This window comes from Vulpes vulpes, chromosome 15 (genome assembly GCF_048418805.1).
Source record: "Vulpes vulpes isolate BD-2025 chromosome 15, VulVul3, whole genome shotgun sequence".
NCBI classification, from domain to species: domain Eukaryota; kingdom Metazoa; phylum Chordata; class Mammalia; order Carnivora; family Canidae; genus Vulpes; species Vulpes vulpes.
The window spans coordinates 108128953-108273131 of record NC_132794.1 but is presented as its reverse complement, the minus strand read 5'-3'; the positions used below and the strand labels follow the sequence as shown (position 1 = coordinate 108273131).

General features: G+C 44.4%; 1 protein-coding gene across 1 annotated transcript; it reads right to left on the bottom strand.

The window, feature by feature from the left end:
- Positions 1 to 69209: 69209 nt before the first annotated feature.
- On the bottom strand, positions 69210 to 128704 carry WDR11 (WD repeat domain 11). Its single transcript, XM_025994503.2, has 29 exons — positions 128536 to 128704; positions 126217 to 126328; positions 121039 to 121192; positions 119997 to 120170; positions 117798 to 117984; positions 115439 to 115604; positions 114664 to 114778; positions 113615 to 113810; positions 113223 to 113326; positions 109863 to 110039; positions 106790 to 106874; positions 100884 to 100990; positions 98830 to 98905; positions 94738 to 94846; positions 92890 to 93014; positions 92056 to 92203; positions 87524 to 87630; positions 86794 to 86908; positions 86318 to 86489; positions 78399 to 78507; positions 77070 to 77132; positions 75783 to 75848; positions 74813 to 74990; positions 73732 to 73827; positions 73020 to 73185; positions 72408 to 72505; positions 71788 to 71933; positions 70921 to 71000; positions 69210 to 70153 (listed from the first exon to the last, which is right to left on the bottom strand). The coding sequence occupies exons 1-29, from the start codon at positions 128619 to 128621 to the stop codon at positions 69996 to 69998; spliced, it is 3675 nt and encodes a 1224-aa protein (XP_025850288.1). The 5' UTR covers positions 128622 to 128704; the 3' UTR covers positions 69210 to 69995.
- Between the last annotated feature and the right edge of the window lie 15475 nt (positions 128705 to 144179).

Sequence of the window (144179 nt, the reverse complement as noted above, 5' to 3'; positions counted from 1 at the left end):
AAAGAGGTTGGGTTTCTCATGGGCTTCTCTCTTGAATTACTCCTCTTGCTGCTTTGCCTCTCTCCCTGCTCTGGCCTGAACTGCACACACAGCTCTGGGCCTCTTCCATTAAATCGTAGTTATTGCAGTCCTACATTCTCTTCCCCAAAGCTTTCTAATCTTTGATTAGAGGGTATTGGTTTTCTGTTTCCTAGAAACCCGAGGTCTCTGCTAGAGTCCTTGATATCTGAGTGCTAACATAATTACAAAGGAGGAAGGGCTTGGTGGAGGTGGAGGCCCACTTGCAGAGCTAGAAGGTAAGGCTTCAGATGGTCATGGTTGAGTCCAATCCACCAACTGGGTGTCTCTGTTACACAGGATAAACTGTCAATGTCAGTCCTCTTTGTTTAACCTCAGCCTTCTCTTCCAGTCACATCACGCTGCTTTTGTCCTCCACAGACACCTGGTACATCCTCACCTCCACCCATAGGCTTGTTTCTCTGCTTTTCATATCCCAGCCTCAATGGGAGCACTCCATTTCCTAAACCCATTGTGGACACTCATGCATTTGATCCTTTGTGCATGATGTTCCCTCAGCCTGGAACATTCTTCCCCATCCTCTTTTCTTGGCATGGCTTCCACTGACCCTCATTACCCACAGGGATACTTAGTCGCCCTTGCTTTATGCTTCCACAATACCAGCTTCTAGACCAGTAACAGCCTGGTCTACTTAGATCACTGCATCTGGTCAGTGTCTGCTTGCCTTTGACCAAGATCCCTCCGGAGCAGGCACTTCTTGATGCCAGGGATGTCATCAGTTCCATCAATTCTTTCATTAATCCTTTTGTCTCTCTGGTACTGCAGCAGAGAAAGTCTCATTTTAAAGTGAATAAGAGCATGATTGTCAAGAAGCACCCGTGTGGTCTCAGACCTGTTTATAAGGGTTTCCTTTTCCATTGAGTTATTTTCTGAAGATTTTTCTGATTTTTAAGGGTCTGTCTTTAACAGATCCAATAGATATTTCTTACTCCAATCACTGTCAATTGCCCATAATTTCACTAACTTCTCAGCAAAGGGAGGGGCTTCTAATTTTACCATCAAGCAGCTGCCTTTCAATGGATTTTCAGAGGAATGACTTCCTCCACTTTATGTAACCTTAATTATAATAAATTAACCAGGTGCAAGGAGAAGTATACATGAAGGCTCTCATTTGTCTTATGAGAAAGAGTGGCCATGATAATTCTGTTCTTGATATAGGGGCAAAATTTTCTTTGCCATGTGGGCTACTAGAAACTCATAAAGTAAGAAAAGAAACTCCTAAGACTCATAAATATTGCTCCATTGAGCCAGTTGCCTCGGGTACCGTAGTACATCAACTTGAATCATCTATGTGCACTGTGCACAAAGTCAGACAATAACAAGACTATGATCTGGAGTGCAGCAAACCTCAAACCCAAAGTCATGACGATGAAAAGAAGAGTCTGCAGATTTTCCCTCCCCACCACCTCCCCTCTCCCAAGATAATTCCCAAATCGTCATCCCAGCACAGGGCTGGTGTGGAGACAGGCTTGGGAGACCAGTGGCGAGCAAGATGCTCAGACACCTGGTAGGGTGGACATGGGGGCTGGTGAGGGACATACCACTAGATACTGTTGCTGTAGGCTCTAAATTTGGATCCTCTTCACAGTTTTGCGAAGCCCGGATAAGGTTTGGAATTGTTTTTTTTTTAATTACTTTCTTGGCTGCAAGACTATGGTTCTTTGAATGAGATGCTGCCCACGTGGGGCCCAGGATTTAGAAGGGTTACAGAAACAATGTGCTCCCCACTGGGTTGGCTTGCAGAGCTTATCTGCTGAAACATGCCTACTGTATGCCGCACAGGCATTCTCTTAAAGGAAGATAATTACTATGAGAACGAAAAGGAAAGTAGGAAATGACACGTAATCTATAAAATAGTTTCTGAGAAGAAATCTATTCCTGCTTGGCACAAACAAAAGGATCTTTTTTTTGTTGTTGCCAGAAGAAAGTCAAGGCTAGTTTTCAAGACTCTGAAAACCTCAAAGTTTTGCCTGAAGGAATTTCCTTCTACAGGAGAATTCTGAAGATCTTGACTTTGATCTGCCGTGTTTGATCCATAGAAAAGCAATATCATCAATATCTCAGGGTTCAGCGGAGTAGCCCATTAACCTGACATCACAGTGAAGTGATTACTTCTGCTTAAGCAGAGGCATATTTAGAACGAGACCGAAGCCCCCCACCAAAGGCATCTCCTGCGTCCTAAACAGTCCCATGTGGCGGACACAAAACCATTCTCAATAAACCGAATGATCCAGCTGGTCTTCAGAAGGGCCTGCTGACAGCAGAAGAGGCTGGGGCTTTATACTCAGTTTGGCAGACCCTGCTGCGTGGGGCCCGCTCTAGGCCACCTCCGTCCCCTCCTTCTCAACTGCACTTGTTGATTGTAAAATCTGTTCTATATCCGGGGCCAGCATGTAAGATGTTACTGGAACAAAGGTAAAATCTGTTCTATATCCGGGGCCAGCGTGTAAGATGTTACTGGAACAAAGGTTGCTATAGCATTAAAAAAAAAAAAAAAAAAAAAAAAAATATATATATATATATATATATAATAAAATTTAAAAAAAATAATATATATATATTTGAACACCAAGAGAAAAAATATATAATATATATAGGTTTTCAAATATATATATATTTAAATATATATGTATATTTTATATATTTTTTTCTCTTGGTTTTCAAATATATATATTTAAACATAAAGAGAAAAAATATATATATAATATATATATTATATATACATATGAAAACCAAGAGAAGCCCAGCCATAGCTACAAATGGAGTCTGTTTTCAGACAATGTATAAGTCAGTTACTTGGAACTCAGAACACATTTGCCCTCTCCCAGAAATAATATTAAAGATTGTAGGCCGGACCCTAAACCGATCCACACAGACCTGCTTGTTACCCACCATGTCCTGGAAAAACCGGGACAGATAGGGGAATTGCCACCACAAATGGGTATTCTAGAAGCAGGAGGCTCGCTGTAGCTCTCATAAGGGATAGAAAATGTTAGTAATGATAAGTAATATTATTTATTGAATACACTGTGTATGCCGGCCTCTCTTCTGGGTGGTTTCTGTGAGTCACCTTGTGTGTTATTAATTAGAGTTGACCCTACCGAGCTCTTTCTGTGTGCCAGGCACTTCTCACAGCTTTTTCTCATTTAGGCTTCTTAATAACCTATTTTATAGACAGAAAAACTAAGTCAGAGAAGTTGATTAATTTGCTTTCATTTGTTTGTGTTTCGATTGTGTTTTTTAACATCTGGCAGAGTGATTCCTTTCAAGCCCTGAGCCCCATCTGGGCCGCCCCATAAGCTACAGAATTTCACGTTGGGCCACGATAGGAAGGGGGACAGCCCAGAGGGTGAGGCCAGCTGGCAGCAAGTCCTTGCGACTGGGAGAGCCAGCAGGTTCATATCCTGAGTCTCCACTTATCTGCTATGGGAGCCCAGCAAGTGGGTAGCCTCTCTGGGCCATTGTCCACATCCAGTTACCAGGGATAACAGTAGGATCCATTTCGTGGGGGCCTCCGTGAGGACTGAGTGGGAATGTATTAACTGTGTTCACTCAGTGCAAGGTGTCTATTAGCTCAGATCTGTTCCCTCTTTCTCTGAGTCACCGAATTAAGAGCTCTAAGCCTTACCTTAGCCACTAGAGCCTCCTGACCCATATAAGACTTAAGCTATTTCTGGAAATTTCTGTAGAGGCCTAATTATATCACCTGACACCACAGTGAGAAAAGCTGGTGATGTCCAGGATCTAGAAATGGTGGACAACGTGCTGCCTCCATCAGGTTCAGCTCCATGATGGTGTACTTGAGCCCCAGCATATCAAACCCTCCCTGTGTTTTCTAGCCAGTCTAGAAACTCCTAGAGAAGTAAGCAGGGCCTTGGAGAAAATAGCCCAGAAGAATGGCCACATCGTCTTTCCTGATGAGCATGTGTCACAAGGTGGCATGTGTGAAGGCCCAGGCGTGGGGTCTGCGTCACAGGCCAGCATGTCTCAGGGTCAAGGACAAGGGTGGCTCTGAAAAGCCTGTGTCCAGGGCACCTGAGGTTTGCTTTGAGGCCTTGTGGGATGGGGCTTCTCCAGAAGGTCTTATTTATACTCTTCTCTTGTTTCTTTTCTTTTCAGATGTTGTGAGTGAGGGGTGAGAGCTTAACTTAAAAATGAAAACTTGTTTTGTTTATCCATAAAAGGAAGGATTGGAAAGGGGATTGCGAACTGCCTGGCGGAGAAGTATGTCTCTGAGTACAATAAAGGGAAGGAACTCTCCAAACCGTAGGCTACAGGCTGAAGGCAACCCAGCTCTCCAGAAGAAGCATGCACGTGTATGTACATAAGTTTATTAAGAGTCAAACCGATACAAAGGATGCCAGCACACAATTTACAAAAAATAAAATATTCACTAATCCTAATTGTAAATTCCTTACACCTTAGACTTCAACGTGACCTTCGATTTATTGCAAGATCCACAGTTCTTATAATTTATTACCCAAGAGTGTCATCAAATCAGGCTATGAGTAAACACTCGAATACAATTTGAATCAGCAAAGTATGTCACCTCACTGATGATGACACTGATGAGTACTGAGTGTACTTCTAGTGAGTGTACGACCAGCACATGCCAGTTGGTGTTTTCATGAGACGCACGTGACACAACGAAGATGGATATTGGAGCTTCACTCATTTGTCGATGTGACCGACTTCTTTGCTGAGTCAGATAATAGTTTTCTTTTCCTTTTTTTTTTTAAGATTTTATTTATTTATTCACGAGAGAGACAGAGAGAGAGAGAGAGAGAGAGAGAGAGGCAGAGACACAGGCAGAGGGAGAAGCAGGCTCCATGCAAGGAGCCCGACGTGGGACTCGATCCCGGGTCTACAGGATCACACCCTGGGCTGAAGGCAGCGCTAAACCGCTGGACCACCGAGGCTGCCTTTTTTGTTTTTTTTTAAGATTTTATTTAGATAATAGTTTTCTAATAGTGCAAGAGTATTTTCTTGATTTTTTTTTTTTGGTCCTATTCACAATGTAAGCGCTATAGACATCAAACTTACGTTACACTATCATTAACATTTTCTCAGCACTGCCCTTACACTGTATTTCCACCCTACAGATACAATAGGTGCACATATAAATATTAAATCATAAAAGTTGGGACACCTGGGTGCCTCAGTGGTTGAGCATCTGCCTTCAGCTCAGGTCATGATCCCCGGGATCCTGGGACCGAATCCCACATCAGGTTCCCTGCAGGGAGCCTGCTTCCCCCTCTGCCTATGTCTCTGCCTCTCTCTCTCTCTCTCTCTCTCTCTCTCTCTGTGTCTCTCATGAATGAATAAATAAATCTTTTATATATTTACTTTTATTATTTATTTTATAGTGGATGAAAGGTAAAATAGCTAGGAAATAATGAGTTTTGAGTATTTATTACCTTTGACTGTAAGGATAGAATACATCTTGTGTATACCTTAACTTTTCATGTGACTTTCTGTAGCCAGCTCACCAAATCCTGGACACCTAGGACCAATTAGTGTTCCCAGACTGGGGGGCGGGAGGGGGGTGGTGCTCAGCTGCCCACTGGCTGGTGGGGTGAGGAGGCAAGGGGGAGGCCTGAGTGAAAAGACCAGGCTGGGTGGTTGGGCAGCTGCTCCTCGAGGCAAAGCTGACACACAGCAGGGGAGCAGGTGCTCTCTGCCCCTGTGCTAAGCTGTGGGGACAGACCATGGGCTGGGAAAGCCACCAAGACCAAAACCAGGAAACCCGAACCCAGTGAGCACCCGTCTGCTCCTGCCTCGGATGCTTCTCACCTCTAGGGCCCCAGCTTGAAGCCCAGGCCTTTGTGCCCCTCCCCTCTGCATCACTCATCTCTGACCTCTGGACTCCCAGTGGACCACAAGCCTCCCCAGGGCAGGCACCATCTGGTTTGCACCCCTGGGGCCTAGCACACAGCCTGGCAGTTAGGAGGTGCCCAACCACCTCCAATTTGAGACATCCAGTTAAATGGCTAATTCCAGCCTGGTAAGGATGCCAGGCATTGCCTTCCTGGACCTTATCTCGGGCCCCAGCTTCCTGTTTGGGTTCAGGTTGCAGATTAAAGGGGCAGGTGAGTTGCTTGGCCTTATCAACTGGGCAAACTCAGCCAGGTCACTTTTCAGATTAAAAGAAACCACCGGAGGGGATGTTTGGGCATGAGTCATAGGGGGAACTTCTTGGGGCTGGTTTCCTTCATCTCAAAGCAGTTTTGTTCTCTCGTTTATTCATTCATTCATTCATGCATTTGTCCATCACTTAATAGCTTTTCACACCAACTCTGTGCCTGGGCCTGCACAAGGGTCTCTATGTGGCACCGGATCCCTGCTCAATCACCAGCAGAACCATATTTATGAGTGACTCTTCCGGAATCAGCCAGACGTGGCTTCTAATTCTGGGTCTTCACTGATAGCCATGAAGACCTGGGCAGGATCTTAACCTTCCCGGGCCTCAGTGTCCCTCCTTTGTGCAAAGTGCTAATGAGGTCAATCTTGCAGGGCTGCTGTGGGGTTCACAGGTGATGAAATGGTTTAAACAACCAGCTGCAAGGTGGAGCTCCGTTCGCTCGGTTGTGAGCCCACTCCGCACGCCTGCACCCCCCCAACACATCTCTTCGTGGTTTGTGCACCCCTTTTTCCAAAGCACTTTCTCTTGTCGAGCGTTGAACCATTTGGAAAGCTTGCCCTGGCGTCCTTGGGAGCTTCTCAAGGTGTGGTGCCCAGACCACCAGCATCAGTCACCGGGGGAGCCTGTTAACAAGCAAATTCTGGGGCTCTGGTGTAGTTTTATAGAATTGGAACCTCTGGGGGCTCAGCAGATGGCACGAGGGGGCACGTTCCTGCCTGCGCTGGGTGCCCCCGGCCCCTGAGAAGCCCCGTGGCAGCAACGATGGATGCCAAACGACAGAGGCTTGGCTTGCAGAGAAAGCCAGATCCTAAAAGCTTAGCCTGGAGGGGAAGAAGCGAAGACCTGTGATGATGACGTTGGCATGGCTGAGCGGGGAGACGAGGGGTGGGGGGAGATGCCAGGCAGTGGTGTCCTGGCTGCGCAGAAGCCAGCAGACACCACCTGAGCCTGTGGGTAGAGACCCGGGCCGCCCCGGGGTGGGGGGACAGCAGGATCCAGGTGCCAAGTCCCCCAGGAGTTACAGGGGAGTGTCGGAGCCTCCACCATGCCCCGCAGGTGGCGTCCCAGCAAAGCCATTCTCCAGGCCTGCCCTGGTCCCCAACACTGAGCCCCTGTCCCAGATAGTGTGCCCCGGTGATGCAGTGAGGGGAGTAGCTGCTACCACTGAGGGAGCACCCTTGGATAAGATGGGAGATGCCAGGGTGAACGTCGAGTTCAAGTGCTGGGCCTGGTAAGGAGGGTGGCATCGGAGAGGTCCTGTGCCTCTGTCTGCTCATCTGTAAAGTGGGAGGGTAACACAATCCGCCCCTCAGGGTTGTGGGGAGGGATCGATGAGGGACTGTTCCTTGCTCCCGGCCCACCCCTCACGGAGCCAAAGTCCACAGTCCAGGTGGATCCAGGCGGCCCTGGCAGCCGCACAGTCCCAAAGCCACCCACAGAGATGGGTTTTTTGGTGTGTCTGGTGTTCTGCTTTGACTGACAGGCCTGCGCTCAACACAGAAGGTTTGCATTTTTAGTGCAATGGGCGGGGGAGGCCTCTGATCCAGGGCTGCTGGCCCGCAGGCAAGCCTGGGATGCCCACGTGGAGCTGGGGGTGCCAGGGGCCCCTGAAGGGCAAGGAGAATGTGCTCAGGACCCAGCTCCTTGGCGGCTCACTTGGAACCAGAAGAAATGGCCAAGAGGCCCTGAGCTTGGGTCGGCCGAGTAATGCTACATGGTCCCACACGATTCGGGCTCAGAGCAGGGGCAGCTGCTCACAGGGTGGGGGGTGGGGTGGGGGGGTTTGCACTAAAAATCCAGAAAGGGGTGGCCTGAGGATTGTGGGGGCCCTTCTCTGGATTCAGCGACTGGGAGCGACTCCCCATCTTCCTCAGTCCCCTTCCACTCCTTGGATTATCAGCACCCTTGGGACCTTGGGGACAGGCCAGGGCCCACTGTGACGTCCGGAGCAGCAGAGAGCAGCCCCGGGGAGGACGGGCGGCTCCCCCCGCCCCTGACTTGGTTGGAGGTGCTCAGCTGTCGGTGGGGCGTGCAGGGGCCTCTGTGGCTTCACAGCAGCAGGGGGTGTGTGCTCTGCTGGCAGCAACTGCAGAACCACAAGAGGGGAAATTGGCCCCAGGGGCAAGAGGGGCATTTGGTTGGCCCAGTCCCCTGCCTCTCCCGCTGCTTTGGGATTTCAGAGCGGCCAGGGAGAAACCCATGAATTTGGAAGCAAGTTGCAACCCCCACAGTGACAGGCTGCAACTTGGTGGTGAAAAGCTGCGCCTCTGCCTCTTTCTAGAATTACAGGAGCTCGACGCACGTGCCCCCCCATCCCGACTGCGGGCCCCCATCTGGTCCACCCAGCCCCAGCCCCCCTGGCACGGCCCAGCCAATGAACAGGGACCTGTGCCCTGACTTCCGGCAGCCCCTCACCCTCACCCCTCCCCACCACCCACAAACACATCTTCCATGTGGGCACCTACGGTCTGGAAGATTCTCCTGCCTTGTTTCACTGACTGGTCATGCCCCCTCTCCCAGAATGCCCTAGTTCAGGGGCTCCGCTGACGGAAGAGCTCGTCCCCATGCCTCTGAGCATCCCCCCACTGTTGCCAGTTCAGCCTCACAGACCATGCCAGGCACATCTCCCGCCAGGCCAAACTGGTTTCAGGTCCTGTGATTTCGGGGAGCCTGTTGTCCTCCCCATCCTCTAGTGGGGCATCTGGGTGCACCTGCCGTCAGGGAGAGGACGGTGCCCCCGAGCAGGAGAAGGCGAAGACCCTCCCCTTCTTAAGGCTGCCCATCCTCCCAAACCTCACCTCTGCCTCCCTGTCCCCAAATCACTTACTCACAGGGTTAAGCCCTAAGACCCTGCGAGGCCCTGAGGACTGAGGCTTCCTTCATCTGCCTCGTGGTGAAGCTGCTCTTGACCTTTTCTGCCCTGCGAGTCCAGGGGGCCGGGGTCCCTCTCTGCAAAGTCCCAGCAAAGAGGAAAACAGCAGCCCGTGTGCGGCTCATGTGGCCACACCGCCTGACTCCCAGCAGGGCAGCCTGTGGGGTGCCCCCCCCCCCCGGCCTTGTTTCCTGGGCTGGGGAAGTAGGAGCTCCCCACCTGCCCGGTGCTCAGAGGGCATGGGCAACGCTGTCCTCGGGTCTCATACTTGTCCCAGTCCTAGAGCGCCTGCACCCTCGTCTCCCTGCCTGGATGGCAAACACACAGAGCACCTGTCCCCTCTCCCCAGTGGCACCAAATGCAGGAACACAGCAGGTCCTTCGAACTGTCCAACCGTGTTGCTGCTCAAGCCCGCGGTGTATCCCGTATGAACCTGGCTTCTGGCCAGTGGTTCCCAAGCTTCCCACAGACCAGCTTTACCCCCACCTTGTCGTTCAGGTAAAAGAGTGCGTCTCCTCGTCTCCAGACCCAGCTCACATTGCCTCTGCTCTGGTCCCCGCGTGAAGCTGTGGGGACAGCCATGAGTTCTGGTTCAGGAGATGGCCTGTCCTGAGGGCCTTTGGCTCCTGGCCCTTCAGGGGTGGCTTTGGTCTAATCACATGTCCTTTTGAAGAAGACTAATCATTGCTCCCCAACACAGGCCAGACGCTGGCAGGCACCACGAAAATCTCACGTGCACCAGCCCCGGGGGGCAGCACCATTATTTTCCCAATTTTACCCTCATTAGGAGAGACTTCTGTGTGGTCTCCTGACTCATAAGGGCAGAGCTGGAGTGTGGACTCGGCCTGCCTGGGCCCAGGAGCGTGTGCCCCTCCCCGGGGACCACCTGCCGCAGCCTCTCCTGGAGGACTCGCAGCTTCTCAGCCCTGCAGGTTTTGCAGAGGTGCTGGGCAGCCAGGTGGGAGGCAGCCGAGTGCTCCCCCGGAGCAGTGCCAGCAGCAGGGGTGTCCCCCCCTTAGAGGGGAATTCTAAGGCAGCTGCTGCTAGGCTGGAGGTGGGCCTGTGGAAGAGGCCGGGAGGCTCCCAGCCCTCAAGTCAGGTGCCCTGGGCCAGCCTCGGTGACTCCAAAGCAGGGGGCCAATAGGGGACCCAATGGGTGCTGGGGAGGGGGGCAGTAAGATGGCTCGCTGCTCTGGGGAAGCTGTGAGAGCACCGGGTTGGGCGGCCCTGGAAGGCAGAGGTCCTGGATGCCAGTCCTCGGGGGCAGAGCAAGGGCCGGGCTCACCCCAGCACCTGGCCCTCCAACGTGAGCCGTTCTCGCTGTGCCCTGGGGCCTCCGGAGTGGCAGCCAGTGCCCAGGCACGGGGGCTCCAGAAACTCTAGGTACCACCCAGAGTAACAGCTGCCATGTATTTAGCACTTGCTGTGTGCCAGGCGCTTGCTAAATGCTCTGCACGTACCCATCACGTTACCCCGTCGCCCCAGGGCCCCTTGAGGACGATGCCATGATTATCCTTGTTACAGTCGAAGAAACACAGCAGGTGGGGGGGGGGGGGGTTGTGCAGAGCCTGCAGGGCTGGGGCCAGAGGCTTGAGGTGACACAGTGATTTATATTCCCTCAGCCAGATTCAGTGGGGGTGGCAGGGAGGCTTAAAGGGACTACAGATCTGCTGACACGCACACACACACTCACACACACAACAGTCTTGGGTGAACACACTGCTCCACAGAGCCGTGGGTAGTCAGAGATTCGGGCTGCACTGAAGTAAGAAGATCCAGGGAAGAGTGGTCGCCTTGAGGTGGAGAAGGCCAACCCCTCCCTCACCCCCCTCTGTCTACAAGGCCCTCAACTCCCTCTGTTTGGTTGGCCTCTATCCTGCTCAGAACTCTCCTCCTTCAGGGAGCCTCCCCTGATTGCTTCCCCCCTCCAGGCTGGGTGGGGCCTTGCTCTCTCACAGGGCCTGCGCCCTGCCCTCTGGTCCTCAGGGCATTGAGCTGTATTGGTCTGTATAAGGCCCAGCCTCCTCCGCCTCCCCTGGACTGTGAGGTCTAGGAGTGCTGTCACCGATTCTAGTCCCCCTCCGCATCCCCACTGCCCAGCCTGGGTTAGGAAGATCCCAAGTGTTTAAGGGACATTTGTTGAGCTGCATGGAGGGGAATGGGTGAGCAGAGCTGCAAAGGAGGGAGACGGCCAGGCTTGCAGGGGGTCACAGTGCCCGCTTTTCATGGAGCTAAGAAGTCCCTACAGGAGCATGGTGGCCGGTGGCCCTGGAGAAGTGGCTTGGCCCCACCTTGGGGCCTCTCAGCCGTGGATGCTACGCTTGCAGGAACTCTGGGGAAAGTGCCCTGGCTTCTCCTTCATTTCTTCAAATAAAATCGGGGCCCGAATGCCCCAGGCAGACGCATGCACGTTTATTTTGCCACCTTGGGCCGATAACTCCAGGGGCTCAGGATACAGCTTTGGCAGGCCCCGGGGCGAGCAAGGTAAGGAGGCCTGTGTGCTGAGTCAGGGGACAGACAATCAGATTGTGTGATCAGGGCTGAGCTCTTGGCTTTAATTCCGTGTTTCTTGATCCTGAGGCTTTAAAAAAGAAAACACGCTCCGATTTGGCTTGGAGAACACAGAGAAGCTTCGGTCTCATTGTGAGGAGACCATGTCCTCAGCTGTGAACTCCTGGCATGCTGGTGAATCCTGGAGCTGGCCCCGAGCCTCCAAGCTTGGGCGGCAGCAGGATCTATGTGGGGATGGGGATGGAGGAAGGACCTGCTTTCTGCAGTGGCCAGTCCCTGCCCAGCAAGGGGGAGGAGGTGCTGGCATGTTCTATCCTGGCTTTGTCCAGCCTCCCTCCCCTAGCCTATCAAGCCCCTTAGGGACATGGATGGGTCTCATGCATTTTCACTGAGCATGTGCCTATTTCCTTGAGAAATGCAGGTGGAGAGGGGAACTTAGGCCACGGGAAGAGGCAGGGAGATGGAGACATCTTAGACCTTTGGCAAATAATCCCAAGGGCTAGCTTTCTAGAGCGCTCGACAGATTTCTAATCATGTATGAATGTGTGAGCACATTGTGAGTCTCCGGTAGCCAATTTTACCAAATCTTTAAATCCAACTGCTGACACTTATTAAGCACTTGGACCCTGACACAAACCCCAGGAGGTAGAGAAAATGCCAAAAGTTTCCCTACAGCTCAGCTAAAGAGAAGCAAAAATGAATTTGAATAATAATAATAAAGCAAATTGCAGTTTCCATACAGCTCAGCTGGTGGAAGTGCCTCTTCCCCACCAGGTCATCTCTCTGCTGCTACAGATGATGAAAGTGTGCCTAAGACCAGGTGGCCTGCTCCAGGGCAGGAGGGGTCACTGTGTCCAGGAAACAGCAGAGCTGAGACCAGACCTGGGGCTTGATTCTAGAGCTGAGGCTTTGCTCACATTCCCAATGGAAGGAAGCTTCCAGCGTGTTGTCCCAAGGCGATGGATCCCACTCTGAGCCAGTTGGGCTTAAGGAAGTTTTTCTCCTTTCCCCCATAAAGGCCTCTTGCTCACTAGTGTTCCCATTCCGTGTGCCTGGGCTGAGATGAATCTACGCTGCTTGTTCTGGGCTGATTTATGTCCATCTCCAATTCCCATATCGAACTCCTAACTCTCAGTGTTGCAGAATGTAATGGTCTTAAAAGAGGCCATTACTTTAAAATAAGGTTTTTAGGCTGGGTCTTATCGCCATATGATGGTGTCCTAAAAAGAAGAAAGGTGGACACAGGGAGGATACCAGAAACGTGCACATGCGGAGAGGGGCTTGTGTGAAGATACAGCGAGAAGGTGGCTATTTCCAAGCCAAGGAGAAAGGCCTCAGAAGAAATCAAACCTCTTGACACCCTGATTTCAAATCTCCAGGCTCTAAAACAGTGAGAAAATAAATCTGTTTTTTTTTTTTTTTTAATTTTTTTTTTAATTTTTTTATTTATTTATGATAGTCACAGAGAGAGAGAGAGAGAGAGGCAGAGACACAGGCGGAGGGAGAAGCAGGCTCCATGCACCGGGAGCCCGATGTGGGATTCGATCCCGGGTCTCCAGGATCGCGCCCTGGGCCAAAGGCAGGCGCCAAACTGCTGCGCCACCCAGGGATCCCTAAATCTGTTGTTTAAACCACGCAGTGTGACATATTTCGTTATGACAACCCTAGCAAACTATTAGAATGGCTAGGAATGGGGCACCTGGGTGGCTCAGTTGGTTAAATGTCTTTAAAAAAAAAAAAAAGATTTATTTATTTGAGAGAGTGCAGAAGCAGGGGGGATGGTAGAGGAAGAGGGAGAAGCAGACTCCCCACCCAGCTGGGAGCCGATGTGGGGCTCGAACCCAGGACCCTGAGATCATGACCTGAGCTGAAGACAGATACTCAATGACTGAACCACTCAGGTGTCCATAAGCATCTGACTCTTATTTTTGGTTCAGGTCATCATGATCTCAGGGTCATGAGATGGAGCCCACATCAGACTCTACGCTGGGTGTGGGGTCTGCTTAAGATTCTCTCTCTCAAAAAAAAAAAAAAGATTTTCTCTCTCCTTCTGCCTCTCCTTCCCCACCCTCTCCTCTCTCTATCTCTCTCTCAAAAAATAAAATAAATAAAATAAAATAAAATAAAATAAAATAAAATAAAATAAAATAAAATAAAATGGCTAGGAAGGAAAAAGAAAGGAGGGAAGGAGGGAGGAATACATTACCAAGCATTGAGACGGACGCAGAGCAACTAGAATTCTCACACGTTGTGGGGGTGGCAGGGGGAATGCACAACGATGCAACCACTTTGGGCAGGTCCCTATAAAGTTAATATACCTGGGTGACCCACCAGTGCTACCTCCAGGTGTCTACTCAAGATAAAGGAAATCTATGCTCGCACAAAACCCCAAACAGAAGTGTGTAGAGCAGCCTGATTCATCACCATCTCACCTTGGAAATAACCCAAACAGCCTTCACCTGGGCCAAACCTTATTTGCGGTGCAGTAGGAAAGAGGAGCAGCCTATTGAGCCACAGTCACTGGGCCGGGCCTCAGATGCATGATGCTAAGGGGAAGAAGCCGGTCTCCAAAGGCTGCATATACGATGTGATTCCGTTTATAAACCACCCGTTTACATTTCATTTGTATCACGTTTAGTCATGCTCTATGATTCTATGGGCATAACATGGAGGAAAAGGAATTATAGGAACAGAACACAGATCAGTGGTCCAGAGCGGGGAGAGGGGTTTGAGAGCAGAGCAGAAGGACAAGGAGTCTTTCAGGATGGAGCAAGTGTTCTGTGTCTTGACGGTGACAACAGGACTGCGTGTACACTCAAAAAGTGTATTAAGGGGCACCTGGGTGGCTCAGTGGCTGAGTATCTGCCTTCAGTTCAGGGCGTGATCCCGGGGTCCTGGGGTCGAGTCCTGCATCAGGCTCCCTGCAGGGAGCTTGCTTCTCCTTCTATATCTCTGCCTCTCTCACTGTGTCTCTCATGAATAATAATAATAAAAATATATATATATATCTTAACATTTTTTTAAAAGTGTATTTAACCATGTGGAAATACATACAGGGTTTAAGTGAATAAAAATGCAGCTACAGTTAAAATCAAACAAACAAACAATAAAACCCCACAAAACCTGCAAGGCCAGTTTCGAGCAACTTGACTGTAAGGTTGATACCAGCGGCTTCCTGTCTCGGGCTCCTCCGCCTATAAGGCCTTTCCTGCACATTCTGTCTTTGATGATCTATAATCCCATCAGGCAGGGCACTGAGTAGAGGTGCCTCTTTTTTTTTTTTTTTTTTAGATTTTATTTATTCATGAGAGACGCAGAGAGAGACAAGCTTTCCGTGGAGAATGCAATGTGGGACTTGAACCCAGGCTCCCAGGGCCCTGCGCCAAAGGCAGATGCTCAACCACTGAGCCCCCCAGGTGCCCCTGAGATGCCTCATTTTACAGATGTGGAAACAAAATAGTGGTTCAGGAACCATCCTCAGGGTTGGTGGCACTTGCAATCGGAAGTACAAACTCAGGCCATTCTCATTCATACTCAATCTAGACATGGCAGCTCGCTGGAGCCCAAGAGAGACACAGAAACCATGGGGGTGATGCTGCTGCCTGGGGTCCCTGTGATTGGTGGTCCCCAGAGGGAGGAACTGAGTCAGGTGTGCCGGGGGTCAGAGCAGGGCTTAGTGCTCATCAGGGGGGCGTGGGATTGAGAAGTGCTCTTTGACTTTGGCCTTGATGGGCAGAAGCTCCCAGCCCTCCCGGAGTGCTTGGTTCTGCAGGGAGGGGTACTCGCTGCAGACCCCACTTGGCCTGGCCCGGTTGGGCTCAGCCCAGCTGTGTCCCAGGGGGCTGCTCTGGCTGCAGAAGCAGTGGTGGGGGGATAAGATGCAGGCAAGCGTCTTTATGGCAGTTTCCATGAAAAAGAACAGGTGACAAAAGGTAAGCAGCTTAGAACCAGTAGTTGGAATAATTTCAGCGGGCTCTAGGGCGCAGGGGCTGTCTTTGTTGTAAGGTCGCTGGCCCTGGGTGATTAGTGCAGGGGCAGGTGGGCCGAGTGTGGAGCTCAATAAAGGAGCTGTGGGGCACGTGGACGTTGAAATGGCTTGAAAAACTGACTCAGGGGAGGGTTGTTTGCAATCTCTAAGAATTGGCAAGCCCTGGGAGGGGCGGTCCTGTCAGCAAGGCCACAATATGTCAAACCATGAAAAATACAGAATAAAAGGCCTACTAACAACAGTAAACCCCCAGTACTCAGTCGGGTGCTAGCGCTCGCTCGTCCTGTCTTACAGGACAACGCACAGCTTTTCCCACTGCCCCCCACCTCACACCTGAGCTGGCCACACAGGAGTTTGAGACAGCCCTGACCTGGAGGGGCCAGAGTTTTCTCTAAGGAGTTTGGGGGCGTAGACAAGCCATAAGGTTGTCCCATCCTTGTGGGGTTTTGCTGTGAGGGAGAAACCTCATTAAAATGTCCATCAGAATTGAAAGTATTTTCACAGACATCACCTGGCAGGGTCTCACGATTGATTCGCGAGGTGATATCACATGCCCATTTCACAGATGAGAAACTGAGGTTCAGAGATATGAAGGGACTGACCCAGGTTTCATAGCTAACCTGTGAGCCACCCTCAGGGACACTGGGCTGTGGATGAGGTACAGGTGGTCAAGAAGCCTCTAGGGAGCCACTGGGGGTATTTGGAGAGGCTTTCGAGCCAGTTGGATATATCCTGCTCTATCACTTACTGGCTGCTTTAACTTCAGCGAGTTGCTTAGCCTCTCTGGTCCTTAATAGCCTCATTTACAAAATAGGGATTAACACTTGGAATTAATACTTTCAGAATTCTTGTCACCATCAAATGAAATACCATGTAAGTTGTTCACATTATCCAGCACCCTGCAGGTCCTCAAGAGTAAATACTCAGTGCTCATCAGAAAAGAGACATATAAAAAGAAAAGAAAAGAGAAAAAAGAAACAATCTCTCTGAGCTTCAGATGCCTCACCTCTACAACAGGAAAAACAATGCCAGCTGTCAAATTTCTCAAAACAAACATCAGGCGAACTTATTAGAGAGCATGCCACCCCGACAGTCTTAGCAGTGTCTCCAAAGGGGATAAGTTGGGGGAGCATAGTGATAGGGTTTGAAGTTCAGGGTGGATTTTTCTTTTTCTTTCTTTTTTAAAAGATTTTATGTATTTATTCATGAGAGACAGAGGGAGAAGCAGGCTCCATGTAAGGAGCCTGATGTGGGACTCGATCCCGGGTCTCTAGGATCAGGCCCTGGGCTGAAGGTGACGCTAAACCACTGAGCCACCGGGGCTGCCCAGTTTAGGGTGATTTTAAGGCAGTTCTGGGAAGGACTGGAAACATTGGGCAGAATTTATGACGTAATACTTCTTGATTGATGAGCGTCCTGAGGTGAGGGTCTTGAGTATCCATGAGCAAGCATGTGGTCTAGATAAGAAAATCAGCCTGGAGGCAACTGGGTGGCTCAGTCAGTAAAGCATCTGCCTTCAACCCAGCTCCTGATGGCAGGGTCCTTGCTCACCAGGGAGTCTGCTTCTCCCTCTCCCTCTGCCCCTCCCCTTGCTCATGTTCTCTCTCAAAAATAAATAAATAAATAAATAAATAAATAAATAAATAAATAAATAAATTCTAAAAGAAGGAAAGAAGCAGAGAAATCAGTCTGCAGCGTATTGCCAGCAGCAAGTATTTCATGGAGCATGCAGCTAAATTATTTTGCATGGTCCAGTTTTATGTCAGCAGGAAACCCAGAAAGCATGCTTTGACCCAGTATTTTTTTTTAGCACAGCAACAGTAAAGTATGTTGGTGTCAGTAATAGTAATACCTCATTGGATCATTGGAGAAATCAAGGGAAGTGGTTTAGAATGTGTGCTCAGCACAACCTCTGCTCAGGAACATACTTGTCGATTAGGGGCAGGTGGGCCGTAACTAGAGCAGAAGATGATAAAGCAGTTCTGCTAGGGTGGCCAGTCCCCTGTTTATCCAAGGCTGGGAGGGTTTCCAGGATGCAAACTTGCAGGGTTTTTTTTTTTAAAGATTTATTTATATATTTATTCATGACAGATACAGAGAGAGAGGGAGAGAGAGGGGCAGAGACAAAGGCAGAGGGAGAAGCAGGCTCCATGCAGGGAGCCCGACATGGGACTTGATCTCGGGTCTCCAGGATCATACCCCAGGGCTGAAGGCGGCGCCAAACTGCTGGGCCACCGGGGCTGCCCCGAACTTTCAGTTTTAAACCAAAACAGCTCCCCCTGCCCATCCCCTGGCAATCACCATTCTACTTATATGAATTTGACAACTATTGGTACCTCGTATTAGTGGAATTATACAGTATCCGTCTCTTTGTGACTTTGCATAATGCTTTCAAATGTCATCAGTGTGTCATCTGTATGTGTTAGAACTTCATTTCTTTTTAAGGCTGAATAATACCCCACTGTAGGGATAGACCACATGCTGTTTATCCATTCATCTGTCAGTGGACACTTGGGTTGCTTCCACCTCTTGGCTTTTAGGAAAAATGCTGCCACCAACATACATCAACATGGGTGTACTTTTTTAAAAAAAGCATTTGAAGTGTTAAATCATGTTTGTTTACAAGTCACAGAGTACAAAGGAGGCCCTAGTGAGTAGAGAGTAGGGTTTCCTGAGTAGCAAAGGCTCTCCTCTTCAGCAAGCCTTTGCTAGATTTCTGCTTTGGGGCCTTTGCTGAGGATGCTAAGATAGCCCTTGGGAAGCACCCCAGCTCCTTCTGGAGACACTGCACTGGAAAGAAATAAGTCCTCAGAGGATCATGCTGTGGGGAGAGCCTGAGATCCTAAACCAACCAGAGACACCCTTGTCATGACAGGTGGAGCTCCACCTCTTTCATTTCTCTTCTGTTCAAAGGAAAAACTGAATCTGAGTGAAGAAATGCCCAGAATTGGGGTTAAAAATAAAGCAACTGGCTTCTTTTCCAAAGAAGACATCCAGATGGCCAACAGACACATGAAAAGATGTTCGACATCACTAATCATCAGGGAAACGCAAATCAAAACCACAATGAGATATCACCACACACCTGTTAGAATGGCTAGTATCAAAAAGACAAGAAATAACAAGTGTTGGCAAGAATGTAGAGAAAAGAGGGCCCTTTCGCACTATTAGTGGGAATGCAAACTGGTGCAGCCACTATGGAAAATAGTACAGAGGTTCTTCAAAAAAGTAAAAAATAGAAATAGCATATGATCCAGCAATTCCACTTCTGGGTATTTGCCCACAGGAAATGAGAACGGTCATTCGAAAAGATCGATGCACCCTTACACCCTTACATTTACTGCAACATTATTTACAATAGCCAAGATTTATACAAACAACCTAAGTGTCCATCGGTAGGTGAATGGATAAAGATCACACACACACACACACACACAATGGAATACCATTCAGCCATAAAAAAGAATAAAATTTTGCCATCTGCAAAGACATGGATGGACTGTGAGGTCATTATGTTAATTGAAATAAGATAAAGATTTATATACTGTATAATCTCATGATCTGTGAAATCTAAAAAAAAAATTAAAAAAATAAAAATAGGGCAGCCCGGGTGGTTCAGTGGTTTAGCACCACCTTTAGCCCAGGGCCTGATCCTGGAGTCCTGGGATCGAGTCCCACATCAGGCTCCCTGCATGGAGCCTGCTTCTCCCTCTGCCTGTGTCTCTGCCTCTCTCTCTCTCTCCTCTCTGTGTATCCTCATGAATAAATAAATAAAATCTTTAAAAAATATAAAAATAAAATAAAAATAAACCAAGCTCATAGATAAAGAGATTGGTGGTTTCCAGAGGTGGAGGCTTAGGGGGGAGGGTGGGAGAAATGGGTGAAGGAGGTCAAATGGTAGAAACTTGCAGTTATAAAATACATAAGTTATGGGGATGTGATGTACAGCACGGTGCCCACAGTTAATAAATAATACGGTATTGCATATTTGGAAGTTCCTAATAGAGTAAATCTTCAAAGTTTTCATCACAAGAAAAACAGAATTCTGTGTGTGTGGTGGCAAATGTTAAGGAGACTTACTGTGATCATCTCACAATATATACAAATATCGAATCACTATGTTGCATGCCTGAAACTAAGGTAAAGTCGTATGTCACTCGCACCTCAATTTAAAAAAAAAAAAACAGCTCAGGCTCTGGCCTTAGCCGTTTCCCCCATCCCTCTTTCCCCAGACGGAGACCAGCACCGCTCCCTGGCTTGCTGAATTTCTCTGCTAAAGGCTTGGCTGGCACTGGCCCGTGTAATTCTCACCACTGCCCTGTGAGGAGTTGAGTGTATTATTACCTCCACATTACAGACCAGGAAATTAAGGTTGGGAGGGGTTAAGGGACTAGCAAAAGGTCACGCAGCAGAAGGGACAGGGGAGCTGGGATTCTAATTTGGGTTTGTAGGGAGAGAACCTGAGGGGGGCCTTTCTTCTCAGCTTCCTAAGTGTGAGCCATCAACCTCTGGGTGATCAGGTCTCCAAGATTAATGAGTCATCGGGACTCTCAAAGCCCTGTGGAGGTAAACAAGGCAGTATCGCCTCCCGCTTAGGGTTTGTGAGTGACTTTTCCTCCCTCGGGAGAGAAAGGTGGAAATCTATACCTAATTGAGCCCAACGCAAGGGCTCAGGTTTCTCCTGGGGCCCACTTGCTTCCAACCCCCTGGGGGTCCTGATTGGGTGCTATTCTCAGGAGGGTCCCCCCCTGCCCCCCACCACCACCTCCAGCAGGGAAACTAGAACAGATTGACAACAACTTCAGATGGAGAGAGCCCTGGGGGCACTTGGCTTAAACCAGATCTGAACTGTTTCCCTCAATCTTGCTCCCAGGGCAGGAGGCCCCCTGCACGGCCCTAACTATGCGGATCTTATCTCCTCCTGGGGAATGATCCCTTGGGGATGTGGGAAAGGTCAGCTGTGTGGACGGCCTGGGGGCCTGGGGGTAGGCTCAGTGCCTTTTGCTGCAAAGGGCCTAGGTCCTAGGCATGTGTACATGGCGCGCCCCTGTGTCCTCCTAAGACACACCAGCGAGCTCGGAGTGGGCGGTAGCAACACAGCACCTGGCCCGCAAGACAGGGGAAAATCATTGTCGCCTAACTCTGGGAAATGAAAAAGGGGTGGTGGAAAGGGAGGGGGTCGGGGGGTGGGGGTGACTGGGTGACGGGCACTGAGGGGGGCACTTGATGGGATGAGCACTGGGTGTTATGCTATATGTTGGCAAATTGAACTCCAATAAAAAAATATGTAAAAAAAATGTAAAAAAAAAAAAAGAAAAACATTGTCAGGTGTTATTAAGCTCTTATTTGATGAGGCTTAAAATTGGCTCAACCTTGAACATGGGTGCGGGATGAGACACTCCATCACCCTAGAGTAGTGGGTCTGAAATGTCACCTCCTCCCAATTCACGCACTACATACACTATTTCTGTCACTTCTGTGTTCCCCTAGTGTGGTTGTTTCCATTTTTAATTAAGTCAATTATCTTATTCCTTGGTAATTTTTAAAAGTATCAGTGGAGGTCAAGGGACAAACCTGTACCAGTATCCATGTATCACACACAGAGAGTCACCATAAAAATAAGTACAATGAACACCGCTCAGCAATGAGAATGAACAATCTCCAGATACACACAGTAACCCGGAAGCTTCGGGAAAGGAGCTGGGCCCGGGTGAGTCCATTCGTATGAATGATGTGACAAACGGGCAGGTGTAACCTGTGCTCTCAAGAGCCAGGAGAGTGGTCACCCTTTGGGGAGGGAGATGGTGACACCAGAGGGATGAGGCCCAGGGCGCCCCAGCTCCCAGGACATTTTGTTTTCTGAATTCAGAATTATCTGGCCACTGGTTTCTCAGATCATACAGTCTGTGATAATTAACCCAGTTGAACACCACTTGAGGTGCTCAACTTCAATATTTTAAAAAAGTTAAAAACCAGGGAAACCCAGGGAGCCAGTGTGGGTGCTTGTTAAATCCTAGGAGGAGACCCTGCTGGGCTAAGGGCTCTGAGCCTGAGCAGGGCTCCCTGCCGCAGAGAAGAGGAGTCAAGGGTCTGCTCCTCCTCCTCAGAAGGTTCGGAGGAGGACTAGGGAGGACATGGCTTGCTCACGGAGAGATCTTGAGTCCCAGCACCTGCGAAGTCACAGAAGGAGGCAGCGGCAACCCACTCGCTGCTCCAGGTAAATGCCTGCAGCAGGGTCCGAGGTCCGGGTGGAGAGCTGGGGACTCTGCGCAGCGGGAGGCAGGCGTGCAGGGGGCAGGTGGCAGGTGGCAGGTGGCAGGCCGGGGGCTGGGGGACCAGCGGTCGTCAGAGCTGAAGCTGCAGTGCCAGGGGCCAAGTGGGGTGGAGGGCTGGGAAGAGCAGGAGGGGGGTGCCCCAGGTTGGCTTTGGAGCCTCCCCAGTGTCACCTGCACCCATATCTCATATCTGGCCTAAAAAGTGGGCTAATGCCTCCACCCTCCCAGGCCTAGGCCAGCCGGCGGAAGGGGTCCAGTTTCCCAGGTCGGTGACACCTCCGTGCCCCCCCTTCACACCCAGGTTCTCAGGTGCCTGGAATCTAAAGGACACACCTGCCCACCCTCTGCGTCAGCAGGGTGCCCCATCCACGGGCCACCGCGGGAGCCCCGGAGGGCCCCCACCCGGAGTGCTGAGCCAGAGCATCCAGGGCGCCCTCCGCCCCCACTTGGGCGGGCCTCCTGGGGCTGCTTTAGTATTAAGTGTTAATGATTAAATCCCGGGTTCTCCATTAACCAGCCGCCAGCCTCTGTCCCCAGGCCACCTAGGAGCCTCCTCCTTTGAAATGCCACGTGAAAATGATAGATGCTCTCTTCCTCCCTCCCGGATTGGCAGGCCCTCTTTCCCTTTAAAGTTGAAGTCGGGTGCGCCCCCCACTCCAAACATAGAAGCTCCAGGCCACCAGGGCCGCATGGGTCAGGGGACGTGGGGAGAAGCACACGGTGGCTGGTGGCTGGTGGCCCGGGGCCTGGGCAGCCAGGAGCCCACGGCGCTGCGCTCAGGGCGGGCCTGCTTCTCAGCCAAGAGGTGGTGGCGACCACAGTGACACGGACCATGGGGAGAAAGCTTGACCTGTGCACTAGCAAGGCCACCGAATGGGAGAGGATGTAGGCGCCGCTGGTGAATTCTGAATTCTGCGCCCACCAGCTCAGAGCGGGGAGCGGGGAGCGGGGACCAGCAGCACTGGCATCACCTGTGAGCTTGTTAGAAACTTGTTAGAAATGTGGGATCTCCGGGCGCGGAGTCAGAACCTGAGATTCCCTGGGATTGCCAAGTGACTCCTGTGGACGCCACTGCCGGGGAGCCCGGCCTACCTACCTACCTACCTAACCAGTGGTTCTCGTAATAAGAGTAACAATCCTGGGGAAGGTGTGTTGAGTGCCTGTTAGGAGCAGCATCATTCTAAGCACTTTGTATAATTATTCTTTTTAATCCGTGCAACATGCCAGATACACCATTTTGTGGATGCCAAGGTGGAGGGAGTGAGTTTCAGGGAGATTTGGTGTCTTGCCAAAAGTCACATGTAGAGGGATGAGAAGCCCAGGCTGGGACAGCCTCGAATACGAGCACCCACACAGATACCCCTCCTAGGTTAGCTTCTTGGTGTGTGTGCCACACGGCAAGTTGGGGACTGTCCTTTGGAACAATCAGAGGCCAACTCCTGGTGGCTTGGGGTGTATCTGGTTGAGATGGGTCAATTGAAAGCACACTTGGCCACAGAAAGACATGCTCTTCGTGGCACCCACTTGCAACTGCTGGAGACTGTTGAGACCTCTCATCTCCCTACTCCAGCTTTCGGGCAGAAAAGGAAGTGCTAGGTGCAAGCAACGCCCACTGCACACGTACCCCCAGGTCCTCTATGGTGCCACAAAAGGGTTAAATTAGGACTCAGCCACTACATAAATCTGTGTTTATCTGCTGCAAAGTAAGCTATTTAGGTTTCTGATTTACAATCCTCGGTTTTCATAAAAGTCAGTCATTCCCAGTAAAAGAATGTGGGTTAGATTTATAGGATCTGCGTTAGTCTTTAAAGCCCAAAGCTGGTCTATGACTCACTCGCTTTAATGTTTTTGCTCTAGTCGGGAGATATTCATGTGCAAAGAGAAAGATTCAGATCTCTGCCTTAAAAAATAAGACTTTTGGGGGGAACTAATTATAATGGCGTCAATTGTACTATGCTTGTAAACTTGCCGTCAGCAGGCCCCCCTGGAGCCTGTTTTCCAAGGGTTTTATTCCACAATAAAATGTGCTCTGGTTTGCAGCTTGGCATATAAGACCTCCAATGGTATGAGCGCATGTTTTTTCCTACCAAATTATTAGAAATAAACAGCCCACCAGTGGAAAGGCAGAAAAATTATAAGCAAGGAAAATAAATCTTGGAATGTTTGCGTTTGGTGACTTTAATAAAATCGGTCACTTAACCCAACAGCCCAACTGGCGAAATGGAGCCAGCCTGGTATTTTTATTTTAACTTGAGTTTGTGTTTTGCCAGTGTGAAACGGGGTCAAGGCAAGGCACCATGGAAAAAGGCTTTGATGTCTCCTTGAAAAATATTTTGCACTGGGACTTTATGGCATTTCGTGCCCCTCTCTCCCTTCCCACCCCCGCCCCCAGCTTGATGAACTGCATGTCTAACCCATGACCATCACACATAATAAAATATAGCCATCACCAGCAGTCCTCTTTCCAGCCCTCACCCCTCCCCCAGAGAAGTCAGAACTCAGGCAAGACGCTTAATACAAAATAAAAATGCTGATCGGAATAGCCAAATATAATGAAAGGGGATGGAGGAAATTAGCCTTTTAAACTCTCTCCAAAGCAAAGCCAGGGTGAGGTGCCCAAGTGCAGGAGGCGGGGAGGGAGGGGAGGTTGCATGGACTGGGCTGTGGCCAGTTCTATTTGAGCTAGGTTAGGAGGGAAGGTTTGCCAGTGTGGGAGAAGCAGGGAAGGAGAGGTTAAAGGGATGACAGGGAGCAAGGAGCCCAGGATACAATCAAGCTCTCCTTCACCATACATGTGAGAGAGAAAGGTGTGCCTGTATTTACGCGAGCTTTCTTTTTAATTAATTAATTAATTAATTTTTTATTTTATTTATTTATTTTTTTTTTTACACGAGCTTTAACTTTGTCTCCGCATGGGACATTAGAGATGGCGGGTGGTGAAATGACAGACTTTGAAGTATCTACTCTTTGTCGTGGTCAGGAAAGGTTTCCTGTGGGCCTGCAAAGTGCAGGCTGAGTGCAGCCTCCCCCCGCTCCCTGAACACATGGATGCGTGTGACTTGTCCTTAATTTTTTTTCCCAAACTCATGCTCTAGCGGATGAGTGGGCAGAGGGTTTCGGTACAAGTAAGCAGCACATGCAGAACAGTCCAGATCGACCGTGTGTGGCTCATTCATGTTTCAGTGGGGCTGCGACCAAAATCCTGTTGGGTTTCTTCCTTAATTTGTCTTCACCTTCACCTTAGTGCAGGGAATTATGGTAGGTAGGTCCTCTGGGACTCTCAAAAATGAACAAAATGTAGTCCTGGCCTGAGTTCAGCAGCACAAAGAAATGCACAGAGCACTCCAGTAGACCGCAAAGAAACAGGTAAGGGCAGTAAAGAGAGAGAATATGTGCGAATCCAGAAACTGGGGGAAGCTGCACGGAGCAGGTGGTGTTTCTACGGTTCTTGAAGACTCAGTGGTGACTTGCATGTAGAGGTGAGGAGCAAGGATAACCCAGGGAGAAAGAAAAATGAAAAAAAAAAAAGTTTCAAAGTAGGAAGGTTGGCCTGTTTGGAAAGAGGCAGGAGCTCTTTATAGGCGCTTTTTCCTGGAACATGTGAGGAGTCTAGAGGATAGGAAAGGGATCTCAGGCCAGGTATGGACCACCTTTCTCACTTGCTGAGGAAACTGGACTTAGTCCTGTGAGTGGTGGGGCCTTTCCTGACCCACCGAGTCTGGGGTCTGCATCCTTATTTGTGGCCCTAGCGTATTCTCTCCTTCCCTCCCTATTACAAAACTCTTCACCCTGTAGTACAACTTCCTGTTTGTCTGCCCCATTGGATCATGAGCCTTCAGAGTCTTGGTCACCATTCTGATCCTAGCTCCTAATGCGATGCCCCAGCACATGATAGATATTTAAGAAATATCAGATGTAGAATGAATGAAATGGATGTTTCATGGTAATGAACTGAAGACTGGTAGCAGGGACAGACAGCCCAGAGCCATTGGACTTTGGACTTAGGGTAGACTGGAGCAGGGGGAACCAGGATGCAGAGATCCTTTGGCATTGGCTGGCAGTTGGGGGGGAGGGGTGGTCCGCTGGAGAAATTAGGATGCAGAGATTTTGGAAATGATGAATGAAGCACAATGAATGAATGAATGAATGAATGAATTCAGTTAGGGATACAGTGCATTTGAAGTGTGCTATGCCTCTGAATAGAGGCTTTGCAGCAGTCAGGTAGAAATTTAGCATAGAAACATCTGCGCCGTGAGCTCTAAGAGAGACAATGCAAAGAAAAAGCCAAGACGAGAGCCCAGGAGGTTGCCTGTTTTGGGGAGACGGAACATCAGACACTGAATAGGAAATTCCCTTTTCTGTGATTCCCCCTCCCCTCTACCTATTTTAGTGGAAATCAGTTTGGATTCACAGGGGGTCATCCAATTTCCCTCTGATATTGTTTTGATCTTACCCCCATAAATTGGAGGTCTCTTTAGGCATTGAAGTGCACCCCCCTCCAGCCCAGTGGGAAGTAGCCCAGCTGGCAGAAGCCTTGAACTCTGTGTCATGTTGTGATAAACAGCCCCGGACAGTGGACAGGCCTCCACTCTGTAGGCCCTGTGCATCGGCTCTTTTGCAGTACACAGGCAATTATCTAGTGTGAGAGCATCTAAGAGCAGGTGTTTTCTGCTCCCATGATGGAGCTGGTTGAGAGGACGCATGGGTGATGAAGAGCAGGGTTGGCCCTCTTTGCCAAGGAGCAAGGAAATAGAAATATGGTTGACTACAGGTCAGAAATGACAGTGAGGGAGACAGATGGGGCCAGAATGGGGTGAAGGGCAGGAGATGAATGTTATAAACTAGGAAAGATTGGCCTAAGCTGAGCCTGGGAGGGGAGAGTATTTCTAGAGATTCCGAGTAAGTGAATCAGGAAGGAGAGGTAACAGAGAAGATCCTGCCCATGGAGCCACGTCAGGCTAGAGCCAGGGCCTCCACCTGAATAACCAGCTGAGAAGGGCCTGGTGTCCTTGAGGGGTAGAGAGAGAGAGTGAGGGAAGACTTCCCTGGCCAAGGAATCCCATAGGACTTAGAAGACAAGAGCTGTCCATTAAGCTGGCCTCTGAGCCAGGGGATGCCTCCTACCTTCCGCTCAGGTCACATCTCTAGCAAAACAGTCTTTCCTCTGGGCAGCTTGTCTGGGGTAGTGTGAGATCACTTGGTTACTCACCCTTGACCCCGAAGGAGAATACAGAACAGATTGTCCTCATCTCCCCAATGGAGATGTCAGAAGTGCCCAGGGTGGCCTCAAGCATGTTCCCAATATTACCCAAGATATTTCTGGAATATGTGCCTCAAACCAGCTGCTCTGTTCTCCATGCCATGCTCTGGTCAGCAAAGGCTGCTGAGAAGAACTGATCTTCTTCTGCAGAGGACTTATTTACATTTCCAGAAGAATACATGCTTTTACCGAAAGGATCCTCCCAGAAGTAAACAGCAGTGGTCCCCATAATGGGTAGGATCAGCTGAGGTAGAGTCCAGCCACAGCAGTGATGTCACCTTGGCGGGATCTCCAGAGTCTGGGGGCTTAGTCCTGGCAGGAGTCACATGGCACATTTAAAGTAATTTAGAAAGGAATTTTTGTACACATGCCATGAAACTACCATTTAACCCATTTTAAAGTGTATGATTCATTGGTATTTAGGACATTCACAACGTTGTGCAACCATTACCATTCCAGAACATTTTCATCCCCCCAAAGGGAAACCATGTATGTGTTAAGCAATCACTCCCATTTTCATCTCCCCCCATCAGCTTCCTGGCTCTATGGATTTGCCTGTCCTGGCAAATAGGCAAGTTGTCTGAAATCCTATAATAATATATGTGAAATCATATAATAGATGAAATCATATAGGTGAAATCATATAATATATGGCCACTTTGGTCTGGCTTTTTTTACTTAGCCCCCCTTTTCAGGGCTCACCTATTTCATAGCATTTATCAAGACATCATGCCTTTCGATTGCTGAATAATATCCCACTGTATAGATATCACACATTTTGTTCATCCATTCACCTACTGATGTACACTTGAGTTGCTACCACCTTTTGGCTATTGTGAATAATGCTTCCGCTGAACGTTCATACTAATTTTTATTTGAACCCCTTTTTTTCTAATTCTTTTTGATATATACGTGGGAATACAATTGTTGGATCATATGGTAAATCTATGTTTAACTTATTGAGGAACTACTAGACCGTTCCTCACAGTGGCTATTCCATTTCACATTCCCACCAGTGAGGTATGAGGGTTCCACTTTCTCTACAGCCTCACCCATACTTGGTTTTTCTCTCTTATTTCTCGGATAACTATCCTAACGTATGTGAAATGGTATTTTGCTGTGTTTTGATTTGCATCTCCCTGTTGATAAGGATATTAAGCATCTTTTCATGTGCCTGCTGGCCATATTTTCTCAGGAGAGATGCCTACTCAGATCCTTGACCCATTTATTAATTGGATTGTCTTTTTATTATTGAGTTGTAACCATTTTTTATATGTTCTGGATATTAGACTCTTCTTAGATATCTGACTTGCAAGTGCTTTCTCCCACTCTAAAGGTTGTCTTTTCACTTTCTTGCTAGTGTTCGTTGGTGGACCAAAGTTTCTAATTTTGATGAAATCCTATTTATTTTTTTCTTTCATTGTTTGTGCCCTTTTTTTTTTTTTTTTTGGTCATATCTAAGAATCTATTGATAAATCCAAGGTCGTGAAGACTTACCCATATGTTCTAAGAGTTTTATAGTTTTAGCAGCAATATTTATGTCTAACAGGAACATTTTCAAGAGGTGTGTGCAGAGCAAAAGAGGACCAATAAGAAATGGTGCAGAACCTAGGGGCAAGGCAGGCAGGGGTGTTGTTAGCACCCCTAAGCCTGGAGACGGAAGAGAGAGAGGAACAGGTGGAATCAAGGCCGCAGCTGGGTGGAAGGGGAAGGGACTGACTACCTGGTGTGGTGTACTTTGGGGGAGGGATGCACCCATCCACAACCCACACGGAGAGAAGCTGGGGGATCTCCTCTGTTTTCTGATCTTTGCTGATGCTTCCATTGGCTGAGTCCCACCCGAAACGAGAGGACAGGGGAACCACTAGATGCAATTGCTCCAGGTCCGTCTCCTGGGGCACAGAGCAACTTGGAGGAGGTGCGGAGTATAAATCTGGGGGTGTGGCCAGCAGGATAATAGCCCCCAAAGATCTGCTGGTCTTAATCCTCACAATCTGAATACATTGCTGCTGTGGTTAAGGACCTTGAGAGGAGCAGATTGTCCTGGCTGATATGTGTTGGCATAATATGATTACGAGAGTCCTTATAAGGGGAAGGCAAGAAGGTCATTGTGAGAGTTTGAAAATGCTACTGCTTTGAAGATGGAGAGAAACACCACGAGCCAGAGAGTGCGAGTGGCCTTTAGAGGCTAAAAAAAGCAAAGAAACAAGATTCTTCCCTAGAGCCTCCAGAAGGAACGTGGCCCAGAGGAGTCCATAATTTTAACCCAATGAAACCTGCTTTGGACTTAGGACCTCTAGAACTGCACGATAATAAATTTGTGTTGATTTAAGCCATTATGTTTGTAGTAATTTCTTATAGCAGTAATAACTAACACAGGAGGGACAGGTGGCAGTTCCCTCTGCCTCCTTCTGCCTGGGGAGACCTGGAAGAACTGCAGGTGACCATGTTTACTTGCTGTGGGAAGACCCCATTTCATGAGTCTTGGTCACTGCTTTCTTTAGAGGAGGAAGTGGTTGTATTACGCAGGATTCACTCAGAGGAGTAGATCCACACTGAGGGATGGGGAATCAGGGATTTATTCAAGGAATTGGGTTTTACGCAATACTGGAATCTGGTGGAAAGTTCTGTGCAAGACTGTGGCCTCTAATGTTGAGTCTGATGTTGATTAGGTCAGCCAGACTGGCAGTGAGGAAGGAAAGATGATGTGGAGTGCAGCAGAGCAGGGATCCGTTAGAATCCACCGGGGGTGGGGCGTGGGGGGGTTGGAACCCAAACTATCTCCCATGCAGCTTTGATGACAGTGACCTGCCATAGGGACTGTGCCCTGAGCCACAGAAGTCATGGGCACCCAGCCCAGGACTTGGAGATGTTGAAGAGGAGGCCCAGAGGGCACTGACAAGGCTGCCCCAGGCCAACAAAGTGCCTATAGCAACCCTCGAGAGCATACAATGTCCACTGTACCATTGTGTCTTCCAAATTTGCCACAGGTGTGTTCTGTGGTCAACCAGAGCCCAGAATCATACAGGAAGAGGAATTCTGGGACTCATGATTGAGCCTAACTGGGTTAATATGTTTCAAATCAATGGTGTGGAAGAGTAAGCATTTGTTAAGTGCTTACTATTTATTACCTCCTTCAATCACCTTGCAGTTATGTCTACTTCACAGGCAAGGAAACTAAAGCTCAGGATTACATACCTTCCCAAAATGTGTAGCTACTCCAAAGAAGACACACAAATGGCCAATAGGTGCATGAGAAGATGCTCAATGCAATGATCCATTGGAGATATGCAAACCAAAACCACAGTGAGAGGCTTCTTCACACCCACTAGGATGGTTATAATAATAATTAAAAAAAAAAAAAAAGACATAACATGTATTGGAAAGGCTGTAGAGAAATTGCAAGCTTCGTGCACTGCTGGTGGGAATGTAAAGTGGGGCGGCCAGTTTGGAAAGCAATCTGGCAGTTCCTCAAAATGGCATATATGTAGAGTCACCACATGACCCAGTAATTCCACTCCCAGGGGCAAGGAAAAGGTAAGCATGCATCCGTGCCAGAAGTGGCTCACCAATGTCTTCAGCAGCCTTATTCATAATAGCTAAAAAATGGAAACAACCCACATGTCCATCAACAAGTAAATGGATAAATAAAAGATATTTCCACACAATGGAATATTACTCAGCCATAAAAAAGAATGAAGCAGCGACACACAACAACATAGATGAACCTTGAAAACATTACGCTGAATGAGAGAACCCAGACACAAATAGCCACCTGTTGTGTGATTCCCTTGATATGAAATATCTAGCACAGGCAAGTCCATAGAGATGGAAGGTGGATTAGTGGTTGCTTAGGGCTGAGGGGCAAAGGGTAAATGGACAGTGACTGCTAGCGGGCACAGGTTTTTTTACATGGGGTAATCAAAATGTTCTAAAATTGATCATAGGGATGATCTGTGAATATACTAGAAACCTATGAATTGCTATATACAAAGTCTATGGGCAGAATGCTTGGTATATATATCTCAATAGAGCTGGGTTGTTTTTTGTTTTTTAAATCATGCCACTAGTAAAGAGCAAAACACAGAATCCCACCAGGGTTGTTCTGACTTCAAAACCATACCCCCTCTCAGTAAAAATGGATCCCCAACTGGGTGGAAGGGTCACCAGTGAGCTTGTTACACATACAGATTGCGTGGCATCCCCAGAGTCCAGGAGAGTAGAGGTGGTGAGGTCGGGAGTCTTCGTGCTTGACAAGATCCAGATGAGTGGAGTGTCAGAGGTCTGTGGCCACATCTGGAAAACCACTGTCCCTGGCTCTACCAGGTAGGACTTCTGCATCTCACAGCTAACAGGTCATTAGTCGGTGAAATACGAGCAAGTGGGTGAGTAGAGGGAAAGGAAGGAAGGAGAAAGACACATGGAAGCTCATGGACCTGGACATGTATCAGAGGGAGATGCGGTGGAGGGCCAGGTCAGCGGTCCATTCAAGGGGGAGCACTTCAAAGAGTAAAGGAATGTCAAGGGTGTGGAAATTTCTCCAGAAGTGAGAGAGAGACAGAAAGAGAGAGAAAGCAAATACACACTAGCCCAGTTTGCCACCTGCCCGGGGCTTCCGGGATGACTTGCTTCACACACTCAAGTGTAATCCTTGAGAGGAAGAGAATTTCAGTGAACTTGAGGTAACCAGTTCTCTGGGGCTTCTTTTTGAAGAACTAATCTGGACAAGCTTGGAAAGCACCCAGCAGTGGTTAAATTTCAATCTTTTTGTGCTGTTACATCTTTGTTCCCTTTACCTTCTCCTTGAAGTGGAAGTGATTGATGCTTAAGTAACTTTGGCTATTGAGTAATGTTTATTCAGACTGCAGGGGAACCAGATAGGGCTTAAAAATGAGGTGGGTATTTTTCCTTTGAATGGCACAAGTTGAGCCTTTGAAAGTCAAGTGTATTCCCAGTTGCGCAGTATAATAAAGAGAGGGGGGCCAGCGGGTGAAAGGTCTCCTGCAGATGATCAATGTACAGAAGTTAAGTGGGGAGCTCAAACAGTCTCCTGAAGCCACCTGAGCCAAAGTCCCGGGTTATAAATATTGACTGGGGCCTGGATTGTTTTGAGGAGATCTGAGGTCTTGTGGTGAGCACTTTTGACCTAGGAACTGGAGGGCTTTGTAAATAACTTTCTAAAGCTCTGAGGAAAGAGGCAAGGCCTGTTCCCATATTTCAGACCTTCTGTAGATAATGGCAGTCCCAGCCCCACCCGCCACCTCAGAGGTACCCAGAGACCAGCAAGAAAAAGAAATCTCCCCCCAACACCAGTGATGGCGGTGATCGCCTCCAGAGGAGCCCGAACGCCTCCATGTGTGGGCTCCTTCCTGTCCATTGGCTCCAGCTGGCGTGCAGCAGCAGCCAACAGGGCTCAGACCGGTCCAAAACACACCCAAAGCTTTGGCTTGGCACGCTATTATTTGATCTTAAAATCTAAAAATATGTAAGCAAAAGCAGGAAAAAGTAGTGGTCTTCATTTCGCTAGGGGAGTCTAACAATTGAAGTTGGTCGTCTTTGAACCTATGGATTGAAGATGGGGCGGGGGGACCTACAGTCTCTTGAGAAGCACAGGGTAGTTACAATTTTCTGAGCCCTGGGTGAGGGCTCCACTGAGGAGTGTCGAAACAGCCCTCTCCTTCTGGGGAGGGGGTGAGGGGTGGTGAAAGGAAGAGCTGAGGCCTCTACGTATTCCTCCCTAGAGCTTCCAGAAGGCCTGCCGCCCTGCACCACCTCGCGTTTTGCCTGGTATGCTTGGGTTGGACTTCAGGCCCACACGCCTGTAACATGGGTTTGTGCTGTTTCAAGCCAGGACGCGTGTGAGGTTTTGTTACATCATCAATAGAAAACTAGTACCTGGGTTCCAAGATCGTGGATGTACGAGTTCTTTGAAAAGTGCCATCTAGACGGAAATTGGAAGAGTCCCTGTTGCTCAGAGGCCAGGAGGGGTGGAGACGTCTGCTCAATTGAGACCACATCCCTGCAGATGAATTTGTCAGACTGACCGCCCCTGTTTATTTGGGGCCCTCTCCAGGTGGAGAAAACTCTCAAAGACCTAGATGCTCAAAGTCACCCCTCCTGCACCCACTGAGGCAGGTACGTTCGTCCCCAGCAGAGGGGGAGTCCACGGGACAGACACGAGGAGCTCCAGCTCTAGGGTCCTTGACCTCGGCCTGTGGTTCTCAACCCTGTGGTCACAATGAAGTCACGTGGAGGGCTTTGAAGGCCTTCCAGTAAGTGCGCCCCCCCCACCCTGGGGATTCAGACTGGCTCGGTCTGCGGGGCGGCCTGGCCACCAGGGTCTTGGAAACACTCCCGCAGGAGCGGCCGGGACCAGAGCTGGGAAGCGCTGGGAGCCGCTGGCCAAGAGCGGCCACCTCCCGGGCAGCAGGAGAATCGTCCCTCTCGGGGCCCAGGGACGTCGGTGTCCAATTTCTCCCAGCCCCTGCAGCCTGGCTGGCGTCAGTTTGCCCACGAAGCCAGCTCCTCCCAGACAGGCAGGCTCAACCATAAATTTTAATTCAAAACTTTTCCTTTTTATTATTTTCAAATGCTCAAGGCCCCGAATGTGACGAGCAGCTTTCCTCATGCTCTGACCTGCAGAAAAGCAGCCTCCCCCCGCGAGCTTCCCTTTGACCAGGTGCGTCATATTTCAGCAGCCTCACCCCCTGACACGCACGCACGCCCCCGCCCTGCACACATACACACTCAGCTGGTTCCCCTCTGCATCCCTGGATACTGTTCTATCCAGTGCGAAGCCAGTGACTCCACCCTGCTACACTCTTTGTGTGGCGGCTCCTTCTCTGGGGCCAAATGGAAAGAGAATCCAGATAATCGTGGATAATGTAAGTGCTGACAGGTACGGGCGCATGACTCCACCTGTACAGGCCGCCTCCTCAGTGAAGCCCGTGTAACTTGTCGGAGCATGAGTTACTGCTGCTCGGCGGCATGAGCTCACCTGCATTCCTGGGCTGATGTGTGTCTTGACTGCACGCCTGACGCCGTGTGCCTGCGAGTGACCGAGCCCCTTCTGGCTGGCCTCCTGCCTGGAATATTGGAAAGCCTAAGCTCGAGGCTTGCTTAGCACCTGGAGACAATTCCTGGTTTGGCCCGTGCTCTGTCCTCTGTGGCCTGAGCCCGGGCATGGGGTGGGAGGGTCCCTCCTTGAGGTCACATTGCCCCAGACAGTGACCCCCCTTGGTCTGGAAGCCCTAAGGAAGTCACATCCCTCTGGTGAGCCAGAGCCATCGGATCCCGTGGGTCTGGGGCTGGGCCTGAGATTCTGGTTCCTAACGAGCTCGGCGGGGCTGCTGCTGCTGCTGGCTTCGGGACCACACTTCGGGCAGCAAGGCCTGGGGGGCTCTGAGCGGCTCTGGAGCTAGGCCCAAACCCAGCTGGAGCTTCTGTGGAGACATCTCTAGTGTCTAGGTGGGAGGGTACAAAGGGAGCCCCGGAGTGCCGTGGAAGGATGCCCCACCGACATGATCACCCACGTGGCTGTGGCTCACAGGAAGCAATGATGTTGCTGAAAAGCAGTCAGTGGAGGCAGCCTCCGTCTTCTCTCCCCTCCCTCCCAGCCTCTACTCTGCAGCATGGAAACCAAAGCCTGTTCCCTCGTTGGCTCCATCTGTAGCTCCCATACACTAGGCGATCCCCGCCCCGTTGCTCGAGTGACACTGGGGGTCCTCCATCAGGCCACCTCTCCAGCCTGAACCTCTGGCCTGCATCCCACCCTCTCCCAGGCCTGAGCCCAGGGACACCCCGTCATCTCAGACCCCCAGCCACAGACACTTCCTCTGTGTGTGGTTTCCCCAACTTCGGCCAGAATGAGTCTCGTGCTCTCCAGGCCTTGGCACACCTTGGACCCCCGTCTGATCTGGACCTTTCTTTGTTGTGCTGTCATTTTATCTCCCCTCCAGCCTCCAAGTACCTCAAAAATAGCACCTGCCAGGCATGTGGTCGGCATCCAGGCAGTGCCTGCTTACAGCATAAATCCTGCGAGCATCTAGTCACTCCGGCTTCCCCGTGTGCACAGAAGCCATCTCTCCCTAACAAGAAAGGGAAATGCAGCCTGGTTCAGAGCTGGAGGAGGCATAAAGGGCATTCTCAGGGCAGGAGTGCAAGTGGGGCGGAGAATTACTGCCCAGGGAGGAGTTGGATATAAAGCTCTCTCGCTCACTCCAACACCCCCCCCCCCCATCTTCTCTCCTGAAGGAGGAAGCCCGTGTCTGCAGGGCAGGCCCCAGGGACCAGCAGGTTTGTGGACACCTGATGGGGGGAGCGCTGAGGGCTCCCTTCACAAAGTGAGGGCAGACCTTCCCCGGGAATGTCCAACAGGTTAAACTACATCTCTGCTAATAGTCGAACACGTCTTTGTATAAATACTGAAGTGAGTGAGGGTCGACTCTAGATATGATAGGCTGTGTAGGCGTTAAATTCCACATGCATTCATTTTAGTTTTTGTTTTTCACTCCCTCTCTTTGAAGGAGAGGTGTGACTTAGGTCTTTCCATAGGGTCTGGGTCTTAAGGAAGCCCAGGGCCTCTGAGCCCCTGCAGACACACCCAAACTGGGGATCGGGGCTGGGCAGGGGTGCTCGGGGCTCCGGGGGGCTCAGGCTGGGGCTCCGGGGGGGGAAGGCAACACTTTTCTCTTCTCTTGTCTTCTTGGATAGGCAGCGGTGCCCAGCTAAGGGCTTCCCTTTTCTGCACCCCCTTGGCCACCCTGGAAGCACTCCAGGAGGGAAGGAAGTGAGCTCCCTTCAGGTTAGAGTAACTGAGCTCAAGCCAGGACCTCAGTGACAGCCACCAGGAAGTCAGGAGGACGAAGAAATCAACTTATGGTTTGCACCTTCCTTCGAGACAGGCCCTCCAGGTGCCACGGTAGTGGCTTGTCACTGTGACACAGAACGAAGCCCCTTTCCAGGGGCCTGGCCGGTGCTGCCCAGGGTGCTCCCACCCAGGAGCCATCCCTCCCTCCTGGCCCAAGGGTATGCGCCCCTCTAACCCCAGGTGTCTTCAGTGCCCAGCCCCTGCCAGGCGCCCCAGGAAGCACACCTGCAGCCTGCAGCCTCCTGACCTGGGCTGGGCCGGGCAGGTGCACACACTCCTGCAGAGCCGCCGCCACTCCGCATTCCACGGAGCCTCACCTCCGGGCTGGCTCAGACAAGCAGCACCCCCCCACCCCGCCCCGTCCTCCCCCGGCTCCGGATGCCCAAACAGAGGCCTCTCCTCTCGGGGCCTAATTGCAACCTGGATGCGAGCGTCAGGAGGGCCCGGGAGAGCGTGTTAACGAGCCAGGAGGCTCGGGCTCTCAATCCTTGGCAGTCGGGGCTCTGCTGAGGAGGCCGAGTGGCAGACAGCGCGGGGCGCGGGACGGGAGCTAATTAAGCTGTAAAGCATCCCCGGAGCCCCCGGTGCATTTGTAATTACGCTCTCTGATCTCAGAAGCGCCCCGGGCGCCCTGGGAGAGCTGGGGGGGGGGGGGAGCAGATGATTGAGAAGTTCATCGGGGCTTTTCCAATGGATTTTCACGAAACTGACATTTACCCCGTTCTTGGAGAATCTGCTCCCTGAAAAGAACCATAAAGCGTGCCTAATTCTGCCGCGGGATGTGAGGCGCTCCAGACCGGCGGCCCCAGGGGGACTGACTTGTTCTATGTAGGTCAGGGGACCCCTGTGTGCCGTGATTTTGGAAGCCCCCCTCCCTGGCTCCTGCCCACGGAAATACCCCAGCTCCGCACACTGGTGCTGAAAATCGGGTAGCTCTTTGACTCCGGTGCTTTTAGCATCCCCCGAATCCGAACACTGCGCTTGCCTCCCCGAACGCTGCACCTCCGTGGGAAGGAGAAGAACCCAATCTCAAGGATGGGCCCTCATCGCTAGATCCCAACCTGTCTTGTTTTTTGTTTTTTGTTTTTTTTTTTTTTTACAGCCAACAAGTCAAAATGTGACCCAATAGGTCTAATTTTTCAAGTGGGTACACTGAGAGCCAGAAAGGGCCGGGGACTTCATTCTAGATCACACGGGCTTCTAGAAATGTGGCAGAGCGGGACCTGCAGCCAAGCCTGGCTTCAAGTCCAGCAGACTCTGCACTTTCTAAAAAATTGACTAAAAGGCTGAAGCTGGAAGGCGGAGGACCTGTCAGGCATCGGGCCGCCGAGGCTGGTAGTGGGGAAGGGCGCCACGCACAAAAGGCTGGAGCCTGAAGTCCCTTCCCGTTATCACCCTTGGTCACTTTTTTGATTTGTTGACTGCTTGAAAAAATGCAGGTTGGGGATATAGGCTCGTTCCGGAGGGTAGATCACAAGCAGGAAGGCGCAGGCCGCCGATGCACCTGCGTCTGGCCAGCCCCGTGCCCAGTGAACCCCGCTGCAGTGACGGGTCCTGGTGACAACCGACCCGGGCCGGTGCCCAGCCCGCGTTCCCCCGAAACCCCGATCCCAGACAGTCCCACGTAACTAAGTAGAGGCAGCTCATCTGCGCTCAGCCTTTGAAGAAAACCAGGTAATACTGGGCTCAACCCGGTTTAGGCAGTGGCTATTTCTTTTAAAAACAAAGAAGGAGACAGAATTCCTGCCTGAATCCGTGCCCCCCCTGCCCGTGTGGCCAAGCCCCAGGAATTCTGCCCTGGCGGGGAAGACTCAGACCTCAGCACTTTCCTGAGCATCGGGGACTCGGGCCAGAATCTCCTCCCATGATTCTGGTTCCCAGAGTGGCAGCAAGGCCCGTCAGCGGGAGCCGGCCCATAAGAGCCTTCCAAATCTGTGAGCAGAGCTCGGGGCTCCGGCGTCTGTTTCCACTATCACTCCAAATCATAAAGTAGACACGACTAATTTTTTATCAAGGTTTCCTTTTTAAAGATCTTATGTATTTATTCATGAGACACACAGAGAGAGGCAGAGACACAGGCAGAGGGAGAAGCAGGCTCCAGGCAGGGAGCCTGATGTGGGACTCGAACCCAGGACTCCAGGATCACGCCCTAGGCTGAAAGCAGATGCTCAGCCGCTGAGCCACCCAGGGGCCCCTTCATCAAGTTTTAATAAGGATTGAAGAGCTGAGGAACAGCGCCCGGTGCCCGCATAGAGTAAGCATCCTGAAAGTAGTCATTATCAAAAGAATACATCTCTAGTTATACAGGTAGCTCCCTCGTTATAAACAAATTTGTAAAACCCCAAGAAGTACAAAGCACATAATTAAATTCATCTATAATCCAAACTTCCAGGCATGAAAATTTTTCTGCCCATAAACTCAATATACCTATAATATAAACTGGGTATGACGATGTCACACATCGTAAATGGTATATATTTGTTCACAAAAATGAGATCGAGGCATACGTATTGTTTGACTACAGTTTCACTCCACAGCATTTCCTAAAATTCTCTTCACGTTAACGGGTATTCATCTAATTCATTATTTTTCACAACTACAGGGCATGCTGTAATAATAGCTTTCTGCCAAGCGTCCTTGCACATCGACGCACACCCTCGCACACCCTTCACCCACTTGCCTGATCGTTTTCTCTGGAAAATTCTCAGAATTGGAATTCTCGCGGTTAAAGCTTTTAGGATCGCAGGGCCCAACTCTCCTCCAGAATGAACACACCGGTTTTCTTCCCAACATCTTTATGGGTTTCAACAGCACACTGACATGCATTGATCCTCACTATTCATGGATTCACAAGAATTAGTCCACAAAATCTCTATAGAAAAGGCGATTCAAGTTTTTTATCTTTTCACTTGTGATACCCTAGTACATAGTAAGCACTCAATAAATGCAGTGTGTGTTGAATGAATGGGAAAAAAGTCAGAGGTGGTTATACAATACAGGATATTGTATTTTCTGTTTCTTCTTCTTCTTCTTCTTTTTAGCCAGGATCTTTCCCTGTCCTGCCTTTAGCTGGTTCTTATAAGCGTTTCTCTGAGGCACAAGCACCCCTCACAGAAAAGCAAACTCCAGATGTCACCCTTGATCTTTTACCGCTCATTAAATGTGAAGGCCACCAATGGCATTGAGAAAAGTGGTGATGTAGCATGGAAAATCATATTTTCCCAACTAAAAAGTAGGAAACGAGGACGTTATCTGATTTATAAATCTATTTATGTGGAAGAAGAAAAATATTTGCAGAAGAATAATATTTTGTGACATGTGAAGATTATGCAGAGTTCAAATTTCAGTGTCCATAAAAAATTTTGTTGGAACACAGCCACGCCCATTTGTTACCGATCAGTTATGGCTGATTCTCCTGCATTACCATGGACTGGAGTGGTTGTTTTGGAGAAGGGACAGCCCACAAGCCCAAAAATACTCTCCGGCCCTTATGGGAAAGTTCGCCAACTTCTGGAAGGAAGTAGAAAAGGATACTTGGTCACAACATTCTTTTAAGTGCACCTGTGTGTGCACACAGACACTTGTGAAAAATTCTCCTGTTGAGAATAGTGGTCCTCCAACTCCTTGGCCTCAGAACCCTTTTCCATCTTGAAGACCTAAAAGAGCTTTTGCTTAATGTGGGTTGTATCTATTGATGGTTGCCGTATTTGAAATTAAATCTATGAAACATTTAAAAGTTTATTAGTTCACTCAAAATAACACAATTCCACTACATATTAACATGCATAACACATTTTTATGGGGGAAAAAACCCTATATTTTCAAAACAAAAATGTCAGTGGAGGAGAGTGGCATAGTTTTTATGTATTTGCAAATCTCTTTAAAATCTGGGTTAATAGAAGACAGGGAGATTCTCATCATTGTTTCTGTGTTCACTCCGTTGCAACATTACACATGACACGGCTTCTGGAAAACACCATGAGGGCGAACAAGACAAATAGTATCTTAGTAGTAATATAAAAATAGTTTTGACATAGTGGATCCTCTGAAAGTTTCCTGGGGGAACCCCGTGGGTCCCTGGGCCACACTTTGAGAACCACTAGTTTAGAAACACAAGGGCATGTATATAACAGTTTGCAGGGTGAAGTCTCTGAACAAAGGCCGACTGAGCTGGAGCCAAGAGGACCACCTTTGCCCCCACTTCCCACAAGGTAACCAAAGTCTCAGAGATGGAGGAGGTTAGGACAACCCAGTCCATCCGCTCACTTGTCCTGCAAACTTGGGGTGGGGCCAGCCCCAAGCAGCCAAAGCTATTAGAGAAGCAGGTGGGGCTCCGGAGGTGGCAACTCTTCCTCCCCTGGTCTCAGCCTTTCCAGAAGCCTCTTCTATCTTCCTCCCTATTTCTTCTCCCATCCACCCTCTCTATGAGCTGAGGGGAGAGAAGCCAGGTGACACGTCGCCCTGTGTGTCTTCAGGAAGGACCAGGGCAGTTCCCATTTGCACTCCCCATGGACATGTCTGTCTGAGATCCTTCCTTCAGCTGGAGGAGCCACTTCCCTGGAGCTTGCATCTCTGGTCCCTTCTCGGGGCTCCCCTAGCCTCCCGCTGCACCAGAGCCTTCGTAATCCTATTTTCTCTCATGCAGAACATGAGACTCAGTCTATTCTCCTGCTTGTTTTTGCTTTTTTCATTTTTAAATTGCTGTTACAACTCTGTGAAGACAGAAGAATGGTCTGTGTACAGAACCTGAGCCAAAAGTAAAGTGTTCTGAGCATGAAGGTGACCTCTGTGAAGCATGATTTGCTTCTTCCAGGGCAGTGGGATTTGGACAAGAGCATGAGTCTACAGGTACTGTCCACTTGCTAAGGACCAAGCCCTGTTTCAAGCTCTTGAGATCCTTGAGACCGCAAACTGTACACTTCGACATCGCTTTCCCCCTTCCTTTAATTCTGGAAGCCACGGTTTTCAGTGAGGCATATGGCTTCCCAGTATAGAGACAAGGTCTGCAAGCCTCCCTCCTATCCAGGCGTGGCCGCAGGACTAAGTCTTGGTCAATGAGATGTACAGACTGAGCCCTGTACCTCTGGATTCTCTCTTGTTCTTTCCTGCTGGTCATAGTGAGGATCCGATGACTGACGCACCAACAACCATCTCGAGTCACGTGGTGGAAGCCAGTTGTTGAAGAAGGTAGAGCAACAAGTCAGAAGGAGCCCAGGTCCCGGACACTCAGCAACATACCAGCCTGGACTGCCGGCTGTGGTCTTTTGAAGGAAATAACTATCTTTCCTTTGGTTTAAGCCACTGCTTTCTGTTACGATTAACTATAATCATGATACAGACCTTTGAGGGTCATTAGTTTTAATCCTTATAACAAAAGTATGACATCAACACTTTCCAGTTGAGGCAGATAGAGATTATATAATGAACCCAAGGCCATCTACTCAAAGAAGGCTGAAACAAAGATTCCGGCCCAGGCAGTCAGAATTCCAATCCTGGGGCTTTTAACAACTATACTTTGCTCCCCACTATTTCAATAAATGACTGGCCTTCTCTCTTTAGAGGTTGGTTTTCTGGTTTCCTTCATTTACTCTTTATAAAAATCTGCTAGTATTTGATACTCGCCTCTGGAGCAGAGCCACCGGGTTGCCAATTACAAAATAGGGCAATGACACCTCTATTTATTATATTCTCAACTCCTGTGAGCTGATAGGTGTGTAGGCACACATGCACACACACGTACGTATATATGCAAACACTGATATCCATCTCAGAGTGGAATGCTCGGTGTCCTCCTAGCTCATCAGATATTGGCTTTTAGACTCTCTACACACTGATCATGATCCTAAGCCCACAAATATGTCCTATAATAAACGATCATGTCAAGTATAAAATCTATTTATTGCACTTCTACTCTATCCAAAGGAAACATCCCTTAGCGGCCAGTGGCAGTCCCATTTTTATTTTCCCTAAATCAAAAGTTAGGTGGCACTTTTTCCCTCCAGCAGAACAGCTTCTCACCCCTCCCCACCACCCCCACTCTGTGGCGTCCTGCTTAAAAAGGACCACTCAGCTAGCCTTTTGTGAAAACGTGGCTAGCTCCCAGTCCTATTCTTTTGTGGCAGATCATTGTATTAGGTTAGGCTAGGCCATACTACAATAACTAATTAACCCTAAATGTTTAGTGCCTTAGCAAAGGTTTAATCTGCTCCCAGTGTGAGGCAGCCAGAGGCCAAGAAATATTCAAGGGAGCTAGTACTCCACATAGTCACATAAAGACTCAGGCTAATGGTGGCCCCCATATCCTACAGTTATACTCTCTGGAGCATAGAATCTCCATGATTACCATGGAAAGGGAAGAGAACACTTAGATATCCCACCCCCTCTGTTTTACGCTTCAACTTAGAAGTAACAGGTCACTTCCTCTCATAACCCATTGGGTTAGAACTGTTCACATGACCCCACCTATCTCCAAGGAGCCTGGAGGAGGCACATGATAGGTATATGGTGAGCTGGAAGTGTCTCTGCCATCCCATGTAGGCATCAACATGTCTACAGTCATGAGCTAAAACATATTCTGAGTTCTTAGTTTTTGGTGAGGACACGTGGAAATTTCTAAGCTCCAATTAATGGAAAAGCACGGATGCATAAGGACTTCCAAGGACATCTCTGTCCCAGTGACAGGATGGGTTAAGATTTTAATATTTTAATATCTGATGGTTGAGGACCAATTAGTCAAGTGGTGCCTGTGAATTAAAAGAGGATACTTAGTGGCCTGAGAAGAAATAAGCCAATTGGTCCATCTGTCTCTGCCTTCCAGGCCACAAGGAAACCTGGACCAGTCCCTATGATGCCCCACCCACTCCTCTACCCACTTTGGTCTTCCCATAAGTTTGAGGGGAAATACACGCACAATTTATGGACTTTGGAAAGAGATGAATTCAAGAATATGTATCAAGAGAAATGTACATTATTATTTATATCCTGAGTGCTCCAATCTAAACACATTAGATTTCATTTACAGGTTTGAAGAGGAATGTTCAGCTTCTCTTTTTTTTATGGTTGGCCAATTCCAAGGAGTACCTAAGGACCTAGTTGAACCAGGGGCTGGCTTGTGTTTGGTCAGGATGGTAATCTACCGCTCAGGTATTTATTTTGTCCCTACCATGTGCCTGGTACAATGCTAATACTTTGATGTTTGCAAAATTCAAGTACAGTGCGTTACAAGGCAACGAGGCAGATTTTGTAGTGAAACACGCCACTTTTGTGTAGTGTAGTGAAACACGCCACTTTTACACATAGCCCAGGAGAACTCGCCCTTCAAAGTGATTGTTTTTGAAGTTAGAAGTCTTATTAAAGATTTTATTTATTTATTTGAGGGGTGGAGGGGTGGAGGAAGAGCGAGAAAGAGGGAATCTTAAACAGGCTCCATGCTCAGTGTGGACTCAGACATGGGGCTCGATCTCACGACCCTGAGATCATGACTTGAGCTGAAATCAAGAGTTGGATGCTCAACCAACCGAGTGACCTGGATGCCCCTGCACCCTTATCTCTGAGATGTAGCTAAGAAGGGTCTTGGCATCCTCTTTCGGAAATATCTTCAGGCCCTCGGTAAGGACGCATCTGAAAGCTGACCCCATTACCATTGTAATGTCTCCTTTTCTGGTACTATTGTTATCCAGCAGCGTTATCTACTAGATAGTTTGCTAGAGCTGGCTTTCAATACCTTTTGTACACTCTCAGAAATCAAATACAAGCTCCACAGTGGAAGAGTAACCATGCCTACAGAATATCTAGAAAAATGTGCTGTAGCCTCCGAAGGCACATCCCTAAGTACATTTCAAACCTCTATGATAAATTATATTTTCCAAATGCAATATCTCTCATCATATTTCTCATCCTATATACTTTCCAAGAAACTTGACACTCATCCACCAAGAGGTGGACTCCAGTCCCCTTCCACTTGAAAGGAGATGAGTTTCTGACTCACTTGTAACCAACAATGCAGGGAAGTGATGCTGCTGGACTTCAGTGTGAGGTCATAAAAGATAATTCGATTTGTCATGTGAGTCGAACACTCTCACCAGAGTCCTGACTCACCACGTAAGCGCTCTGATCATTTCCGTCGTGTAAATACTCGCACAGTGGCCAAGGTGGTGAATGTAGAGTTGAAAAGTGATGCACACAATGGGCACGCTGGCTCCAGCACACACCATCCATAGAACTGGAGCCGACCCTACAACAGGTCAACTCTGCACGGCCAACAGGAGCTCCTGAATGTGTTCCAAAGTTCCTTCCCATTTAAGGGATGGAGCTCGGGGCCAGGAAACACAGAAATGTGGGGAGATTATCTGTGTTTGCCTCTGGCCAAGATAGTAATGAGACCCTTCTGGCTTCATGGTAGGCAAACAGAACTGAAACCCCTAAGCAACCCCAAAGGACCCCTAATTTGGCAGTATCCTGCCATGATACAGAAGAATGCAGTGGAGCACGCCCTCACCCCCTGAGGGGTAGATACGCAGATGGCTGTGGACAGGTTTGACCATTAGCTCTTCGAGGGCTTTGAAGGCCCTGCCTCCCTGACAAGGCTGGGAAAACCTGCCCTGAGGAATTTGGCTGAGGGGAGCAAACTGGTACACAGGAAGCCGTGGGAGGGCTGGGCCCACTCTGTGAGAGCGTGGCCCTGTTTCTAGTGAGAGAACGTACTGGCACCCCAGCACCGGGGAAAATACCCACCCCCCAAACAACACCAGAGTCTGCGTGAGGGGGCCAGACAGAGAAGGCCATGCTATTTGCAATGACTTGGTTTCTATCTTAAATTAATATATTGTATTTGGGGGGAAAAAACATATAAAAGGAGAATTAAAAATTGTACCTCATCTTCCACTCTCTCCATTGAAAACTCTGGCTGTGTTTACAGTCTTTTAGAATACACAGTCTATTCAGGTTTTACACTCAAAGTCTTTCCCTTAGCATTACATCCTGGTCATCTCCCCATAGTCTTAAATCTTAAAAAATAATAACGGGTGTGGGGCACTTGGGTGGCTCAATGGGTTGACCATCCAACTCTTGGTTGCAGCTCAGGTCACGATCTCAGGATCGTGGGATCGAGCTCCACATTGGGCTCTGCGCTCAGTGGGGAGTCAGCTTATCCTTCACCCTTTATTCCTGCCCCTACTGCCCTCTCTCTCTTTCTCTCTCTCTCTCTCTCTCAAATAAATAACTTTAAAAATAATAATGGGTGCATAACACTCCATCATTTGGAAGAAAACAACTCTGATCACTGGCTATCTAGGCTAACTCTGCTTTTCCATGATGGAAAAAGTTGCAAGTCAATCTTCGTGTTCTTATGGACTCTAGAGTGCTTGTAGCAACAGGAAAACATCCTGGAGTGACAGGGGCATTGCTGAGGCTCTTGATGAACATCACTGTCCTACAGAAAGCTGCTCTCAGCGTGAGCTCCCACCGGGAAGGCGCTCCCAGTGCACCTCCTACAGCAGCGTAAGGGGCAACGTGAATTTGCCATGACTGGCTTGATTGCCATTTTGATGACTGCATGGAACCACTGCACGCATTTGCTGAGCGTGTGTATTTTTGCCGTGGACTTGTGCTCTTTGTCCATCTTCTTGCAGACATCTCAGCACTTTGGCGATGTTTTGCAATAGCCTTCCACATCAACATAAAATTCTTCGTGGTATCTAGCACAGACATCTTCCCGGCACTACTGAGAGCCATACGAGTTCCAGATTCTGTGGTCACATGCAATCATCTCTTAACTTTTTAACTCACATCTAAGAATTTTATATCTACAAAGCCCTTCTCTCGAGATCGGAGGTTTACGTACGTCTTCTATGCTTATGTTATTTTTGCATACAGCTGGTAAAGGGCTGTGGACTTAATTTTGATATGTGGGGAGAACCAGGGATTGTCTTTAATCTTCCCCACATGGTTGGTCCTCACATCACTTGTTGACTGACTCCCCATTCCTCACAGATCTTAACCGTGTACTAATTTTTTATCTTTAGTGTTTCTACTAGGGGGTGTGTTTGAGACTCTCTTTTCCTCTTCCATCTGCTGCTGATTTGATCTGGCTATTGCCATTGTATAATGTCCGTGTTTTTCTTCTTTTCCCTCAACAACCTGATACTTTTAATACACTTGCCTTATCAAAATAGTCTGGATCAAGCTACTAAAATTTCTTACCGCCGAGCTCCTCCGAAGACAACTCTTGTTGACCTGAGCGAGTCTACAACTTTCTCCCAGGAAACCACTCTTAATTTTTCCCTGCTCATCCTGGCCTTTGGCTTTGGGCTGGAGAAACAAATAAGAGCGAGTGAAGACAGAGCTTAGGCCTTAGGAGGCCACCGCGACATGATATTAGTTTGTGTCGTCACCTTCTTCTTACGAAAGGCCATTTGTCTGTCGTTGCTGGAAAGCAACATCTTGCATTTAGCTATGTCTCCACCACGTCCTGGCAGAGAGACACCCCAAAAGTGAGACGAGTGGCTGCTCATCAAAGAACATTCCGCCTAGGGTATGGGCTCTACTTGTAACTTTATCGCGAGGTGACCTTGGGCTCACTGCTGTCACACTCTGGAACTCTGCTGCACCATCCGTAACGTGAGGCTTCCAGACTGGACTCCCTTCCACCTCGAATGCAGGGCAACCGGTTGCAGGCAGCCCCCCTCTGAATCTTGCCTTGGTTTCCCTGAAGCCGGCATCTGTCAGAACTTATCGACAGCTCTGAGTTTGGACAACATCTTCACATTTTCTGGAGCCTTCTTGCTTTGAGAACTGTTCTTTCAAGATCCCCGGAATAAAAGCACCCCCAAAGTGGGAAGCAGCTAAAAAGGAATACAGCCCTCCAAGGCAAGAACAAAGTCGTGTGTCTGTTTCTCTCTCAATCTCTCATTAGTGTAGCTTCTGAATGATTCAAACATTTGTTACACTTTTCCTGGAAAATTACAAGTTTAATTTGGAATACAGTCATGGAGAGAAAATTCTGCTGAGTATATAATGTAAAAATATGGTTGCTAATGAGTGGCACTGATTTAACAGGAAAGAAGGAAGAAAAATACACATTTTGGAAGAAAACAAGCAATTTCGAAATGTTTCCATTTGCTCCGAATCCAACTTCATTGCTTCAAGGGGTCGCCTGGAAATTCTTCTCATGAAAGCGCAGTAAATATTACTGTCGACTGTCTGTTTTCTGGCCTGGAAGAAATGGGTAGAAATGACAGATTTCCTAGGATAACTTCTGGGAAATTTGTGTTGATGGTACCCCTGATTTTAAATTCTTCATTCTTTCCTCCAGCAAAAAATACACCAAATTGTGCAAACGGCACAGAACAGCGTGGCGAATTCCTGCTTCTTCAGTTAAAAATAAATAAGTAAATAAAATCTTTTGGGTCTCTGTGCCCATATTGTTTGTGTGGGGGGGTGCGTCGTGAATATCTGAGTGTGCGCACGAATCGTATGTGATCAGATCTGCTTTGAGATAGTTTGGGGGGACACCACCAAAGAATCTCCTTCTTCCTTATTAGAAATTCTGATTTTATACCGTTAATTGGCATTTTCAAAACACCCAAGCACCGGGTTTGAAGTCTACAAATAAAACACAAGCCCAGATGCCGTGTTTACGCTTGCATGCGTTAACAGTTCATAAGCAGTTCATTAAACTGATAACACTTTAAACAGTAACACTGGCTCTTTCAGACTCTCTCAGGCTGTGATTGTCCTGAGGCGCCAAATGAACCCTTTCTAGGCTGGGAACCGCAGGAATTTACATTCTTGACGTGTGTCTCTTAATTACGGACACCCTGGGCCCTGGCTGGCTCGGGGAGGGCCGGGCTGGGGCCTGCACGCCCGGGTGACCGCACACACAGGGCCAGGCCAGGGGCTGCTGCGTGCTGGGGACACTGCCCGCGACAACGGGCTGCAGGACCCGTCCGGGTCGGTCACTGCTTCCCTGCAACAGCTCGGCTGGGTGTGTGCTGAGCCTCTGACCAGAAACCAGTTCGCCAAGAATAAACCTCCCGGTTGATAAAGGTCTCGGGAGTGGGTGTTTGCCACCGTCTGGAGTTTTCTGAGCAGCAATCCCCACTGCCCCAGTTCTCCTTCGAAGCGGGAGAGCCTGGTGCAGTCTGCACCCCATCTCCCTGGCATCAACTTCTAGGGCCCGGGGGCCGTGCTAGCAGGGGGAAGAGGACCGTCTTGGTCCTCTTGGTGTCTGCCTACCGGGCACAGTACGTAAGGGTTAACTGTCTGATTGCCACTGAGCCGGCTCTGCATGCATTTCCCCCAATCCCACAACAGTCCAGGGCGGCTCTACCTCTTTGGGGTGACGACCCCGAGGCCTGCCAGGCCACAGAGGGCTACCGCCCCCCCAGTTGTACTCAAGCACAGAGCTATGCCAGGTCAGTCTTTTCCAGCATCCTCTTCCCCTGCCAACTGGTGGAGACCCTTATTATCCTCACTTTGCAAAAGGGGAAAGAGCAGCAGAGGCGGAGACGGAATTGGAACTCAAGCCCACCCTGCTCCCACCCTAGAGGCTCTCCAAGCCCGGCTCCCGAGTCTCATCCCCTCCCTCCGGGCCGGGCCGCTGCCCCCAGGTCCCAGGCCCCCCGCCCTGCGGGTGGTAGCTGGTGGGCACTGATGCATCACGACGGGGAGCGGACCGGCTGCTGCTGCACCTGAGCGAGGCTTCGGCGAGCGCCCTTCCCCGGCCCGGAGGCGGGAGCCCAGCCGGGAAGCCGGGAAGCCGGGAAGCCGGGCGCGGGGCCCCCCGCGAGCGCTCCGGGCCTGGACGCGCGGAGGCCCCTCGGCCGGGCGCACAGCGCCATCGCGTGGCCGGAGCGGGAAGCGCAGCGGGTCCGCGGGCTCCCACCTGCTCCAGGCCCGCGAGTCATTGGTGATGCCCAGGTGATGCCCGGGTGATGCCCGGGTGATGCCCGGCTGGCCGAGCAGGAGGGCGTCGGCCTTTGGTGAACATCCCTGATCTCCAGCTCTGGGCTCAAGCGGCCCGTGCGGCTGCAACGGCAGGGGCATGGCCCGGCGGGGTGAGTCCTGAAGGCTTCTGTGGAGGAAGCAAGGACCCCACGTCTCCAGGTGGGGCAATGGATTTCTATCTCCTGAAAAAGGAGCACAGGTGGCCAAGGATCCCGAGGACCTTCCACTTCCTTGGAGATGCATGGGTCCCTGAACCCACGCAAGGTCATATCGAGGCTCTCACCACTATTCATTCATTGGTTTTTATGGTTCATTCAGTGAAGTCAGCAAAAATGTAACGAGCACCTCCCATGTGACGGGACCTCAGGTGCAAGCTGATGAGATGAAAAAGGACCCAGGACTCCTGGGGAGCTCGGTGGTTGAGCAGCTACCTTTGGCTCGGGTCCTGATCCCGGGGTCCTGGGATCGAGTCCCTCGTCTCGCTCCTTGCAGGAGGTCTGCTTCTCCCTCTGCCTGTGTCTCTGCCTCTCTGTGTGTGTGTCTCATGAATAAATAAATAAAATCTAAAAAGCAAAACAAAACAAAAAAACGAAAGAGGACTGAAGGGATGGCTTAAAATGTGGTGGGCCCTTTAGTGTTCCAGGGAAGCCCCCCGGGGTTCTTCTTTGGAAGAAAGTTTTCTTTCCAAAACTTTGGAAAACATGTAAAATAAAGTACAGAGAATTACAAAGCAGCCAATTTTCCTAAACCACAGTCCCCAAAGAATTTTTAAAATTGTGAAATAGTCATGTTCTTGGTTAATATATGATGTAGCAAGATCTAGATCTACAGACCAGTCTGCTAAGTACTGTCATTTCGTAGTGCGATGTGCACAAATGACATTTCGAGACCGGTGCACCAAGTGCAGTGTGATACGCAAACGGCTATGATTTCCGTTGGTGACAAAGTCACAATGTGACGGATTGCCTGTATTCACAATTGAAGAAAATGTTAGAGTTTGGCAAAAGGAATGACAGAAATGCTTCCTCGCCAAGGTCACGGAGCTCCTGGATTTCATCCACGGACGACTTGGTTAAGAAACAGGTGGGTGAGCAGCTCTATTAACAGGTAAATAAACAGGGTTTGCACCATCCTGTCCATGGCTGGTGCTGAATGCTTTGTGGGAGATCAGTAGGGGGATCCTGACTATAAAAGCAGAGGGTGCGGGATGAGCACTGGGTGCTATATTATATGTTGGCAAATTGAACTTCAATTAAAAAAAATATGTGTGTGTATATATGTATGTAATTCTTAAAAAGTAAAAAATTAATTAATTAATTAATTAATTAATTAATTAAAAAACAATTAACAAAACAGAACAAAATAAATAAAAGCAGAGGGCGCTGGTCAGTCGGTCTGAAAGGCCTGGGCAAGGCAACATGCCATGTGAAGAGGCTCTTCCAGTGGCAGCAGGTGGCCACCAGGGGGCGCAGGGAAGCCCATCACCTGCGCAGTCTGCAGACTGGACTCCCGCCCCCAGGACCCGCGCCCACCTTTTGACCTCAGCGCCCCAAGTTCCTAAGGCCCGGTCAGAGTCACTTACAGCTCTGCCTGGGCCTTGAAGTCACTTGATTTTGCAGCTTTCCCACCGGGGTCGCCGGGTCCTGGCAGCCGCAATGCGCCCTACAGAATTGAACCTGTTGGAATTTAACCCGAAGTTGGGGATCCCTGAGTTTTACTGGGGAGCCAAGCTCCTGACGGTTTGAGGTCCCCCTGAGCCTTTCAGGTTTGTGACTCCTCAAGGCCCCCTGGAAGCTAGCAGGTACGGAATCCAGCTCTCCCCCCTGGGTGTCCCGTCCAGCAGTGTGCTGGCGGTGGCCGGTGACTTGGGGCCGGGTCCGAGGCGGCCTCTGTAGTTGGGTACGAACCCGTGTGGCAGGCTTGCGGGGTGATGTCAGGGGCTGGCACCCGCAAAGAACAACTTTGTTGACAAGAAGATTAATTAGACAAATGTAGCGCCATCAGTTACTGCCACCGCCTCCTCAGGGGTCAGCTCTAGTCAAGCCTTGGCTGGAGGTTCTTTTTATTCTTCTTCATCTTTTTAAAAGAAAGCTTAATCTCCTAAGAAGGCAGCCAAAAACCGATTCAAGGCGTGCAAGGAGAGCAAGTCCGCACAAGCAGGTCTGAAGGGAAGGTTCCCGCCAGGCCTGGGGCGGGCCCAGCCTGGGAGCCGACTGGGGCCTCTTCCTCCTACGTGTACAGACCCGACCCCAGGAAGCGTGTTGAGCCCTGAATCCTTCCTCACGAGGGGGGACGCCCCCCGTCTTGGTCTCTCTTCCTCTCTGCCTTTCATGAGCGCACCCCCAGAGCGGGGCTGGCGGGCCGCCACGCCGGGTCTTCAGGACGCCAGGCCTCCGCCACCTACACCTCTCCTCATTTCAAATGGCCTCTTTGTGCCCCAGACGCCTGTCCCATTGTCTCCTTACGGGGAGTGACAGGGATTCCCCGAGTCCCGGTGGCCCCCTTCATCATATCCATGGAGCCTGTTGGGCGCCAGCCACCCCGGGGAGAGAGGGTGATCTCGGTACATCAGGCCCCTGCCTGGGGTGGCCGAGGGGGGCTTATGTTCCAGAGAGGGACATGCAGCAATGAGTAAAAGGACCCCACAAGCGAGCTAGCTGGGGCCTGCGGTGGGACACAGTGGAGAGGGCCTGGACGTGGCAGCCGTTTTGGAAGGGGCGCCGCTGGGGGGGTGAAGCTGCAGTGGAGACGCCAGGAGGGAGGGAACCTGCCTGGGGAGAGCTGGCTGTTTCTTCAAGGGAGGGAACCCTGGGTAAATACCCGGTGATTGGATGGATTGCTACCGTCTCTGGCCCTCGGGCTCCCTGAGATTCGAGAAGACCCTGTGCGGCTGTGGGTGCCCGAAGCCGGCGTGGCTTCCGCAGGCCTGGCCTGGGAGCTGTTCATAACCCCGGCCCTTCACCTCCTCCCCTGCCCGCAGCACCCCAGCCTCAGCACGGCTGTGACGTCTGAGCACACCCAAGGCTTGTAGCCCCAGATGACGCCTTGGAAGTGGCCAGTGGATCTGGCCCTCTGCTCCAGGGGGTCTCGGAAAGCCTCCTAGGGTTGGGGGCGGAGTTGGGGGGCCACTCACTTGTCCTGTCCAGCCACCACCCCTCCTAGGCTAGACTCCCTCAAGCCCTGCAGGGTCCGCAGAGCTCCCTGGACCCCACATCCGTTTTCTCTGAGAAAGAACTGAGAAGCCCCTCTGTGGGAGTTAGGGTAGCAGTTGGGAGCTCAGGGTCTGATGAGGACATGCCCAGACTGAGGGGCCCCAGGGGGGTACAGGGGATCGGCTGGCCCTTCCAGGAGTGGGGCATGGTGATAGGGACTGAGCACTGCAGAAGGAGCCAGCATGGCCATGGGCCAAGGCGTCCCAGAACTGGGATGTGCCTCCCTGGGTGCTTCATCCTGACCTTCCAGCGTTCATCTTGGGTACCTGGAGCTCCGGGCCGGCTCCAGGTCTGTGTGGACCTCTCTGTCTCGGTCCCTTCTCCTGTGGGTACCAGCGCAGCTGGATGTATGGGTGGTGGGGATGGAGGCATGGACAGGACCTGGACATACGGGGCTGTGGGTGCACACAGGTGAGCGCTCACACCTGTTCTCCTGGCCCTTTGTGCCCCAACAAAGAGCTGGGGGTAGACCTCAAAGGGGGTGGGCCGAAGCCCCAGTCTTGCACTACAGCTTCCAGTAGCCACTCCTGGAATTTCTAAATTCAAACCTGGCCTTCCCGATGATGAGGAAGATATATTTATCAAGGTAGAAGCATAACACGTGTCTTATCTAACAGCTTGTTGTCTTGATTTATGACTTTCTAGTAATGGGCACACTCATGGGGCCTCCCCTCTTGCTCTTGTCCTGGGCAATCGAAACATCAGGAAGCTCGGAGACAGTTGGAGGAAGTTCCCAGCACCAGGCAATGCTCCCCATGGATGTGGCAGATTCTGAGGATGGAGACAGGAGTTTTCCAGAGCCGGCCAGGCCTCTTGTCTCCCCTGCACCCAGGCTTCACCTCCACGCAGTGACTCTCCAGGGGTAGTTGCGGGAGATCCTCCTGAGTCTCCTGTAAGCCTGTTTAACATGCAGATCCCAGGTGCCCCCCTCCCCAGACCTGGTGAGTGGGGTCAGGTGGCTCAGGGTCACCGGGGCATGGGAGAACCACAGCTCCCCCCGTGGGGCCACACCGACACATCCACGCTTGGAGAAGGAGCACGGGTGCCCTGTGTGAAGACCAGCGGGAGGGGCGCCAGACCGGGATCATCCGCTGTCTCTGAATAGATGTGGGGGGGCCCCGGGGCAAATATTTGTAGGCAACTCCCTTTTCCAGCTGCACAAGGAAGAGGCTTTAAATTCATGGGGCCCAACGCAAACCACTCACAGCATCCCGTGCCCATAGTCCCTGGGCCTCTCCCAGACCCCCCACCCCGCCCCGGGAGGCTCATAGAAAGCTAGCCTCCAAGGCCACCTGGCCTGGTTCTCTCCTGGGAGGGAACGTAAAACTCACAGCGGGACGGAGCGCTAGGCCTGGGCGTTATCCTGAGCCTGCCGCAGCGCGTGGCCGTGGGGCCTTGATCTCCATCCAGGCCTCAGTGTCCCTGCATGCAGGACTCTAATAAATCAGCTTCCATGTAAAGCATCAACTTACTGCTCCGAGTCCCAAAAGAGCACACATGGATTAGGACATTTTTGTTGTTGTTATTCCTTTGCCTAATTAATGGCCCTTGGGGCGCCCAGCTGCCAGGCAAGCGGTCCCACAGAAGACAGTGGTGTCTCGCAGAGTCCCAGGGCCTGGTCTCACGCGGCTCCATCTCCCAATCTCTGCTGCCCTCTGCTGTCCAGGGCCGGATGGGACGTGCTGACAAGGCGGGGGCACCACAGGCCACCCAAGGGGTTCTCGAAAGGGGCAGGGGTTTCCTCCAGGCCACACAGCACGGGGGAGCAGGGCTGCTCCCTCCCCGCCAGCCGGGCAGAGTCCTCGGGCTCACGGATGCTTCACGGGTGGTGCAGGGACCCGCAGCATTAGCCTCCCCGGGACGGGGACCTGGCTGGAGAGGCAGCTTTTCAGGCCTCCCGGGGAACATTCGAGGTCAGACACTGTGGATGGGGCTCAAGGCTCAGCATGCGAGCCCTCCAGGTGACTCGGATGCACATGCTGGCGGAGACCCTTTGCTCTCTCTTTGGGAACACAAGTCTGGAGTATATGCACACACACACGTGTATACACACATATATACATGTACATACATGTATGTATATATGTATAATATATATTTTAAAGATTTCATTTATTTATTCATGAGAGACACAGAGAGAGAGAGAGAGAGAGGCAGAGACACGGGCCGAAGGAGAAGCAGGCTCCATGCAGGCAGCCCCATGCGGGACTCGATCCTCAGTCTCCAGGATCATGCCCTGGGCCAAAGGCAAGCACTAAACCGCTGAGCCACCCAGGGATCCCCTGTATATATATTTTTAATTGTATTGTGCATCTCCAAATTTGAAATAAGATGTGAACAAAATGTAGGAGTTTGACTAGTTTGTCAGAGGCCGGGGCTCTGAGAACATCTGGGGCCCCACATCACACAGGGTGGGCTCAGTTCGAGCTTGTCGGAGAGCAAGACTCCTCAGGGACAAACATGTAGAATGTTTTCTCTGACCTGGGTGATGGCTGTGCCGCTCAGAGTGACAAAGAGCCCCCGCTGTCCAGCAGGATTTCCACATTTCAGCAAGATGCACCTGACAGCCCGCATCATCGGAGGAAGGTTTTGGACTCTCAGAGAAATTCCGACGGGAATGCATTCATCTACTCACTTAGGGACTGTTGATGGAGCAGTCCCCACGCATTCTAAAGACTGAGCTAGCCGTGGGCCATTTGATTCCTACCCCTGTAGATGCAGCACCTAAGGAAGACAGGGGAAGACAGGTGGTCGGCCAGAAATCGCACCTAAAGATGAATCAGCTGACACGAATTGGTCCCAGCTGTTGTAGGCGGTGCGGGTAGGCAGGAGGGCCGCGCCGGGCCCCAGGGACCATCATAAAGCCGTGTGAGGGCACATCCTCTGAGGGACGTGGTCCCGGTGCCGTGGCGGAGCCTGGGACACAGCAGACTCCACCTTCCCTGGTGGGCTGCAGGGGGAGCCCCGAGAAAAGACATCGCAGAAGTTGGGGCTTGGTGGGCTGAGTCATCAGAACGGAACAATGAATTATCACTTATTGTGGGACAATTTTTATTGTTAGAAATGTAGAAAATGTAGATAATGCAGATAAGGTGCACATTTTAAACCACCTGTCATCCCACTGTGTAGACATAACCATCAACAAGAGTTTGTTGTAGAGGCTTGATTTTTTTTTTATGTCAGAATATGTGATGTTACGTTACATTATATTAATTTTACAAGGGGAAGGAGAAGCAGAAGGAGAAGGAGAAAGGGAGAGAGAGTGTTAAGCAGGCTCCATACTCAGTCCAGAGCCCAACGCAGGGCTCGATCTCACGACCCTGAGATCACGACCTGAGCCGAAACCAAGAGTTGGCTGCTCAACCAATGGGGTGGCCCAGGCACCCCACTCATTTGCTTTTTAAGTGAACAGTGTGGCCGGGCCTTCTTGCTTCTGCCCTCTAGTCCCCTGTGAGCACCAGTGCGTAGTGCCTGGCTGTACCAGGTGCCTGCAGTGCTCACTTCACTCGGACACCTGCCCGGTTGTCCCCCCCCCCCCCCCCCCCCGCTCCCAGTGTAGCCTGCACTGCAGGGATGTTTCTGATTGAAAGTATGTGGACTTTAAGAAGACAGTGGCTGTGTGCTGGGGCTCTTGCGTGGCGATGATCATATGCTTTCAGAGATAACAATGCCCCAAGGGCAGGAGAGCATAGAATTGGGCTCCAAGAGGTCCGGGCAAGAGGAGGGCAGAGACTGGGAGAGGAGGGACAGGGAGATGGAGTCACAGTGGGAGAGCCAGAGCGGCCGGAGCCTGGGAGGTGGGCAGAGAGGTGGGGTTCGGCGTTCACCGCACACTGACTTCTCTGAGGGCTGGTAAGGCGTCGACATCGGTGACAAGGACCAAAGCCTCCTTTCCACAGGCTGTGCGGGTCACCGGTGAAGCCACGTGCCAGTCGTGCGCCCTGGACCAGACCTGGCCTTCACCCGAGGCTCTGGTGACAAGCGGGCAGGAGCGAGGGAGGGTGGAGGTCGCCCCCAGTGCAAGGGCCTGCTGGAAGGCGCGCAGAGCCGGATGCACGGAAAGGTCTGGGTGCAGGAGAACACTGCAAGCCAGCGTAGGGGGCCGCGCTGCACCCCGCAGCTCACTAGCTGCCTGCAGAAATCTGCATTTCATCAGCACGAGCTTCACCAAAATGTTGAAAGTGGGGAAATCCAGAGTGTGGAGCAAGATGCTGGATGAGCTGATGAGTGACAGGAGGGACGCCGCCCTGAGGGTCCCAATGCCGCATCTCACGCTCTTCCCCGTCCCTGTGATGGGTCTGCAGAAGGGGCCAAGGAGTCTGTGGAGAGGCAGAGGGACCTCTCTGCTGGGATCGGGGCTTCTGAGGAAGGGGGTGGCCGTCATGGGCACATCAGCTCTCGGCCACCGTCACTCCGACAGCAGGGGAGGAGACAGTAAGCACAGTAAACACACCCCCGACTGCACCTTGAAATAGTTTGGGGCCCATGCCAACCTCAGATGCTCAGACCCCACCCCTCGGTCCTCTAATCACATGAGGCTGTGGGGTCACCTGTATGTTTAAATTGGCACCTACAATTCAGGTGGCCAGGAATGAGGCAGAGACACGTGGGACGCACGCTGGCAGCCCAAGTGTGCCTGGCGGCATGGGGTGACGGGGGCAGGGGGGCGGAGTAGAGCAGTAGGACCAAGGTGCTCCCAAGAGTTGTGCATCTTCTAGCTCTTTGCTTATGAATGTAGTGAGGCCACAAAATAAAACATGATGCTGGTGCTTTTTATGATTATGATTATGAAAAGCACAAACTGTCGGCACGAGAGCGGATTTTGGACGAGAGGCGTATTTTGTTTGGCTTGCACTGGATTTTGTTTTGTTTTGGTTTTTTGTTTTTAAATCAAGCCAACATTTAAAGATCTGAATATCCTGTGAAGTTATTTGGACCTTCAGCTTCCTCTGAAACATTGGTTCTGACACTCAGGGCCTCGGTTCTCCTGCGCCAACAGGCAGCTCGCGCTGGGTGGCCGCTGTTCTGCTTTTCCTTCCTGAGCCTGTGGCCCAGAGACCCCCCCACACAGGGCGGGTGGGAGCACTGCACCCTGCCTGTCTCACACGACTGCCCCAATCCCTGGGGCAGCATCTGACTCTCCGGTTTGTCCTAGGGCCTGTGGGTACCCGTTATCTGTAAAATAAAAGGTTTTGGCGCATCTGAACTTTGCCCGTATTAAAAGCAAGCAACGCAAACCGAGCTCCTCGTGGGCTCTGTGCAACGCTGGAAATAAATGTGTGTGTGCACCTCATTCCACCTCTGAGCCAGTGACACTGTGTGTTTTCCTCTTTTAAATACGATAACCACAAATAAATCTAGAAAAAAGGCTGTGGGCCTCGACATTATTGGTCATTTCCGAGTGCTGTTAGACACCGGGCTTGTCGCTTTGCTCAGGAGCAGAAGGTGAGCATCGTGGAACCAGTGACACATCTGATCGCCACATGCTTTCTCTGCTGAACGGAAGGAAGGCGCCTCATCTGGCAGTTACCGCCAGGCTGGCGGTGGCCTGTGGCCCACTCAGTGGAGGCACCAGGGCCGCTGACTTACCACCTTCTTCAGGAGTGTCCAAAATGTTTTTTGGTTTTTTTTTTCCTGTGTGTAAAAGAGGTGATGGAGAGGTTGTGAATCTAAATGGAGGTTTCAGTGAAGACAGTGGGATTGGGATGCCTGAAAGGCTCACTACACTCTAAAAATAAGAATCAACTGGAAATAGGCCAGCCCTCCCCAGCATCAGGGCCCATTTGGGATCATCCCAGGTCCCAGTTGGGTCAAGACAACCTGGGATTGCTAGAGAGCCTCACTGGGCTGCCCGCAAAAGGCAAACGTAAACAGCCTCCGGAGGAAGACAGCCCCATCCCAAACTTCAAATTATATCTAAGTTTTTTTTTTTTTTTTAATATAGAATGTCCGACAATCAAAAATTGTCAGGCATATTCAAAGAAGCATCAATAAGACAACTGGCTTCTCTGTAGAAGCAGCGGCCGCGGGAAGACGATGATGGAGTGTCTTCAGAAAGAAAATAATTGCCAGGCTTGACTCTGTGGTGAACATATTTTTAGGACAATGGAGCTGAGAGATGATTGTTTACCTTGGGTTACGGGTACATGGAGGTTCATTACATTATTTTCTCTGCTTTTGTAGGCTTGAAATTTCCCATAAAAGAAATGAAGGCAAAATAGAAACAGTGAAGACAAGCAAAAGCGGAGAGAATTCATCACCAGTGGACACAGAGTAAAGACCCCACTGGAAGGTGTTTTTCAGGCCGACGGAGAAGGGTCCCAGGTGGCAGCTTGGAAAGACAGGAAGGACCCGTACTCAGGTGGGCAAGTCTAAATGGATAGTGACCACGTAAAATAATAATTAAGTCTTGAGGAGGCTTGAAATATACATAGAATTAAAATACATGATAACAATAGCTCTGGAGCCAGAAGAGGGATAAACAGAATTAGCATGTTCTCACGTCCTTTTCACTGTCCGGAAAGTGACAAAAGTACTAATTTATGTTAGACTTTAATAATGAGTCAGGATGAATGTTGTAATCCCCCAGGTAATTATGAAATGAATAGCACAGAATATATAAGTAACAAGATAATAGTGGGGAAATGCAATATTAAAAAATACTAATCCGAAAGACCGGGGTGTGGGGTTGGTGGGGGAAGGATGTAAAACGAGTGGGGAAAGTTGAAGACGACGTAAAGACAGCAGATTTCCACGGCATCACATTAAGTCACGCCTTTGTGTGTACGCGGTCTAGGTCTCCAACCGAAAGAGCAAATCAAAACCAAAAACCCAAGTTACCTGGCGCTTAGGAGGGACAGGACACCCTATGCATGTGGGGACGTGGAGAGCTAAGCATAAAGCAATGGGCACAAGGAAGGGAAAAGCAACGTGGCTGTGCTAATCGCAAGCACCGTGGCCTGTGAGGCAAGAAGCGACGAGCCCCCCGGGACGGTGGGGTATGGACCCCACAGCCTGCCATGGCAGGAACCTCAAGCTCTAGGAACACATGGCCTGTTGGCTGTCTGGACCCTGACCTCGTCATGAAGCGGCAGGTGTATGGACACCTGGAGGGGCTGGCACTGTAGAAAATGCTGGAGATGCTGCCTGGGGGAGACCCGTCCTGCCTTCCCAGGGCCTCCAGCCCAGTGGAGGAGACGCTGAGGAACGTGCATCATGGAGCAGAGGTCTGGGCCTTGTGGTGAGCTCAGAGCTGCGAGATGGGGGGGGGGGGCAGGTGAGGCAGGAGGGGCGTGGGAGACGGCAGGTGCCGAGTGGGAGAGGGGGCTGGGCCCCGGTTCACGGAGGACCTTTTAGGTCACTTGAAAGTGAACAGTGTGCGGGGGAGAGACTTTGGAAGGGTTCTGGGCTGGAGATCGGCACACTACGCTGATTTTGGGGGGGCAAGACTGGAGGGGCAGGGTGGTTTTCTGGCTCTTGGAAGAGAAAGCTCTGGCAGGAAGGAAGGGAGGGAGGGACATCCTCAGCGCTGGGGTGCAGAAGAGCACAGTCAGCCAGGGCCAGGCACGACCCGGTAAGAACCCTGATCAAATAGGTTTAGGAATCCCAAATCCCATAATCCTTTGCGTGGAGGGGCACGATGTGCATCTGGCATATTAAAGGCCTTGAGAAGGTCTGCGATACAAAGAACTTATTTAAAACTATACTTATTTTGGCATTTCCCGGACTTGTTTGATTATGACGCTTTTAAAAATGTTTATTAATATTTTGCAGGATGTTACAGTTCCAAGGAACACAGATTGGGATTATTGGGGGAAAAAAAAAATTCTTGGCTTCGGAAGCCTGGAAAGCTAAAACCGCAGAGTGTCCCACCTCTGGAATCTTCCCCAAGCCACAGTTATGGGTCTGGATGGTTTCGACAGCCAAGCAGGACCCTCCTGGGCTGTGTGTGGGCCTAGGAATTGCTGGTGCCCGCAGATGCCGCCGATCAGCAGCGGGCAGCAGAAAGAAACGCCAGTCGGGCGTGGGGAGAGCTGCTGAGTCCAGGGGCGGACGCAGGAGGCAGGGAGCCTGGCTCGGTAAATCTGGCTGAAAACGGAATTCCGAGGTCCAGAGGTACAACTGAAAGCCTTTCTTTTCTTTTTGGAAAGCAGACCCTGAGAGAAACAAATGGGAGCTACAGGCGGTCCGCCAGGACCGTGGAGTCAAACTTCTGACTGTTCTGGAAGGAGGGGTGCCAGCCCGACCGTGTGAGGTCCCCGAGGAATCCTGGTCCTCGGCTTCTGGTCAGTGGCAGCGTATCTGTGTCCTAGGATCCCCGTAACAAATTACCACACTCTCGGTGGCTGAAGGCAGCAGAAACGTGTTCTCTCCCCGTTCTGGAGGCTCCCTGGCCTCCGGTGGCTTCGGGCCCGCTCCGTCAGTCCAGTCTCTTCCCAGGGCCACGTTCTCTGCACCTCTCTGTGCATCCTCTCCTCTTCTCATAGACTCTAGACATGCAGTGATGATCCGATCATCAAGGTCTACAAAAACCCTATTTCCCAATAGGGGCACGTACTGAGGTCCAGGTGGGCCTGACTTTTGGGAGACCTTGTTCAGCCCGTGGGGGGCGGGGGGCAGCCAGCAGGCTGTGTGTGTGGCCGGGGCGTGGGAGGATGGCCGTGTGCTCAGTCTGTGCTGCGATCCGCTGGGTTCAGTCACAGCCTGGAGGTCTGGGAGATCAGGGGCTGGGCTGCCCACGCAGCCCTGAGAGTCTCCAAGCATGGTGACTACTTTGTGACAAGCCACTGGCCACTCACCTCCTGACCGTGACACTTCGATTTCCCTCCACCCCAACCATGGTGTTAGAATCAAGCTGCCGTAACCACTGACAGTTCAAGGCCAGTGGACTACGAGGTCAGGCTCCTGACCAAGGGGACAAAGCAGCATTTGCTCGGACCAGACCCAGGCTCACAAACGGACATCCTCCCCGGCCCCCATCCATGCAACTGGTTCTCCAAGGGCAGAAGTGAGCTACTCCCACCCTGCGTCTTCGGATGGGAGCTAAGTCTTTATGGGCGCTGGGACCAGCCTCTGCCCCTCTCTGGGAACAGGGCAGTGAGGTCCGGCCGCTCTGTGTTAGTAGGGACTTGCTTCTCCATTTAGTGTCCTAGTGGCCTCCAACGGCTTCCTTGGGCTCAGTTCTCACCCAGCAGGGCCAGCTGCCAAGTTGCACTCGCAGGGCAAGGGGAGGGTGTAGGGAGGGTGTAGGGAGGGTGGGCCCGGAGGCAAATGCAAGTGAAGGGAGCAGGGTATCTCAGGTCTCCCCCTCCCGTGGCAGGTGCAGGCAGCGTCCTCCCACTCGTGAAAGCAGAAGCCCTGCCTGGTTGTCAGTCTTTGTTCAGAAGGCTTGGGCCCGTGAGGCTATTGGAGATTCGCTGATTGAATTTAACCCCACCGGGACTCCCAGGTAGGCCAAATAGTAGAAGCTGCCCTGAACAGGAGAATCTCTGAGACCAGGATTCCAAGGACCAGCAGTCACAGGCCCTGTCCATGCCAGGGTGGGGACCAAATGCTGTCCTCTGCCTGCATCGCAATTGGAAACAGAGCCACCGCAGAGGTAGCAGGAAGAAGCAACGTCTGTCCCAAAGCCCGTGATGGAGGGGTGGGGCACACGCTGCACCGACATTTAGATTTTCAGCCGACAGGTGACGTGTCAGTTCCCCCAAGGCACCTGCTGTTCATTAAAAATAAGGCCAGAAAATAAAGCAACAGCATTCTTCAGTAGTTTCCTTTTGAAAGGAGAGTGCTCCCAAACAAACTGGCATAACCTGCTCCAGTGTCGCAAATCAATCTAGTTGGAGCATCCAAACATTCAAAAAAGTTTTTAAAATGGTGTTTTGAAACCACATTCTTTCCAACAGCTGATGGCTAGGAAGACCGTTCTTCAATTCTTGGCCCAGCTGATTTCCAGGCCACCTTCTGCCTCGCTTACCGACCGAACCCAGCCTCCCCTCAGATGAAGAGAGGGCTTAGGATATCGGCTCAGCTGCAGATGGAACCCCTCTAGAATCTTCTCCTTACATCCCAAGTCTGTCACTTACCAGTAGGGTGACCAACTGTCCCGTTTTGCCTGACACCATCCTGGCCTTAGCATCCTAAATCCAGTGTCTCAAGAAATTCCTCATTTGGGGACAGTCCAAGGAAGAGGGTCATCTTAGTCGTCCTCAACATCTCCGAACCTTAGTTTACTCTTCTGTGAAAGGGGCAAGATTGTCAACCATGAAGTCAGAGGATTGGATGGTGGATGGTGGGGCAAGTGTCTGCAGATGGGAACTTGGCTTCCTGAGGGCTCAGATGCATGAGCTCCCAGGAGGGCGCCCGCTCACCAAAGCAGACTCACCAGGGCCGCCCAGATACTTCCCATCTTTGACCCACGTTTGCTTAGCTTAATCTTTGTCATGCCCAGCCCTCAGCTAGCTGCTTCCAATGGGCACACTGGTACCTGGTGCAATCCCAAGAGAGGGACAGGCAGGGAGCTGCTGACGCGTCTCTGGGGACTGGAAGTGCCTTCAGATGTCTGCAGGGCTGTTGTCCAGCAAGTGCAAGAGGGATGGAGGATGTCCTGCCTGGCCCCAGCAGGCAGAGGCATGAATGGCTAAAATCTTGGTGGAAATCAAGTTTGGTTCAAACACGAGGAGTGGGGCAGGGTCCAGTGGAGATGGGACTTTTAGTTTTCCTTTTGGCTTTTTACTCTTTTAATCTGCTGCTGTGTCCTTGAAGTTGTGAGCTAGTTCTTTCTCAGGAGGTAACTGGAGTCTCCATAATTTACCTTGTGGATGCACTCTTTTTCCTCGGAGGAGTGGCCCCGAGGCCCTGGGGAATGCTGCTGGAAACGCTGTTCCCTCACCAGGCCCTGAGGCTTGGAAGCAGGTGGTGGGAGGAGTTAGGAGATGCTCTCCATCACTGCTGGCTACAGAGTCCCCAGGAGACGGGGAAGCAGAGAGACCCACCACCCCTCCATGTGGTGTTCGGGGTTACTAGAAGAGTCTTAACATGAGCAGGAAATGAGGACAGGGCCCCCGAAAGGTCACCATCCCAAAGGGAGGGTTGTTGGGATTAGGGACCTGGGCTTTGGGCAAAAGAACTGACTGTGGCCAGAGCAGCACCCATTGCCCAGGCCTTTTGCTGGTCCTATTGATGGAGTGGCTGTGCCTTGGGGAGCTGGCTGCCTGAGTGTGAGTCTGAGCCAGGAGCTTGGTGCCTGGTGCCCCCCTGGACTCACAGACCTGTACATGTTGAGCAGAGCATCCCAGGAAAAGATGAGGCAGTTGGGTGCCCTAAGTCAACTTAGAAAAGAATCACATCAAACGTGTAAAAGCAGCAGGTGCCAAGCACTTGTAGGAGCTTCCCACGGCTTATTTTATCTGCTCCATGGGATGAACTTTGTGTGATCCCCATGTGGCAGGTGAGTCAGGTGAGGCACAGAGAGGCATAGCTTGCTGCCCGTGGGTACACACTGGAGAGATGTGGTCAGGGCTGCGTATGACGAGAATCCTGTTTCTGAACCATCGTCGCTGGTGGCTTTGTGAACAGACTCCAGGGCTAGCAGTGAAGCAGTGAGCCAGCAAGGCTGCCGGCTCCCGTCTCCAGATCTGAACTTCCTTTTCAAGCTGGGTCCCACTCATGGCCTGAGGACCCCAGCAGGGTCAGGAGCTGCCCTCTCTGCCCGTCTGTCCCTCCCACCCTGGGTAGCGATGCTGTGCTAAGAGCACAGCGCCCCTTACCTGATGGAAACCACTGCCCGTCTCCGGTGAGCAGAGCACCCAGGACTGGGCCCCAGCTGAGCCACCGCAGGCGTCCTAGCAGCCGGGCCCCCACTCCTCCCACCCAGCCTGGGGGATGTGTTCCAGCATTCCTGAAAAATACAACCAGCTGCTGGTGCTGGTTCCAGGACCATTTTTACGACCACACCTTTTCCTGTGTTGTGTTATCTGCCTGGACACCCCAGGCTCACGCTTGCTGCCCTAGTTCTGCCCTCTTCCGGGGCCTCGGTCTGCTACCCCTTTCTGAACCCAACTGCACCTGTGGGGCACCATCCCTGGTCTTTCCCCCATTGATGTGGAATGTCCTTTTATGATCGCTTCCCATGAATTGTGTTTGGTCTTTCTCTGGTCAAGGAGAACTTCTCCCTGTGCACAGGGTTGCTCTTCACCTCTCTGCCCCCTCCAGCCCCAGTCCTACCTAGTTTTCCAGAAGTGCCTTGATGGTGGCTAAGTACTTGGAGTTTGGTGGTTCCCACAGGTGGCGACAGGGCAGGGGATGGGGCAGGCAACAAAGGACTAGATATAATCCTCAGAAGGGGATTCTGAGTCTCAGGCAGGAGATCTGCTGCGTGTGGGAGATTTTCAGAGCTGCTGGAAGCCGCTGGAGCAGGTTTCTAGAGAAGCCTCAAGAGATAGACGGCAACCCACTGGGCTCCAGATGAAGTTCCTTCTGCTCACAAGTCTTCCATAATGCCAGCGTGGGTGAGGTTAGAGAAGGTAAGAGTCTACCGTTCCTTCTTTCAGTCCAAATCCCAGCTCCTGCCTGCAGTGCCGGGCAGCAGGTTCTGGATGGTGAGCGAAAGCGACCACCTCATTCATCTCCAGCAAGTGGAGAAGTGGATGGATGGCACCTGTTCTGGATCCTAAGGTCTGGAGCACCCTCTAGACAGACAAGTCCCTGCATCTGTCATCCTCTATCAACCACCCTGAGGTTGGCAACATCGCCACCTTCGTACAGTTGAGGCCAGGCAGCCAGATGACAGGAAGACGCTGCCCCACGCTCTGCTCTCCCCTTGCCTCCGCATTTCAGGCGCTGGTGTTCACAAGCACCGCTGAGTGGGTTCATTGGCAAGAAGCAAAGCCCAAGGTGTGGTAGAGTTTACTCTGTTGGCCAGAGTGTGGCTCCAGCAGGTCCTCTGCAATGTGCATTAGCATTTCCCAAAGCACAGACTTTGGATCAGATTCTTACCACCCCTTGAATTAACCTGCCTTGTAGTGTTGCTAGAACATTATCCTCTTGGGACAGCTTCCTAAGTGCTTGACAGGACACAATGTCTTTTCTTTGGCCTCCTCTTGGCAAAGATCAGTAATTCAAGACAAGTAAGGGCCTGTCGTTCAAATTCCCGACTGACACACATTCTAGAAGACCTCTAGGAAGCAAACAATCTGTAGAACTGAATGCTGTTGGACAGATAGTCATCAAGAAAACTCGGTCATGTCCCACAAATCAGCCTGAGAAATCTTGTTTCTTGGGCCTTCTCCTTTCCTCATTCTCTTCCATAACGTGTCTGCGCAAGCTTAGTCATTTGCCGATTTCCTCCAGAGCTCATCCATTGATTCTATTGCAGACTCGTCCGTTCACTTCTGGCGGCTGTTTCATTCCCCAGTCCCTCCACGTGGATCATGTGAAGCCCTAGCCATCAGCGACTGCGGCTCCCCCGACCCAGGAGTCTCTCCCCACATGGGACAGTGATAAGTGTATGCACCCTACGGATTCACATCAGCAACCGTAGTGCCTATCACTGGCTTAAGACAGAAGGATTTTCATCTACTACCCTGCCTGAAGTACTATGCCTTAAAAATGCTGGTAGGATGTCCAAAGACTGGAATACAATGAGGGTCTTATCACAGAAGAACATGTTAGCAGCTGTCTGGAGTAAAGCTGAAATTTGCTTTGCTTTAAAATGTAACTATGAAACAGCTCTTGGATTTAAATTTTTCTATCAACTACTGATGCCTTTTATCTCAGAATTGTCAGGAATATACCTGAGGTCACCCCAGGTGGTTCACGTTGTATGTAGTTCCCCAGACCCTTGGCCATGGGACTTGGGCCTGTAAAGGAGCCAGATGGGATGAAGCTGAAACATCTTTCTGGAAAGAGGTTGGTTCTAGTGCAAGTGGTCACAGGAGAATCACAGCGGGCTTCATCCTGAATCTGTGCCAACAGGGCAGCTGGACACCTGAAATTTCATCACAAGGAAGCACGCGGGGCCTTGAGGAGTAGGTAAACCTTTTCCTGTAGAGTCAGACATTTAAATATTTTAGACTTTTCAGGCCAGATGGTCTCTGCTGCATCTACTTGTCTCTGTTGAATGAAAACAGCCACAGACAAAGAACAGATGGGCACAACTGTGTTCCAGTACAACTTTATTTACAGAACAGGCCATGAGTGGGATTAGCTCTGCAGGCTAGTTTGCAGACCCTTAACCTAGAGGGACGGTCACAGCACTGAGGCCCCTTCTTTGGCTGCTCTCTTCTTCCCCCTGCCTCCACACCAGCCCACTTCACCTCAGCTTTAAAAAATACTGTACCTGCAGAGAAAATGGACCCCGGCTACATTTTTAAGGTAGTGACTGAGGAAGGTCTTATCTGATCTTAAATTTTCAACTACTCTGTCCCACCCAGTCTTTTTGAAGCAGTACAACAAGCAGTCTGGAACCACCCTCTTCCCTAACTGCACTTGGCTGTGCTAAACATAAATATGGAAGAAGGGAAAGCTAAAAACCAACCCAAATTGCCTGTGGGACCCAGAATGTCTCTCCTCCTCTGGTATTTAGAACAGTTACTATTACCTTGATTATGTCTTATTTCTTAGTGAACTCCAAAAAGTCAGGGGTGGTGGTGGTGTTTATTTGGCCTTTTTAGGCAAGAGAGTCAAATGCTGACAGAAAATGCTTGAAACTGCCTGAAGGGATTCATCTGAGAGCTTCAGACTCACGGGTCATTCTGAGTGAGAGAAATGCGGGGCTTTCAGGCGGGTTATTTTTTTTTTTTTTAATTTTTTTAATTTTTATTTATTTATGATAGCCAAACACAGAGAGAGAGAGAGAGAGAGGCAGAGACACAGGCAGAGGGAGAAGCAGGCTCCATGCACCGGGAGCCCGATGTGGGACTTGATCCCGGGTCTCCAGGATCGCGCCCTGGGCCAAAGGCAGGCGCTAAACCGCTGCGCCACCCAGGGATCCCACAGGCGGGTTATTTTCAGTGGATGAGGCAGGGCTGGAAGAGCAAACACATGGAAGGATTCTTTAAGGCCAGAAAAGATAGCAGGATGATCCAATTCCCTACCTTCTGTCTGGGCCTGTCTGTCTAGTGGGATTCCAGCAGTTCTCAGACTGGATCCTAAAGCCCTTCCCTGCCCTTCTTTTAAAAAAGCAACACCTTAAAGTGTAATCAACTCAAAACGCCTTTTCATTTGAACGGAAAGAGTTCTTTCTTTCACAAGTTGTTTGGAATCCGTCAAATCAGTTCTAAGCAGAACAGGAACCAGAGCCCTACTGACTAGCAGAATATGCTCTGGGCAGTGGTTCTGCCTGCCAGGGTTTTACTGCTGCACAACCTACAGGTCTGCGCCTGACACTCTCCTTAGGTCACATACTGCTGCTGCTCACAGTGAGACAGGGTGGGTGATCCCCAAGCTCAGGATTCACTGAAACAGAACACTGTCCTTGTGCCAGGTGGCAGGATGTCTCCAGGCAATAAACAGTTGGGAGGTGAATTGTTTTTATGCCAGAGTCTGGTCCGTGGAAAATCTCTGATCAGGAACAGCAGTGAGGGATATGAGGCTTGTACAGAGGCTGCTCTGATAACTTTTAGAACAAAATGTCCTGCTACCACTTTCAAAGCATTGAAAATACTTAAAGCAAGATGGTGGGGAGGCCGCCACTGTTGGTAGAACATGAGCAACACAGCAGGAAAAGGTAAGAGTGAGTGACAGGGAACGGCCCTGCAGAGACCAGCCTGGAGAAAGGGGTCACAGGGGTCCCCCACACCAGACCTTCCAGCTACACTGGCCTGGCTGCCGAGGGAGGGCCGGGGCCCTGATGGCACGGCTGTGGGGATGGGCACAGGGAGACCCCTGCAGCCCCGAAGTCACGGTCACTCCCGTCTCATCCTGGCTGTGGGTTTCGCCCTGGGAAGTCTCCCCGGCTTCATCAGGAACATGAGGTTCCTAAAGATCCTTCATGAAAAGAAAGTGGAAGCGCAGCCCGTGAATGGGATTCACCCTCATCCGCTGCTGTCTCTGGGTGCTCACCAGAGGTGAGGCTCAGCTAGGGCTCAGCTTCGGGCCCACCAGGTCACCACGGGGAGGGGCTCCCAGGTTCTGTCTGGGTGGGACTCCCAGTTGTACCTTGACAGACCTGGTCGCCGTCCTGTGTGAAGAGTAAGGACCGCCATCCTACCCGCTGGACTGTGACAGACTTTGGGCCCGTCGGCCTCAGGCGCTCAGCTGGTTCCCTCCGAGCTGCTGGGCCTGGTGCTCTCCTCTGTTGCCACAGTCAGGCAGGGCCTCATCACTTAGTTGTTGGCCTCAAACTCAAAGCATATTACGTTTTCAAAATGCCCCACTCCAGAGTAAGATATCTTTTTTCCTCTCTGCTTACTAAGGGCAGCATTCTTTTTTCCTTTAGCTAGCTGATGGTTGAATAAACAAAATATATATGGGTGTTCATTTAACCACAGGCAATAGAGAGAGATCTGTGTTTGCCCATGGCCTTTAGGAATTCTGATGTAATCTGGCCCGGCACAGAAAGGACAAGTAAAGGGAGCCAGTTACAGGACTAATGAATGCATCCTGGATTTCTTCTAGAACTTTAGCCAAAGTGCTATTTAGGGAACAGACATTCCTGGGATAAATCCATCCTCTCTATGGATCACAGTTCCTTGTCAGAGGGGATTGTTGATATCTAAGGGTAGAGGCTATGACTCTTATCTAAAAATCGTATCTCCTAGTGGATGTGAGGAGATGGGCCACCCTGGACATGCAGGAGGGGAGACAGGAATGCCCCTTCCTCACCTCACCTCTGAGAGCTGCACACTGACTCCTGTTCCTTTGGGAGGTCTGAGGCAGATCTGCCCAGGGCGCAGGCGTTCGGTCCAATCCTAGGCCCACACTCCTGGAATTCCTACATTCCAATTTCTCTGACTCAGCAAGTGGCCTGGACTTTGGAGGAAGCAGCTGGACTGACTCCCGAGAAGCCAGCACAGCCCCTGACCTCATGCACAGCAGCTCAGGAAACACAAACACCTGGCTGAAATTTCCTTTTTATTTGTCATTTCTGTAAGTTCTAGACAGCAATAATTTATAATAGTCACATCTCATATATTTCAGTTGTTGGACAAACACAAAGACAGAAAACTAAAAGCACAGAGAGTTCAAAAAGGAGGTTACTGTAATACATCAGAAGAGTTAAAATTCAAAATACCCAAGATCCCACAAACTAGAATAAAACATAAAGCTTAAAATTTCCCTATGAGCCTGAAATTACAAAATTTAGCAACTGCGTAAAACAGAGAATCAAGAGATCTATATTCTCAAGATAAGAAACAAGGAATGCTTTGGTAAGTCATCTTTACTGTTGAAATCTCTCTGCTCTGTCTCTTGAATGATTGTAGAGAAACACAGGCATAGTACATATCTGAGGATAGGTCTCACAAACTCCTCTTACAATTAGATTTTTCAAACACCTTTCCACTCAATGAGAAAAGCAATTCAGTCACTTGAATTTTATGATTAAAAAAATTAAAATATTTCCAGGGACTCTTAAAGCTGTCTCCAAAAGTATAAAATGTTATACCCTTTCAAAATCTGAAGCATTCGCATTTTTTTCTGAGATAAACAAAGGCCGTGGAATCTGCTCCTAACTTTGCAAATGCTCATCTGCTGCTGTGCACACACAGCCATGGGAAAATGCTGAGCAGCTCACAGGGACCCTGGAAGGACAGTATCCTCAGTGGTCCTGACCATGACCCTGAGCACTGCTAGACCGACCCCCTACCCTGCATGCGAAGCCAGGTTCCCCAGCACAGATCGACCTGTCACTCTTCAGTCCGTTCTTGTTTGGGGGATTCCAGCTCATTCAACAAATCTCTGCCAGCTGCTCCAGCTTTTGAAGCAAAAAGAACTGCACCCTGTTTAAAACCGAGGTTCTTCAAGCTTCGGGCATAATCTGCATATATAGCAGAGATGAGTTTCTGTAAACCATAGTTAAGGGGAAAAAGGGCAGAAAGAAATGTGATTATACTCTACCAAGTTCCCACAGGCAGGAAGAAACCACCTCTATGGGGGCAAATCAGGAGGGATGCAAGGACCCGCTGGGGCCAAGCAAAACACAGACACCCTTCCACGGGGGCGGGGAGTTCCTGGCTTGGGGAGGCAAGGTCTCAATCTGCAATGTCACCCACTCCCCTCTGCAAGAGCTGAATGCAAAGTGTTTCCTTCCAGAAGACCTAGTTAACATCCTCCTAGATTTAGATTGTCTCAAAGCCTAACACTACACTAAAGACTAGAAAAAGAAAGAAGCCTTAAGTACATACCCTCTGGCACCTGAAAGGCTGAGTAGTAGGCAATTCGGGGGCAGACACAGCCTAGTGAGAGGTTTTGATTACAAAGTCTGCCCTGAGGTCTTAGGATTTCAGACAGCCCTGTTTTCCTGTGCTCTGACACTCTAAGTAGCCTGTTGCAAACAGAGTCAACTTCACCAGTGCCTGGATATAGTTCAAAATTTGGAGTCCCATCCCTTTACAGTCCTTCCTGCCTCCCCACCCATCTTAGAACTGATGCCAGCTATGCAACCATCTTCTTCCTGTCTTTCTCTCTCATTTCTCCTTCTTTCCTGACTTTGGTGAATTTGAGTGTGGATCGTCCCTGACCTAACACAGTTCCTGCCCAGGCAGTACACTAAGGGGAACCCACTCATGCCGTCAGCCTCCTGTTCCACATAATCATCCCAGCAAAGGATATCTGTGTCCTCAGTGATTCCGACTGCACCGTACTTGAGACAAGCTTCCACAAACAAGGCAGCTCGATCGAAGTATCTCATGCTGCTCAAGAGAACAAAGTGAGTTATGCTTTGTGATTTATGGCATTTGGGGCAGACCCACCTGAGGGTGTATTTTCATATAGAGACTTGTACCCATTCTCCCTAGAAACCCAAGCACAAGTTTACATTAGCATTTTTCCAAGCCCTGGCTCATAGAGGAAAGGCTATGGGAACTGGGTGGTTATCATAGCCCCCCACCTGGGGTTATCATAGCCCCCCTGGGTGGGTCATCACTCCCCAACCTGACTAATTCATATTTACAAAAACTGTGACAGAGTTGAAATATACACAAATCTACAGAGATGGGACAAGTATCCACACACCCACTGTCCAGATTTATCCAGAAGTCTTTTCATATTTGCCTCAGCCTCCCTTAGTTTTAAATAAATAAAATGTCCCCTAAATGATAGGTATTATTTTTAGAGGGGACACTGACAACGCTGTCAGCCTTCCTACTGTTCTCTGGTCTTCATCTTAGTTGCTCTATTCAAAGCTAAATTCTCAGACTTTTTTTAGATTCTTTTTAAATAGGTTACCTATTATGTGTGGCAAATATACTGATAGGAAAATAAAGCTCCTAGACCAAATGGAGATGATTAAATAAAGACTATGGACTATTTCATTCCCTGTAGGGTTTTTTGTTTTTTGTATTTTTTTTTTTTTTATAAACCTAAAAGGTAAGCTTTTCCTTTTACTCCACAAAGTGAGTGCTCTATCCACCCAGCAGAGCCTCAAGAGCGCATGAAGAATTAGTCACCCTGACCACCTGTGATGCACTGTGGGTGTACCTGTGAAGTGTCTCAGCAACACTGAAAAAGCAGCCCAGGGAGAGAAGGACGAGGAGGGCTTTTGACTTCTGGTTGACTTGTGGAGAGCAAAGGTGGTCAACCCACCGCTTTAAAACATCAGCACACTCCTCAGAACTTAAACGGACCTGAGAAAGATACCTGTGTTAAAAACAAAGACATCCTGCACTATAAAAAAAAAATATATATATATATTTATAATGTAATCAAAATGGGATCTGTTCCTGTGAAACAAGTGCTAGGCTTGGTTTTGCTAGCACACTGCCCTAGCTTTGCTGTTTACCATGAATAGCAGAGATAACCACCCAAGTCTGTGGAATTAGGGACCAGCAACTCCTGGGCTGGTGTTGGGGTTTGGGCTCACACCCCAGCACCCCAGCAGGGAAAGGGGCCAGCTGCTTTCACTAAATTGCTACCAAGGCAATCCATTTCTCAATAAGAAGAAAGGTAATTTATACTCATAAAGAACAGGAGCATTAGAGTTGCAAGAAAATATCTGCATAGCAGCTGTGCAGCCAAAAAATTGCTTCTAAATCAGGAGTCAAAAGTTAAAGAAGAACTTTCTATCCCAAATGCTCTAAGCACCTGCCAGAGTCACCTACTTTTGCAAGCCATGCTGCCCGGTTCCACTCGCCGTATGTCTGCAGGTAGCGGCAGGCATCTGCAGCTTTGTCTATCAGGCAAAGCAGCTGCACACCCTCTGGAAGACAGAACACCAGCCCCTCAGGTGATACCACAGCCCTCTCGAACAGGTCACTACAAGGTAAAAACCACTATTTGATGTCATCTGCTCTTGTGCATTATATACTTATTGGAGACATTCTTGACTTTAATTTTAAAACAAAATACAAAAATAGTTTTACAATGCTACCCCTTGAGTCAAGAGGGCAGCAGCAGCAATATAGTCCAGGAAGCAAACTGGGAAAGTGTGGGCTTGCGCACCTGTGTTCACTGTTTCAGCCTGCTCAGGTCCATCCAACTCATGCCTGCTGTATTGGTAATTATGACTATTGCCCTCTTTCACACTTAAGATGTGTTTTGCTTCAAATGATTAAGTGATATGGTCACCATGTTAATGGCTAGCAACAATCTTCCTACTTTTCTCCAGCATATATTAAAAAAAGAAAAGAACTATCTTAACAATCAAATACTTTGCTGGGAATGGGCCTGAGTTCCCAGAGTACTGACAAATATACCCACAAAGCACACCTTACCTGCCAACTTGCCGTTGGCAATCATGTTAGTTGCCACCAGCTTAATGGTGCTCTGGGAAGGGCCTGATGAGGTGACAGTTGTAACCAAACAGGCTTTCAGGGAGTCACAATAATAATGCTGGTTATCCGCACTTGTTTCCAATAGCAACTGCACAGCTCTGTCTGTCTAATGAGAGAAACAGTTCTTCTAATTATGAGACCATTTTCTTCCAACACAGTGTTATTGAACTCGCAATTTGGAACACTGAAGTTATAGCTTAGAGAAGACTTTCATTTTCAAAACTTGTTTGTCAATGCTTTACTTATATATACAAAAATTCAACAAAGTGTCCTACTGCTTCTTTGGAACAAAGGGAAAACCACAATCTGGTTTACACAGATGCTCAGGAAACTGCTTACTCTAGCTTTCCATCAGTCAATTCAGAGACACAAAACCAAACCAAACCAGTTAGGTCTCATTTGACATATGTAATCCAAAATTCCAAGCTAGTCAACCACAGATTTTTGCTTTCTCACAAGGTTTGTTGGTCTTATTTTGAAAGAAAGCCTAAATTTACATGTATACTTTTAGAAAAATACTATGTTTTACTTATCTGTCTGTATGTGTGTGTGCACGCGCATGTGTGCATGTGTGTGATCTACATGATGCTCTGAAATACTCATCAACGAGCAACTCCATGAAATGTGAAAAGAGTGATAAAGATTGACATACTTGACCCAAGAGGAGTAGCTGGTCTGTACATTTCCTTGTATGATCGTAAGTTGACCGCTTTACTTCCTGTAGGTTAACCCTTTCCAGCTGAAATTTCTAGAGTAGAAAAAGAAAAGAAAATTCTAAGATTTTAAATTTTACTATATTTAATAAAATCATTTTGTAAATATTATTTTGACTCCTGAGGTTATTAGATAATCAACTTTACAGAAATCCAAAAAATTTAATAAGAATTTGACTAGAAAAAAGTGTTGAGGGACACCTGAGTGGCTCAGCGGTTGACTGCCTGTCTTTGGCTCAGGTCATGATCCCGGTCTGAGGATCGAGTCCTGCATCAGGCTCCCTGCAAGGAGCCTACTTCTCCCTCTGCCTATGTCTCAGCCTCTTTCTGTGTGTCTCTCATGAATAAAGAAATAAAATCTTTTAAAAAACAAACAAGGGATCCCTGGGTGGCGCAGCAGTTTAGCGCCTGCCTTTGGCCCAGGGCACGATCCTGGAGACCCGGGATCGAATCCCACATTGGGCTCCCGGTGCATGGATCCTGCTTCTCCCTCTGCCTGTGTCTCTGCCTCTCTCTCTGTGTGTGACTATCATAAATAAATAAAAATTTTAAAAAAATAAAAAATAAAAAAACAAACAAAAGTGCTGAAATGAATTCTCATTTCTGTGCAACTCTGCCTGCTTCCAGAAGCCAGCCCTCTGTGCACTGAAGTTCTTTCCTGCAGTGAATACACTGTGAAAGTACCTTTTTATACATGGAAAAGTGTATAAGATATCAAGTGAAAAATATTTTTTACAGAAAATGAATAAAAATGAATCTTCTAAGTTAACAATTGTTAAGACAAAGAAAAAAAAAAGACTTAATAATAAAATTACAAAACTCGTGTATTACAAAACTCAATAAGCATTTATGAGCTTCTCAAGTTCTGAGTCAGGCCTTTTCAATGCAGAGGTGCCGAAGGACTCATTTCTATTATGTGGACCTTAATTTAGCTGGAAAGTTTCCCAAATTTAAGACACTTACAAAGACATAAGTCAACAAGATGGGAGCTTTCAAGATTTAATCCACAAAACATAATACCTGAAAATAGGCATTTTCACAGAGTATATCATAACATATATCTAGTGGGTTGTTCACTTTGTCCCGAGGCTCGGTGTCTTTAGAGGTGGGGCTGCTTGCTGGCTTCTCCTGGGACAAGCTGTGCAGGTAGTGGGCAGCAACTGTCCAGAAGTGCAGCTCCGACTCATCGCCGTAAAGCCTGAGGAAGGTGAAACCAAAATCCCACTGACCCCACATGGCACACCTGGGCGTGGACAGGGCGTCCCCACAGAAGCCTCAAGTACCAGGAGCACAGCGCAGTCCCATGAAAGACCATTTGGGACACTCGCCTGTGCCTGGTGGGGTGAAAGAAAAAGTAGCACATTCCACAGCCCTGTTACCGACTCTCAAATGATACAGGTGCCTAAGGGCAAGGCCCCTTTGCCCCCAAGTCCCCTCTGTGCTGGGTTAAGAGCATCACTATGGTTCCAAGGCCTGGGCTATGATTTACCCGGCTTGTCAGCAGCACACACACCTTTCAATCGGGACCACAGCTTCACATTAAGGAAGAAATTCCTCTTGGAAAACTGGCCTATTAAGATATGGAAGTAACTACAATTTATTCTCTGGGGAATAAATTGAAATGCCTTTTTTGTAAGTGACAACTCTACCTTGCAGAGAGGGAGTACAGATTATTGCTTTAAATATAACTTATCAGTATATTTAAGGACATGCTTTTTATAGCTGATATTTTAAAATACATATTTTTAAAAGCTATCTGGAGGAGGCAGCATTTCCAGTAGAGAAGGTCTAGATCTCACATTAAAAATGTAGTTATTTTTTCCTATTTCCTTTTTTCTAGTTCCAAAATTAACTGTAAAGCAAACCTAAAGGATGAACTGATATGTTGTTCTAAAATCAAAATCGTTTATTTGGTCTTAACTACAAAACCTTGATAAGAGAAATGAGTTCATCTGACATTCTGTTTCTTACACAGAACATTTAGTGTTACCTTGAAACAAGCAGGCATCTCTGCAAGAGACTGAATTCTGGATCGAGTAAGAGCTTCTTTATGTCACTGAAAACAGGAATCCAGACAAAGGTAAGGCATACTTTTTTAATAAAACAATAAGGGAGATAAATCAATATACTCTTGAAATGGGAAATCCACTCAAAATTGCTAATCTACTTAAAGTTTTGCTATTCATGAAATGTTTTGTTCTTTTTTTAACTAGTTAGTACACTTAGAACTTCCAAAGGAAGTTACTTTGCCAGGACCCTGAAATCATAAATGCAAAGGCTGAGTGTATCCAGGCCAAGAGAGCTAGTACCTGTCAACTACCACAGGGGGGTGAGGCTCTGATTCTGGTTTACATAACATCCTTGCAATAGTTCAACTCAAGGTTTTGAAAACATGAACAGTTGCCTAACTATAGGAACAAGAATGTCACTGTTGATAAAATGATTCTGCTACTGATCAGAAACAGTGTATACTTTAGAAGAGATAAATTCAGAAACTATTACAAAAAATAAAATATTTAAGGAAGAAAGGCATGTTTTTATAAATTGATATTTCTAAAATAGCCACATACAGAATATTCATACATTGGGGGAGGAAAGATATTCTTTAAATCTTTTCCACTTAAACACAAATATTAACTTTTGGATACAGAAACAATAATTATTTTGAATTTGGCATTAATAAAATATCGCTAAATTATTAAATATTGTAATTACATGTGACAGATTCTAAGACTGCAAAAATATACTCTGTTTTACCAAGAACTCCCCATGAACCCATATTTTTCTACTTCCTTGGCTTTATTCCCAATACGTACTTTTAAATGCTCTTGGCTCTAGGGAACATATTAATTGCTTAGTCAGAAGTGTGCACACATAGCACCTGACACAGAGAACTTATTTTAGAAAAGGCAGCTGTCACACAAGAACTGTGCTGTGTATGGCCTCTAACTTGAGGCTTCCTGGGGCATCTGTGATGGAGGCAGGCTGAGCTACCAGGACACTCACAGCACAGCTTCCATTCCTGTCTGACATGGGACCGCAGCCATCCAACACGTAGGAAACTGGTGAAGGTGGATGCTGTCACTGTAACTATTAAATAACTACTTTCTACAACACGAAGATTCGAAAGATCAAATGAGCCTTTGTGAATAGAATGGTCTCTCCTTGGGTTACTAATGTTTTCTAAAATACAAGTTACTTTAACTTCAAAAAGCCTAATTATTCTATTTTCTTTCTCACAGTCATATCCCTAATAAAACATAGCCAGGATGCTTACTTTGACAACGAGTTCAGCTGCTCTTGAAGGAGATTCTTTATTTCTTCATTTTCTGGATAATCACTATACAGAAAAGATTTTGAATAAGCTCATTCTCTCTTCACTTATAATCAAGCATTTCTTCACCAGAAAAAAAGCTGTGCCAATGTAGAAATAACCTCTTTGCAGTCCCTGGTTTAAAAAGCTGGTTATAGGGGTGCCTGCGTGGCTCAGTCAAATTAAGTGTCTGCCTTCAGCTCGGGTCATGATCCCAGAGACCTGGGATAGAGCCCCACGTGAGACTCCCTGCTCAGCAGGGAGTCGGTTTCTCCCTCTCCCCCTGCCGGCTGTGCTTTCTCTCTCTCAAATGAATACATAAAATCTTAAAAAAAAAAAAAAAAGCTGGTTATAGATCAAACAGCAACCACCCAAGAACCCACCAGCCACCTTTCATGTCTGCTTTTATCCTATTTAGTTAAAACAAAGACATAACTAAAGTGTCTCTCTGGCTTTCAAGAAACCAGAAAATTTATCAGTGGGCTCTAAAAACTATCGTGCTTAAGAGTCATGTTAATAAGAAACCTAGCAATGACTAAAGGAACTTGTTCTTTCTGCTCTGCAAAATGGACATTCATTTCTCTAAGTAGATACTTCTTGGAAAACAGACATCACATTATTTTTCTTATTCCTTAACCCATACCTACCTGGGCACTCCACATGGCATAAGTTCAGTAACACTTGTGGATTTAACTAATAACTACTAATAATAGTTACTGTGAATGTCTTTATAATAAGTGAAATTTCATAAAACAGAAAATATATCTGCAATAAGCCCATTCTTGCTGCTTTTTAAAAAATATTTTATTTATTTGAGAGAGAGAATGAGTGGGGGAGTGGAAGAGCAGAGGGAGAGGGACAAGCAGACTCCACACTGAGGAGGGAGCCTGACATGGGGCTTGAAACCAAGACCTTGGGATCATGACTTAAGCTGAAATCAAGAGCTGGTCGCTTAACTAAGTGAGCCACCCTGGGGCCCCTCTTGTTGTTTTTAAAAAGAATTTGAAGGCTGGCCTCAAATTCCTCTTGGCCTAACTGGCCTTCTTCACACTCATCATGTCATATCCTGGGTTCAGACAAAGGTTACCAAAAGCAGCTCAGGTGCCCCAGCTCCCAACACATGCTCACTCCCAAAGGCCCCAGAGAGGCAAATGAAGGGTTCTTTCAGGGTGTCTGTCTCAGCCTCAGCTTGTTTTTATAGTTCCAATCCTTTTAAATGCCAGAGTATAGGCTCCTACTGATTTTCAACCCCAAGCAAGTTAAGAATGGAAAACAAAAATGGTAAAAACTTACACCTGAGAAATGTCCAGAGAATACTGTCCATTCCACGGCTGGTGTAGTAAGAAAGCTTTCAAGGCAAGGGAGGCCCTTGGAACAAGGAGATAGGGGCACCACACAGGCTCTAGACAAAAATAAAAGAATTTTAAAAATTAGTTCTTTTAATAAAATAGAATTTTATAGTTTTACTCTGAAGCTTCAGCCACAGCCGTTCACAGAGAAGTCAACAGAGAACAAATTATAAATCTGGTGGCAACTGAGAGAGTATATTCAGTGTAATCACTGCTTAAAGACAAACAGCCTGAATGGAGCGATTCTCTTCATCCAAACTGATTAATATGTCTTCCTTCCCCTTTTTAAAATTTAAGTGTCCTATATAGTATAAAAACACTGATCCTATGTGAATAAAAGATTCAGTGCATCAACTCAACAGATATTAATAAAACTCATTATTTTAAAATACTAAACATAATACTTACCTGTATCATACCACTTGTTATCTTTGCTTTTCTGAGACTATTAAACTAACTCGGACCTATAGTGAGCTCGTCACTAAAGGGATTAGGTCATCTCTGATCAAAGGCATTCTCAGGTCTCACAAGGGTAGGCCTTGAAGAAAAAGGATTATATTCCTAGACTATGGGCCCCAGCATCCCCTACATGCAGCAGTTGGCTTACTTTGGACACAAGATTTGCCTCTTTTTCAATACGCTCTAATGCAAAGAAGGCCCAAAGGTCCCAGTGCCCAGGCAACTGTGCTGAGGCTGCCTTACATGGCCGACTCAGTCAGACACGTGACCTGATAAAAGTTCTTTGGGACTTAACTAATTTTAACTAATTAACCTTAATTAATTTTAACTAACTTAATTTAAAAACTAATACTTGATTCAGTCATTGGAGAACTTTTAAGTCTACTTAGGAATATGTAACTATTTTTTCAGTTGTAAATTTTATAAAATCTAAATATAGCTTAAGTATTTCTGCTGAAAATATGCCCCCTAAGTTGATCCGTGTTCTAACGTGAAATACAGCCTGGACTTTGAAAACTGAGCATGCAAAAATATGAAATACCTCATTAGTAATTTTTAATATTAACTGTATGTTGAAAAAAATAAAGCTAGATATACTGGGTTAAATAAAATTATTAATTTCATCTGTTTTATTTTTTAAAATGGGTACCAAAAATGTAAATATATGTGGCTCACATTACATTTGTTAGACAGTACTGCTTTACAAAATGTCATTCTATGTATTTAGCTAAGTATTAAATAATGAATAAATATCTTATGTGGACTTTTCAGAGTTGGAAAATGGTCAGAAATATTTCTAAGACTACTTTCTTTTACACACAAGAGTTTTTTTTTTTTTTTTTAAGATTTTATTTATTTATTCATGAGAGACAGAGAGACAGAGACATAGGCAGAGGGAGAAGCAGGTTCCCTGTGGAGAGCCCAAAGCAGAACTTGATCCCAGGACCCCAGGATCACAACCTGAGACGCTCAACCACTGAGCCAGTCAGGTGTACTACACCCAAGAGTTTTAATATTGATTCACTAAAATCATACTCAGAGGTCCTCTGTTACTCCCTATCCTGACAGCTATATTCTACCCACACTGGTTTCTCATCCTCCTGAGTCTCCTTTCATCTAGAACAGTCCTCTCAACCTTTTTGTTTCTGGTCTTAAACAATGTTTTCATTTTTGAAAAGTTCTGGTCCATTCAAGGTCCTAGGAAATTATCTCCATTGTGATCTGTGTGAGCAAGAACATGACACAGGATGTTGTGTACTTCTCACTGCATCGCATCAGAGGGAGCACGTTAGTTGGCTTCTTGGTAACACTAAATCTGATCATAGTCTCCCTCATTGTCAGGGCACTTTTCTCCCCTTTTCAATTAATAGGTAACAGCGAGATACGGTTGAGACCGAACTTCCTATTCCCAAACACCCTTCTATCAGTGATCTGACACTCACTAGTGATCTTGGCTTGAATCAACTATTACATTAAGAACTGGAATTGGTGATTTTCTAATTCTATCACTCTGTCTACATTTATCGACTGGCATTCTTCTGTAAACAACAGCTTTCTCTTCCTGCCCAGACCCCTTCTTCTTTCCCTTTAAATATTGCTATGGAGTAATGGATTAAAAAGAGTCCAACACTGATAGCAATACAACTGTTTTTCTTTATGATGCTCAGACTGCCCCACGTGTGGCAGTGTAAGCCCCTAGATGCTAGTTTCTGTATGTTTATGATGAGTCCTCATTGATTTTTCAGTTCCTTCCTTAGTTTCTGGCACCACAACATGTCCCAGACTCATCTTACAGCTTCCTTGCCTCTCTCCTGGAATAAACTGCCCAAGGAACCCCGGTTCTTTTTAGTCAGGAAATGGAATATAGAAACCAAATCTGGGTGCTAAGAGTGCTCACTGCCATTGAAACGTCATTGCTTCTATGCCTGAAATCAGTATATAGGGCCAAGAAATAAGGAAATGGATTAAAAAAAAAAAAAGTCATGAATTAATTATATTGCTATCTCCAATGTAAATCCATCCTGGAGGGTTCTTTCTCCTCACCCCCCATTCCACATCTGTACCTCGCTCTTCCCTCATTAGGAACCCTGGTTCCCCTAAATTGCAATTTATGTACTAGTTTGTTACAGTTGATAACATGCACAAAACAGTTTTAGAATAACTAGTGCTACTGCCAACTAACTGAAAAGTCCACTGCGGCTCTTTCTGTTCTCAGGGTCTGAACCACTAAGGGCCACAGTGAGAGTTCTATATTTCAGTTATGTGAACTAGTCTTACCAATCTGTTGTATAGTTAGGTTCAGTAGTCTCTTTGTTCAATTTTAGGGTTTGTTTTTTCTTTCATCCTTTTTGTTTTCATTATACAGTTGATCTTTGAACAACATGTGTTTAACTGTGTAGATCTACTTACAGATGATTTTTTTTCAATAAATACAGCATCATACTGTAAATGTATTTTCTATTATGATCTGATTAAATTATTATGATCTTATGAAAATCTCTTATGATTTTCTTAGTAACATTTTTCTCTATCTTATAAGAATACAGCATATAACACATATTACATATAAAATATGTGTTAATCGACCATTTACATCATTAGTAAGGCTTCCAGCAACAGCAGGTCATTAGGAAAGTTTCTGAGGAGTGAAAAGTTATACTCCGATTTTCAAGTGTGTGAAGGGTCAACAGCCCTAACCCCCATGTTGTTCAAGGGACACCTGTATCTTCTGTTCTACAACATTTAAACGACTCAAAAGTGGAAACTATATAATATTAGTATGTTCACGGACATCTCACCCAATCCCCGTTCTTTCAATTTTTCTACCTCTTATCAATAATCATTTTCCTTACTTAGTTCTTGGATGATTCTAGGTTTGTTTGTTTTTGTCTTTTGCAAAATAAACAAATGTATATGCAAACTATATACACTTTAACACCTGGATTTTTCACCTATACATACCCTATCACTCCAGATCAGCTCACAGAGAAATTCCTCATTCTCTTTAGTGCTGTAGACTATTCTCTTGTCTTCAAACTTATTCTTTCCCCAATTCTGCTATGGTCACACATACGGATGGTCAAGTTAAGTTCTTAGTAGTGGAACTGCTGATTATAAAAGGTAAATACACATATAGCTTTGTTAAGTATTGCCAAATTCCTTCCTATAGGGACTGTGCATGAGCAATGCATGAGTGCTTATTTCCTCAGACTTCCAGGAGCATATTTTCAAGCTCCTGAATTTTTATTAATCTGATAGGTGAGAAGCAGTTTCTTAGTGTAGTTTTAATTTATATTTCTCTTATGAATAAAGCATCTTTTCATATATTTAAGAGCCACCTACGCATTTTTTTTCTTCTCTGTGGATAACCCATTAAAGACTTGCATATACCTCTCCCAGGTTATTATTTGTATTTAGCTTTGCTTATAGTTTTAGCTGCTATGAAAGTGTTGGTTTTTTTTTGTTTTTTTTGTTTTTAATTTTCCATTCAGTCACATTTATCTTTTACAGCCAGGTTATAAAGGGAGGAATGGTACCTGGTAAGAATGAGACTCACTGGGGTGCCTGCATGGCTCAGTTGGTTAAGCATCTGCCTTTGGCTCAGGTCATGATCCTGGGGTCCTAGGATGGAGCCCCACATTGGGCTTCCTGCTCAGTGGGGAGCCTGCTTCTCCCCCTCCCCCTCCCCCTGCTTGCTCTGTCACTCTCAAATAAATAAATAAAATCTTAAAAAAAAAAAAAAAGGAAGAAGAATGAGACTCACATACCTACAGAACCATTAAAACCAGCACTGGAAAGGATAAAGGTGGGTTTACTTAGCTCTCTCTCCTCATCCTTGCTAGACGACAACCACAGGACACTCCAGCTCTCAAGCTGGCCCTCAACACTTTTAGACAGTAGGGGCTGCTAGCATTAGTAAAAATGCTTGGAAATAGCTAACATAAGGGAATAAAACCTTAACACTAAAAGATTAAGCTTAGAGACAGAGAAAGCTTCCATGCTATGTGTAGTTTCTTAATCAATGAACAGTGAAAAGACACAAGAGAATGTTCTTAGAGAGCAGCACTCCAGAGTTATTATGTAACACGAGCAAGACATTCACCAAGGCCAGAGTAAACTGAGGGAAACATCTGATTTTTATAAACAAATGTGTTATTTTTTCCAAAACAAAACATTGTTGACAGCATCCCAATGAGCATGAACAGCTGAAAGTGAACTCTATTCCCTCCTACCTTCAAATGAGTTTTTTTTCTTTTTCCTTCAAATGAGTTTAGAACTTTCTTCTCAAAGGCAAATAATCAGCCATGAAAAATGAATAGGTGATCATCTCACAGCTGGAGAAACTCACCTGCAAGAGCTCATTCACCTCTGGAAATTACAATTAGAATGAAGAGGCAGTTGGCATCACTGCTACTTCTCTTGCACACATTCTGCTTGGTCTGGGCTACAGCTATCTGAGATGCTAAACAGAAACTTGCCCAGACTGCTGGCTACCTATGGGACAGCAATGCATAAAATGAGGAGCTGAAGAGCCAAGAAAAAAGCAGTAGGAAAATTGCTCCTCCACCACTTGGAGGTGGCACATAGCACGGTGAGCAGGCAGTCTGGGAAGGAGAGGACTCTGCTTTGGTCATGCTGTTACAGTGATGCAATGAGGGGGAAAGAAGGGAGACAAGGGACACTACTGACATTTTGGGTAGGATCATTCTTCATTATCTAGGTTGTTCCATGCATTGCATGCTGTTTAGGGACCCTAGACTCCCCACTCCCACCACCCCCCCACACACACCTGCACATTGTGACACATTTCCAAACAGCCCAAATGAAAACCACTGGAAATGAGTAGAAAGCAGAGGCAGATGAAGAGGCAAGGTTTGTGTGTAATCTGATTGTAGAAAGTTTCCTTCTATGTGATCTCCCTTAGGAAAAGCGAGTTGTTCGGCAGTGGCCTGAGCAGCTGGGAGAAGTCAGACTGGACAATCTCTCTAACACTCTGCTGATACTATTTAAAGTGTGTGGAAACCACATCAAACTGCAATGTTATTAAAAAAGTCTTACACTCTTGGGACTCCTTCTAGATGCTGCTAAAAAAAGCATTATAGTATTTTTATGTGGTTTTACGACCCTGACAAGGCAGCAGACAAGAAGGGTTCTCCAACTCAAAAACAGGGATCCTCATCTTCTACATTTATCTGACCTTCTCCTTCACTGAGGCGTGGAGGGTTGAGACAAATGTAAACATGGGGCATAGGGACAGAAAGTAGGCCACTTAGCTATTCTAAGAAAATGGACAGATCTGAACCAATATTGGATACTCTCTACTTGTTAAGGGGAATTAAAGAAAATTCATTAAATATATCACTGCATATGACCTAAAATGATTTCATCCCCTATCAGTAAGTCCCCAGAATAAAAATCTATCAACGTATTTTTCCAAGACCAAATTTGCATGTAACTACAGATAAAAATATAGACATCTTTTTGGCAACTCCATATTTACACTACCACCAGTTTTTATTCTTTAACATATATCGAATGACATTCTGAGTTTAAGGGTCAATACTGACCTTTCCCTGTTACTATTTCAAAATTTTCCCTTTCTGGTTGAGGCTGCAGCACTAGAGACTAGATAGGAATTACTATTATTATTATTTGGAAAACTTTAAAAGAAAATGTAACCTAAAATCTATCTGTAGGTCAGATATTCAAGTATGGTGTTAATGATGGGCTCCAATTCTATAGTCACTTTAAGAAAAGCTACGTTGGCTTTGGTAGACTCAAATTTTAAATTAAAGGTGATAGAAAGCTTTTCAAAGATTTTGATTACATTTACACACCTCTTTAACCTAGATCTAGTAGCTAAATTAAAAGGAAATGACCTTTGAAGTTCCCTCGATTTCCTTAATAACTTTGTTATGGAAAGAAGGGACACTGCCACTTCTGCAGAGCTGGCGAGCATCTCAAGGACACACATGAGAAAGCCACATACAACTTCTGGCTTCAGGAGATGGTAGTTAGGGTTACACAGGATGAAGCGGTGGGACCAAAGCCACCAGGCAGGGCTGGGGCAACAATAAAAAAAAAACGCACACCTAACATAACTTCCGGGGGGGCCCAGCCAGCATCAACAGCAACCTGAGAGTGTCTCAAGCACGAACACAAGGTGAAAGCACAGGTTTTCAAAATCTTACTGCCTCTGAATATACCAAAGATTGACCCTACAAAGGTATGGCCAGTTCCCAGAGTGGACAGTTTTAAGCTGAAGTCCAGTAAGGGATTAAGTAAGTCTCTTCAGACATTTTTCAGCAGCCTGGAATGCACACCAAATGGATGCCTGGGGAATACTTAATTTGCTCCAGTTAGGGTCAGAATGTATCTCCATTCACAAGTGTCTGGCATGGAGGACACTGTATTTCATAAGACAAAAGCAGCCTTTCAAACTGATTGACAGGCACATTCACAGTCCCATTTGCTTTCAAAAAGTCACGTATGAGGTTATAGTTATCAAAATATTCTTTTTTCTGGTAAAAAAACCAATCTTAAAACAACTTACAGAAAAGATATAACAGCGCAATCATCTAATTTTATTTTCACTGGCCATTTAAGAAGTCTTAAGATAGGTATCAAAATTCATGATACCCAGAACACTTTCCAAAGTGACTTTTTAATGATATCTGCTTGCCCTTTTCTTTTTTTTTTTTAAAGTAATCTCTACGACCAATAGGGGGGCTCTAATGCACAACCCTGAGATGGAGAGTTGCACGCTCTTCTGGCTGAGCCAGTCAGGCGCCCCCAGTGATATATGCTTGCAAAAGATAAAAAGCTCATTCTTAAAAAGCCAGCAGCACCTTACCACTAGATTCATGTCCTCTGATGAGTTCTTCTAAATTATTATTATTATTTTTTTTTTGTTAAAGATTTTATTTATTCATTTGAGAGAGAAAGAGCAAGGGAGAGAGAACTCCTGATCCGGAGAGGGGTGGGGCAGAGAGAGGAGAGAGAGGCAGGCACTCTCCCCACAGAGCAGGGGGCCTCATGTGGGGCTCAATCCCAGGACCATGGGATCATGACCTGACCTGAAGGCAGACGCTTAACCAAGGAAGTCACCCAGGCACCAGAGTTCTCCTAAATTCTAAGTGAATCATTTTTATGCAAATATCTCTGATCTTTCCACAAAGCACTCCGCAAAGGGTCAAAGAAGGGGCACTTGCCAAGCTGGAGTAGATAATGATTGACATTTGCAGTAACAGAGCCCAGTATCTTAGCAGTAAAAACACTCAAGCTTGAAGTTAATCCATTTCCTTATACTCAGATTGTTAGAAAGTAAGACTGAAATGAAACAGAAGAGAGCAGCCTGTGCAAAATAAAGAAAGTGTCACAGATCCTTTCATTGACATTCCATACCAGTTAACTCTTGTTCATCCATTCTAAAACAAGTGGACTTCATAGACATCTCCAAGACTCTGATACACCCATCATCTGACGCCAGGATCACTTTATCTGACGTACACCAGTCCACATCCAATATCCGAAAGGTCACATTCCTTCCACTTCTTAAACTGCTCACCATCTGAACCTTCAAAAGTGAATTTTGTTGTGGTCATTTTCAGAAAGAAAAGGAAGATGTTTATCAGAGACAATGCCAGTGGCATAGACCCAGTGTAAGTTAAAACTGAACAGTTTTGGCAACCTATCTTCTACATGCAGATATATTTTAAAGATCCCAAAGACAGCGATACCATTAAAAGCAAGAAAATTATTTTCAGAAGCTTGTCAAACCCATTATATGGGCTTCATTTCTAAATCAGACGGAAGAAAAAAAATAGAGCTCCTGTGACCAGCAGCTTGGTTTGAGTGTCTTATCAGGGAGCTAGGCCTACCTCTTTAGTATCCCACACTTCAGCACCATCATTGTACATTGCTATCAATTTCTGGTTTCCTTTACCAGGAGCAAAACGAATCTTCCTGACCCAGCTTCGGTGTGTAGGTATTCCTCTGAGGGTGGTAAACAAACAAAACAAAATATCAATACACAGTAGGATAATATCTTGTCACTGGAAAGTTTATCCAATGACTCTTTCTAGGTCTGCTTTTGACAAGGTCTGGTGACGTGAGAACCACTTTACTGTCTGGAACAAGGGTCTCATTTGACAGAAATGGTCTGGCCTTTAACGACAACTGGAATGATGTCCCAGCATTTCTGCATGGGCCACCTGCAGATAAGTGTCTCCTATTAATGACCCAGAGTCTACTCAACGCCTTTCCTCCCAAGTTCAGTGACAAGAGACCCAAGGGTCCAAGCTATACTTGGTTATGTTTAATATTCTACTTTAGCAGGTCACAGCCTTCAATGGAACCATATCAAGAAGCTACTTTTTAAAAAAAAACAAATAATAGTGAAGTCTTTTTTTTTAAATACATATTTTATTTATTTAGAGAGAGAGTGCATGAGCATGAGTGGGGAGAGAGGGAGAGAGGGAGAAAAGCAGAGTCTGACATGGAGCTCAGTCTCAGGACCCTGAGATTGACCTCAGCTGAAGCCAAGAGTCAGATGTTTAACTGACTGAAACATCTAGGTACCCCAAATAACACTGCATTCTTGAATCATACCTGGATACTCTGCCTTTCAAATCCCAAAAATTTAAATTTCCATCCATATCTCCAAGAACTAATGTGTCACCTTTCCAAGCGATGCAGGTAATACTACCCATACTTCCCTAGAAAACAAAAGCAATAAATATACAAACATATATATATTTTTTTTACTACTTATAGGACATCATAGCAGAGAAATGTTTTTCTTAATAAATGTGATAAAATAGTCAAGATATTTTAGTAAAACTTAACTATAAATGGTTTTGCTTTGGTATGAATGCCATCAAATACTAAGAGACCCTGGACACTAAAGAAATACCTAACTTATCAAGTTCAACAATGAAGATTTCAGTTTGACAGACATTAAGTTACCTGAACTGATTTTATAAAGAGGTGTTGTATGAGGAAAAAATACCTTAAAGAAAGCAAACTAAAAGAAGTAAAGAGAAGGAAAGAAAACCCTTTCTAGAGGGCTCTTGTCCCCAACTTCTCACTTGCTGCAAAAGAATAAATCCTTCTGTCCCAGAGCTGTTTCATAATTAATTGTGCAGCAATTTTTCTACTGAAAAGAGGATCGAGAGCTTCACTGAACCTTCTAGAATAATGACAGTGAAGAGATACTGTAGATTAAAGCCATGTGCACAGGGACACCTGGGTGGCTCAGTGGTTGAGCATCTGTCTGCCTTTGACAGGGTGTGATCCTCGGTCCTGGGATGGAGTACTACATTGGGCTCCCTGTGAGGAGCCTGCCTCTGTCTCTGCCTCCCTCCCTCTGTGTCTCGCATGAATGAATAAAAATCTTTAAAAAAGATAAAGAAATAAAGGCATGTACACAATCTGAATTCACAGAAAGCTTTGCAAAGAAGGTCCATAGGGAAACCTCAGTGTAAGAATGAAACACTATTGCAATAACTCCAAGGGGTGGGGGAGAACGGAGCTTAGAGCTCTAACAAACCCATGGAGGTAGTGTGACAGAGACCTTAGGAGCCTAGGCTCTAGAGTCAGTTGCCAGGGCTCAAATCTGAGTTTCATCACATATGTTGTGTGGCTTGTGGCACATTTACCTAATCTTCCTGCATCTCTCGGATTTATCATCAAAAAAGTATGTTAAGCTCATGAAAGGTAAGGAGCTCCTAATAGTATTAATAAATTTATACAAGAAAGGGCTCAAAACAATGCTGGCTACACAGTAGTCAATACATGTTTGCTATTAAAAAATATCACTGCTCAATTATTTCTCAATTATTTCTCTACTTATTAAAAGAAATCTTGTTTTTTTTTGCATTTATAGAACCAAATAAAAATAAAAATTTACATGCTTAGTTCTCAAGCTACCCATGGCAGGAAAGCTCAAGGTTGGCCAAACTGACTATTATAAACTGGCCCATACATCAAATACTGCATAAATCCTAATGGTAGTCAAGAAATAAAAGAAAAAAACCTGAATTAAAAATGAGTATTTTAAAGAATTCAATGATAAAAATCTTAGAAAGCTATGTTAAATAAATAGAATTCTGTATGATATGAAGCCACACTTCAAGATCTTATTTCCTGACATCATTAACAGAATGTTTAAAAATTTGCCTTCAAGTTTACTTTTTCTAGTCTTAAAAACTTTCACATTTTATAATCTTACTTTCTACCTTCTAAAAATCAAAATATTAAAGTTTAAATAAGCTCAGAAATCAGCTTAGAATTATAAGTGACATATTCATACAACTATATAATTAAGCAATCCAGATCTTTCTACCTAAGAGTTGATGGTATACAGGCCATATGCAGATACCAAGGTGCTTTCAGAGAATGTGGCATAAAGTTGCTCTGTGGCTCCGACAATCTGGAGAGAGCCAAGACTAAAACTCAATAGAGTATTATTTGTTGACACTGTTACGTTCCTGTATATAAAATATGATGTTCAAAAGATCAGAAGTAAGGCTGACAGCAAAGCAGAAATATTCATTCTCTCCCACTATTCCAGTTTTCTGAATAAAAGCAGTCAACTACTTAAAATATGTCAAACTTTCCTCTTCTTTTTACCATTTTTATACATTCTATAGTTTGTGGGCCAAAAATCGAGAGAGGGAAAGTTTCAGCTCAAAGCAAATGTAAAGTATTAAACATTTGAGAAGAGGGTAAGATAAATATTGGATTAAAATAGGCAAACAAAACCTATGCCTATGTATCTATATAGATCAGTCCCTAGAAAATATTTAAGTTACAGAAAATAAAAACAATGAATCAAAGCCAATTCTTCACGTATTATACAGCAGTTGCTCAAATCCCTTTCCCTAAAACCAATCTGCTCTAAAATATGTGCTAATTTCACTGGAGGCTGGATCTGTATCAGACTGGTCTCTCCTTGAGAAAGTTCCTTCCAGCTGTGGAATAAAAGGATCTGGCAGGCAAGTAGAGACTTCGGACCTCCATAAAAAGAAAAAAAAAATCTTAAAAACTGTGAGGCACAATTGCCATCCTGAAAGAAAATCTTATAAAAAGGAAAACTAGGGTCTAATGCCCAAAAGTTTTAAACTTTTTCTGGGGTAAGGAGGAACTGGCATCTCAAAAAATTACTGGATTGTGTCTATATCCTAATCCCAAGTGTGAAGTGATCAGAGACAGACAGCTGCCTGTGAGTGGCAAGAAAAGAGTTCAGAAGGGGCCTTCTCTGGGGTTCTAGAGGAGGAACTCTGAATTATTAAGACAGCAAACTGATTTTCCAAATGACAGCTACATAATACTGCAACTCTATGTCTGCTTAGTTTTTTCTTTCTATACATTTAGTTACTTTTCCTATTGTGATCAAATACCAACCTTTCACATTTGCATTACTTTCACCTTTTCAAACTAGTGACAATTAAAGAAAGTTCAAAACAGACGTTACTAAGTATCAGGTATGACTTGTTCTATGTAATAGTAAAAATGAAACTGGTTTGAAAAGTACTTTCACATGTTAGTTTCCATTTTTAGCAGAGAAGGTTGTTTGATGGCCTCACCTCTTCTCACATTGTTTCTAAGGAAGACATGGCAGCAGCCAGTCTCTAAGAGACTCCACTGATCCTGCCTTGTGGTTTTTATGTGCCCTGGCAGTCACCTCCCACAACGAACAGGACTGACTCGTGAACCATCAGCACACTGAGGAAATGACAGTGTGATTTCTCAAACTAGGTCCTAAAAGACATCGCAGCTTTCTTTGTGTTCTCTCTTGGATCAGTTGCGCTGGAGGGAGCCAGCTGCCACGTGGGTGAGGACACTCAGACAGCCCTAGGGAGATGTCCCTGTGAGAAAGAACTGAGGCCAGTCATCAATAGCCAGCATTACTTTGCAATGGCCATGTGAGTTAGCCATCCTGGCTAACTTAGCCACCATCCTGACTGCAACCTGTAAGACTCTGAGCCACCTGTAAAATATAGGGCTTGGCATTCAACTAAAACAGTCTACTTTTATTTATTTTTTAAATATTTTATTTATTTATTTGAGAGAGAGTAAGAGAGAGTGAGAGAGCGAGCACACTAGTAGAGGAAAAAGCAGAGGGAAAGGGAAAAGCAGACTCCCTACTGAGCAGGGAGCCCAATGCAGGGCTTGATCAGGGGACTCCAGGATCATGACCTGAGAAGGCAGACACCCAACTGACTGAGCCATGCAGACATTCCTAAAACAGTCTATTTTTAAGTAACAATTTTAAGTAAATAGATATATTTCATGAAATCATTTCATGCCTCCACTTAACCATTACAGCAGTATTAGTTAACAAAAACACTTATCTATCTTTTAAAAACACTTTCTTATCTATCTTTTCATGCAACCTATGAAATGCATATGGACACAAATTACAAACTATAGAACCTCAGAGGATTTCAGAAGGTCCTAGGAGGATACATATAAATTAGTAAATATTAATAATGCTATTGCACTTACAACCTGATTACTATTACCCCAAAATGATGCTAGACTGTAAGTCAAATCCTCCAAGTGGAAAGAGGAGAGATACTGGAATCAAACAGACAGACCTGAGTTTACAACTGCCATGTCACTAAGCGGGGTAACACTAGGAAAGTTACTTATTCTCCCTTGGTTTTGTCATAGATAAAATGGCAAAATTTTTTAATTTTTTTAAATTTTTTTTAAATTTATTTATGATAGTCACACAGAGAGCGAGAGAGAGAGAGGCAGAGACATAGGCAGAGGGAGAAGCAGGCTCCATGCACCGGGAGCCCGATGTGGGATTCGATCTCGGGTCTCCAGGATCGCGCCCTGGGCCAAAGGCAGGCGCTAAACCGCTGCGCCACCCAGGGATCCCTTCCTCATGGATTATTAAGGGGATAAAAAATAAGTAGCACATAGTTAGTATTTAATTTAAGTAGTTACAATGTTATTCTCTAGCAATATGGGACAAGTCTAATCAATGAAAATATCTCCTTAAATAGTCAAGTTTATTATTTAAAGTTTCATGAAAGAGCTTCACAACTTAACTATGGCTTCAGTGGATATGGAATCAACAAAACCTCTGACAAACTCTTCACGAAGATGTAATGAAGAGCTGGACTCACATCTGGTGGAATCCGAGCACTATCTTTCACTGAGTTTCCTTCCACTGTGAGATGATAAACTTGGCCATCATTATCGGTAAACACAAAATGCTCCCGGGCAGAGATGTTCTGACTGAGTTCAGATTTACTTTCTGCCTCCTGCAACAAGCTTTGGAAGAGAGAGGAATAAGGTAAAGCTATTTCTTTTTCCTAGAGTGACACACACATTAATTAATTTGTCCCAAATACAGATATACAGATGCATTAACAGGAAGTCCAAAACTATCTGCCAAAATAAAAAGCACTGACACTAATCTTTGCTCAGTTAATAATAGGAAAACACAAATTACTCCCAACAGGTTATTTACCCCATACAGAGGAATGCAGTCATCTAGACTTTACACGAGAAATTTGTTCACTGTTTCTGTTACAGAAAGAGGCCTTATCTTGACCATTCTCTCTGAGGTTTTTTTTATTTCTAAAATTGGTGGGGATGGAGATGCAGACAGTCCCTAAATCTAGCATTCTCTATATATTTTCTTTGGTGCATATATAAATGACAATATGAACTATCCAGATGTTCATGCTAAATTCATTTGGATTTCAGAAGCTGAAGTTTAGGGCACAGAAGGGTAGTGAGAATGATCACAATCGCTAATGGATACTGGCATATGGATACTACTGTATGTGTTATTGACTACACTAAGCAATGAAATAATAAAATTAACTCTTCAGTCTTCCAAGTATGCACTGAAATACAAGAGAGTACAATAGATGCCCTTGGACGACACTTGTCAAGTTCCCTACCACGACACTGGTTATCACAAATGATAGGCAGGGAACAGCACTCTGTACCTGATCACGGAAGACTCCACAATGCTCAGCTCTGTGTCTGAGACCACGGTCTGGCGGGCCATGGCCTCTCGGGTAGCCAACTGTTTCTTTCTCAGGCTCTTCAAGTTGTGAGATGGGGACCATTCCTGAGAAGCAAAGACGGACACACCTATAAGTGCTCAGTTTACTTCAATCAAACAATCTTTCTGGAACAGTTGGGCATCACTTTTTACTGCACATGAATTCACAATTTGTTCTTAGGTATTATCTATTTATAGAAAGGCTGAATGAATGCATTCTAATTAGTGCTTAAGGCATATTTTAATAATCTACCCTCTACCTCCTTCTACCTCTAATCTTTAATGAGAGCTTAAGGTAGAAGAGTTTAATGGCAAACTTCCAAAAGGTCTAACTCTGATGCCTTCTTTTTTTACAAAATGAAAATAAAATAAATACAATTATGATATCTTCTCTTCCCTACTTCTAGCACTCCCCCATAAATACATAGGGTGAGATGCTTATGTTCCTCCAATATGGTCCATTGTCATCAACAGATCTACCTCAAATCTCTTATTTATTCTTTTATATTCCCACCTATTTTAATGCATTCAATCCAATAATCTCTCATATGCATCAATTCTTCACAGATAGTTATTTCACACGTGTGTATTCACAACTTACATAATAGGAATCACATCCCACCCTGTTCCTAAACTCTTTTCATTGAGTACAACATAAGTCCCATAAGTCCCATCTCTGCTGTTTCTGTAGGCTACCCAGTACTCGAGTGCATCCATCCACTTTTAGTCTCTCTGTTCTCCCAGCAGAGAACACCTTGAGCGCGTCTGACCTCTCTGACAAACAACACTGCAGTCCATATCTTCAGAGAAGCTCCTTTGTGATCAGGGGCTGCAAAGTCTGTTTGTCCAGGGGGGCTGTCAGTCTGCTCTGCAGAGTACCTCACTGGTCTGCATTCCTACCAGCAGTGGGTAAGGATTCCTGCAACCTACTACACCCACAACTGATGCTATCTGGCTCCCCAGTTTTCGTTAGTTTAAAAGTTATACCATGGTTAGTTTATTTTGCCCATCTCTAAAAACTGATGACTTTGAACATTTCTTCATATGCCTATTGGCCTTTTAGGTTTCTCCTAAGTGAACTGCTCACGTACTTTGGCCCTCTTTCCACTGGTGTTCCTGTCTTTTCAAGTGCCTGTAAGCCTAGCCCTCTACAAGGATTAGTTAGTCCTTTGCTGGTTTTAGATATTGGTAAATTTCTTTTTCCAACTTGTCCTTTCTATTTAACTTTGACACTGGTGTCCTTCATTGGATAGAGAGCATCAATCTTGATGTAATTAAATGCATTTTTCTTTTTTTGCCTTTTGGTTTGAGCTCCTGACGTCCTTTTCTGCCCCCCAAACAGAAAAATATTCTTCTATTTTTGACTATGAATTTGATAGATTTACATTTTTACATTTAGGTCTCTAACCCCATAGAGCCTACCTCTAAATATGGTATTAGGTAGAGATCCAGTATTTTTCTCCATAAAGTGAGACCATTTTCCCAATGCTGTCCTCCTCTTTTTTTAAGGCTGAGTTAGCTACTATGACCTTTTATTCTTTCACAGATCTCTTTATCATGTTCTTCAAAATATCTGAATAAAACTTTAATTGGAACTGCACTAATGCTATATTAGCTTAACCAATCCAAGAAAATAAGAGTTATCTCCATGGACTTAGATCATCCTCTCTAAACACACATTTTTAACAAGAAAATACATTAACAGTAATGATTTCAATTCAGGCTAAAGAAAAATATTGACCACATATACAACATGCCTGGATAAACTAGTTTTTCAATTGTAACTTACCAAAGCAGTTATTGCAGGGAAGTTTTTGGACATTTCTCTAAGAATGGTACAAGTCCTAACATCCCATAACTCCAGGGGTTTATCTTTGAATACAACTGCCAAATACTGCCTAAAATAAACAAAATTACTAAAAGTTTTGCAAAACTTTTCACCATAAGTAATACAAATAAAAGGTTGAGTAAATCAGAAAAGTCATATAAATTAACATTAGTTCTCATCATTAATAGTTATTAAGAAGGTAAAGCCCTAAGATGACCTTAGATAGCCACATAGCCATAATTAAGCAAGGAGCCCAGGTCAGAAGAAAGAATGAAGAAAGGCACAAGTTCACATTTTACCAATTTACCAATTTATGGTAACTCTCCCAAGGCTTAATTTTCTCATACATGACATGAGAATATTACCACCTATCCCAATGAATTGGTATGCAGGGCTATGGTAAAAATTAAATGAAAAAGTAAAGGTTTTCGCAAAGTTTCTATCATGCTAGCACTGAGAAAATGTCACAGAGCAGGAAGATCCTTATACTCAGTATCAAAGCACTTAGGTTCTCTTGCTCAGGACAAAGTTTGCCACTTGATAATTTTGTAGCCTCAGATAAACCATGTACTCTTTTTGAGATTTATTTATTTATTTATTTATTTATGTATGTATGTATGTATGTATGTATGTATGTATGTATGTAGGTATTTATTTATTTTAAGATGTTATTTACTTATTCATGAGAGACACAGAGAGAGAAGCAGAGACACAGGGAGTCCTTGAGGGGAGCCTGATGTGGGACTCCGAGACCACACCCTGGGCTGAAGGCAGATGGTTAATCGCTAAGTCACCCAGGGGTCTCTTTGAGTTTTATTCTACTTATCTTTATAATGATGTTAATAACATCTGTCTTACCCCCCTCACTAAATGCTAAAAAGGGGGGAGAGAGGATAGCACACATGGAAGGATTTTATACACCCTTACGGATTACACAAAGGCAATATAATATGTTACATTTTTTATTATATCTAACATGAAGCCATCTAATGGCTTATATGTAAATAACTAATATAAGACAGAATCTGGTGAATGCTACAAAGATTAACTATGAAAGAGGAGATTTATTTTGACAACTAGGCAATGGCATTCTAGGCAGTGTAACAAATGTGACAAATGGCCAAGATAAGAAAGGACACAGAGTGGGGGGGAACATACTACCTGACATGAAGGGCATGCAAGAGCAATCATCATGAGAAAGAAGATCAAAATGTGAATTTTGGATCACATTATTAAAGACCTAAAACACCCAAATATGCCATGCTAGGTTATATACAGATTTATTCTACAGAGTATAGTGGATCATAGAAGGTTTTAAAGTAGTGGGGGATAATGTGATTTGTTTTAGATGTATTAATTTAGCAGGCATATGAGAGTCAAGAATGACCGGAAACAGAAGAGACTGGAGTCCATATAGCGCAACAGAGCAATTAAACTCTCTAATCTCAGAATTCTTACATTTTTAAAAATTATTAAGGACCTCCCCCAAAGAACTTTTGTTTATGTGTTTATAACAACTGACATTTTGCATATTAGAAATTAAGTCTAAAAAATTAGAAACTATCCTTATTAATTCATTTTAAATTTAAAAACAGAAAATAACTAGCAAGATGGTAGATTTAAACATAAGCCACAATGATAATTACGTTCAATATGAATAATTTAAACACTGCAATTTGAACCATAGATAACCAAATAGAAAAAGAAGCCCCAACCAGATGCTTTCTAGAAGATATCAACTTTAACTATAAAGAAAGACATAGATAAGACACAAGTAAAAGGTAAGAAAAAGATACACTATGCAAACATTAATCAAAAGAAAGCTTAAGTGGCTATATAAATCAGACAAATCTGACTTACTTCTGAATAAAAGAATAGTACCAAAAATAAAGAGGGTATTTCACAATGATAAAGAAATCAGTCAAGAGGAGATAACAATACCAGATATGTATGTAACTAATAACAGAGCTTTAAAATCCCAAAAGCAAGAACATGAGCTCTTCAAGAGAGAAATAAACACAAAACAATGTTTATTTCAACACTCACCTGTCAGTAATAGAAAAGCAGGCAGAAAATCAGTATGAATATGAAACCTAAATAACTACCAACCAATATGAACTGACATTTATGGATTATTCTAATCAATGAGAGCAGAAAACACAATCTTCAAAAGTGCAATATGGAACACTCACTAAGACCGTAGTCTGGGCCATATAACAACCACATTAAATTTAAAAGAACTAAAGTAATATAAAATGTGCTCTCTGATTCTAATGGAAATCATGAATTAACAGAAAGATATCTGAAGAACCCCTAAATATTCTGAAATTAAATAATGTATCTATAAATATCCTATGGAAATTGATTGGTAGTTATGATTTCCAAAACCAGACAAAGATATTACATGAAAACTAGATCAATATGCTTCATGAGCACAGATGTAATAAAATATTAGCAAGTCAAATCCAGTAATATACCATGACCGAGAAGAATTTATGCCAGAGATATAAAGTTGGTTTAACAAAAAAATCAATGTAATTCACCATATTAGCTGCCTTAAAACAAAATCCCTCATTATGATGATGTCCCTAAATGCAGAAAAATCATCTGACAAAATCCATCACCTACTCAATGATACAAAGTTTTAGTAAACTAGGAATAGAAAACTTCCTCAATGTAATAAAGGTCACCTACAAAAAATCTATAACTAACATATTTAATGTTGAAAGACTGAACACTTTTGCCTTAAGATCCAGAAACAGAACAAAGATGTCAGCTCTCGTCATTCTATGCTACATTGTACTGGGAGTCCTACTCATTACAGTAAAGCAAGGAGGAAAAAAAAGCCCACAGTCCAGAAAACAAAGATGTAGCTGAGTCATTACTGGCAAACAACATGGAATGTCTATATAGAAAAAACTAAAGAACCAACTAAAAAGCTACTAGAAATAATAATTAAGTTAGAATGGTCACGAAGTCAATATTAAAAAATTAACTATTTCACTATGCCAGTAATGAATAATTGGTAACTGAAATTAAAAAGAGAAAAAAAATACATGTATAATAGTATTGAAGAAAAAAAAATTAGCAAATGATGTGTAACACTTTAAGACTGACAACTAAGAAATAAGTGGAGAGATACACCATGTTCATGAATCACAGAACTTATTAGGATATCAATTCTTTCCCACATTGATCTATGGATTAAGTGCAATCATTCATTCATTCATTCATTTATTTATGATAGTCACAGAGAGAGAGAGAGAGAGGCAGAGACACAGGCAGAGGGAGAAGCAGGCTCCATGCACCGGGAGCCCGACGTGGGATTCGATCCCGGGTCTCCAGGATCATGCCCTGGGCCAAAGGCAGGCGCTAAACTGCTGCGCCACCCAGGGATCCCTGGATTAAGTGCAATCTCAATCAAAATCCCAGGAAGCTTTTTTGGTAACACTGATAAGCTGATTCTAAAATTTATGTGGAAATAAAAAGATTCCAGAAAAGCTAAAGAAATTTGGAAAACTATTTTAAAGAGCTTACTCCTCCTTTCTTTGTTCTTCTGATTGGTCTTCATTCAGTCTCTATGTTTAATAGTCTTACTTTACATGTATTTCCCTTGGAATGAAAAACTCAAAACTTACTGAAATTTAAATAGGTCTAAATTATAAACAAAGAAAATCAGTTCTTTGACTCAAGAAACCCATGTTGGGATAGAAATGCATAAGAATTTCATTAGGTGACAAATAACATTTTCCTTGTGGGTGACAGGCATTTAGATCAATATAGCTATAGGAGAAAAAATAGGATTACTGGTTTTACCAATCAAATGAGATATTAAGATTCATAGAAAAGTTATCTTTTTAAGTAGAAATTAAAAGCAATAGTTTAATTAATTTTGTGATTAAAATATTTTCTTGAGATGGCTGCATAGCTTGATTTACTATAAGAAACTCTATATGCATTCCAGCATATTCTCATTCTTAAAGATTAAAAAAAAATCTTTAAGATCCCATTGTGGTAACACCACAGATTTTTTTTTTTTTGGCTCATACTTACTTTAAATGAGATACTTTAATCATTTCGATGGGTGACTCATCATTGCCTCGTTCACCGCGAAAAGCAATGCTCCTACCTTTAATTGAAAATATTAAAGAAAACGTGAAATATCAGATGAAACAGGTAAGACAAAAAGCTATACACACCAGCAGAATCTGATCAGTGCTTCCTCTATTCTCCCACTTACTTCTACACTGTTTCAAGTAATCTAAATTCAAAATGTATTTCAAAAAAGTATTACAAGTTAAAGATCAAGAATATATTACTTGTATTCACTTATCTACCTTATAAAAAAGTATTTTCCTTTGTTACAGTTTCCTGAATACTTTCAGTGGTTTCTTTCAAATAAATAGTTATATTTTAGAAATTCAAAATTATCAATTTCCGAAGTTTCAATCCATCTACGGTAAAGGAACAGCCTACTGTAAAATACAACAGGTTTGTGTAGACTATTATATATAATATCTATTATTTAGATCTATTATATCTAAAGTAATATGAACACTCCCATGTTCACAAATACTAACCAGTGGAAAAAAACACTCTTTAAACAGGTATTTAAGATTTCCTGTCCCATGTACAAAATGCTCAACTAAAACACTTTGACCTGTTTCTTACTGAAAGGTTCTTTACACACTGGAACTGGGGAATGATAAGAATTAGTTAACTGTCAGAGAAGCTAAATGGTTTTCTGTAATTAGAAAATGCAAATTCTACTCTATGTCTGAACAAATACATTTTAATAACTTTTCCTGCATTTTTATTTACATTAAACAAAAGAGACCACGCTCAATTCAGAGACAACTGAGTGCCTGCATGCCTCTCTGCTCCTCAGTGCTGTCAAATGGGACTCCTGTTCTTATTTGCCAAACAAACACCCACATCCTTTCCTAACTCTGTTGGTCTGCTGCTCTTCTTAGAAGACAAGGCTAGAAAGTCTATTATCTATGAACTCAAATATCCCACCTAAGCAAGTTAGTACCTATGACTTAAATTTTAAAACTTATTGCTCAAAAATAAGTCTGGGAAAGATTTTAAGTTATCTAATAGTCCTGAGCTAACTGGAAAAAATGATAGGCTTTTTTTTTTTTTTTTAAGTGAATGATACTAGAAAACAGCATTTTGCCCCTGGGCTGTCATGTAATTAGAGAGACCCCAATCTAGGGGCAGGGGCTACTGGGCATGTCATTGCCAATGAGACCAGAACTACACTGGACTGATTACAGACAGTGGGGCTAATTCCTTGAGGTTTAGTAACATACCCATACCCAGAGAAGTAAAAACACCCATTATCTTGGAAATACATATTGAGAATATACTCGATTTGCTACACACATGTGCACACACATACATATATATATATATATATCTTAGAATTCAAACTGTTTACATATATCCTTATTGCTAGACCATTTTAAAGAAACTCACTATAATTTTGTTCAGAATTCTATTTGAAATCATCCATGTGTCATAAAATAATTTGAAACTCTCACCTTATTCTACGTTCAAGTTCTTCATTTTGAAACTCATTGGGTTGTAGGTTTTTAAACAAATTCTGAGCAAGTTACTTAACTGGAATGCTTCCTTTTGTAAAGTCTTTAAACTCTCAAATTTCTCTACTCAGTCAGCCTCAGACTGTCAAAAGTCTTAAATTTGAACATTTAAAAACAAAGTCTTACTTATAAATTTATAAAGGTTTTCCTGTAAAGACCAAAAGTTTTAGGAGAGAATTTAAGAAAGCCTACTACAAAGATTTATTTTAAAACCGTACTTTTGGTCACCTAACAATGTACTTAAAGGTAGAACTGGTAACATATGTAATTATAAATCTGTCTGTTCAGGCTAATGGTACTCCATTTACCATATACTTGTATTGACACAATTTGCATACAACAACGATAAGCCTTTCCAGGGTAATTATTACAGAACAACAACAAAATGAATGTATAAATAGGATATAAAAAAAACTCCCAAGTTGAAAGTTTATAAATAACAACATCTTTGATCAATATGACAAACCATTTTCAAACTTTTAATAGTCTAAATACACAAACCTGTTGGAAGATCAACCAGCTGAAGTTCATTTCTCACTAATCCCATATTGTTTGGTGTTGAAGTAGCAAAGGAAAGAAAACCAGTCAAACTTGTCCATTCGATACCCCTAAAATGAGAAATTAAATAAAATTTAGTCAAATAACCTTTTTTGTTTGCACAACTTACTTGAAAAATAAGTTTTTCCTAAGACCTAAATTTTATTATACAAGCTAATTAAGAATATTAACATGACCTTTCATTTGAGACTAAATTACCATACATTTCCAATATATATATGAAATTATTTCAAATTAAAACTTAATCTCCAAATATAATGGTGAGATAGTTTAGTTACCTGGATTCATAGCAGCATTAAAATGACTATCAAAATCTGGCAAAGGAGAGTCACACAACACAGTTGTGTCTGAGAATTCCACTGCTTAAGAAACAGTGGTGTGGAAATATTCCGAGCCAGACTGCTTAAAGTTGAGTACACTGAGGAATTTATCAGACTTCTTAAGTTGATTAGGAGGCAGAAATTCCTGTAGTAAAAAATTCGAACTGAGCTACCAGATTTGGAAGTGGCTGACAGTTCCAAATGGTGTATTAGAGAAAAGCACAAATGAAAAATCTCAAAGAAATGATGACAAGACTCCAAGCAACCTATCCACCAAATGCCTGGGAGTCTCCTTTATGAGGACTGGTAACAAGTGAGTCCACAGTTTCTTGCACTGACGTTAAGAACAGAGTATTACCACCATGGCTTGCAGAGAATGGAAGCCAGTGGTAGTGATGGGGGGGGGGGGGGGGGGGATAGGGTGTGGCAGAGAGGGAGCACAGGTTAAATGGACCATCAGAGTCATGAGGAGAAACACTATTCTATTGCCCCACCTTGCTTACAAGGTAATAGAGGCTAGTTGAGAGGGAAAGTCCAAACCTTTGCTCTACATGTAACTGCCCATCAGATTTTATGGAACAACCATTTTTAACAACATATTGTCTATGGCTACTTTCATATCATAATGGCTGATTTGAGTAATTTTGACAGAAATTTTATGGCCTGCGAAGTCTAAAATATTTATTATCTCGTCCTTTACAGAAAATGTTTGTTAACCCCTGACCTAGTTTATCCACATTTACTTCAATTTAAAAGCTATTGCTAGATAGCATTAAATACTGCTCTGCACATGCCCCTCATTTGCCCAAGAAGATATGCTGGCTTCCTGCATCATATCCAAACTCACATGTGACTTTCAAGTACATCCGGTTGTCTGCCTCACCCTACCTAACCAAATTTACCTCTTAATCCTCTGAACCTTGTCCACTATTAATACTAGAGTAACTTTCCTCACTTATCCCTGTGTACCTGCCTACTTGTCTTTTCTCAGAGGGGCAAAGATGATCCCAAAGGAACTGAAAATAGTATTTGTTAGAGAAGGGAATTGCTATAGTTATCAAGGATTATAATTCTCTTGGTGTAAAGTTGTGTTGAAACACTCAGATTAGGCTGCTTGAAACTGAGTACTCTTAAGAATTTCCATGTCCGGAGTGATCTCTCTTCTTCCCTCTTCAAATATACTGGCTCCAGCAGTTGCAGGCTCTGCGCTCTCCCTACATCTGTCCCCTTATCTGCTATTACTGCAGGAGTAACACTGTGTACATAAAGAAATTCTGGCACACAGGAAGAGCTGCATGTACTAGCAATTACTATCATCATCATCATTCTAATTTCAAGATCCCACTCAAGCCCTATTCTTGCAATGAGGCCTCCTCATTTACTGAACTCGAACCACATCGATAATGAATACAATATATATCTGATGAAAAATTATTCACTGAAAAGACCCTTTGTCTCTTGTTTCTCTTTCCTTCCCCCAGCATGTAACAGTACTAAGTTTTCTACTCAGAGTGAACAAAAAAAGTAAAAAATCACTTTGAACTTATGGTGCATTCTACATAAGTCTGGTAGCATCAATCAGATCTGTTTACCCATAGAAACCAAAGACATACTCTCCAAGGCTTGTTGCTGGCAATCTGAGCACCTATGCTCCAGTATGGTAATGCCACAATCTCTGGACACTAAGAATCCCAGTCCACCCATTCTCCATTCATTATTTTTTAAATGTGTCTGTAAAGTACCCAGTGTATACCCGTGACTACACTAGGCAGCAGAAGTATCACTGTGAATGAGAGGTTTGCCTGCGATCCTTCTGGAACTTATGATTTAACAGAAAAAAAAAGACACTACACAAGTGGATTCTGGACTCCCTATTACAAAATACAGTGGTACAGAGTTCAATATGCTTGTAAGAGTCCCACAAAATCTGGTCTTGAGGGCCCACTGAGACCCAAAGGGAAAATAGGGTGTTGCCTGAACAACAAGAGGAAACTGTGACTGGCTGAGAAACACAGCAATGGGTTGTACTACTCTCTTTGAAGGGAGGTACCACAATAAATGCTGCTGGATTAAAAGAATGATGTCTATGGAAAGTCTAGCACTCCTCCATATGGTTATTAGTGTCATACACATTCAGCCTCCTTTCCCCACTGCTTCTAAGACAAAGACATCCCAGTGTTGAGGACAGAACAGAACATGGAATGGCTGCTTATTTGTAATGTAGCACTATGAGTATGTTACCTTTGAGCTGATTCCAGCAGCTGCTTTTATATCTGACTCCAACTGATCAACATGAAGAAAATAAATATCAAGTTGGGACTTCAAAGAGGATTAAATAAGGACAGGATTATGTCTTAACAGAAAGGAATGAAACCTCTTGTCAAACTCAGCAAGCACCATGCTGCTCTCAGGATTAGAAAGCTATTGTCTGGGTTCAACCACATACTGAGCTCTTTATAAAAACTCCTAAGAACAGCAGCTCATTTTCTGACTTGGTCTAGGATTGTTCTGTTGGGTTCTGAATGAATGAAGAACTGTAACCGTAGACTCTGTCAACAGGTGTCTGAGGTTCTGACTCCCATAGGTTTCCAAGTCAGGCCTGTTGACTTCAACTGGGGCTGCTGCACAGGCTACTTTCCAACCCTGGGTGCTGCGAGGAGCGCTCACCTCTTGGAAGGCCTTGCAGTTATACAATTCTATGAAACTAACTTTTGGCAATTTATAGACAAAATGGAAATTATTTTACTTTGCACAAATCACTCCACTTCCTCAAAGCAATACTGAGCCAGTCAATGTTCTGACATCCACATAAACTGCTGTTATAGTTAAGTTTTGACACTGAAAATAGTATCATGCTATATTATTGTAAATTTAGCCTACTGAACAAAGATACAAACTAATTATCTAGAAAAAAATCTAATAATCTAAGAAAACCTACATATACATTTACTCCTAGGTATCTTCCACTGGATTATAAGCATCAGAGGATTTGTTTATATGAATACAAAATATGCTCAATACGAATCTGTAATGCATAACTGGCTCAAACATCATGATTTTAAAAACAACCCACAGACAAAACTATCTGGAGTTAGGCAGTTCCTGCCCATGCGTATGCATAAAATTCAAGTATGTTAGAGTAAGTGTTTTTTAAAAACACATTTAGTATCTAGTAAAAATAACTTTAAAAAGTTGGCCTTACATTTGACAATGAATATCTAGAATGTGTTGGGTGTATTGCTAATAAGTTCAGCAATTTTTACAACACATCTGTGAAATTTTCATAATGGCTTTTAATTGTAATACTATAATCGCATTAACTGAAACACAAAAATGTCAGGATTTTACCATCCTCCTGGGCATCATCACTGAATATAAAATGTGAATTATCTTCAAAATGGCAATTAAGAGGGAAAATTCATATAAAATAATGGAACACATTTGTGTGAATCATTCACAACATCAGCCTGAGTAGCATATCCATTATTTGGTATCCCAAGTAAAACTGTAATTTCAAGTATTACTCAATAACAAATATTATTACAGCATGTGAAAGTCATGTATTTAGTGACATCTATCATCTGAATGATCTAGGAAAACATCTTATTTAAATCTAATAGCTTGCTGATAAACTGGCTATTGTGTCTTTATTAAAAGATCTGTGTTCAGAAAAAGTGAAGATGTACTTCATTTTCCAGAAGCAGGTATAAATTCTTAGCATGAATCCTGGCTCAGTCAACATTTTCATCTTTTTGCCAAATGTGCCCTACATGCATTTTTTTAGCTGGAGACACAGCACATGTACTCTAAGTATAAAGGTCAAGTTGGAAGCCTGAAAGGCCCAGTTTAAATTTCACAGATTATAAAACTGAGTTTCTTCCATAAATTGGGAATAAAAATAGTGCCTACCACATAAAGTGGTGGTGGGGCGTCAAAGAAATGGTCTTGCAAAGTATTAATATTTAACACATCCTCAGAACAAGTATTGATTAAATGCAGTTTGACTGGTGGGTGTTATTCATAAAAGGAAACACTAGTGGCAGAAGGGCTTCTGGAAGAAGAGAGAGAAGATGAACAACAGTCTGAAATGGTGTAAACACAGACATGTGTCACTGCACCCACAGTGCATGGAAAGAAAGTGATTCTTTCTTTTTTTTTAAAGATTTATTTATTTGACAAAGAGAGAGAGCATGTGCAAGCACAAGCAGGGGGAGCAGCAGAGGGAGAGGGGGAAGCAGACTGACTCCCTGCTGAGCAGGGGGCCTGGTATGGGGCTTGATCCCAGGACCCTGGGATCATGACCTGAGTCGAAGGCAGCCGCTCAACTGACTGAGCCACCCATGCACCCCTGGTGTTAGTGATTCTAAAGATATTAGGATGCCATGTAAAGGTATTTGGGTAGCTACTGGAGGGCACAGCATGAGGTGTTGGTGACCAATAGTCACCAGGGCTGCACCACAAACAACATACTTGAAAGAATAAGGCAATGTAAACTTCTGGAACTTTCATCACAATCAGGAGTTGTGAAACTTAAAGGATTAGCCTTTCCCCCATTCAGAAAATGCAATGACTCAGAATAATGTGTTCACAAAGGATTAACAATGAATTTTAATGCACGCATGAAATCTATATTTATATAATGTACAGAGGACAGAAAATTACCTTTCTTTTACGTTTGTTAAAAGATCAAATAATACTGGAAATGTAAATTTATATCACAAATGCATAACTTCATAACCCATCATTGCTGGGCAAAGAGGAGAGCAGCCATGCCATCAACAAAATAATGCTATAGAGAAGATATGTATGTCTTCAAAACAAAGCAACCTTCTTCCCTCAGTATCTCTGAATGCACGGCACTCATAAAACACATCACATCTCAAAATGAAAGACGAAATGCTATATAGTTTAGTCCCTTTCTTATGGTGCTTAAGCAAAAAAACAAATGAGATTAATTAATAACTAAAATGATTTCATTCAAACTTTTCAGGATCCATCCTACTGATGTATCTTTATAGAAATGAAAAACAGGGCAGTCCGGGTGGCTCAGCGGTTTAGCGCCACCTTCAGCCCAGGGTGTGATCCTGGAGATCTAGGATCGAGTTCCATGTCAGGTTCCCTGCACGGAATGCCTGCCTCTCCCTCTGCCTGTCTCTCTCTCTCTCTCTCTTTCTGTCTCTCATGAGTAAATTAATAAAAATCTTTAAAAAGAAAAAAAGAAATGAAAAACAAACTCTACAAATCTGAACAAGGGAACACAGTGATATTCAGTGAGAAAATATCCTAGACCTTAGGAGAAATCAGATGCAGCAATAAAAGTTAGAAAAAATTTTCCACTGCATAATACTCTTTTACAAAGCGAACAATTAGTGCTCAGACCTGATTAACATAACCATTACTTAAACATAAATATTTATTATTCAAAACTTTCAGGCAAATAATCACTTCAGAGTATTTAATGTAGAAAAGTCTCCCAAAACTTCTTCCCAGTATGCTGTTTATAATCTCAGTATCACAATACATACTCACCTGACTTCACAGGAGTGGACACTTAACTCTTTGTGTAGCAGCCCACTGGTGAGATGGTATACCAGGACAGAACCGTTACTTGTACCTATCAAAACAATGTAATAGTCTTAATTAGCTGGAGTTCTAGATCTTTCCAAGTCTTTTCTGAAGATTTTAATCATTTGATAACACTTATCTTTTGTAAAAGAGAACCAAGCTATGTGTTAAGAATGAGTGAATTTCTCTGTCTTCTCTCTTTGCAAAAATGGGCCTAATCTCATATGTTCTGAGAACTTCTCTAAATCCAGGGACACGTTTTCACAGAAAGACTTCAAAATCTAACTTAATAAACACATAAAATTTGAAGAAGCACTTTGCTAGGCTTTTTTACACATGGGAACTCATACTTCTTGAGATTTGGAATGTTTACTTTAGCCAGTCCTCAAAAAGGCAACCTAGGAGAACTCATTAACCAGATCTTTTCTGTTTTTCTTTATAAAGATTTTTGGTTTGGTTTTGTCTTTTCTATTATATCAATCATAGAGATGGTCAGGTATGATGGTTAACTGTGGACTCTGCAGTGGAACAAGCCTGAGTTCAAGCTCTGGTTCCATCTTACACTCTTACAAATTACTTGCCCACATTAAATCTGTGTTTTTAATTTCTTTAACATGGGAATAACAGAAAATCTACTTGCTGGAGAGTAAATGAGAAGACATATTTTTATTTTTATTTTTTTTAAAAAGATTTTATTTATCTATTCATGAGAGACACACAGAGAGAGAGAGAGAGAGAGAGACACACACACACACACACACACAGGTAGAGGGAGAAGCAGGCTCCATGCAGGGAGCCCAACGCCGCACTTGATCCCGGGTCTCCAGGATCACACCCTGGGCCGAAGGTGGCGCTAAACCGCTGAGCCACCTGGGCTGCCCAGAAAACACATTTTTAAATACTTAGTACAGTACCTGACACAAACTAAGTACATGATTATTACTATATTTCTATTATTGCTGTTGTTTTGATTTGTGATTATTATTATTCCTAAATTTTCATGGTCTTAGGTAACTTGTGTGTCTATAATTTAATTTGAAGAAACACGGCTATACTCAAAAAAGTAATGTTTCAGTCCTTAAAATGTTTTTGTAAGTTAAGCAAGAAAAATGAACAGTATTGTTTGGACAACCACTTTCTCACTGCACATGACTTAAAAAAAAATGAATGGATTCATGCAAAGTAACAGAAATAATAGAATAATAGAAATAATGCTAGGCAAGTTCCAATTTAGCTTAGTGCTGAATAAAGCTTCATTAAATATTTTACAAAACCATTCTAGAAAAATACAGTATTTTACTTGTTTACATTTATCATTTATTCCACAATAGTTACCTTCTAGTACTGAGACAATATCTAAAGAATTACCAAAACCTTTCAATTAATAGATCTTCATAATAATAAAATATTTTAACATTCTGCAAGCCTTTTGTTGTTGTTTTTAGAGAAAGAGAGAGAGCATGCATGTGTTTGCTTGAGCGGGGGTGAGGGGTAGGCAGAGGGAGAAGGAGACAGTGAATCTTAAGCAGGCTTTACACCCAGCTTGGAGCCATCCATACACAGGGCTTGACTCCATGATAGTGAGATCATGACCTGAGCCAAACTCAGAGTTGGATGCTTAACTGACTGAGCCACCCTGGTGTCCTTATATTTTGCAAGTTTTAATAATGCTGAACCTATGATCTAATACTCTAGAGGCACCACAAGAAGTAATTCCACTATGCCTCTTTTCCCTAGTGACACTGTAAAAGTTTAAGCACTTATTTTATATTTTTTCCTTTAACTTTGTGATTATACTAAATTCAATAAATGACTTGATCATCACAACATACAGTACAATACAGCTTACTCTCAATAAAAATTTCAGACCCTGACTTAGCTCCTATTATTTAGCTGTGGCAAGAAGTAATTTTCTCCAAGAAATTGACAATTTAGGTATATTGATACTGTATATACATGTACATATAATTTACATTGACAAATTCCAATTAAAATCTCTGTAAGAGGTTTAATATAAGTCAATAGTTTCTAAAGCAAAAACTAAATATTTACATTTATATAAATGTAAACATAAACTACCAAATGTTAAAATGCAAACCACTTTCAGAAGACAGTAATGGAAAAAATGGGAAAATCAGAATAGTGCCAAATATTACTCAAGTGAGCCTTTAGTACTCATGAATAGGCAGTTAGCTAACTGAGACATACTAGCAACAAAATAAACATGGGTCAGGTTTTCATATTAGGAAAAAAAAAAAATTCACAAATCATGTTATAGACCCAGAGTGGAAGTCAGAAGCCAACAAATAGCATCTTAAGAAAAAATGTTGACAATTTTAAACGAATATACTTTTTGAAATTGAAAAATACTTTTAACCTCATATACACAATACCAAATTAAAATCTGTTTTTTTTTTTCTATGAAGGAAATTAGATTACTCATATTACTATGAAATTGATGTGACAGCAAGGTGAAACTCAGACCAATTTTCTATTTACAACATAAAACTATGCAATTTCAACCCAAAAGGCAAATCTTGGTTTACTGAGACCATAGCCACTTTAAACAATGTTTCACATAATTCTTGGCAAATGAAGAACCATTATTATTATTAAACTACTAACTATGATCATATCATTAGTTAACAAAAACCCAATACAAAATGACAGGCACAGAATAAGCCTGGGGTGGTCAAAAAAAAAAAAAAAAAAAAAAAAGCACAAGGAATCTGGATTTAGGATTACCTTCCTAACATTTCAGAAAGGTACCCACTATGTCAGGATCTCTATCATCCAGTGTCCGGTGAATGAGTTAACACTGTGATTAAAAATAAATGAATAAAAAGATGGGTGGATTTAAAGGACAGAAAAACAAAAAGGAAGAAAAATATTTTAAGATGAGTATATACTTGATTTCACTGGGCCTCTTCCTCTTTATCCTCAAAGAAAGGGTTTTCTAGTAACTAGCAAACTTAAATGTCTTATAAAACATAAAGCACGCATGAAGGATTAAAAAAAGGACAGCTCCAATACTCACCAACAGCAAGCAGTGGCTGATACATCTTGATGTTTTTTGTGGTCAAGGGTGGGCACATACGGATGGCAAACTGTGGGGAGGGTAGCCCTGAAAGCAGTCCCGTCAGCAGGAATCGGAGGTGCACTTCCTGCAGAATGGGGCCTTTAGGATGCTCCTCCCCAGCAATGGCACTTTGTCCTGATTGATGATCCAAAGTACAAATACATTACTTATAATGTAGGCTGAAATTTACAGAAACTTTTCAGTGGAAATACTCTTCAGGTCTAGAAGAAATACCCTTCAGACCTACAAGGTACCAGGAAGCACTCCAGGGGCTGCAGCTAAGCAATGACGCTGTTCTTGGCTCTGGGTCATAAACCACACTGTCTGCCATCTCAAAGGACAGATTACTCCAGACTATCGCTGTCCAGAATTCAGGAACTTTTGTCATCTAGAGAGTATTGTTTTAGCCAAAGTTCCTGGTATTATGTACTAAACAAGCAAATCACGGGACCTGAGTCAGAAACCAGCTTCTGTGGAGCAGGGTGCTGCCGCACATTCCCACCTCACTGCCTACCTTTCTAAAGGGTTGCTTTTCAATGTGATGTACTTTACAAAATATACATAATGTTGGTAATCACGAACTGCAGGTTCAAAGAACTCATTTAGATTTCTAATCAGAAATCTTCTCAATGTGTCAATGTAATTACAAAATCTAAGCTTCATAATTAAATACTTCATATATAAATATATAAATACATCATATATAATAAACTGTATATAAATAATATAAGAATATACAAATACATAATATAAGAATATATAAACTGTCACTGTTGATAGTTAAATCTTAAATGGGCATTATTTTCAGATACAGTATTTGTACTTAGGTTATTAAGTCTCAAACTAAAAGGATTCAGTAAAACCATTCTAACGAAATGTGAACAAACAAAATCAAGACCATTCACTAAAAAGGGTATACAAATTTCCTACCTATAAACCACTTGAGTACTGGAATAAAGTTGTCAAAACATATAATAAAACATACATGAAAGTGTGTATGCACGCGCACACACACACATACCCATGAAAGGGAAAAAATGTAAATAATTACTATAAATGGGTGATGGGACTATGAATACCTTAACCTCCTCAGGTTATATAGTTGTTTTAATAACAACGTTATTTTAAAATTCATTAAGATGTACAGAAAAAATGATCATCAATTTAATCCAAATAAGATAATCCCTTAGGATCCACCATATGATTGATATCAATCTTTGGTAACAAAAGATGAGGTCTAAAGAATGTGAATTTCAACCGAGAGGTACCATGTTTACAAACTCTCCATAGCTTGGAGTTGACTCCTGGGAATGGCCATATTTTTCTTAGAACTTCTTCCATAAGAGGCAATTCACAAGGTAGGGCAGATTAGGCCTTAAAAAGCAGCAGGCTTTACCCAATGAATATAAATCAGGCCTCTATATTTAACTGAATTGCTTTCAATTATCATTAAGGCCACAGTGAATTTCAAATTAAAAGTTTAATTGAAAGCTTTAATTAAAATGTTTTCAAATAACAAAGCATTATTTATTTGATGATTTTAAATCAACTACATTGTCAGGAACTGCATACAATCTGTATCCTTTTGTCTTTTAAGAAAATGTAATTCATTTCACTTAGACACCTAAACAGCATGAAATTTCAACCTCCTGTGGGCTTCATTACTGATTAGTTCTGTGCATGAGTGTTCATAATTTTTTTCACTTTAATATTTTATATTAAGTAGAGACAAGGTCAATTAACTCAGAAAACTGTGTTACTGATAAAATGAATTTTGCAAAACAAGTATGTGTTGGACTTATAAGTATAGACTTATGTCTGGAAAGTGAAGAGAAAGAACTTTAAATATACAAGTTAGTATCACTGAGAAGGATTTTACAACTGGCAAGAAATCATGAAGAAACCAAGGCCTGAAAAGGTCAGATCTTGCCTAAGATCACAGTGGAGCAGCCAGGACAAAAGACCATGGCCAAGGAGGTTCACCCTTGGGGTGACTGGGAACCCATTTTAGCTCTTCCATTTATTGGCTGTGTGGTATAAGGCAAATTTTTAAAATCTCTCTGGATTTCAGTTCCCACTTTTATAAAATAGAAATAGTATTACCTACCTTGTAGGATTATTAAAGTAATCATTTTAATTGTACTAAGCACCCAATAAATGTCACTTCTGAGTAAGATTAATAAGGTAATGCTTTTCCTAGAATTATCTATTTAGCATTTAAATAAAAAACTTACTAAATAATATTTTCAATTACATTACGAAAGAACAAATAATGACAAAGAAAATCCTTTATAAGCCATAGCCATAATTTTAAAAGAATTAAGACATCAAAATTGCTTGGCATATTTATAGTTGTAAAATATTTTTTTCCAAGATTTTATTTATTTATTCATGAGAGACACAGAGAGAGGCAGAGACATAGGCCGAAGAAGAAGCAGGCTCCCCTTGGGGAGCCCGATGTGGGACTCAATCCCAGGACCCCAGGATCACGACCTAAGCCAAAGGCAGATGCTTAACCACTGAGCCACCCAGGCGCCCTAGCTGTACAATATTTTAAGTCACAAATCCTCATTCTTCCTTTAATATATGCTGACCCTATAATTATTCAACAACTCTGAAACAATATTTTATCCATAAATATTTGTTGAAAGAATCACCAAAATGAAAGTTTTAAAATGTATGTCAAAATGTTAAAATAACTTTTTCTAATACTGTTCAGTTTCTTTATTCCTTCAATAAATGTTTATTGCACATCTTCAAAGTACAAGGCTCTTTGCTGAGAGCCTAGGGATACAAAGTGGAATCAAATGTCCCACATGGAGTTTATAATTTACTGGAGGAGACAAACAAAATCTCAATCACAATCAACTGATAACTATTAGGCACTGCAAATGAAGAACACTTAAGTCAGGCTTGGGACACTAAAGAAAGTAATACTTGAGCTGAATTTTAAATTAGAGTAGCAGAAAGGGAGAGAGAGGAAGTTTGTATTCAGTTCCTAGCCTAGGGACCAGTCTGCATGGGCGGCCCTGAGGGGGCAGGGTACAGCTCATTGTAGGCTAGACCTAGTGTCACCACCTTCATTTAAATCAGTCTCTCATGAATGAACATTTTCTAATTCCAACAGCTTTAATGCCAATCTATGCTTTTATGCTTAAATATTTCCTACCCTCTGATTTATTGAGAAAAGATGTTCCCATATTTTAGTTTTCTCAAGTATTAACTTTGACTTTATAATAACTGCAAATCAGTTACTTCTATTAATTTTGCCCTTCAAGAAGAATACCTAACAAATGTTAGAAGAAAAAAATAGCTTACCAATCATGTTATCTAAGGAGAGGTCTGGGAGTTTATTCTGTAGCACTCCTACAGGAATTCCACAGAAAGACACTGGTGAATATAAAGGTGATACACCAGAACTACTGCAAAGACATAATAATTACATAATTTTACATATTTAAAACCTATGTCACATTTTAGTAACCCAAATTACTAATTTCAGATCTTGGCATTCTATCCATTTTTCCATTATTTATTAATCTTACCCATAGATACTATGCTAGCAGGTTTACATAATTTCCTAATAATCTAAAGTTTGAATTCTCACTTAAATTTTTTTTTAAAGTCCCTGCTATTTTCATATGATTCTGGTGATTTTTTAAAAAGAGGAATCAAAGCAACCCAGAAAACAATCCTATTGATTCACTTACTTGTTCCGTGAATTTCGATTACAAATGGCAGACTTCAGTTCCCATATCATGACTCTGCCATCACTCACAATGAGGGCAGCTGCATTTTCATTGACAGGACAACACACCATACTGAAGGGACGGACAGTTTTTGTCACCCTGATTGCATCACACTGGCTTCGCAAATCATAGGTAAGCTCCTGCACAGGATCTGGATCTTAACATAGCATTTTCTTTTAAATATTAGAAAGCAACACAGCAAAATCACTACTACTTGCTTTAATTTAAATAAAACCTCAATTAAAAAGAACGTCATTCCTTCACTAGTGCAAAGTTTGTCCAAAATGCCTTCTCCTTTTATAATTATTACTAATTTCTTCAGAATATAACTAATTTAATGGCTGTCTATACAAAGTTTAGGCTCCAAAATAAAAACTACAATCAATACAGCTTGTTTTTTAATATTTTTAAAACAAGGAAAATAACTTTGAAAAAGGACCAATAGTGATATGACTGAATAATGTACAGTACGCTATAGGTCATCATAATTTATAGTGCTCTATAATAAGCCTGAAAATAATGGTACTCTACAAAAGATGTGAAAGTCACTTTCGCTTTTATGTAGTACATCATTTTACAAAACAGTGCTTTTATTCTCCAGGATAAGACTGAAACAGACAACTGAATACCCTAAAGACTTACTAACCTATGTCATTTTACAATGGAAGTTCCTAAAGCAGAGAAGTCAGGGGAATAATAATACAGGTATTTTACAAGGTTCTACTTATGCTGAGGAAAAATTCACAAAGATAATATCTACTTGGCCCATGGATACAATTAAGGAATTACAAAATATTACATTCTTTGCTGCATATAGGAGGTGCACTATTAAAACACCAAGAAATTAACCTTGGGCTTGTGCTTTTTTTATGCCCCATATTACAACTATATTCTACTTTCTCAAGGCCAGGATTATCATTAACTCTATGCTTTGGCTGGTATTTGCCACATAAAAGTTTATGAAATTCTGAAGAAAATTACATTAACATTGTTCTGAGATATAAACTCACCTGGTTCCTCATTTGAAGAAGTAAAAATACTATTATAAGATCTTCGAACACGTAAGGTTATACAACCATTTTCATGTAGGCAAAATAAACCATCACGCTGAAAGCAGGGTATTACCTTTAAACAGATAATATATTCATCTTAAAAAACACAAAAGATTAAAAAGCATATGCTGGGAAGCTCATAAACTCATATTTAGAGAATATGGGCAAAAAAATAAAAACAAAAACACACACATAGTCCACAAGCTTTAAAACTAAATGAATATTCAAAAACTCCCATTTATGGGGCCCCTGGGTGGCTCAGTTGGTTGAGCAGCCGACTCTTGGTTTCTGCTCAGGTCATGATCTCAGGGTCCTAGGATCCAGCTCTAATATGAGGCTCTGCGCTCAGCAGGGAGTTTGCTTCAGGATTCTAAGCAAACACTCTGCACCCCCCTACCATCCTCCCACCACCTGCTTGCTGGCACATGCACTGGCACACTCTCTCAAATCTCTAAAATACAAACAAAAACTGTCCATTTGTAATCATAAAAAAATTTGTCTTTATCTAGGTAACTTAAATAGTTCAATAAATATTTCCAGATCAGTCAGAAGAATCTCTAGGGTAAACCAAACGAATCAAAAGTGCAGAAAAATAGAAATATACAGTAACATTGTTAATTTTTAAATGAAAAGAGAAAAGCAGAACTAAGGACTTTTAGAAGATAATGTTTTTTTCTCTCTATAACATTCACAATCAACCTGGGGTGATATTTAATTTATAAATCACAGATACCTGCAGAAATGGAACTCCTGTTCGTTCTATTGCAATCACTCCCACAGTTTGATTCACCTCAAGGTCAAGGATTAAAATCTCCCGAGGATAGAGTAACAACATGTGATTTCTTTTGGAAGGCAGATATGCCAACTGAAGGCAATCATTGAGAGTTATAAATTCAGCACTGAAAAAAGTAAAGATATTTTAGGCATCAAGAAATGAATTAGGCTGTATTCATACCAGAAAAAGCTAATAAAGGGCTGAATTTTGTCCTTTCCACATAATGGTCGATGAGAAGGTACAATTGTTTCCTGAACAGACCAATAGCATCTAAAACTCAGATCCCTACTATGTGCCAAAACCCAAATTATGTCAACAGTATTGCATATGTCGGATAGAGATACTTTTCTATATTTTTGAAAAACTTAAATAGTAAGTCTATAACGTAGTAAGTGACAGAACTACACCAGCAATCACAAGATAGTGCCTTTTTTATTTTTAGTTATATAGTTATATTTTTAGTGCTTTTATTTTATAGTTTTATTTTTATTTTGCAATTAGAAGTACCAAGCAGACTGCTGAAATCAAGACTTAGTAAAAATGTGGGCAATTAGGGCCCTTGGATAAGGAGTCAATGGAACTTCTGTATAGCCTTGGATAAGTCACTTCCTCCCCTCCGCCTTCATTCACTTCCTCCCCTCTGCCTTCATTCATTTTTAAGCTGTCTTAAATCTTTTTTGAAACAAAGTAGGGTATTTTATTCTCTTATCACAGCATTTTCTTCTATGTAAATACAATTAATAAAACTCTACAAAGATTATAGATTGTTCAAGAATCTCAAGAATTATTTTAGCAATTTGTGACTCACTTATATTCAATATAACCTTTTATATTAAACATATTTCAATAGGAATAAACACATAACTATGTACTACTTTCTTTTTACCTAATGATTAAAAAAAAAGTTAGGCACCTCTTTCTGCCCATGGGTCCTATCCTCATGCTTTAATAAAAACACCCTCTTTTACTGAAAATAAAATAAATAAAAGTTAGATTAGAGGACTAAAAAAGGGGGCATGGATTACATTAAAATCTTGGGTCTGCCATTTCCTAGTTGGGTAAGCTTGAGGATTATTTAGAGCTCAATTTCCTCACTTACAAGATAGGCACAGTATTACTGCCCAGAACTGTAGTAGGATAACACATGTAAAGGCACATGGAGTAGTTCTATTTGAAGGGATTAAATAACTTGTTTCCCCCAAACTTAAAATGAATGTATGACTCCTATGAGAAGATATAACATATATAAATCATAATATAAAACAATTTAGATTTTAAAAGATTTGTAACAGAATCAATGAAAAATAAATAGAAAATTCTCAAGATACATAAGAAGCAATCTTAAATTATTTGGGCACAGGGTGGGGGATAAATTAGTGAACTTAACCTGTCAATGGTTTAATACATAAATATGATTATTTATATATAAATTCAGAATATATTTGTGGAGCAATCTGTATTTTACCATATATTTTTCAGGTAATTACCCACAAAACCTAGACAGAATAATTTCAGCATATTAAAAGAGCCTTTTTAAAATGAATGCCAAAAAAACTGCCAAAGCAATAAAATAGAAGAATCATAGCTCTCCAGAAAAAAAAATACTGAAATCTATTTCTAATGCATAAAATTAGTTACTTAAAATTCTATTTAATTGCGATTTCTGAAATATACAATAGGTAGCATTTACCAAATAAATGTTTACTAAGTCATCAACCACCACATTAAGTACTTAAACTACCGCATCTATTAATTCTTGTAACAACCATATAAAATCCTGTAAAACACTGTTTTAGAGATTGGGAGAGTGAAATTTGAGCATGATTAAACAATTTTCTGAGTCACATAACTGTAATTTCCCCTAGCATCCTGGCCTTTAACCAGTATGAGAAACATGTTTACATGCAAAAGAAAAACACCCATATTTTATTAGCTATGAGACTGCACAGCACTTCTTAAGTCAGGAAAACGTATTTAAAAATGAAAATCCAGCTTTTGTCCCCAATTTTTGAATGTATTCAACTGCCAACTGTGGAATCATCTTATATTTTCTGAGAGAAAAATCAGAAGTCTGCAAAAATCAGTGGGGGAGAGGTTAGCACAATGAGTGGCAACAAAGGAGCCACGTCAAAAGTGGAATCTCCTCTTTGGGATAAGAAACAAAACATTCTTCTCCTTTACACAAATTCAAAAGTAGAAATGAGAAAGGGTAAGGCAAAGAAGAAAATCAGTATCAATACATCTTCAAAAATGACATTTCATGAATGGATGATAAATAAACAGATGAACCATGGTTAGTTTTACACTTATAACTTACCTAGGTTTCTCCTGAGTGATTAAGATTTTTACTTTATTGAGAGCTTTCTTGGCTCCCGTGGCTGCAGCCAGCTTGTTATGAGCTGGGCTGGAGTGTGGGCTAGATATATAAACTTTTTTCCCAGGGCCCGAGGGAGGCTTGGATGGAGAGAAGTCTGAGATGAACACAATACCCTCGCTGGTGAGTACTATATTAAGAGAAGCAAAACTCTGATTAAAGTTTAATCAAGTTTAGCACGGAGTTTTATTCCAATACAATTTTGAAAGCAAGGTAATGATAATTTTAATAATATAGAACTGGCAGTGTAACGTAGTCATAACATAACTGGAATGTTCTCCAAGTTGAAGTGAAACAGGTGGTCCATTACGATTCACCAGAGGCCTCCAAGCTCAGCATTCTAAATTAATGTTTTATATTAAAAAGATATCAGAAGGTTACTGGCAGAAAGAACAAATGTTTGTTCTTCCAAATAAATTCAGTGCACAGACTTTCATTAAAAACCTTTCCTCATTATACCCCGTAACTTCAAAATCCCAAAGACTTGTCAGAATATAAAATTCAAAGAAGGAAAAAATATATAAGAGGCTTATATATAAGAGGCTTCGCATATCACACTTCAAGTTCAAATATTTGATGTGATACTAATTTTTTTATGATGATCATGAGTTACTCAGCCTAAATATATATATTTTTTTCTTTTAGAGCATCAGCTTGAACCTTAGGAAGTATAAGAGTGTTCTTTTTCTCTTTATAACTAGAGTAAAAATAGAGTGCCAACACTGGCTTACTAAGTGTACAGGAAACAGAAGTATTCAAGAAGGCAGCACCACATTTAGTAATACAAATTATGCCCTTTTATGACTGAAAAATAATCTTCCTCAACACTGGGGATAATATAAGGATATCTAAACAAAGAAATCTCATCTATCCTGGCTCCCTGCAGTTAGTGAGGCTGCTTTAAACACAGGGAGCAAAGAAGTATTCATGAGTTATGACAGCCCTAGCACATTCAATATGAGTAAATCAAAGATGTTAGGTGAATGGACGCTTTAAAATATACTGCGCTTTCATCGACTAAATTACAGAGATGCAGTAAGTTAGCCTGAGGCCTTGTCTCCTTTTCAGATGACAGAAGTCACCTTCCAAGGTCTCATTCATTCCTCTTCTTTTGTGAGGCCCTCGCTCCATCACTGGATCAGCTAAAGCAGCCCTCCTCTGTGTTCCCACAGCACTGTGTTTCATAGCTAACTAGGGAGTGCACGTACGCACATGTTCATATACACAGACCATATACATGTATATACATACAAAGCCTAACCACATGCTATTGTAGCTGCACAGCCGTGTTTCCCATTTTAGTTTCTGCTTGTACACCCTTCTCTTCCATGTTCAGCATACAGATATATACTTAGTAATAACAAATGCTGGTAGATAAACGTTAGAATTCTGAGTCATTCAAATTCAGGGGAAACATTCTTTCCCACAGCTAATTCCCCTACCTCTTTTCAGTTTTTGATCAAATCAAAATGAAGCCTACTCTGACCACTTTATCCAATACATCCATCATTTCCCTTCATTCCCTTTATGCCTGGCATATAGTAATAGCTCAAGAAATACCTGTTAGATGAATAAAGAATATTTCCCAAATCATTCAGTCACAAAATTGTGTCTAAAAACAAATCGAATTTTTAGAACAAGCAGCTCAGTGAGACATCAAAAGCACACTGGCAAAAACAACCTCTGCAAGAAAAAATTCCCTTGGGCTTATTCTGCTCCTCATATTCGTTTGTTTATGGCACTCAAAACACACACATGAATTTAAATGATTTTTTAAAAGGAAGAACTGAATTTGGCCACATACTAAATGAAACCCTTGATTCAGGTTCTTTGTTCCTAGAAAAACAAATTTAATTAAGCCTCAATTAGAATAGCACAGCAACTCTCTCCAGCTCATCTATTTACAAATTCAACACAGTGAAGGTATAGCTTGTCTATTTAAATTACTAAACATCAAAAGACTTGCAAATGATATGGGCTTATGATTTAGTATCTGTATTAGATGTTGCAGATATATGGACTTCTCCACTTGGCTCAGCTGTTTTAACATTATAGATGTATGATGTGGGTTATGTGTACCTTACATATGGAACATTAACTATATTATAAATAACTCATTTTCCACAAGAAACTATTACTCACAAGTTAAATGTGAGGGATCAAAAGGGTCAAAAGAGAAAGAAAGAATGTTATCTGCATAGCTCTTCTTCCACAGTTTGGTTCCAGTATCTGCATTCCAGAGCACAATATAATTTGGTGGATGGATAGCAAGTAGTAAATCTCGGGAAGCATCTTGATTCCACAACCACTGAACATCTGTAAGGATCAGATAAAGGCAAAATTCAGAAGTCACTTCAGAACACTTGGTTAATACGTCCTTGACATTTAGTTGTGGTTTTTTTTTTTTCATAATCCTTAAAGTCTTCACTTCCCCTCCTTCTATGTTGCATGTATGTGTGTATATATGACAAGACTGCATAGGAAAAGTGCAATTTTAGATTAAAATGAGCTGCCTGGACGTAAGAATCTCAAGATTAACATTTTCAAATTACTTCAAAGAAAATACAAGACAATTTTCACTAATAATTACTTAAAACTTTGTGTCAAAGACTATCCTGGCGATGATCAATGTCAGGCTTTCCTAACATTTTTATGGTATTATTTAATGGTACTTTGCAGTTTCATGTTTTTTACACAATAATAAACAGAATAAATATCTCTCACTCAGTGAAGACAGCCACTCAATCAAAGCTTTGAGTCTAAAGAATAATACATTGGTTTTAAGTCAGTAATATAAACAAATGTTCTATATGAAAATGAAAATAAAATTTGGATCATCTCTATTAATGGAAAGTAAGCATTGAGGGCTAATTCAAAATAGCAGTTCAGCCAAGTTTACTTTATTGTAGCTTAGATTAAAAGATTTTTATAGCAGCTTAATTTTTCTCATGCTTGACTGAGGCTGATGCTAAAATTAATGGAATTTATTAAAGCACAAATCAGCTGAGATTTGAGGAAATATGCACAGAAATATACTGATAAGGAAAAGAAAGCTAGATTCAGATCAATAAAACATACTAAACACAAGACCTAACTGGAAAGTGATGATATTAAAAGGGGGGAAAAACACTCTAAGAGTAAGTGTATTAATATAAACACTTAGCAGAGCACAGACTTTCCTCACCCTGAATAGGTTTGGCATGCTCTTGGATCTCACATTGAGCTACTCCCGCTGCTACATCCCAAACGATGATCTTTCCATTGACATCAGCAGAAGCTAAGCGCAAGGAATATGGTGAGCCAATGTTATGGTGATAATTTTCCCTGGCCCATTTAACCTAGTATCAAGAAGAAATCAAATCAAGTAAATACTTGCACTGGATGAAACTAAACACAATTTTCATACAACATCACAGAACCCAAACTACATTCTATACTTACGTTACAAAAATATTTAGAAAGAATAAACAGGAAACTGGTTTCTATCTCAAAAGTCAGACTTTTATGATTTGTGATACTTTTTAAAAGTTGCAATACTATCATGACAAAACATCTAAAATCCTAAATTGCTAAGCAGAATGTTAATTTTTTCTGAAAAAAAAAAAAAGCTTCATACCTCTAGCAACAACATAAGGACGGAATATTTACAATAAAAACTGTAAGAATTCCAGCACAAATCAGGTTAATCCTGAGCATTAAATACTGACAGAGTCCTGAATAAAACACAAGATCTTCATTTCACCCTAGGCCATGGCCTTCTGTGGCTACACAGAACCTCTCCTCCGTTCTAGCTCAGCATCCAGCTTGTCTTCTTCAAAGCATTTACCAAATAACAATTTGTAATTGTATTTACCCCATCTTGACCTATCACTAACCCATGAACTGTAAGCTCCACTGGGCAGGATCACACAGGCCTTATTCACCTTTTCTTTTCTTTTCTCTTTTCTTTTCTTTTCTTTTCTCTTCTTTCTTCTTTCTTTCTTTCTTTCTTTCTTTCTTTCTTTCTTTCTTTCTTTCTTTCCTTTTTTTGTTTTTTTCTTTCTTTCTTAAAATCTATTTATTCATGGGAGACACAGAGAGGCAGATATAGGCAGAGGGAGAAGCAGGCTTCCTGCAGGGAGCCCAATGCAGGACTCAATCCCAGAATCCCGGGATCATGACCGGAGGCAAAGGCAGACACTCAACCACTGAGCCACCCAGGTGTCCCGGCTTTCTTCACATTTCTATTCCCAGACCTTAACGCAGTGCCAAAGCTAGTGCTCAACAAGTATGTGTTTAATAAATGGACTCAACACTATAGAATCTTCAAATATATACATATATAGACGTGTGTGTATATATACGTAAAACATTTATTTCTAAAAAAATTCTAAAAAAATTCTATTTTTTTAGAATAAAAAAATTCTATTTTTTTAGAATTCTATTCTAAAAAAAAAAACAACAACATTAATTTCTAATGCTAAGGAGGGAAGTATGCTAACCAATTCCTACACTATTCACGAAAAAGAAGGAAACAAGAAGTTTTCTGAAATTCAGTGTCGATAAGCCTTATTCTGTTCTAATATATCTAATACATGCTGTCTAATGGTTCTAAGCACAAGAAGTTGTGATGTGCCTTATGGAAAAAACATGAGATAAGCTCTGTTCAGGCATGAGTTTTAGTGCTGTTGGTTAATGTTAATGAATCAACAAAAACACATACAAATCAAGGCTATATACCAATCAGTTGATGAAAACGTTGTGACAAGAGGCTCACAGGAGCCTAACTTGTATTTCCCCTATGAGCAATCAACAGTTTAGTTTTTACTAATTTTAATGTTTGCAGCAACTTTACAGAATAAAACTACCATGGATAAGAACTGATTGTATGTATATAAGTGCTTGAATTCCATTTAAACCCAAAAGCAGTGTGGGTATGTGTATATATATTTTTTAATCACCTAGATAACGTCATAATCAAACTGCTGAAAACTAAAGGAGAAAATCCTGTAGGCAACTAGACAAGAAAACACACACTGTATGTAAAGAAACAAAGACATAATTTTTCTCAGAAATTATGTAAGTTGGAAGATAGTGGAATATCTTTAAAGTATTATGAGAAAAAAACTGATGAAATACCTTCCTAGACAAATAAAAACCAAGAGAATTAATCTATATTAGATATACACCTCAAGAACTTTAAGAAAATTCTTCAGGGAAAGTGCCTAGAATACCAGAATGAAATTTGGATCCACACAAAGAAATGAAAACTCCAGAAATGCCAAAAAGATCAGGGAAATGGGTAGGAGAGAGAATATATTTTTTCAAAATAAAACCTTATACCTAACACCACTTAATGGTGAAAGACTGAATGCCTCCCCACAGGCTCAAGTACAAGACAAGAGTATCGTCCCACTGCTCCTACTCATTACAGCAGCAGTCCCAGTCAATGCAATGTGACAAGAAAAAAACCAGAAGACATAAAGATTATCAATGAAGAAACAGTCACTATCTGCAGATAACATAACTGCCTATGTAAAAAAATCCCTCCAAGGGCAGCCTGGGTAGCTCAGCGGTTTAGCGCCGCCTTCAGCCCAGAGCGAGATCCTGGAGACCCAGGATCAAGTCTCGGGCTCCCTGCATGGGGCCTGCTTCTCCCTCTGCCTGTGTCTCTGTCTCTCTCTCTCTCCTCTCTGAATAAATAAATAAAATCTTAAAAAAAAAAAAATCCCTCCAAAGTTACTAGGTCTAATGAGTTTTGCAAGATCACAGGATATAGGTCAATATACAAAAATCAACTGCAATTTTCCCTACTTTACATTATATATAACATTAATTCAAAATGCATCAGGAACCTAAATGTAAAAGCTAAAACTATAAAATTCTTAGAAGAAAACAAAGGTGTAAATCTTAACAAGAAAACAGAAGAAAAACTAGATAAATTGGATATCAAAATTAAAAACTTTAATGTTTTATTGGATATCATCAAGAAAGTATAAGACAATTTAAAAAAGGAGAGAAGGGATCCCTGGGTGGCGCAGCGGTTTGGCACCTGCCTTTGGCCCAGGGCGCGATCCTAGAGACCCGGGATCGAATCCCATGTCGGGCTCCCGGTGCATGGAGCCCGCTTCTCCCTCTGCCTGTGTCTCTGCCTCTCTCTCTCTCTCTGTGTGACTATCATAAATAAATAAAAATTTAAAAAAAAGTTTAAAAAAGGAGAGAAAATATTTACCCAACCATATTTATGGTAAGGGATGCCTACGAAGAATACATAAAGAATTCTAAAAACTCTATAATAAAAAGACAATTTTAAAATGGGCCAGGACTGAATAGACACTTCTCAAAGAAGATATACAAGTGGCCAATTAACACATGAAAAGATGCCCAACATCATTAGCCACCAGGGAAATGCAAACCAAAATCACAATAAAAACCACTTCACACCCAGTAGGAAGGCTAGCATCAAAATGACAGATAATAACAAACGTTGGTGAGGATGTGGAGAAACTGGAATCCTCAGATATGGCTAACAGGAATGTAAAATGGTGTAGCTTCTTTGGACATAGTCTGGAACTTTCTCAAAAAGTTAAAGTCACCATATGACTCAGCAATTCGACCCAAACATATGTTTGCATGAAAACTTGTACATAAATATTCATAGAAGCATTATTCATAATGTCTAAAAAGTGGTCGATCAATATATGAATGTGGTATACTTGTAGGGTGGAATATTATTTAGCAATAAAAAAGAACAGTACTGACATTGCTAAAACATGGATGAACCTTGAGTGAAAGAAGAGGAAAAGCAGCTAGGCACAAAAGGCCACATATTGTGTGATTTTGTTTATATGAAATGTCGAGAACAGGTGAATCTCCAGAGATAGCAAGTATTTTACTGGATGCCTAAGGGGAGCAGCTACAAACAGGTACAGGGTTTCTTCTCAGAGTGATGAAATTCCAGTGCTGGCTACACAATTCTATGAATGTATTTAAAACCATGGACTTGTATACTATAAACAGGTGGTTTTTATGGTATGAATATCTCAATAAAGCTGTTATCTAAAACAAACCCAAACCCCCAAATCTCAAGCTCTAATCCTCTCTAAAATTTCAGATCACTGTAATCTTAGTATCTGTGCTGCCAAAGCGAGCACCAGATCACTGTAATTTAATTACACCAGGCGTCTCAGACGTTACATGTTGAAAACTGAAGACTCACTGATTTCACACCTACTCCCCTTGTCATAGCAACACTACCATTCAGTTTTTCAAACAGAAGTTGGAATCATCCTAGTCCCTGACTGTCCTTAAACTGATTACTAAAAGGCTATCAAGTTTACTTCTTCAGCAGCTCCTGAATAGGACTCCTTCCTTCTTCAGCTTTATTTTAGGTCCTTACAATTCCCTGCCAAAATTTCTTCCAAAGTCTCCTAAATGATCTCACGGCCTCATCTTGCCTTTCTCCAAGAAATCCTCCACAGTTGCCAGAGTAGGTTTTTCTCGAATACAAATACAACCTCATCAATTGCCTGCTTAAAAATCCAAATTCCTTCAGAATCTTCTAACATTTTCAGGACGGAGGAGTGTCTCTGGCTGCCTCCTCTCAATCACCCTTTCGGCACATCCCACCTTTTAGCCATCTTTAGACACGACTACTTACCTTTGTGTCTGGTCGTCTTCTTTACCTTTGGTGCTCCCTTCCCCCAATTCTTCACTTGGCTAACTACTGTTTACTGGTCCCTAAACTGGAAAGACTTCTGTAACACCCCCCCACACACACACAACTAGGTGTTAGGTAGCTCTTTTGCCTTCCCACCACGTTCACTTATCATACCCTATTTGTGTGTTTTCATTGTTCCTCATCAGACAATGAATTGCTTGAGGGCTTTCATCTCTATATCCTTAGCACATACTAAGTGCTCAAAACTAACAAATGAATGAGTGATCTGGTAAACGGTAGAACTGGTGCCATCCATCAGCTTTAAAAATCACCTAAGGGGGGCAGCCCGGGTTGCTCAGCAGTTTAGCGCCGCCTTCGGCCCAGGGTGTGATCCTGGAGACCAGGGATGGAGTCCCATGTCGGGCTCCCTGCATGGAGCCTGCTTCTCCCTCTGCCTGTATCTCTGCCCCTCTGTGTGTGTGTGTGTGTGTGTGTGTCTCATAAATAAATTTTTTAAAAAATTACCTAAAGGCCAGTATTTCATAGCTCAACCTGGGTTGCCTGTGAAATCACATATATATGGAAATGTGAGGCTACCCCCAAATGAATCATCACCTCTAGAAGCTACTCAACATTTACACGTACGACCTAACGAGAATCTAGCGATACCTGAAATTTCAGAACAGGCCATCTATTAGAGGGTGGAAACCGGATTTGACTTACCTTGACCACGTCAGCTTTGTGTTTCTCCAAGACTTGAAGGGTCTGGGCTGTATTGGAATCGATCACTACCACAAGCGAGTGGCATCCGTAAGCAATTAAACCTTGCCAGCCCCTAACAAAACAGTGATATTAAGAAGTCAAGTACAAAACAAAGATGTAACTTCTCTCTTGCCAAGAGCCATGCTAAGATAAATCGCAAATCTAACTAATGCATACTACCACTAATACAATGATTATTTAAGCATAAAGGCCAGGGTTTGGTTTTTTGTTTTTCTTTTAGTTTTACCTTATCCCATTTAAATAAAAGGTCTACCTAACTAAAAAAAAAAAAAAAGTTGACATTTATTATGTGCATATAAAGGAGAACTGCTTCTAAGAGACACACATGCACAGCCATTAGGACTCTCCATCTCTTTGCCCTTAAGGGAATGTCCCCCTTGTCTTACTCAACCTCGAACCCTGAGCACCCACAAAGCGCCCAAGGTTGTTTCCGCGAGACTCTGGTCCTTCCAACCAGATCAAAAGACAAAACACTAGGACAAGAGGTTTTGTCCCTCCCGCCAGCTATTCTCAGCGAGTGGCCCCAGCTTTACAGCTAAGCATGAATGTTCCAAGTCGCAGGGTTTCCAGTGAAAACGGTCAAGGTGGGAGGACAGGTGAGGAACAGGTGCCTAGCATAGTCTGGCCAGCCGTCCAAAGACTAAAGGTAAGAAACAGGGATATGAGAGGGAGAGGAGGAAAAGACAGAGTGGGTAGCCAGTGGGCAGGAGCGGGATGCAAGCCTGGAGCCTGCAGCCTAGAGCCTGCAGCCTGGAACCTGGAGGCTGCAGTTTGGAGCCTGCAGCTTGGAGCCTGGAGCCTGGAAGCTGCAGCCTGCAGCCTGGAGCCTGCAGCCTAGAGCCCAGAGCCTAGAGCCTGGAGCCTGCAACCTGGAGGCTGGAGCCTGCAGCCTGGAGCCAGGAGGCTGCAGCCTAGAGCCCGCAGCCTAGAGTCTAGAGCCCCGAGCCTGGAGCCTGGAGCCTAGAGCCCAGAGCCTGCAGCCTAGAGCCCGGAGCCTGCAGCCTGGAGCCTAGAGCCCCCAGCCTAGAGGCTGCAGCCTGGAGCCTGGAGCCCGGAGCCTGGAGCCTGCAGCCTGGAGCCTAGAGCCGGGAGCCTACAGCCTGCAGCCTGGAACCTGGAGCCTGGAACCTAGAGCCTAGAGCCCGGAGCCTAGAGGCTGTAGCCTGGAGCCTAGAGCCAGGAGCCTACAGCCTGGAGGCTGCAGCCTGGAACCTGGAGCCTGGAGCCTAGAGCCCGGAGCCTAGAGGCTGCAGCCTGGAGCCTGCAGCCTAGAGCCGGGAGCCTGGAGCCTGGAGCCTAGAGCCCGGAGCCTAGAGGCTGCAGCCTGGAGCCTGCAGCCTAGAGCCGGGAGCCTGGAGCCTAGAGCCGGGAGCCTACAGCCTGGAGGCTGCAGCCTGGAGGCTGCAGCCTGGAACCTGGAGCCTAGAGCCCGGGGCCTGCAGCCTGGAGCCTAGAGCCGGGAGCCTGGAGCCGGGAGCCTCCAGCCTGGAGCCAGGAGGCTGCAGCCTAGAGCCCGGAGCCTAGAGCCTGGAGCCTGCAGCCTGGAGCCAGGAGGCTGCAGCCTAGAGCCCGCAGCCTAGAGTCTAGAGCCCCGAGCCTGGAGCCTAGAGCCCAGAGCCTGCAGCCTAGAGCCTAGAGCACAGAGCCTGCAGCCTGCAGCCTGGAGCCCGGAGCCTGCAGCCTGGAGCCGGGAGCCTACAGCCTGGAGGCTGCAGCCTGGAACCTGGAGCCTAGAGCCCAGAGCCTAGAGGCTGCAGCCGGGAGCCTGGAGCCGGGAGCCTACAGCCTGGAGGCTGCAGCCTGGAACCTGGAGCCTGGAACCTAGAGCCTAGAGCCCGGAGCCTAGAGGCTGCAGCCTGGAGCCTAGAGCCTAGAGCCGGGAGCCTACAGCCTGGAGGCTGCAGCCTGGAACCTTGAGCCTAGAGGCTGCAGTCTGGAACCTGGAGCCTGGAGCCTAGAGGCTGCAGCCTGGAGCCTGGAGCCCGGAGCCCGGAGCCTGGAGCCGAGGTGAAGGCAGGCGGCCGCGACGGGGACGGAGGTCGGGGGAAAGGGCGCACAGAAGCACGTCAGGGCAACTACCTGCACAGGGAGGGTTCGCACAGGGGCTCTGACCCCTCTCACGGTAACAACAAACCCAGCGCTGGGAGAAACCCTGGAGCGAGAGCGCAGCCCCCAGGCTCGGCGAGGCCAAGGTCCCGAGGGGGCGAGACCTCCGGTTCCCCTCCCCGACCCGCTCCTGGCCGAGCCCGGCGCCCTCACCAGTCCACCGCCGCCTTGTTGTGAGCGTTGAGGGCCCCGGTGAGGGTGCGCGCCGACACCTTGAAGTTCACGGTGAAGGGTAACATCGCCTCGGCGACCGCCGGCCCCGGCGCCCGCCCGCAACAGGAAGCGGCAGCCGCCGCGCTTCCGCTCCCCACAGGGGCCGGGCGGCTCCGAGAGCGCCGCCTTTTGGTTCCGCGGGAGGCGCGCTGCCCCGCGTCCTAGGGTTCCGCCTTCTGCAGGTTCCGGGGCCGCCTAGGCGTGGAAATCAGGAGGGGAGAGTCCCAGTCACCTTTCCGGCTTCGACCCGCCCGCTGAGGACGAGGACCGACGGCCGGGCGCTGGGCGCTGTCGTAGGCATCAGGGCGGGAGCGAGCCGGAAGTTCCTAGAACGGGGACGCGGGGGGAGGGCTCAGGGTTGAGCATCTGCCTGCGTGATCCCAGGGTCCTGAGTTCGAATCCTGCGTCGGGCTCCCTGCAGGGAGCCTGCTTCTCCCTCTGCCTCTCTCCGTGTCGCTCATGAATAAATACATAAAATAATAATTTTTTAAAAAAAGTTCTCTTAGCAATCCTTACTTCATCCTGACTCTCTCACAACCCCCTTTACTGCAACCGTGGACAGGATCTCTTTCCAGCAATAATTCTTGGCAGATGTCCATTTCTTCTCCGACACGTTCAACAAAAGAAACAAAGCAATTGGGGATTTTCCATCCTTTTGGGGTTTGGTGTCCACCTTGTCACTCTTGGGAAACACCTTTCTCAAAGATCACCACCACCACCACCCCCCCACCAACACCATCTTAGTTGTTGAACCAACGAATGCATCCTGTCTCTTGGTTGTTCTCTGGCAGCTGTTGCAGCTGCTGGTCTTCTTCCAGCCCTACGTCCTGCCCCACTGCTGCCTTTTGGGGGCAACCAGAAATGCCAATAACCAAAGGTCTAAATTGGTCACTCCCTTGCTAAAAAAAAAAAAAAAAATCTTTGATGCTTCCCATGACAAAAATTGCCAATTGGTCCCCTTCTTTCATAGAAACAGAAGCACAATTTGCATCTGAGCACATTGTCACTCCCATTAAATGAATACATGTCCCTGCTTGCCTCACAACAAGATCAAACTGTTAAGACTAAATTCTGGCCAATGGGATGCAAGTGGAGCCATTGTATAGTGGGCTCTGAGAAATCACTCTTCTGTGCCCTACTGCGTTATTTCAGTATATACACCCCCATGTGAGGGTCATTTGTGTGTATATGCCTGTCTAGCAGGGGAGACCAACATATTTTTAGGCAACTGTAATCCAGGAGGAAAAAACAGCACTCTACCAGACTTAGAACCCCTTTCAGAAAGGAACCAAATCCCAATCTTTGTTTCTCCTCAATGCCAACCACTCCCTCCGGCATGCGGTCGGTCCTCAGTCTTAATGGAGCAGGAGTTTTAAATGGCCATGAGCATAAGGTCAATCGGGCTTGGGGTGACCACGAGGAGTCAGTGATGGTGCTCACAGATGGAGAACAGCAGCAAGTAACCCTCTTGGAAGAAGAGGGTTAATTAGTTTAAGTCTGTAAGCTACCTTGAGGACATGAATGTTGAATATTCAGGGCAAGGATGGATGACCAGCTGGGGCTGGGACAGGAATATGTCTCCCATGGTACAAGAGTGTGAATTAAATATGTTAATGGATTTTTATGGCCTTCTCTGAAGCATCTGTCTTGGCCAGTGTGGAGACAGAATATTGGATATGCTAGACTATTGATCTCTTTAATAGGACAGAACCTATGCTCCTCTTCCATGCCCGAAAATCTATTTCGCCTCATGCCAATGCCAGAAAACATCAACTCTGAAGTGTGGCAATGGGGGCCCAGCACATCCATCCACTGCTATATCATTTGCATCCCTAAACTAGAACAACTTTTTTTTTTTCCCTCTTTGTTTTAAAGTTGGTGGCGATAAGAGTACTGATGACCCTTGAACAATATGAGTTTGAACTGGGCAAGTCCACTTATATGCAGATGTTTACCAGTAAATATGGTACTGTAAATGTATTTTCTCTTCCTCATAATTTTCTTAGTAATATTTTCTTTTCTCTAGATTGCTTAATCGTAAGAATATTATATATAATACAATATAACATACAAATATGTGTTAATCAACTGCTCATGTTATTGGTAAGGTTTCTGGTCAACAGTGGGCTATTTAGTAGTGAAGTTTTGGGGGATTCAAAATTTATATGCAGACTTTCAACTGCATGGGGGAGGTTGGCACTCCAAGCCCCTCATTGTTCAAGGATCAAGTGAATAATGATGATATTTCTTTTGTTTTTTAAAGGTGTGAGAGAGAGAGCAAGAGAGAGCATGAGCAGGGGCAGGGGGGCAGGAGCTGAGAGAGAAAGATGAGCAGACTTATCCTTTTTTTGCAAAAGGACAGCAGACTGTCCTTTTGCTTCTTGCTGAGCAGGGAGCCTCAGGCAGAGCTCAATCCCCTGGCCCTGGGATTATGACCTGAGCTGAAGGCAGATGCTTAGCTGACTGAGCCTCCCAGGCACCTCAATGGTGATATTTCTGATTGCTGTTCTGCTCAGGGATGAAGATGGAAATAATAGGTAACTGAACAAACCGCTTATTTCATAAACCTTCCAAGGTCACATCAGAAAGAGCACAGGTAAATAAATTTGAGCATGGAGGGAGAGGTTGAGGATGAAGATGATGAAGTCAATACCTTACCACTGAGCACTCATGAAGTGCCAGGTACTATGATCTACCTCTACCTGTATTATCTCACTAAATCGACTAAAAGTCACAAGACCATGATCACAAGTGTTCTATAGACGACAAAAATTAAGACTAACAGAGTTTTCTGAAGTGATCCATCCAGCAGAAGGCAGAGCCAGCACTGGAACCCAGGTGAGTCTGATTCCAAAATTCATTCTGTTAACCACTGGCAACACCACGCGACCCTCCATGCCACAACCTACTTCACAGCCCAGTTGCAGTGAATTCCAACTGCCTGAAAGCATGGGATTAAGCAACAATGACACAGATTTATAGAGATAGGATTTATATACCCTACAATTCATCTACTAAACATGCACAATTTAGTGAAGTTCACAGAGTTTTCCAATCATCACCTTAATCAGTTTTAGAATCTTCTCACCACTTCATAAAGAAACTTTATCCCTTTCAACAGTCACTCCCCATTTCTCCCCAACCTCCCTTCCCCCCTTCCCATCCTTAGGCAATCACTGACCTCCTGTCTCCATACACAAGTCTTTTCTGGACATTTCATATAAGTGGAATCATACCTCATGTGGCCATTTTCACCTGGTTTCTTCCTCTTAGCATAACATTTTCAAGCTGTGTTCATGTTGAAGTATGCATGAGTAATTTATTCCTTTTCATTGCTGAATAATATTTCATGGTTTGGATATACAACCTTTTATTTATCCATTCATCCAGTGATGAACATTTGTATTGCTTCTACTTTCCAGTTATTACAAACAATGCTGCTATGAACATTCTTGTAAACTTTTTTGCGTGAACGTGCCTTTTCATTTCTCTTGGGTATATACTAAGGAGTGGAATTACTGACTCATAGGGTAACTCTATGTTTAACTTCTTGAGGAACTGCACGACTGTTTTTCCAAAGACGAAATATTCTCATCGATTCCACTTTCTCCATATCCCAACATTACTTATCTCTGTCTTTTTTTTTTTATTATAGCAATTGTAGTGGATGTGAAATGTTTTTGATTTGTATTTCCCTGATGGCTAATGATGTTGAGCATCTTTTTATGTGCTCGTTGGCCGTTTATATATCTTCTTTAGAGAAATGTCTATTCCAATCCTTTGCTCATTTTCAGATTTGGTTGTCCTTTTACTACCGAGTTGTAAAAGTTCTTTTATACTCTAGATACATAGTCTCTTATTAGACTTGAGAAACTTTCTCCCTTTCTGTAGGTGACAACATACACTTTGAGCCACTTGGCTGAGCAAATATTGCCAATAAGTTTAAGGACTGCAGTCAAAATCTTATTTCCAAAACCAAGAAAGATAGCGGTGGCCTGGTTCTGTCCTAATTATGGAAAGGGAAGGGAACATCATTCTGGTGCTAAGACATTGTGTATAAGAACAGGGTACCCTCTCAGGAATAATGAAATTAAGCAAAGAGAAAAATCTGCGGATCATGTTTTATTTCTATATTTTACTATTTATGCAGCTTTACTTTGTTTTTTGTTTTGTTTTGTTTTAATTTATTTCACTTGAAATGGCAGGATCATGAACGACTTCGGGCACGCTGTTGGCAGTCCTTCTCAATTCCTGATCTTCACACTTGACCACGTCTTCTAGCACTTCTGTGTGCACGAGTCCATGGAAACCATGCACTGTGTGCAGTTTTTTTACAGGCCTTTTTATGCCCTTCTATTACTAATATTAGGTCTCATTTGTTGAGGGTTTAATCATGTGTTAGGCAGGGAGCTAAGGACTTTCTATGTTAGCTAAACTTTTTAACCCTTGCTCTGGATTTTCTTCTTCTAGCCCCCCTCTTCTGGGGGAAGTCATGAAGGGTTATCATCAGGAAAAGAAAGGTATTTTTTTGTGATCTTGGATGGACAGATTACTTGACTACCTAAAACCTCCTTTTTTTTTTCTTCTCTTATTTGGAGGGAGGAAGCAAGTATCCCTGGATGATTAAAAGCATTACATTAGACAGTAGATTTTAAGAGCCTAGCACAGCACTTAGATTCTTAAGCACCTTCTTATTTGCTGACGGAGTTGGAGAAGAAATCTAGATCTCCTGTTTCGTTGACAACATTGGCCTGTCTAAGCTATAACACCTTCCCTCTCTGTGGGGCAGCCTGCTAGCGAAGTCGTAATAAGGATTTGGGTAAAAGTTGAGTTGAATGTGCTGTCAGTCATCAGGATGCCAAAACCACAGGGACCAGCTTTAAAACCAAGGCTTAAGGGGTCACAGCAGTGAACCACAACAGGCAGTTTTTGGAAATTACGGTTCTGGACAGAGCACACTGAATGAAGTGGGCCTGGAGGAGCCAGATCAGCACTTTCTAAAAGGTGAAGCTGTCCTCACCCAGGCAAAGACATGGGCTGTTAGAGCTGTTAGGCAAGCCCCAATCTGTGCTCCACTAGCAAGCAGCCATGCACAGGGAGGGCTGCCCTGTGAACCACATCCTGCTTCACAGCAGATGCTGCTTGGGGCTCGCCTCCCATGGTCACAGGGATTGGCTTTTAAAGGGGCGGGGGCTGCAGCCTGAGTACCTTTCAGGCTGACGTTACCTTATATCGCTTCCAGGCCTGGGTCCTTTGAGCCTCCCTAGACAGGCTGTGAAGGCTCAAAACCTTCTCTGGACATTGGTCACTCAGCTGTGGTATCAATATGTGCCAAGACATTTGTTATTTTGGTAATATATTTGTATTTTTAAATTGATCAATCCTCTATTATTTGAACAAAAGCTCTTGAATCCCAAACCCAACCTGTTTCGTTAGTGGCAGGTATCACCAACTCCAAGTTCTCTATGGAGGAACTTAACCTGACTTACCTAAGATCCCACTTCTAGCCGGTGGCATAGGTGAAACTCCACCAGGTTTTCTCACTCTGAAGCCAGGGCTCTGTCCAGGCTACAGAGTTGCTCCACATGACATAGGCATATTCGTGAAATTCTCATAGGGGATGAAATTGGGACTGGGAGTACACACTTGAACACAGTGAAAACATTTCAAAGGAAACATACCCAATTATGTGGGTAAAGTTAGAAGGGGAGTGGGTGACTGGCCACATGGTGGGGAGTACTGGAATGACAGCCTAGACTTGGCATCTCTGTGTCTTTCCCTGGATTTTTCCTTAAACACCTTCTGCCTATCCCTTCCTTCTTTGCGAATGATCGTCAGCCTGATTTATCATTTGGCTCCTGTCATTACTGATCGCCTTTCATGTCTACATACCACAGGTCCTTATGACAGTACAATGGATTAGTTGATGTACTTTGTGACATGGTAATAGAAATTTATTAGATGACAGGACGTTTCTGAGAAAAGCAGTCCTGGTGAAACGCACTTCTCCCAAGCAAGTAGTGTGAGGGATGTGCTTCTCTTACACCCTTAGCACAAAAGGGGCAGTTAGTTGTTGCTTGGAATGGGGAGGGCTTTGCAGTTAGACAGATGCCACCCTGAGCTCTGTGACTTTGGGTGACGTTAGAGGATAAAAATACTGCATGTAAAATTCTCCAATGCAATGGCTGTCCTGGCTAGGGAGGATGAAGACCCAGGTCATCCTTTGCCTCTCAGTAGCTCATTCTGGCCCTTTATCTCTTTCCGGCTGGTCTACAAAATTGACCTGCCAGCATCCTGGGGCCATGTAGGTCCTGTCATTGCATGTTTATCCATTTATTGGCTGTTTTTAAAGGAAGAATAAACTAGAGGACTTTCTCATTTGGTGTCTTCATCAGAATTTTATTAGTCCAAGTAAACAGTGCTTTAACAATGTGCTCACAGAATATCATTTCACAAATTAGATTAACCTAACAAGATTGTGTCTGGTACATGACCATGATTTCTGGGGGGAAAAATGATTCTATTGATTTATTACTCTTAACAAGCTTGGACTTTGGTGGAAATAGATTGTGAGCCGCTCTAACAGGTTGAAGGGACTCTATAATATTGTCTTTCACAGGATCCACTAATTGTTGCAATTAAAAATTAATGCCGGTTTGCCTCTGTTAACTTAGAATCTCTGAGTGTTACACTTTCATTTCTGCCCAGGATAGATGACTGATTGACTTATAATTCAGATCTGCTCTGTAAATGGGGCTTGAGTGTGGATGGACTGAATTAGGAGGCTCAGATGCCAGCATAAAACCAAGGGAGTTCCTAGCACCCTGACCTATATGGAAAGTGTTTATTCAAAACCATCTTGTTTCACTCTTTTGAAATGTGAAGAACAATATGATTTTTAGAAATGTATATATCTAAAATGACACTTGCTAATGTGTTATCATATTTTACACATTTCCTCCCAGTTGTTCAATGAAGATGTATTTTACATAGTTGCATAATACACATACATCTTGTCAATCTTTTTCTTTGAACATTCTAGCAAAATCATACCTATAATATTTGTTAGTCATCATAATTATCATTTGAACAATTCCACAATATTTGGTAGAATGGACTTATTTTACTAGTCCATTATTGCCCAATATATTTGTTTGTATTACAAGTCAATGGTTTATTTTTAATTTTTTTTTATTTTTTTAAATAAATTTATTTTTTATTGATGTTCAATTTGCCAACATATAGAATAACACCCAGTGCTCATCCCATCAAGTGCCCCCCTCAGTGCCCGTCATCCAGTCACCCCCTCACTCCACCCACCTCCCTTTCTACCACTCCTGGTTTGTTTCCCAGAGTTAGGAGTCTCTCATATTCTGTCTCCCTTTCTGATATTTCCTACTCATTTTCTCTCCTTTCCCCTTTATTCCCTTTCACTATTTTTTATATTCCCCAAATGAGTGAGACAATATAATGTTTGTCCTTCTCCGATTGACTTATTTCACTCAGCATAATTCCCTCCAGGTCCATCCACATCGAAGCAAATGGTGGGTATTTGTCATTTCTAATGGCTGAGGAATATTCCATTGTATACATAGACCACATCTTCTTTACCCATTCATCTTTCAATGGACACCGAGGCTCCATTATTGCCCAATATTTAAGCTATTTCCAATTTTTTAAGTAATGAAGCTAAAGCTGCAGTAAATATCTTTATACCTATAGTTGGTTTTCATTCTATTGTTTCCCTAAAATAACTTGCAGGAGCGAGCATAACTATCATTGTTTTACTAAAAATTTCTAAATCACAAAACAAATAGATGCTTATTGTAGAAAATATGGGAGTTTCAGAAAAGCATGAATGCAACAAAAGTCAATTATATGATCACTGGTCAGATTGGCTTCTTTTGAGTGATTATGTCTTCCTTTTAAATTGCATACATTTTTTTTTATATAAAATTGCAGTCATACTACAAGCAATATTTTTACTCTCCTCTTTCCCAATCAACAATCAGATGTAATCATTTGTAAACATATTCCATTAGGTAACTAGCTACCATCATTTACAAGTATTTGCCTGATTTAATCTGCCTTTTATTTTGTGAAATTTTTTGAAATATAGAAGTTTAATGTTTTTAATGGAATAAAATACACTGTCCATTTTATGCCCTTTTTGGATGAAGCAAATCTTTCATTGCTCGACTGCCCCACTGCCATTTGACAACACGGTGTTCAGAGTGCTTCTGACTCTAGGCCAGGTGTCAGTCACAGAAACTAATGAACAAGAGCCATTTTTGAAATTTTCAGGTGACGAGCCAGGTGGCAGGTGTAGGAGGTGTTATCCCTCCTCCCCTCTCACCTTGCCCCTCTCACTGGCCTATTCAAGCTCCCCTGGGGGCATTGGTGTAACAGGAGTTGTAACCCAGAATCCGTAGTCACTGTCCACATGGACCCTTGCAGGGAGCCTGAGCTTCACAGCCTCTCCCTCGCCTGTGAGGCTGTTCCAGGTGGCCAGAGACTGCCACCAGACCCATGCATCTGCCTCGATACACACCTAGCTGGCTGGTTGCCAAACAAGCTGATTAATGACAAGCTGCCTTCTACCTCTGAAGGATGCTCTCTGGAGGGTGAAGTTAATGCCCAGGGGTTTCCAGCCAAATTAACTAGGAAAGTCAGACCTGACTTTGCTGTGTCAAGTTCCTAACATCTGTCTCATTTGCATGACGGTTTCAACAGAAAGTGGAGAAGGAATATGGTCATTAATCTTCTCGTAGCAGAATGTAGTGGTTATAAAAGTTAATTCTCTGTAGGATCAGGCTTAAATTTCATTTAAAATATTTTAAAAGGGAGAGCCACTAGGATTCTTGCACAATTGTAGAAAGGAGTGTTCTATAAAACTTGATGAGCTAAATACTGGTATTTACTGAGAAGCAGTATAGCAAATGGAAATTCGTGCTTCTGATTATATATATGTTATATATATGTATAGGTATAAAATCACAAATATTAAAAATGTATATAAAATGTTTTAACTCCTACCATAATTTGCCATATGGCAAATGGCAGTGATATTAAAATGTTCTTGTTTTAAGTCTTGCCTTTCCTCTCTGAGTGCTCTCTGGGGGCCCTAGAAGTGGGGGCTGTGAGTTACTGCTGAGAGCCCAAACAGAAAGGGTGAAGAGAGTGGCCATTATGGAAGACATTTATGGTGTCTATGATTGAGGAATCCACTGCTTCTCTGCTTTATTTAGCCCATAAGAACAGTCTTTACATGGTAATATGTTCATGTCGGCGTTATATTGGTATTATAGAATTTGCATTAGGGCTCATTAATCTACAACAGGAGATAGTAGGTGCTTTCATACGTACTTTAATGATTCAAGGAAGTGATAATAACACAACATCAATTTTTAAACTGGGGAAATTCTCCATCCCTCAACAGCACCTATTCTTCTAAAACAGCATTACAGTACAGTAAAAATTTCCTTTATGTTCTGAACACTGCATTCCCAATGCCCTCCTGGATCAAATCTATCCCCCGGAGCAATGGTGCTCTCCCCTGATTACTGCCCTTCTTCTCCCACTGTACCTCATCCATCCTCATTCAATGTCACACATGTTCACAGAGCACCTGTTAGGGCTGGTGCTATGGGTCCAGCTGGAGGCCATCTACCCATCCATGATTGCTGGGGATACAGCAGTGTGGCAGGCTGCGTGGACCTCGCTGTCAACCAGGATAATGCTCTTTTTCCCCACTGCCAGAACTTTGCTCATGATGTTTCTTCTGTCTGGGACACTTGTATTTCTTTGACTAGCACTTCCTTCTCTCTTAAGAATCAGACCTGGTATCTTCTTCTCTGGGAGGTCTTTCTAAAATCTCCAGATTCAAGGCCTAATGCCACTATTTTTATACTGTATATATATATATATGTATATGTATATACATATATATAGTGTATTTCCTGTGTTCTTCTGATGATATTAAATGGCATGTGTTCATGAATGAAATGTTGGTACATTTTTAAAAATGTATCCTTGAAATATTGATAAATATAAAAATGCATAAAAGAAAAAAATTGTATCAATCCCATCTAAAGATAACTATTATATTGATGTTATTTTAAAAGTTTCTTTTAATATGCTTGTTCCCTTCCCCAGACCTTTTGGGGACATATGTCCATGTCTTATTCATCTAATGCTTTTCTCTACCTAGCTCTCTGCCTGTCACATAGGCCCTCAAAACGTGTTTATTGAATGGATCCAGATTAATTCACTTAAATGGCTACAAAAGGAAGAGGCAGAGAGAGAGAGAGAGAGAGAGAGAGAGAGAAAGAGAAAGAGAGAGAGAAATTAAGCATTTAATTTAGGCTACAAAAGGAAGAGGCAGAGAGAGAGAGAGAGAAAGAGAAAGAGAGAGAGAAATTAAGCATTTTATTTAGGGCATTAGGAAAGAAACAAAAATTCCTTCCACCAAATAGAGGGATATAATAAAGGCAAAAGAGAAAGTAAAAAAGAGAGTGTCATTAATAAATCAAAACAATCTTCTTTTGAAAACAAAAATATATGGAGTACCTTTGGCAAATCTTAAAAAAAATGAGGAAAAAAACCAAATAATAATAGAAACATGAATGAACTGTAGGTATAGAAACATTTAAAATTCTTTAAGTACCATACATATGTGTATATTATCAACTTGAAAGGCTAAATTAAATCGATGGTATTTCTGAAAAATACAAATTGACATCACAGTAAATTTCTTTTTTAAATCAGAAAAGGTAAATAACTAAGAAGAAAAAAGTGAATCAAAGAAATGAGCCTGCTCTCCTCCACCTGGGAGTAGCTGCCAGTTGAATTCTTTTAAGAAATTGGTGAAATCCACTATCCAGCAGCCATTATAAAACCTATGGCCAAAGATAGTATATTTACTAACATTTGAGTTGCAAAGAACAGAAACTTCTGTGGTTCACCAGAAAAGGGGTTGTTCCCAGAGCATTAGAAAACTAGCACACTGAGGAGATGATAGGGAGATGAGGTTTGACTAAGAATGTAGAGGAGGAGAAGCATAAGAAGCATAACCAAAACCATTCCAGCAAGCTGCCCAGAATTGCACTGCTCCCCAGCTGGCCCCTCACTGCCACTGGTGCCGCCACTTCCAGACATTTCTGTCTCTGCTACAAGACTCACCTCCACATGGTAGACTCTGGTTTACAGCAACCACTATGAAAAAATTCTCTCAGTCCTCTACTTGGACATGTGTAGTCATGAATTTGGTAGTCCCACAACACAGAAAGTCTGCTTGGGTGCTAGAGACTGAAAAACAGCAAGTATCTACCATGGTCTGTTCCTCTAGGTACATGTGAGCACTTCTTCCTCTACTTATAAATAATGGCTCCTGGCAAGCAGGTCCACTCCTTTTAACTCAAAATGACAGTGTACACTCAGAGGAAGGATTCAAATCTCCCCAGTTTCTGGACTGAATCATATGAAATTGCCATTCTTCTTAATCAAAAAAATGGTTGACTATGATCAACATATGGTTCAGACTGACATTATGCTCAGCTCCCATTTCTCCAAACTAGTGGAACTCTCGGTTGTTAGATGGGACACTGATTCCTGAGACTGGTATCTTCCAAGGACACTTCTCACATCAAGAAGAAAGTTCCTTGAATAGGAGCGATGCTGTGTAGGCTACCATGATACATCCAGTAAGTCATGGAGGTTGGTACCAGCAGAAGACTCGTGGGCAGGAAACACAAATCCAAACTCAGAAAGAGGCCTATTGCAGTGAGGAAAAAGCCCTACTCTTCCATAGTGGAATGAGTCTGGTGTAGTTAAACTACTGCCAGCTTATTTTACCCCATTGGGTTTTTAGGTTTGGTTGCTGCTGCTCTCAGATTGTGCAGGCAGCAACAGCAGCATCACAATCACCTCCAGAGAGAAGAAGTTCACATTGTTGAGCCCATACAGAGCCTCTGCTTCATGAGCAGGCTCCAGGCTGGCTGAGGAAGGAAGTCAGCTGACATCCTTAGGGCCCTTACCCCACTGCCTCCTCCTGCCACTGAGAGCCTCTATCACAGAGGATAATTTCTTTTTTTTTTTTTTTAAGATTTTATTTATTTATTCATGAGAGAGAGAGAGGGAGAGGGAGAGAGGCAGAGACACAGGCAGAGGGAGAAGCAGGGTCCATGCAGGGACTTTCAATAAGTATTATTTTCCCACTGCCCAAAGACCTCAGAGCCTGGCTGAGGAAATAAGACATGAACTTCAGTGGGCTTCAAAGGGTGATTTAAAAAAAACAAACAAACAACTCTGTATATGAATCCCAAGCAATGGACTGGAATTACCCACACCAAATTCACAGTAGTCCTTGGTCTGGGAAGAAGAAATGGGAAAGGAAGCCTCAGTGTTTATCCATCATCACTTACTTTTTTGATTATAGAAAAAGATTTGAACTAATATTTAGAAAGTTCTAGGCACTAGTTTGTAAACGATTGTTGCATTATTCTCTGTACTTTCTGATACCTGTATAAAAATATCTTTAGAGGGACTCCTGGTGACTCAGGGGATGAGCATCTGCCTTCAGCTCAGGGCGTGATCCTGAGGTCCTGAGATTGAGTCCTGTATCGGGCTCCCCTCAGGGAGCCTGCTTCTCCCTCTGCCTATATCCCTGCTCTCTCTGTGTATCTCTCAGGAATAAATAAATTTAAAAATCTTTAAAAAAAATCTTTAGAAATAACTAGTGAAGGGAGAGGCTCCCCATGTGTCTTCCACAGGCACTATTCCATTCATCATTACCTAATCACCTCCCGAAGGCCCCACCTCCTAACACCACCACACCGAGGGGTTAGGATTTCAATGTGTGAATTTTGGGGTGATGGAAACATTCCATCCATAATGAGTACAGAGGCAGCACTTGAAGAATTGAACAAGAAGGGGCATTTGTATTGAAACTGCAACCTAGAGAAGAAAATATGCTCTTCCAACTTTCAGCTGGTTAACAGTAGCTAAATATGTGATGGCCTAGCCGAATATTTGTCCTGTATCTTTTCTAATAGGGCTCAGACTTGACACAGGAGAAGCTGACTTTACCACCTGTGGCTCTAGGCATGTGCCTGATTGGCCTAAGTGAAGTCTTCTCCTTTTTACCACGAGGTAGTTTGGAAGAGGCATGTGATATGCTTCTGGTTAATGAACCATAGTTCATTAAGTTTTTGCTGGAAATTTCTAATAACATCCTTCTCTGCTCCTCTGAAAGGCTTCCAGAAGCATCTCTCCCTTTATCCTGTTGGATATGAACAAGGGAGAACATAGCCCGGTTGCTGCCAGAAGCCACCCTATGATGATGAGGAAAACCATCTTTAGGATGCCGTTGACATTGAACCACAAAGCAGAATCACACAGAGACAGCCTGGGTCTCAATTATATCATGAGCCTGGTGATATCAACTCACCCATAGCCCATGTTGTGTTTGGACATCCTCTTCCACAAACAATGGATTTCTAGTTTCATCCAGTTTGAGTTGATTTTCTGTTACTGCAATCTAAAGCACTCAAATTGACATATTTTGACATTGGAAAGAATATACACTTCAAAAGTGAAACCATAGCATGAAATACTGGTGCGAGCCGTGTCTGAAGGTATGCCTTGAAAAGAGCAAATGAGCAGTCCACCCTCGGTGCTAGATGGCATCCAATGCAGAAAGCACACCGCCTCTTATCAGAAAGCACAGGCTCCTGCGAAGGCACTCCACTGAACTATGCGTTTCTGAGTTTGGCAGACCCTATTTTGACCAATGTTCCAGCCACTCAGCTCTACTCTGGACACTTAGCTTTGAGTTGCACCATTGATTTTTTTTAAACTTCATTCTGTTGTTGTTGTCTTTTTCTTTTTCCACTGCTGTCGCAACAGGCAGAGCAGGGCAGCAGTCACTTACCTTGAGAAGCACTTTCATTTATATTCATGATTAATTTGTGGAGAGCCAGCTGAAGGACAGCAATAGAGAAGCTGTTGCCTGGGCAACAAGAGCCTTCCTGGCATTTTTTGAGAAATGTTGGGTCTTTGATGCTTCACAAAACACTCAACTTAATCTAAGAACTGAGCACCCAGAGTAACCCTGCCCAGCCATGCTAGAATGCAGAACTCTAGAGCCAAGAGTCATTGTTGACTTTTAACTCTGGTCTGTTTTCAAACTGGCTAAAGGAGGAATTCATACTCTCTTCTCAGAAAGTTAGGTCTGCTCTGCAACAAATTCCACACTTACAGACAGTACCTGAAAGCTGCAAATTCTGAGGAATTCCAGACAGTCCAATCTCTCCACCTGCTGGGCTGGTGGTGACTTGCTCTTTGATTTTTTTTTTTTTTCTTCAGACCTTCACAGAGAGGATTTGGGCCCAGAGATGTTAGGATTTATGTACCAGTTTTCCCCTGGGGTAAGAGCATATTGCAACAGAAGCCAAAATCCAAGGGTAGCATAACAGTAGATTAAATAAAATATGGAAAACCATGCCACCCCACCAAGAGTGTACAAGGGTTCTAATTTCTCTGCAACATTCGCTGTCTTTTGTTTTTTGGGTAACAGCCATCCTAATAGGTGTGAGAATGATAGCTCGTTGTGGTTATGATTTGCAAGTCCCTGATGATGAGCATTCTTTCATGTACTTGTTGGCCATTTATAAGCCCCATTTGGAGAAATATCTATTCAAGCCGTTAGGTTGGGTTATTAGGTTTTCTGTTATTGACTTAGAGGAGTTCCTCACATATTTTGGGAACTAACCTTTTATCAGATATATGGTTTACAAATATTTCCTCCCACCCCATAGGTGGCCTTTCTACCCTGTTGGTTGCTTTCTTTGCTGTGCACATTTTTGGTCTGATGTAGTCCCAAGTGAGACTATTTTTGCTTTTGCTGCCCAAGATTTGGGTGTCGTATCCATGAAATCATTGCCAAGACCAAAGTCATGAAGATTTTACCCTGCTTTCTTCTATGAATTTTAAAGTTTCAGGCCTTACATTTAATCTTTAATCAATTTTGAATTGATTTTTATGTATGGTGTAAGACAAGTGTCTAATTTCATTCTTTGCAAGAGAATACCCAGCTTTCCCAGAACCGTCTATTAAAGGGACTCCTTTTCCCATTGTGTATTCTTAGCACCCCTGTCAGAGATCTGTTGATCATAGATGCTTGGATTTATATCTGGACTCTCTATTCTGTGCCACTGGTATATATGTCTGTGTTTATGCCAAAATCATACTATTTTATTCACTATGGATGTGTAATATACTTTGAAATCAGGAATTGTGATACTTCCTGCTTTGTTCTTCTTTCTCAAGGTAGATTTGGCTATCCAGGGTCTTTTGTGGTTCCATATGAATTTTAGAATTTCTATTTCTGAAAAAAAAAATGCCATAGGGATTTTAATAGAGATTGCACTGAACCTGTATATCACTTTGAGTGGTATGGATATTTTAACAATATTATTCTTCCAGCCCATAAACAGAAGAGATCTTTTCATTTGTTTGTGCCTTTAATTTCTTTCAGCAATGTCTCATGGTTTGCAGTGTACACATTTGTCATCTCCTCAGTTAAA

Bases quoted from the DNA above. Each gene is read 5' to 3' on its own strand.
- WDR11 (XM_025994503.2), bottom strand. From the start codon at position 128,621: ATGTTACCCTTCACCGTGAACTTCAAGGTGTCGGCGCGCACCCTCACC. The intron at 115,605-117,797 runs GTAAGTTATAAG...TACTTTTTTCAG, and splicing joins ATCACTCAGGAGAAACCTAG to TGCTGAATTTATAACTCTCA. The intron at 74,991-75,782 runs GTAACACTAAAT...CACCTTCCTCAG, and splicing joins AGATGCCTGCTTGTTTCAAG to GCTTTACGGCGATGAGTCGG.